Source organism: Strongylocentrotus purpuratus, unplaced genomic scaffold (assembly GCF_000002235.5).
Source record: "Strongylocentrotus purpuratus isolate Spur 01 unplaced genomic scaffold, Spur_5.0 spur5_scaffold_12, whole genome shotgun sequence".
NCBI classification, from domain to species: Eukaryota; Metazoa; Echinodermata; class Echinoidea; order Camarodonta; family Strongylocentrotidae; genus Strongylocentrotus; species Strongylocentrotus purpuratus.
This window is the reverse complement of record NW_022145597.1, coordinates 29,193,136-29,302,375: the sequence shown is the minus strand read 5'-3', so window position 1 is coordinate 29,302,375 and position 109,240 is coordinate 29,193,136. Positions and strand designations below refer to the sequence as shown.

Sequence of the window (109,240 nt, the reverse complement as noted above, 5' to 3'; positions counted from 1 at the left end):
ATATGTTCCATGACTTTGCAGCAAACGCAGGTAAGTGAGATCGGTCTGTAGTTGGAGGGGTCACACTTTTCTCCCGACTTGTGAATAGGGGTAACCAGTGCCTGTTTCCATTGGGCTGGAACGATGCCACTGTTGTAGCTTTGTTGAAACAGGAAGGACAGTGGAGAAGCAATCTCGCGAGCTACCAACTTTAGGAGCTTGGGTGGGAGTTCATCAGGTCCGCTGGCCTTTGAAGGGTCCAGTTGTTGGAGGCGTTTCTCGACACCAGTCCTGTGAACATGCAGGTGACCAATAGTTGGAAAAGGAGAAGGTCCTTTCTGTACAAGAGGTTGGAGCTGGTGAGGAGTAAAGACAGACTGGAAGTAGTCGTTCAGTGTCTCTGCCTTGTCTAATGCTGAGGCGCATAGTTTAGATGGAGTACGCAAGGTAGGAATACCAATGTTTTCAGAACGACATGTCTTGATGTAAGACCAGAAAGACTTTGGGTTGTCCTTAAGACTTGCCCCGATGATGTTGTTGACGTACTCACAACGTGCTCTGTGCACATTCTTGGCAACTTGGTTCCTGAATTGTCGGTAGGCTGTCCAAGCTGTGGAGCAAGACTGGCTGTGTGCCTTCTTGAATAGGCTATCTCTCTTCCTCATCTGGCGTTTCAAAGGAGGAGTAATCCAAGGAAGATGTTTCCTTCCTTTGCTCATTTTGGAAGGAATAAGCTCAGACAAACACCTGTTCAAGAAGTTGACAATGATGGACCAGTTTGTCTCCACTGATCTTCTTTCTGGATCTGATTGGAGGAATTCCGTCGCAAATTCGGCTGCTGCATCTCTCAGTTGCTGTTCGTCAGCTTTGTGGAACTGGTAGATCTTCCTCAGGGGCTTGACAGAGATCTTTGGATTTGCAGCAAGAGTAAAAGTGACGATGTTGTGGTCTGATATCCCAGACTTTACGCACACATTCTCAACCAGGGCGGGATTCGACGTCACAACTAGATCCAGGATGTTGTTGGATGAAGGTCGGGTGACTTCCCTGACTGTTTGAGACAAGGAGTTGTGCAAAAGGATATCCAACAGCTTCTGGTGACAAGTAGAAGTGGCTGGATTTGTAGTCGACTGGTCATCCCAGTTGATGTCTGGGTGATTAAAGTCGCCGGCTATCAAGATGTTAGGGTGGCTGCGCCGGTGCCTTGTCATAATCTTGGACAATGACTGGTGCAAGCCTTCAAGACCTTGTTGTCTGTTGTTGGGGGGGCAGTAGTAGCTACCAATATACAGTGGCTTGGCATTTGCAAGTTGCACGTTGCACCACTGTATCTCACAGTCTGAGTCAAACTCTGGACATTCAGTGACAATTAGCGTGTCGATGATTGCTATGAAAACACCACCTCCATGGATGTTTCTGTCCTTACGGTAGATTGAGTAATTGCTTGGGAAGATTGAGTATGATGATAAGCTGTCATCCAGTTTTGATTCACAACCAAAAACAAAATCAGGAGTGTGGTGAGCAATGGCTGCATGGAAGCTTGATTTTTTAGCATTCCCCTTAAGACCATTGCAGTTTACAACCATCACTTTAAATGCCTTTTTGCGATTTCTTGATGGAGGGTGAAATCGTGGTTGACGACGTCCCCCAGGGCTCGATGTAGGCGTAGAGGTTAGAGGGTTGATGGAGGGAAGGATTTCTTCATTACTGGAGTCGTGGTGAAGGGGTGAGAAACGATTGGTCTGTGAGAGGTTAAGACCTTGCAGCGAGCTGCTTGACCCTATGTTGGTAGAGGAACACTGGCAGCACACCCAAGCGAAGCTCCTGGACTTCTTCGTCAAGATATCATAGGAGTCTGGGGAGATACCGACACATGAGATGTGGCACCAGCAGTCGCAGTGATCGCATAAGAGAGCAGGGTCGTTGTCTCTCACTTCATCCCCACAGATGGCACATGGAAATGTCTCAGGAGCACTAGTTGATGGACCAGGGTTGGTTTCAACTTGTCCGCTGAGGAGAAGTAGGATGGTTAGGTGGCTCAAAGAAGTCGACCTGAAGTCAAGTGGACAAAGCTTTGTATTTCGATTCCACTTATTACAGGATGATATAAAAAGTAACAGTTTGCAGTTATCAATATCTGCAGTGTAAGTACGCCTTCTAGTAGGCTGGTGTAGTGATCTTGGTTCACAAAGCGTTGCATGTAGATCGAAGAAGGGTAAAGAAGCTGATCTATGGTCTGCAATCTGCGTGTACAGGTTTCCACTCTTCAATAGTTTAAGTGCACACACTATTGAGAGTATTGCTAGAAGGAGTGGATGTGATCTAGAAGAAGAGGGTGGTAAGAAGTAATTCTTCATGATGGCGTTTGCAAGTCGAACGGTGATGAATACCGGTGATTAAATTTGGCAGGACAGTATTCAATATTCAATACGTATTCAGAACAAACAAAGGGAAGTCAGAAAAGCTCACAGCAGTCTCACTCACTCAGCTACACCCATTTTATGTAGGTTAGCTATTAGTAGTAGTAGACGGTTAGCTAAATCATCTGGTAAATGATTTAAATCCCAGTGAGTAATTGCTTCTATATCATAAGAATAATATAAGCATAATTCAGTCAGAAAATATACATTACAGTTATTGTTGCCTGTAGTGTAGGTATGAAGAAGGCTGGGCAAAATAAGCAAACTCAGGATCCTCCATATGGGACTACAGGTGTGTGTTCAAATTCCTTGGCAGAAAATGGCTGTAAAACTATCACAATATTCTACCTCCAGAAGGTATCAAAGAACAAAATAATCATATCAAAGGCTTGAAGATATGTTCAAGAAGCAAAATCAGGTAAATAAAATACACGATCTGCAGTTAAAAGTGCAAGATTAAGTGGATTTTATATCACAAAACCAGACCATGTCTGCTCCCTGTAGCCATCACCTAACCTCTTTAATGTGCAAGGGGGGAAAATGGCCTCAAACTTTACACTAAAACCGTTAATCTCGGAAAATTATTCACTTTTATTTTGTGTTTTAGGTGTGAGTTTTGTTATTCGTTTTCATCCCCTGCAATTAACTTTAAAATCAAATATGATGTAAATAGAGAATGAGTTTATTGTCGCTGTCATAATTTGGGCTGGTTCTAATTTGAAAATAAACATTTGTAAAAATGAAAATGCAGCCTCAGACGTGGCCTCAGAGAATATAAAGCGCGTATGTAGGTAGAGTAACTTGAAGCAGGGCCATTTTAACCTTCGAGATTTCACCCAAACTTTAAACCAATCACAAGCCTAGTACTAAGTTACGTGGGCGCGCGTTCGTAACGTGGGCAAAACAACAATCACGTGATCGCGAGCTAGCGACTCATCAGGTGATTGTGCTACTTTGGTTCGTTCTTGACTGACCCTGCCTTACTTTTGTGGACTAGTTTCGATCTCAAACTAGTGTGAGTGGGACCTGTCGTCAAGACTCTAAATGTCAAGTCAAGATGTTTCTATTCGCGTCTGTGTGAGTAATGAGTAACTAGAAGTTGTAATTAGAAGTTGAACTTAATAAAAGCTAAATCAATTATTGCCATTTCAATGCCCATGCCAAAAGGCGTCCTACAGTGTTACTATTAGTGTTAACTGCCATCGAGCCGAGGCTTAGACCAAAAGCTTCAGTCTCTATAATCGTCGGTTGTTCCACTGAGACTACGTCTGGCTCCACAAGACCTCCGGTTATAGAGACTGAACGACTGCCTATGCCAGCCTGTGTTGAACTTATTCCGCTAGATTTTAGCCGCTAGGCCCCTCCCACAAACTTGCCACGGCCGTATTGTTATGCCCCCAAAATCCCCCGAAATGTCATTTTACCTCGTTCATTTCCAATTTTAAATTAGGCCTAGGCTATAATACATCGGTTCCACTTACTAACTTGATTGGTATAATCCGTTTAATGGTCCCTTTTAAGGAAATTATCGGTCAAAATCGACATCCATGCATCCATGTTGAAAATCTTGCAAGCCGTGTTAAACTCTCGCTGCCGTCAATCTCATCCCTTGTAGTCTACGCCGAAGGCAAAATGATTATGAAGGAAAAACTGTGCGCCATCTACACGTTCGTAATGGCGTTATCACAGTTTTTCCTTCATAATCATTTTGCGTTCGGCGTAGACTACAAGGGATGAGATTGACGGCAGCGAGAGTTTAACACGGCTTGCAAGATTTTCAACATGGATGTCGATTTTGACCGATAATTTCCTTAAAAGGGACCATTAAACGGATTATACCAATCAAGTTAGTAAGTGGAACCGATGTATTATAGCCTAGGCCTAATTTAAAATTGGAAATGAACGAGGTAAAATGACATTTTGGGGGATTTTGGGGGCATAACAATACGGCCGTGGCAAGTTTGTGGGAGGGGCCTAGCGGCTAAAATCTAGCGGAATAAGTTCAACACAGGCTGGCATAGGCAGTCGTTCAGTCTCTATAACCGGAGGTCTAGTGGAGCCAGACGTAGTCTCAGTGGAACAACCGACGATTATAGTATAGGGACTGAAGCTTTCGGTCTAGCCGAGGCTGAGCCTGAGCCCATAAAAGCCGGCCGGTCCGTGGGCGTGGCTTTAGCTTCTGTCTCTCGCCTCTGTCTCGTGTGTGTTATTGGGTTTTTACAGACATTTTTAAAAATCAGATATGATTATTTACGTCTTAGAAATGACCTTTAACGTCACGGTCATTATTCAAAAGACTTGACTCAGTTTTGAACCGGGGTCGCCTGACCCAGTTTGTAGGCAAAGACAGAGAGCTGACCAAGTGAACTTGACATTAGACCAACTCCCATCTCCCTAGTCACTCTACTCTACTAGGCCTAGCCTAGGGACCAGTCTTATTTAGTCTATACTCTTAGTCTTACTCTTACTAAGTCTTATAATCTAGATAGTGAAAAGTCTTGGTCTTGAATCTAATTTTTAAATGGTATGACTATGATATAGATCTAGATCTAGGCCCAATGTGAAATGATATTAAGAAATGGGCTGATTTAAAAGACAAGACAAAATGGTACAAAATTCATCCAAAGTAAAGTTAGAAGAAATGAATGATGTAGTGTCTAGAGGTCTACTGTAGCCTGACTGTAGGTCTAGATCTAGATCTTACAAACATGTATATGTTTTGTCATATTGGCAAATATGCACCATTAAGTAAACTTACTTCAAAATTCAGTATGATCATTTCAATTACCATTAATTCTGACTATTAAAGCTCCCATTCTTCACTCAATTCAATTTCATTTCAGATTTCTTCTTGCAACTGTGTTCATTAGAGCTGAAATATTGCCCCTGTGGTCTACATCTCTACTAGATGGCATAAATAATGAAACGGTTCCACTCAGGTACTTGAGACCTGCACCTAGACTCTTGTCAAACTGTGAAGGGACTGCTCAGATGTATCTCCAGTAAGTACACAGAACATTGACCCTACATTATTTTGCTCCTGCGACAATTGCTCTGTACTTTCTTTTGTCAAAGGTACAGGGTTATGCAATTTAGTTTTAGGGTGAAAGTAAAGGGTTAAGTTTAGTGTTGGGTCCAACATTGAAAATAAGAATTTGGTAGGTAGAGTAAATTACCGCAGAGCAATTTTCACAGAGGCAAGTGTTATAACCCTACAGAAAATAAAGCAGTGTAGCAGGATTTAGCCAGATGGGACAAAAAGCACAAAATTACCCATATACACTCCTTAAATTATTGCAAAGTTGAGACATTTCAGCTTTAAGAGTGCCTTAAGAGCATAGTAGAGTGATCCCAAACCTTGCATTCAAAGCCTTGAAGAATAGAAAGATTAAAAAAATCTCCATTAGATAGTGCTATCTGAACTTTTAATTATATTGCTCTTTTGTTGTTGGTGTTCCTGAAGATTGTGATTATTATCTTGTTCTGCTAAATAGTTTACAATGTGGTACGGCTCTATGTCATACCCAGTTTTTATACAAACATGAATTAGAGAAGAAAAATAGAATAATAACTTCATATCTTCATTGGATAGCGTATCAAAGGAATGTCTCACTGATTCACTGATAACTACCAGCTTTTTTCATAATTATAATATTCTTTCACATTAAACATGAAGCCTGCACATAACAGATCCTCTCCTAGCTTAGAGAGTTGCATAGTTGGAATTTACCAAAGAGCTGATCTATCTGGACAATTGGTCATTGTTCTTAAACAATTATTATAGCCTATACAGTAGGCTTGCGGTTGCACCATGTAAGAGAGAGGGAGGATTGGGAAGTCCTGAAAAGGACTCTCAATAATCTTTCTTTGTTTAGTGTGTGTGTGTGTGTGTAGTCCTGAAAAGGACTGTTGTTATTATAGTCTTGAAAAAGAATCGCTTAGAATAGAAACTTCATATCTCCATTAGATAGTATAGGGTTCTGAATAACACACACACTCAAGAAAGAAGATTATTGAGAGTCCTTTTCAGGACTTCCGACCTCCCTCTCTCTCACATGGTGCAACTGCAAGCCTAATGTATACATCACCATGCAAGCAGCATCTATATACATGTAGCTAATTTTTAATCACCAGTTGCACTGCTTCGTACCATATCGAATACATTTAATCACACCATACCACCATGAATATTTTGACATCCTCAGAGTGTCCTTTGTTACTTTTGATTATATTTCTTTTCTTTTTATGTTTCTTTTCTTTTTATGTTTCTTTTCTGTTTTTCTTCTTGCAGTGAGTATGCCTACCTATCCCAAAATGGATTTGTGACACCTATGGCTCCCATGAGAATCCCTTCTAATCTGCTTCATGTAATTAATTTTTTTTCTTGTCTCCTTTCAGCAGTTCTAGTATAAGTTATTCAGATCCCTGCACCTTACACAATCTTGTTTAAAGTGAATTTTTACTTCGCTGCACTGTAGCGTCAAATTTTAATAATTTCAGTGCTGTATGCAGTTTCAAATTGCCTTATTCTTTGTAATAGTTTTTGTATTATGATAAAGAATGAAAACCTATTAAGGTACTTTAAACTTGTCTGGCAAAATCAAAGAAAAAACTGCTTATATCTTTGTCTGCCTGTAGAAAGTGGCATGAATAGAAATGCGTTAAACTAAGAAGCGATTTAACTTCATAAGAGATTTTATGTTTTATGTCAATTGGCAATACAGAAACCAAGAACAAGTAATAGGTAAAATCAAGATGATTTTTTTTTTTAGTTACGCAGGTGACACAAGATCCTTAATAGAAATAACAATAAAACATACTTGCTTCCATTACAGGTGGATGATCCGGTGGTCGAAGCTGCCGTAGTAAGATCTGAAAGTATCGCCCTCCTGGTCAACGGCTCAGTCTTTATATACACCCTTCAGACCGGCGAGTACCAAGAAGTGATTGCTTCAGACGGTTACAGAGTGACAGCATTGGAGTTTTCCCAGTACTGTTGCAAACATTCTTGGTGTGAGGTAAATTTATACTAGATGGTTTAATTTCTGAAATGTGTTTTAGAAAGCTCTGGTATCACATTATTTGGTCTATTTACTTTTTTTGCATTATTAGAATGAACATCTGTATTCATGAAATGCCTGTGTAGTGTGATGTTTATAGGCTGTATATCAAAGATAGGGCGTTATGACTGAAATGCACATTGTTCAATTTGTATATTTGAATACTTCTATTTCTTCATATTCTTGTGACTGGCAAGTGAAATTTTATATTATTACTCTTCAGATGTTTATCAAGTTATGAAATAATATATATTCCACATTAGACATTGTTAAATTAAGAAGAGCAATTATTGGATTACCATTGCTAGTACTATGAGCTGATAGATTCAGTAAAGAGACCTTTAGTGCACAAAGTGATATCATGTTGTCTTTTTAGAGTCTAAAGGGTGTTAAAGATAAAGGTGAGTTCTGGTCATGTGATTGCATTGTGAAAGAAAAGGTGTGGAATGGATCAGAAAAAGTTGATCATAAAATTTGGCCCAGTTTTGGTAAAATAACAAGCACTGTACACAGAAAGATGTATGGGACTACATAAATGGTGCCGGGGCTACTAACCTTGATTTCCTAATCATTCTATGCTCATTACTCAGCCAGTATACATTTTCCGCCAAAATCTTTTGGCAAATGACATTTATTTGTAATCTTCAACATTCAGTGTAAGTTTTGTTTGATTCTGTGAGAATTCATTTTCTTTTTTTTTTTTACCAGAACTCACCTTTATCTTTAACTTTGTTTGATTGGTATGTAATAACGCCTATCTGGCTCTAAAGAGACAATGTTTATAATACTTGGTGCTGACATCTTAAATATGTTTACATGTATGTTGACTCCTTTTGAAACATTTCTTTTATAGGCCTGGAGTGATGCAGTTGTTGCAGTTGGGAAGTTGGATGTTTCAGGAGGCGGTATAATCAACAAGATATTTGTTTTAGAGAAAGGAGAAATTGAATTCCGTGGAACACCATTACCAGATGATGTAACAGTAGGTCATTCCTCACTGGCATGTCCAGAAAGTGTTGAAAGGGGGTCATTTTGAAGAGAGAAGAAAAAAAATAGCATGATTGTTGAGAGTATATTATTGTTCCTGTTTTCTGATTCTTTTGTAAAATAGAAAGTTGTTGAAATCATTTTAAGTGACCATTTGAAATGGATTTAGTTTATCTTTTTTTTCTTTGCCTGAATTTCTTACTTTGATCTACAAAAGTATAATGCAGATATTCAATATTACAATTGCATAGTAAGGATTTAAGAAGCATTTACGCTACTCAGATGTCTTTTAGACAAGAAAACATACCAAAAAGTAAATGATGCTTTAAAGTTTCATAAATAATCATTGAAACAATTCTTGTTTGCCCTTACATTAAAGTCAAACTTTTGTACACAATATAAAAAAAAACTTTAATTGATAATAATAATAATAATATTCAGCTTTTATATATTGCTTAATACATCTTGGTGCTTTACAGATATACTATTAACCCGGTCATTGGATTCAGAGCTTGCCCCCACCCTCTGTGTGCACAATCTCCACTCCCTGGGGAGCATTCCAGCCAGGCGTTACCTGACGCTCAAAAACTGTTTGACCAACAATATATAGTTCTGTGACTATAATGTCTCTGTCCCCCTTCGTCATATATATTCCTTTAGGATCTGGAACTGTTGGCTGCTGTTCCTCTCTTAGCCTGGCACTCTGTGGGCCTTCTGTTGCTGAAAGACCACCAGGATGGCCACACCCAAGAAGCTGTCTTCCGCTACCTACATATACCCTTTAAAGGTAAAGGTCACTGCAATTTAAGGAGAAGGTTGAGTTCTGGGGAGAGGTGAAAAACAATTTGTGAGAATTATCATTGTTATTTTGCAAGCGTGGAAGAATATCAGAGATAAAATGTTACCTGAAAAGCGTGGCTCTTCAAATGTAACAGCTCAAAAATGAGGCCCGATTTGTATGCCACATGTTTGTTGAGTCCCGTATGGGTAAGGAACCCACACATATTTGTGGCTCTGAGTAAAGACTTAAATAGTGGAGTTAGAGTATAAATTGAATTCCAAGCATAACATTGCATATTAAACCTAGAATCACTTAACAATCATACTCCACTATTTAATTTTTAATCAGAGCCACAATTATGTGTGGGTTCCTTTTGTAACACGGACACCAAAAATGTCACAAAGCGGGTCCCTAATTTATGGAATTACGCATATGGGACTACAGATTCAGGTATAATTATTGTAAATGATGCATTTTTGTTCTTTAATGTGGATAACAGGAAGACATCCTGAGCAGACAGACAGCCACACCGTCTCCACCATGAGGGCTAACGTTTACTCTCACCATGGCAACGACCTCAATGTCATCCATCTCACCAACAAATTTGGAGAGTTCCTGATGTGGGGCCCTCTGGAACTTTTCATCTCAAAGAATGCAGGTACATCTTTGCCTTTATTATATGATCAACTTTTCTAGACTTATTTTTCTTCAATGTTTATGTCTCTCTCCACAAGTGCTTATTTATGCCTCCGCTACAAAGTAGCCGGAGGCATTATGTTTTCGGGTTGTCCGTACATCCCGTTCTCTTGATCGCATTATCTCAAGAACCCACTGATGGATTCCCGCCAAACTTGGATCATGTATGTATCTTGCAGAGCCAATAAACTGATTAGATTTTAGTGTCAGGAGATCAAAGGTCACAGGGCTCATTATGTATGCAAAAAAAGCTTGTGATCACGTTATCTCAAGGATGGATTGATGGATTCCCTCCAAACTGGGGTCATGTATGAAACTTGCAGAGCCAATGAACTGATTAGATTTTGGGGTCACGAGGTCAAATGTCAAAGGATATGGGGCTCATTATGTATGCGAAAATAGCTTGTGAACGTTTTATCAATAGAACCGACGGATGGATTACTGTCAAACTCAAAACATGTATCTTGCAGAGCCAATGAAGTGATTAGATTTTAGGTTCATGAGGTCAAAGATCGAAGGGTCAAACATGTATATGCAAAATAGCTTGTAATCACATTATTCTGAGAATCTTTTAGTGGCTTACAATCAAACTTGAATTTTAAAAATTGCTTCTGTTTTGGTTTGTAAAATTATTCCATGGCGGAGGCATCATTTTCGACTGCGCGCAGTCGAAGGTCCATCTAGTTTTTACATACTGATACAATTTTTAATAATGGTATTGAGGAAAGCCTAAAGCTGTGAGTTCTTACTTCCTATAGGTCAGTCCGTGTTTAGAGCTAGTGAGGAGATTACAGAGCATCTTGACCATGATGAATATATTAAAGAACTTATTCCAGGTAAGGATTTTTGTCTTCAGAAATGTGTGGGGAATGGCAATGTGTGTGTGTATGGGGGGGGGGGGGGGGAGGAGAGTGTGAAAGACAATGGACAAATAGCAAGTAAATTATGACTTCAGAAATCACTAAATCTGCAAGGCTTGTATGTAAATCAAATTTTTGAATCGGTCATTTCAATGTGATGTAATTTCCAATTTCCCAAATCAAATTTCCATGTATATAGTGAATTCAGAGTTAGTTTAAAAATATCTTCTTGTTTATGCCAATTGGTTCAAACTTTCTATATGATCTTCTTGCTAACTTATAAGTAATCATTTTTTGAAATACCAAGGTGCCAATGGAGAATTTGCATTCCTAACGTCGGAAGGGAGACTGTTCTACGGACGAAGCAATCTGGAGACACACATAGCCGAGGTGACTAATATCTTTAATACTTGTATCACTTTCAGTGCAATAAGAACCTCAAACCACCAGAAGAAAATAAGGCTCGTGCTTCTTCACTGCGGTTTCGAAGTCATTATTGAAATATGAGGTTCATGCATGGTTAAAAAAAGTACATGCAGTGGGAATACAGTGCAAAAAAGGAAATAATATAAAAATAATCATACATTTTTGTAATTTATGCTTTAAACTTCCTTAAAATAGCCGGGGAATGAAAATGAGAATGAAAATGTTGTTAAAAAAAAAGAGATAATTTATGATTATAAAGCACGTATCATAAATACTTGTATGAGCTTTCCAATGGTTTTACTACTACCACTAGTTACTGGGTTTCAACAGCACACTTAAGTGTGCACCATCTCCTTTTAATAAACATGGAAATAGCATCCTAATCCTGCTATTTCAAAATTGAATGAAGATGATAGTTTGTCACTGAGGTGTTAGCATCTCGTATAAATCTTGGAATTATAAAATATGGGACCATTATCCAGTTGAAGATAAACAAAGCCATTATGCATCTTTTTTTTGCCCTCCCTAACAAACAGCTCCATGTCGATGACTTGATTGATTCCAATTCTGCAATCATCTTTGACAAGCAGAGTAACATCTTCATCATGAACGCCAGGCACTATGATTTGGATTCTAGGAATGCTTCAACAAGCAGTTTGGTCTACTTGGCTTCAGAACTCATCTATCCGTCTGAGGTCCTTGAAGAACAGGGCCATGATCTACCAACTTGTCCAGTAGGTTCTGTGTCACATGCTCCAGTAAAAACTGCTTTGCTAAATTTTAAATTCCTTATTTCAAAACACCTAAGCCCTGTTTCATAAAACTTGTTATCATTAACAAGTTTCCATAACTTGTATAATCTACTGAAATTGTGGCATTTTATTGGCAGAGAGCAGATTTGTAATAGAAATTAAGCATATGTTATTGATATGTTATATGAAACGAGGCCCAGGAATCGATACTCTACCGTACATCCTACACACTGACCCTAACCCTTAACCTAACTTTGAATGCAATCTTGACACTAACCTACCAACATATTTATGCTTTTATGATAATTACCCCATTGTTGATTTTGTACACTAAACCAAATTCCTATCTTCAACCTTGGAACCAATACAACGCTTAACTCTAACCCAAACATATACTCAACCTAACACCCAAACACAACACTGACCCCCACCCTAAATTTAAAAAAAAATATAAAGCCCAGAGTAGTTGTTGCCAGAGTAGATGTCAGATCACAATTTAATCCTAATAATTAACACTACTATTTCAATCCTGACAGCATAAATTGTGTACAACTTAAAGACTGGCATTTCATACAATAAAACTGAATGGAGCTATCAAATGGAAATACAACAATTGCTCCAGTACTAGGCCTACTTTGGCTTTATTTCATCACAGAAAGAAAAATAAGGTTGGATTTGGAATCTTATTCTGTGTAGGCTACAGAAGGTCTAGTGCTGAGTTCAGAGTTTTGTTGTCAGATGTGTGATGTACAAGTATTCAGGAAAAAAAAAGATCCAGAAATTGTTCACAGGAGATAAAGACTGTAATGAACAGTGTCTGTTTCATTGATGAATGCAGAATAATTCTAAAAACTGAAACATTGACTTGTCTTCCTCTGTTCTCATAGTTCCTTTTATTCACTGCCGACTTTGGATCTAAATTGTTCTACATTGATATTGGACACAGCCTAATACTAAGGGCGTCCTTTATTCCAAGTCTATGGCAGAACAGTAACATCATGGTGAGACAATTATAAATCTTTATTCTAGATCATATTGTATAATGATTTAAATTTGAATTAATTGATTTTGGTTGTAAGAGATAGTTAACAACTTGAATGTGTTATCCAAACTCACAATGAGTCAGGTGATTAAATATATCAGCAATTTTTTAATTGGCCGTCAACTAAATTTTTGAGAAAAATTAAAATGTATATGTTAAAATTTCAAAATGACTCTTAGCTAAATGATATGCTATAAAACACATAAAATATGCAGGCTTTCCTGATATAAGGGCGAATCAAAGGTGAACAGGGAGAGGAGGGAGAGAGAGAGAGAGAGAGAGAGATGCGGGGGTAAAGGGGCAGGTAGGGGAGCTGTTTGTTTCCATAACGTGCTATTTCACTTTTCCTTGCAGATTTATCCATCTAATCCCAGCATCATCACAGTGAGCACAAGCCTGACAACAGGTGATCCCATTGGACATGGACTTCAAAAGATTGAACTGGTAAGAGATTCATTACATTGCTGTAAGACGGTTTCAACTGCACAAATGTTATTGGTCCTGATACCCATTGAATCAAAACTGTTGTTGCTTAACTCCTTGACTTTAAAAATGAGTTCATTGATTGTGAACCCTTTGACCCCATCAGTTAAAATTAATTTAAAATAACTTTACAAATTTTGAAGATGAAAATGACTTTACATCTACTGAAGATTACAGTTATTTTACATCTACTGAAGATTAAGGTTATTTAACATGAACTAAAGATTAAATCTACTTAACATATACTGAAGATTTAAGTTATTTTACTTGAACAAAAGATTAAGTTTATTTTGAATCTCCTGACGATAAAAGTTCTTTCACATCTACTGAAGATTAAAGTTCTTTTACATCGTCCTATCTCAATACTACCTACGGTATCAAAATTGCTGGAAAGATTTGTTCAGCGGCAATTAGTTTCCTTTTTAGAAGAAAACAAACTTTTATCAGCAGAACAATTTGGCTTTAGGAGTAAACACTCAACAATAACGTCTTTGGTTAAAATTACAGATAGATGGATGAACGCTGTTGATCAGGGAAAATATACAGGAGCAGTATTTATTGATCTAAAAAAAGCTTTCGATTGCGTTGATCCTGACTTGCTCCTCGAAAAGCTACGTAATATTGGTATAGCTGAAGAATGTTTGCCATGGTTTAATGATTATTTACATAACAGGTTTATTTCCACTTATTTTGGTTCAACTCTTTCATCTTATTTACCCATTTCTTTTGGTGTACCGCAGGGTTCCATTTTGGGGCCTTTGCTTTTCATTATTTTCGTTAACGATTTAACTCAATATACACATTATTGTTCCATTCAACTTTACGCTGACGATACTGTTCTTTATTTTTCAGATTTTAATGTGGAAAGTGTTCAAAATAAACTAAATCATGACTTGTCATATATTTATAAATGGATGTGCAATAATAAGTTAACACTGAATTTTGATAAGACTGTATCCTTACTCATAGGCTCTAGACATATGTTAAGTAAATGTAATAAATTAAATGTATATATAAATAATATTGCAATACAACAGACTGACAGTGTAAAATATCTCAGGTTTATTATCGACAGCAAACTTAAGTGGGATGTCCATATAGATAAATTATGTAAGAGGGTTGGAAACCTAGTAAAATATTTGGCTAGACCAGGCGCGGATCCACGAACCCATTTCTATCGGCCCGGCTATGGCAACCCCTTTGTGTAAAAACTAGATAAACTCAGTTTATCAGAAAAACTGTGTTTATCAATGATAAACTCAGTTTATCAACTGATAAACTGAGTTTTTCTGATAAACTGAGTTTAACTGATAAACTCTGTTTATCTGATAAACTCTATTTATCTGTTGATAAACTGAGTTTATCATTGATAAACTGAGTTTTTCTTGATAAACTGAGTTTATCAACTGATAAACTGAGTTTTTCTGATAAACTGTGTTTATCTGTTGATAAACTGAGTTTATCTGAGAAAAACAGAGTTTATCTGAGAAAAACAGAGTTTATCTAGTTTTTACACAAAGGGGTTGCCATAGCCGGGCCGATATAAATGGGTTCCTGGATCCGCGCCTGGGCTAGACTACGTTATTTTATTAATGAGACGAATTTGAACTTGATATATAAAGCAATTATTTTACCCCTTTTTGACTATGCAGACATTTTAATCGATTCATGTGATAACAAATATATTAAGAAACTGCAAACTCTCCAAAATCGCGCGGGCAGAATAATAATGAAAGTTAATCCATATGAACACATTTCTAATGCACAAATTCATTCACTTTTAAAATGGTCATCTCTCGAATCCAGGCGTAAGAAAAATCTTAATGTATTTGTCTATAAATCAGTCCATAATATGTTATCTCCCAGTATGAATGAAATGTTTCAACCCCCTTCTCATATTTATTCCCTCCGCAATTCCGGTAACTTTGTTCTCCCTAAACCTAGAACTGAATATTGTCGCAGAACTACCCAATACAGAAGCTCAATTCAATATAATACTCTTCCTCCTACCACTAAATTACTTCAAACTGTTCAAACATTCAAAAAGTATTTAAACAATACTATTCCAGACTTCTTGTAGCTGTTTTTTTTTTTTTTTTTTTTTTTTTTTTTTAAATAAATAATTTACTTGTCTAGCTTTCTCTCTTGTATAAATATCGTAAATATTTCTGTCATGTTTCTTGTTTTACTCGAATTTGTAATTATTATTGTAAGTTCTTATTTTGCTGTAAGTTTTCCTTACTTTTGTAATAACTATTTTCATGTTTTCTACTTCTATAGGGACCCCTCTGTAAACCAGCATTGTTATACTAACAACGCTGAGTAGGGCCATCCCTCCGTCTTTCTTTTTTTATAAGTGTGTCTTTATGATTGTAAATATATATATATATATAATTATGTTGATGTATTTTTTAAATGACGGAAAATAAATACAATACAAATACAATACAATACAAGATCAAAGTTATTTTACATCTTTTGGAGATTAAAGTTATTTTACTTGAAAAAAAGATTTAAGTTTATTTTACATCTCCTGACGATAAAAGTTCTTTCACATCTACGGAAGATTATACATGTAAATGTACACCATTCATTTTGATAAACTTAATTAAGATGGTCAGTCAGGAACCTATTCTTCTTTTTTTAATTTCTTCTTTTTTATTCTTTCTTAATTTCAATCACAGAGTGCTACTATAAGTCTGACGGGAGATCAACCAGACATAGAAGAGTAAGTTTGCAACTTTAGAAAAAAACTGTATTACATGTATATTCTCAAATTCAGAATTTAATGAATCAGTGTTTTTTTCTCAGAATGTGTAAAAGACTCTTGGTTTTAGATCTTTAAACAAAGTTAAATTAATTTTGTATCTTTTAACTCACACCTTTCAAGGGAAATTTAAATTTAAATTCTGTTGGATTGAATTATGCGAGGAGATTGTTTGCTGTTTGAGTCCAGCTGCTGCAGTAATATCCTTTTGCAAGACACTATTCTACTTGTTCAACTATCCACCCAGGTGTAGTAAATGGTTGTCTGATAGGAATATATTCCTTGAACACTATTAGTGCCTGAGGGCGGCTGGGCTAAAACCAGGGTAATAACAGTAGTTTTTAGGTGCCTCAAGCATCCCTTTGGATGGATATGTGCACAGTATAAATGTAGCTATAAATATCATTATTATGTCTGGTCTGTTACATAGACGCAGGTTATATTACTGTGGATAAACACTCCATCCCTTGGATAAAGCGACATAGCACTGAACGGAGGCTCCTTGTAGAGCAAGAGCAGTCACCACGATCGCACATCAAGAAACCCACTGTATTATTTGTATAAGATTGGGGGAAACCCTGGTGATGCGGTCCCAGGCACAGGTCACACCAAATACTTAATGATAATAATTTCTTGAATCAAGGATCCGACATCTCACAGTCCTTTGTACTAACTTTGAGTTATTACTTAAAGGAGAAAAGACATGATGACTTTATTGCTTGTCTTACAGTGGAGAGTATATTGATGGATTGACCACAGTGACATTTACTACAGCAGAGCCTAGCCTGACCTGTTTACCTAACCCAAGTGTTGTAAGTCATCTTGTGGAGTTTTTCTCCCTGTTTCTTGATATGTTTGATTACAGTAAGGCAAAACTTCTATAACTATCATCTGAAAGAATTTGAAGAATTGGCCTCTGCCTTTTCTAGACAGGTTGTACAACTCGTAATTTCAGTAGAGGGAGAAAAAAAGGTGGCCTTAATAGAAAAGTCAGTACTTAGACAGGTTTGACTGCATCTGATGAGAACATCCATATTACTTGTAAATTAAATGATCATGTAGAGAAAGATGATTTTGTGTTTTTTCAGAATTCAAACAATTTATATTTACTGATTATTGTCATAAGATATTTGTATTGTTTAACTGCATTATTTGTGTATGACTAACATGTAAGTGCACTTTATCAATATAAAGTAATTGGGTTTATTTTGAGATAAAAGGTGTGTAAAAGAAAAAAAGAAAAGAATTTTTAAAGGGATGACAACATTAGCAAACTCCCAAACAAGAATATGATTGACACTGTATGTGAACATGGCATTTAAAAGAGATTGTGTACTATCGTTTATGAAAATTTTTCATGAGCAACAGAAGTGCTGTTATAAAGCTTGTTATGGTGGCACATTTGATTGATATTATGAATGTACTTTAAGAAATCCTATCTCTGTCTGTTATCTTTAGCATGCCTATGTGTCCGCTGGCTGCCCACCAGAGAAAACCATCCGAGCAAGAAAGTATGTGGTGTTCTCTCTCTCTCTCTCTCTTCCTTACCCCTCCGTATGAACTGATATCTATCTTCAAAAGCAGTCTGAGTGCATCTGAAAATGTGATACACTTTGTGAACATGAAGCTGTAGCTGCATTGTTAAGAGATAAGAGATACATGAAGATGGCGTTTGAGAGAACAGCTGATTACGTTATGCCACCTCTTTGAGATGTACTTGAACTTTTCGTCTGTTTACAAAAATACTGTGATTGCAGTGGAAAATAGATATTCTGTGCATGTAGAAAAGTCCCTGCCAAAAGAAATATATTATGAACACTTTTAACTTTAATATAGCATGAAATAAAATGATGCACACATTTATGTTCATCTACTTAATATAAATTCCCCTTCCCCTTTTTTACCAGACAGCTCAAGAGAGAATCATGTGAATACCTCAAGAACTATGTCTACACTTTTGAAAGGTAAGGAAGGCCTTCAATTTCATCCTATCATTCATTGAGTGCTTTCACATGCCCTCATTTTCGAATTATAATGAAAAACAGCTCAACAAAACGTTACTGCAACTTGTGTGTGTACTGTAGTTCCATACATGATTTTTTTTTTCCTTCTATTTAATCTTTCCACAAAACTCACAGTATACAACAAATCTCATGTACCACCACCAACCGAGCTTTCCCACTTGGTTCTAGACAATACCTTCTAAATGTATTGCTTGACCAGAGGGCTGTTTCACAAAGAGCCTAACCTGAACTGAACTCTAAGTTGGACTTAAAAATTATGGAGAGCCATTTGTAGCATTAAAATAAGATATATTCAAAAGCAAAAAATTAAAGTATTTTAGACATTTCATAAATTCCACATCAAGAATATGAAATCTCCCATTATAGTAGAAAATATGAATGATTTGAATCAACATTTCATTTCTTTTAAAATAACTTTTACAAAATACTTTCATAGATGCTAACGGCCTTCCATAATTGTTAAGTCCAACTTTAATAGAGATAAGTTCAGCTTAGGATCTTTGTGAAACACCCCCCTGAACTCAACTTCATCTTTAATCTCTGCAGAGACGAGTACGATCCCAGTTTCTTGGAGGGTACCAACGGAATCAGCGAAGACCAGGGAATCCTGAGTATCCAGTATGACTATGGAAGACATGGCTGTCCTGATCAATCCTACTACAGCGATGGATACAAACCACATTTTGATTTGTGAGTCTTTGATCAGTAGCATTTTGATCTGATCTAGTGATATCATTATGCAGAGAAACCAGTTTCCAGCTTCTGCTTGAATTCAGACTTTGTTTCAGGCCAATTCAGGCTTTTGCAATCTTTTCTGTGAACAGAATATATGGTTGTCCAACATTTTGTGGTCTCATTTTTAGACAAATTAAGAAACGGCAACTGGTAACCCTTCGGTAAAACATTGTACATTATTTCTCACTCATGAATTTTGTTAACTAGAAAAAGGCACACCATACTTACATGTACATAAAAATAAACCATTGAGTTAGGAAAAAGTGAGAGAAAGAGAGAGAGAGAGAGAGAGAGAGAGAGAGAGAGAGAAAGAGAGTAAAAGAGAGAGGGGTAGTGGGAGGGTGAGAGAAAGAGAGAGAGTGGGAGAGAAAGAGAGAGAGAGAAAGAGAGAGAGAAAAAAAAGCTGGAAGGGGAGGGGGTAAACAGCAAAGAGAGACAAAGGGAGGGGCAATCACAGAGATAGAGAGGGAAGGAGAATCAAAACATTTTTTAATATAAGAGCTACAAAGGAAGACAGAAAACAATATAACAAAAGAATTAAGATCTATAAAAGGTTATGGAAATGGATTATAAAGAAGTAAGAGAGAGAGAGAGAGAGCGGGAAAGAGGAAATGATTTATGAAACAATGTTCTCACTCATTTTCTCTTTCTGTAACATTTAGGTATATGGGTGATGAGTTCATTGAAAAGATGGACACGGACTATGCTATGATTGAGATACATGGCGCACACAACTATGACTACCTCATGACTGCAAAACAGGTAACAATTGAAGAAAGGTGCATTCTACATTTAAAGGAATTGGGTAACTTTGCCTCAGATTCTGAAACAAAATCCTGGATTTAGCTCATGCTGCAATAATAATTATGAACCTTTACAGGCCGATCGCCTGTCTGAAAATCAAGATATTTATGATTGAAATCTCATGGGCTGTTAGTATCGTTATCTGTTGCTCTGCTGGAATATCTTTGCATTGCATGCATATATTGGATTTGATCTGAATTATGAATTGAATTGGTCCGAATTATAAATTGAATTTAACCTGAATTGTGAATTTAATTTAATCTGAATTATGAATTTAATTTAATTACTTAGTCAGAATTATGAATTGAATTTTAGTCTGCATTTTGAACTGTCACATCTATGTTCAAATAAAATGTACTACATAATTCTGTATCCATTTGTATCTTATATTGATGCTTATAATTTGTAATCTTGTATTGACATGCAAAGGAATTTCAATAATTGGACAATAAAATTTGAATTGAATTGAATATGTGATTTTAAAATATGTCATCACCCCTGAATTTGAATCCATTAATGGTTATAGGCTGGATGTACACAGCCCCCTCAGAGTTGGGTGGAAATGTTAACGTTACAGAATACTACCAAGGATCCCAGTACAGCTTGGACGAGATATGTGAGTAGAAAAGACGACTTTGTACAGAGAACACATAATAATATATAATTATACTGTTAGTCTCATGTTGGAATTTGATTTGATAAACTCTTTATATGCCACATAATTACTCTCCCGGTGCCACATTGCATTTATCATTGGATAGATATACCAAATTGTGTCCAGTGTAAGATGAATTTACACCACTGTTTAAAAGGGGTGTTATGGAGTAAATCAAGACCAGAAAGTTGATAATATTGCAAAGCCTTTATGTTACACAATCTTTCTGTCTATTGGTGCCTATTGTTTTGTGCAAAATTGCTTGTGTGGCAAACATGAGACCATGCAGAGAGGTGGAGAAAGCAATGAAAGTGTTACCCCATTGCTTACTGGAACCAAGTGGTTTATGTGTTAAGCCTATGGGAATGAGAAAGCTTCAGTAGTCAAAGTGTTAATCACAAATCATGATGGAATGCTGATCCCCCTCTCCTCTCGTTGTAGTTTTGTGATCAGATTTATCAAAAATTTCTCTACCTTTTGAGAAGATAAACCTTTGTAGAGAACCCAGAATAGATGAATATAAGGATATCATACCAGTCTTGAGTGAAAAAAATATGTAGGCTTTGACACACTGATTCTACTCCCTTCCTTTTCCGTCATTAGTGTTGGGCTCAGAATCATCAAGACTGTATTAAAGAGAAAAGAAAAAAAGACTGTATTGAAGAGTATTGAAGAGGCCCAATGGCTCAGTGGCAGAGCAGTGGTCTCATAACGGGAAGGTCCTGGGTTCAAAACAAAGTCAATGCGCTCATACTCTTAGGTAAGGCATTAATCCTCATTACAAAGTCACCCGGAGAGGACTTAAAGCTGTTGGTCACCTGGTTGGTTACTTAAAAGCATACATATGCTTTCTTAGCAGTCAGGTAATATAAAACAATTTTTAAAAAACATACAAACTTTAGAACAATGATTTTAGAAAGGGCTCCCTTCCAAATGAAAAGACCCCCTTCCCTTATAGAACACCCAATAAGTAAATATATTGATATTAAATTAATTAAAAATCTCTGGAATGCTGATTTTAACCATCATCCTCTTCTTGATTTCCATGGTTTGGTTGGGATCAGAATTATCAAGACTGCATTGAAGCAAACAAAACAAGGATATCAGAGAGGCTTCCGTACCAGGTACTGAGTGAAAAGACTATGAACAAGGTCCTATGGAGGGAGAAGAATGCTATCTATGTCTTCAATGTGACGGTGCTAGATCCAAAGTATAGGTATGTTTGAAAACTTCCATATTAGGCGTCGTTTACATATGATTCAGAAAAACACCTAAAGAGATACCTCTGCAGCAAATTGTAATGTCATAAGTAGAGAACACTTAATATTTCTCTATTTTCAGGCAGCACACAGATACATCACTTTGGAAGACACAAATGAGAGGAAAAAATAGGAAAATGAGTAGCATGGTAAAGAGTATTTAAAGGAGACAATAGAAGATAGACGAAAAAGAATTTGATGGAATTATGGGTAGAGTAGATGAGAATAATAGGAATGATTAGAAGAGGAACTAGAATCTCAGTTATTTAGCCGGAGTGACTGTTTATCACTCCCAATTTCTCTCTATCTCTTTCTCCCCCTGTCTATCTCTCTCACCTTTTCTGCTCCTATCTTGATAATATGTCTTTCCACCTTTTTTTCCAACCTTATTTTCTCTCCCTATCTCTCTGTGACTCTGTCTCACCCCATCTATCTGCCCCCTTCCCCTTTCTCTTCTCCCTCACACTTTCTTACTCTTTACATGTATGTCTGCCTCCCTTGCTCTCTCTCTCTCATCCTTCCTCTCTCTATACTTTCTCCACCTTTTCTTTCTCTCCTAAATCTCTCTTATCTTCCTCTAATTCATCTCCTTCTCCCCCCTCTCTCTCCTTTTCTTTCTGTTCCTTTCCCTTTTTTCCATTCTTCTTACCATTTATCTCCCTAGTCTTTCTGTCTCATCGTTTAAAGGAGAGTGAAACCCTGGAGGTGGGGGGGGGGGGGGGTTGAATTGGTTTTTGAGTTACTTCACCCTGGGGCTACATTCTCCTGTAATCCCCTTGTTCTATATTCTTCCCTATTTCTTCCTTTTTGTCCCTTTATCCTTAAGTTATATGTATTTATTACTTATTAATTCATACTTTTTATGCATTTGATATTTTGGTATGATTGTATTTATATTATAAATTTTGTATAAGTTTTGTAATTTTACGTTTGATCACCTGGAAGGAAAGTTTCTTCTTTTGCTTTGGAAGAAGACAATAAATTCTATTCTATTCTATTCTATATATCTCAGTTACTGTAAGCTTCAGACTCAGTTTGCGGTGGAGGTATACGGCGCCCTCCCGCAGTCCTCTGTCTCTGCCATCAGGGTCATGCTCTTCACATGCGCTCTGGGATTCGCTGGTGTCGCTTTCATATTTATCTACTACATAGTGCAGAGAGAAGAAGCAGAGGAGGAGGACCAGCCAACCCAGAAGATTCCTCAATTTCCTCATTGATGGCAAACAATTCTATTTTGCTCTATGAAAAGGTTTCCTGAGATTTCACATTTTGCTTTTAAAATAGTCTTGCCTAATTACATGTACAAAGTAATCTTGTCCATCTTTTCAATGAACTCATCACCCATATACCTATATGTTGCAGAAAGAGAAAATGAGTGAGAACATTGTTTCATAAGATAAGTTTTATACATGTACATGTACTGAATTCCCAAAACCATTATGTATGAGGTTATTATTTACATATATAAAAGAGCCTCCAACGTCCTCATTTTTTATTGCATAAAATCACTGATAATTTTCAAAGCAGCTGAGTGAGTAGCAAAATGATTATTATTATCATTTTTTTTTCATTTTCTAATTTGTTGAAAAGCATATCATGTAACTTACTCAGTTTCAGATGAGGATAATTTTTGTGTGTTTCATGCGTATTTAGATGTATATGTTTACACTGTTTCAACATCTTAGCTTACTTTGTTCACAATTTCTATTTTAACATGGTAGGATGGTATGTTCATATTTTCTAACATTGCTATTAAAAGGGTATGTTTACACTCTGAACATTGTTGGACAATGTGTTCACATTATAGGTTAACGTGTTCATGTATCTTTAACATTGTAAGATGGTGTGTTTACCTTATAGGTTAACATGTTCATGTATCATTAACATTGTAAGATGGTATGTTCACAATTTTTACTTGTAGGTCACTCTGTTTACACTTTCAAAACAAATATGGTCACACATTTTTAACCTTGAAGGACATTGCCGTCATAGCTGTATGTTTGCACAAGACAGGACTCTCTGGCACTGGAAACAGTTGAATAATTTTGAAGCCTTTTGCTATATCTATCCGGTTGATAAATACAATGTGGTACAGGAAGATAGCTTGTGTGGCATTTAAAGAGTTAAGCATAATCACTGTGTTTTCAGCTGTTTCATTTCTTGACAGTATTGATGAGAAGATATATAATTTGTTCAAAGTACGATAGTATATCTCTAGTATGTATTTATTCAGTCCCTTGTCTGTATATTGCGTTATACTAATTGAAATGCATTGTCATCCTTTGCTCATATTTATGACGGCATCAAGAATTTTGGTGATCTGATCTTTTATGAAGGAAATTTATTAACATGCCTTGCTTTACAGTATTTACCACAATAGGAGGTTTAATTGTTAGTTTCATCAAAATAATGACAAATAAAAGACATTTTCATGTATCATTTTAAACGATTCGTGTATGTATGTGTCAAATATATGACTTGATTTTGGTTTTGTTTGTTTGTTAGCTTGAATAATGCCATAGTGATTAAAACAATTTTTTTTTAAAATCGTCATTTAAAAATAAGATCTTATAGGTAGTCAGTCCTGATGCAGAGTGTTAGAAAAGTCAGAGAGGTAAAGAAATTAGATCTCATTCATTTTCTGATTTCAAGTTTAGTTACGCCCTTTACTACATACATGCACAGGAGTAGAACACAATCTCATTCAAAGCTTGAAATTCAATTTTACGAATTCCAAACTCGAATTTCATTCTCCCCAAGCACTTCCTAGCACTAAAGCTTGTTTTAAATCCAACTGCAACTCTAACCCTTTACCTATATCTTTGAATACATAAAGACTGAAGCAATTGTTGCTGGAATCTATAGCTAATTAAAATAATCCAAATCCCAATTAAAACTTGTAAACTACTCTATCACCAGAAAGCCCCGAGGAGCAAACATTGGAACACCAGTTTTGTATTCTTATTTTTTTTGACAACGTTGATAATATTTTCCCCATTATTTTCCACGTGACCTAAGATGACCTCGTCAAAGTCTTTTTGTTTGTTTGTTCTGACTTGTGGGAACTTTCAAGACACCAAAGCATATGTCAAATATATATTATTATCAGACGCACGCGCCATGGCGGCAGGTATCTGGTAAATATCTCCGAGTTTTCATATCTAAATGTAAACACGGAAAAGCTGTTGTCTGGCTTGGATAATATATCAATATTCTATATTTTGCATCTCACTAGATAAGTGCCGATTGCAATTAAACTAGTGTGAAGTCTTTGTTTCTGTATCTACAGTGTGAGTCAATAAAATATATCTAAATGTAAACACGGAAAAGCTGTTATCTGGCTTTGATAACATATCCCTTTTTTCTGACTCACACAGTACACGTACCTCCATGCACGCCTACGTTTTTACCTCCATGCACGCCTACGTTTTTACATGTTTGTATGTACTATGCATTGTTCTTGTATTGCGAAACGCAAAATTGATGTTACCTCAATGTTACATTATTTTCAGTTGGGTAAAATTCAATTAATACAGGATCAACACCATCAACCTCCTCCTTCTCTCTTCAACCGCCTCCACCCTTCTCCTCCTCCTACTCACACCCTGTCCCCCCATCCCTCCTCCTTTGCTCTTCGCCCTCTCCCCTCCTCCTCCCCCTCCTCCTCTCTCTCCTCCGCCTCCTCCTCTCCCTTCTCCGACTCCTCCTCTCCCTCCCTCTCATCCTTCCCCCTGCCATATCCTTACGTCATATTTTCCACAATATCATCAAATGTCATGATTATTGCATCATTATTACCACCCTCGTTCCTTACACTGGTATTAATTTGTGATTACATTTTAGGTCTCGATCTCCATTATTTTTCATATTTTTTTTCTTAATAATCAATATCTTCCAAAAATGAAAATTAAGAAAGATAACTCTTCGTAGGCGCATGCCGAGCAAAACCAGTCGGTAATCTGTCTGTGTATATTAATTTATACTTTTATTTTTTTTCTTTGCATTTGTTTCTCTCTCTTCTCTTCCTCGCGGCCTCTATCTTCTTCTTCTTCTTTACCTTCTTTCTCTTTATTTTCTACTTGTTCTGTTATCTCCTTTTCCTGGGCCGACAAAAAGGAGGGAGGGGGGTAGACGATTCCCCCCCCCCCGATCAGCTTCTGATTATTCATTTTATGCATGAATTACGCTGAGATTGTGGGGAGGCGTTTCCATCCTATCGAATAGGTTGCCGACACGTTACCCATGGTAGCGATTGGTTCATTTTTTTCTCCCTTTTTTTCTTTTATCTTTTCACCTTCATCCTCTTTTCTCCCTTTTTATTCCGTCGCTCTACCCCCTTGTTTTTAGACCACCAAAGAACGGGGAATTCGGCCCTCTGTATTCGCCACTACTTCGGGGCGTGGCGTTCACTCACCTAACTCTTCAACATATGTAACCAATGGAAATTAGACTATGACACACGTATTATATTTACATTCAAATCTGATGACGATGACATAAAATTCATCGCATCATATATAAACCTATCCTTATAGTACCTCTGTACTTTCTGTTCCAGTAAACTTTACTTCGAGTTATCCTCAAGTATCTGCAACACGCATCACGCAGGTAGGAATCAAGATATCCATTACGTTCAAGGTCAGACCCCCTTCTTCTGCAAATCCCCCGCATCAATTCGAAGAAGGGTCAACAAAATATAATTTTTTCTGGTCCCACTATTTGGAATAGTCTCCCTTTAAGCATTCGTTCTTGCACCTCAGTCGCATTATTTAAGAAACATTTAAAAACTCATTTGTTTTCTTTGTAATTGTCATTTTTTAGAGTGTAATGCACTTGGAGAGTATATAACTATTATGTTTGTATTTTAAAATGTAAAGCGCCTTGAGCATGTTCATGTAAAGGCGCTAAATAAATACCAATATGTATGTATGTATGTATGTAGGAATGACTGCTTTTTCCAAAACTGTCGAAAATCAGGTTTCAATGAGGGCGAATTACATTACACATCTATAATACACCGGTTCTCATAAAGTTGGAATAAATTGTCTCACCCCTTTTTATAAAATGATTGTGACCATACGGTTTATTCTTGATAGATAAATTGTATCTCTTGTCGGGACTTTATTGATCAAGCTCTGTCACTCTTTAGATTGATCAATAAAGTTATGAGAAGATGTGAAAAATTATCTATAAAGGATTAATCATGTTCTCACTATCACCTCATAAATAGACCGAGGTAAACAAAAATATATTCCAAATTTATGAGCAACAGTGTTGTTTGCTTGAAGGATCACTAGTGGAGGCTGTTGTCTTTTCTAACGCACTGTTTTATTTCAAATTTGTATGCTGTTCTTCGAGAGGAAATACATATATTTATTAATTTTCCTTTTACTTTTGATAACTGATAACTCCGTCACACCGCCAAACCAACTTTAAATCGACCGACTCTTAGCCATTCAGGGTAATGTAATTTTTTTCGGTCTGGGTTTGGTATGCTATCGGTCTCGTTGGTGTGTTCTAATCTTACTCAATTTAACATTTTGGCGACATTCTTATCTTATGATGATACAATAATTGCTAGAATTTAAGACCACTTTCATGATTGTGTTAGAGTTCCATCGTCATTCTAAAATCATACGCATATTTTCTGTTTTATGCTTTTAGATTTTTTGTTTTAACTTTATTTTGTTACATAGAATGAACATGCTTTTAGAAAAACATGCATTTAGAAATACCGAAGAGCATGCATGGTCAACATTTCAAATTGTGTTATCTAAGCCTACCCTCAAGATCACTAGTTTTAATATTTTACAGACCAGATCAATCATGATTTCACGCAGAAATAAAGAAAATTTCTGATAATGGGAATAGAATTGATGATGATGATGGTTATGGTGGTGGTGATGGTGTGGTTATGATGATGATGATGGTGATGGTGCTGGTTATGATGACAGTGATGATGATAACGATGATGATGATGGTGTGGTTATGATGACGGTGATGATGATGATGATGATGATGATGATGATGGTGTGGTTATGACGACGGTGATCATGACGATGATGATGATGATGATGATGACAGTTATGGTGGTGGTGATGGTGTGGTTATGATGATGGTGATCTTGACGATGATGATGATGATGACGGTTATGATGACGGTGATCATGACGATGATGATGATGATGATGACGGTTATGGTGGTGGTGATGGTGTGGTTATGATGATGGTGATCTTGACGATGATGATGATGATGATGACGGTTATGGTGGTGGTGATGGTGTGGTTATGATGACGGTGATCTTGATGATGATGATGGTTATGGTGGTGGTGATGTTGTGGTTATGATAATGGTGATGATGATGATGGTGATGGTGATGATGGTGATGATGATTGTGATGTTGATGGCGATGGTTATCATGATGATGGTGATGTTGATGGTGATGGTTATCATGATGATGGTGATGATGGTGGTGGTTATGATGACAGTGATGATGATGATGGTGATGATGATGGTGATGATGGTGATGATGATGATGATGATGATGATGGTGATGATGATTGTGATGTTGATGGTGATGGTTATCATGATGATGGTGATGTTGATGGTGATGGTTATCATGATGATGGTGATGATGGTGGTGGTTATGATGACAGTGATGATGATGATGGTGATAATGATGATGATGATGGTGATGTTGACTGCAGATGAGGATCATAAAGATTTGAAAATGACGAACTTTTTCACGATCTTGTTGTTGGTGGTTTAAAGATTTAAAAAAATATTATGTTAATGTTATTAGAGGTCGGGTGACATCCAAATATAAGTTGATTCTTATTTTGTTATTCAAATATCTAAATATATTCCACATTTTAAAAATAGTTTTTAAAATAGTTTTCTCAGACCTGCTAGTCGTGGTGCTGGTGGTGGTAGTGGTAGTGATAGTGATAGTGTTCATGGTAATGGCGATGATGATGATTAATCTGATAATGATGTTGATGATAACCACAGTTACGATGGGGTTTAAGACTAACAGTGACTGTACTCATGTAAAAATGGCGATGCCTTTTTATTTACCCTAGTGGTTATTTATTTTTTTGGAGAAATCACATCTTTTGAATTTTCTTGGCTGCTTATTTTGTTCTTCTTACAGCCATGCGAATTTTGACCTGTTTTCTGCTTCTCTTCGGCACCTCTGCCTGGGCGGCGTCCTCTGGGTATGGAAAATCTAACTTTAAGAATGGACGATCGGTAATCGTTCACCTGTTTGAATGGACATGGAATGATATCGCAAAAGAGTGTGAACGGTAGGCGACAGTTTCTTTTCATTATTTTCTATGTTAATATTTCATTCGCGCTATCTATACTAAATGCAGTAGAAACTACAAAAGAATTTTCAAAGTTTCTTAAGTTACATCACTTGCTGGTTGCCGCCATTGGGCGAACGTTTGACGATTAATCGGCGACTGATTGTATATAATTCCTCGATCAGCTGTCGATCTTTCCTCAAATCCAAGACATGTACTTATTTTGATGTAACATGCTCAATAAAAACCTGTGAAATGAGTTTACCAGTAATTCAATGTGCAGCAAGCTAACGCCCTTTTATCAGTCACACATTGCTGAAGAGGTGTGGATGCCCAGTGAATAGAGAAGTGGTCTCGCATCCGGAAGGTCCCAGGTTCCAAACCAAGTCCCATTGATAAGGTATAATTCTCATTACCAAGTCCCTCGGTCCCCTGGTCGCTTACTTACAAGCATACACATGCTTTCTTAGCAATCAGGTTAAAAAAAAAACGGCCAACCAACCACATGCCTCTTTCTCATTGAATTGTTATTACTTTTAATCAGATTTCTCGGACCATATGGCTTCGCCGGGGTACAGATCTCACCACCTTCAAAACAGAACAAGGTAACGAATCCATGGCGTCCTTGGTACGAGCGGTATCAGCCAATGAGCTACGAACTGACAAGCCGAAGCGGAGACGAGGCAGACTTTAGGGACATGGTTGAACGATGTCGAAAAGTCGACGTCCTCATCTACGTCGATGCCGTTATCAACCACATGGCAGCAAGTAAGTATATATAGTCATTTTTGTAAGCATTTCACTCGTAAATAGATCCTAATCAAATGATTGGCCAAACTCGATCACGTGTGATTCATTTAATGAGACTATCACTTTTTTTTTGTTATTTAAAAAAGAGTCTACTGCGCTTTAGTAATATGCCAAAAGAAAATATTGAAATTAATTTTGTTACATCATTTCCCAACGGTTTATGGGTTTCGTTGGTTAATCATAAGGTCAACCCGCTTTTGTTAAGGCTGTATGCACCTATCGTACCTAGTCTGACGGATCCGTACGATAGCTACACACAACCTCAACTCTAGTGCGGACAAATCGCCTAATGAACTCATTCCCATGCATAATGTTAACAATTGTGCGAAATTGGGTTATACATGTATGCGAGCCTACTCAAAAAGACGTTTTACTGTTCACTAAAAATGTATTTAAATGGCAATATCTCTTTGTAAAAAATAATATTTAAAGCACGTACTGAATAGAGTACATCTACACGGATCCCATTACATCAAAAGCAAAACTTTTTTGATGATTGGTACACTTTAAAGCCACACTGCCCTACTTGTAGCTACTTGCTCCCGCTATATAGAAAACAATGCCTAACCGGTGCCCGTTGGTCCCCCATGATCCTTTTTTTCTTATGTTAATTGAGAGCTGAGTTGATGAGACAACCACCTGTCAGTGACCACGCTGGATGGTCTAATCCCTCCTGGCCACACTAGTACAGACGGGCTCTAAACCATGTCTTAATTTATGCTCTTTCATCTCTATTTTTAAGAGAGCTACGAATTCAGCGAGGTGCCATACTCCCGAAACGATTTCAATGTTCCGAGAGGATATTGCTCTACTAGTAACGGACAAGTTGGTAACAACTACCACGACGCAGACATTGTGCGAAACTGTGACCTGGTCGGACTGAACGATATTCTGTTCGGATCGAAGACAAGCTATTATGCCGACAAGAAGGTGGCCAGCTACATGAACAAGATGATCGACATGGGTGTGGCCGGGTTCCGGATCGATGCCGCTAAGCACATGTGGCCGGGTGATCTGAAAAACATTTTCGGAAGGTAATCATAATTATGCTCGGCTTGTTGAACAATGAAAACAAGGAATGAGAACAATGAAGAGGACCAAGATTATGGTGTGAGCACTGCATGCTTTTGGCAAGCAAGATGCCTCTTCTTTTGTGTTTCTTGACTTTCTTGTGATCTGTTTTCATTGTTTTAATTTGAATCTACAAGATGGAAACGATCGTTTACATTTGAAAGGCCAAATGCCCCCATTCTTTTATTTTGTCTTATTGCTAAAATGAATGGCTATGCCCTTTCGTGAATAGTAGAATTTCACTTGCATATCATCTTAAAGAGGATTAACATGATTATAATAATAATAATAATAATAATAATGGTGGATTCTTAAATAGTGCACATGTCCGTCACGTTGTGACACTCCTGGCGCTGCCCCGATTATTACCCTGGCTTTAGCAAGGCGGCCACTGCGGTGCTCTTGCATCTCATTTCAAGGAATTAGTTCCTGCCAGGTACCCATTTACATCACCTGGGTTGAGTGTGGCAAATATAGATCTATGTCTCGCCAAAGGAAATTTATGATTATCGTGATATATGAAAGATAAGTTTACATTATATTATTTATTTGAAAATCTTAATTATTAATAGTGTCCAGTTGTTATCGTTTTGCAAATTGTATTCTGAGTCCCATGAGATGACTGACCAATCAAAAGCAGTTTCTGGTGACGCAGCTATCTCTCTAAACTGGCTATGGATTTTGCCAACGGTTTTCAGATTGCAGACGTGAATATGCATTCATGTCGGGGATTTTAAAAACCCATCTGTTTATTTTGGAAATGATACCATTTGGTCACTTTTGGGAAGCCAATTCAAGGGCAATTTAATACTCTATGTCCTATAGAAATCACGTTCAGATTTAGTAATATGTCATTGTCATGATCGCACATTCAATCGCACATTCAAAAGGTAACGTGAAAGGCAATTGATATTGCATCGGGTTGTTTTTTCAGGAGTATTTGCGATTGTGTTACATGCTAAATAATAAAACACTTTGAGTTCAGATTAAAGCATTATTCTGTACTTAAAAATCGTATATTGACACAACCTTGGTTTTTACAATTTTACAGACTTCACACAGTGGATGGCAGCAAGCCTTATATCTACCAAGAGGTGATTGATCGTAATCCCGGAGCGGAGGCTGTTAGAGCGTCAGAGTACGTCGGTTTCGCTGATGTCACCGAGTTCATATACTGCGATAAGATCGTAGGGATAGGCACGGGCGACAATAAGGCCAAGTATTTCAAGAACTTCGGCGAGGATTGGGGTATGATGGACTCCAGAGATGCTTTCGTGTTCGTCGATAACCATGATAATCAGCGCAGCCACGGGGGCGGCGGTGATATCTTGACTTACAAAGACTCGACGCCATATAAGAAGGCTTTGGCCTTTGGTATGGCATGGAACTATGGCATTTTCCGCGTCATGAGCAGTTTTTACTTCGACGACCCTGACTCCAGCCCACCCGCTCATAGTGATGGAAGCATCAAATCGCCTATCATCAACTCTGACGGTACCTGCGATAACGGTTGGGTCTGCGAACATCGCTGGCGTCAGATCAAGAACATGGCGTGCTTCCGCAACGCCGCTGGCTCGAACCCCGTCGAGAACTGGTACGACAACGGAGACAACTTCATCGCTTTCTCGCGCGGCAACCGTGCCTTCTTTGCCATCAACAACCAATCGTATCGCGTGACTTCCACTCTCCAAACTGGTCTCCCTGCTGGCGAGTACTGTGACGTCATCAGCGGCGACCCGACCAATAGCGGCTGTGCAGGAACCAAGATCTCTGTTAACAGCCAAGGCAAGGCTTCTATCTCGATCCATAGCGGCAAAGATTCGATGATTGCTATCCACGTCGGAGCTAAGTCTGGGAGTGGAAACACTCAGTGCCATTGGTAACCGAATTCAACACAACGGCTTATACCACGAAACCATAGGTATCCTCCTGAAATGGTTTACGTGGTAACCTAATAAAGTAGACCTAAAATATATGCGAATTGTTTAATAATGGTTCCACTCATGTTGCATAATGGCACAATCTATGTTAATAGAATAAAACGACCCAACTCTAAGGTGAGACTCAGTGTAAAGCGACCATTGAATGGAGGTGGTCTTTCTACACAGGTTCTATAATCTATATTTCACATGTTTAACATTATTTTGAAGGAGACATTCAAATATAACAAAACATCTACTAGTCTAGGCGTTGAAATGTATAACTAACGTGCCAATGAGACCTAATCAAATAATCAATCTAAATAAAAGCTCGTCCTTTCAGACAAAAGCAATAAAAAATGACATTTAGTTTCCTTCTTTCTGTCGCCATTACTAATTTACTTTCCAACGGGCGTCCGTGTTCGACTCTATCATCAAATTAATGTTTCTATAATTCATCCATTATTGATTCTCTTCGTGCTTAGCTGCATGAGTTTATCGTGTGGGAACGGGGTGTGGGCGAATTGTGAAGTGGGTTACGTTTCTCATGTTATGTGAATACGTGCTGAAAAGTCTCGTGAAAGATGTAGAGACAGACAGAAGTGGAAGGGAGAGGGGGAGAAAGCGAAAGGGAGGGAGAGTTAGAGAGAGAGAGAGAGAGAGAGAGAGAGGGGAGGGGAGAGAGAGAGAGAGGGGGAGAGAGAGATAGAGAGAGAGAGAGAGAGAGCGAGAGAGAGAGAGGGGGGAAGATGAATAAATAGCGAATAATAATAATAATGATAATCCGTTTTTTTATATATCGCTCAATACACCGATCCAACGATGTGCCTAAGCGCTTTTTACAGATATATTATTACCCCGGTCATCGGATTCAGGCTTACCCGCACAATGTGTGCACATTTTCTACTCCCTGGGGAGCATTCCAGCCAGTCGCCATTTTACAGGCGCACACTTGCTCGTCCAACCACATGAACGTTCGCATCCTACCGGATACCCATTTAACACTTGGGTGGAGAGTAGCAAGTGCAGGTAAATATCTTGCTCATGAATGGGAGTGAAGAGAAAGATTAACCGATAGATACACCAAGACAGAGAAGGAGAGACAGGGAGAGACAGAAGGGAGAGTAGCTGCCATCGGCTTCAAGCAATTTGCTCATGACAGCGGATCCTGATTTCACAAATTCTGTGAATAAATTTTTAAAATTGTTTATTTCCTATATGTGTATTTCCTTTTTGTGAGCTTAAAAGTAATGTATCATTATCTGAAAATATATTTATATATTTTCCTGTAATATTTAATTGTTTTGTATTACGTTATTTAACGCAGAAATAAAATTAAATCAAACTAACAACAACAAAAACTGAACGACCCTGCCGATAGATGAATAAAGAGAGAGATAGACATACAGTGGTTTAAAGAGAAAGAGTAATGAATAAGATGGAGAGAAAGACAAAAAAACAAGGAGATAATAAGAAAGAACGAGAATGATTAAGAGAGAGAGAGAGAGAGAGAGAGAGACTGAGTGAGAGAGAAAGAGAGAGGAAGGAAGAAAGAGATAAATCAATAGATATGAAAGAGATGAATTAAAAGAGGTTAAATAAGGAGATTAAGAGAGAGAGAGAGAGAGAGAGAGAGAGAGAGATAGAGAGAGATAGGGGGATATATACACTGTATTATCACTTTTTGTCTTTCCTCCCTTGTCACTCAGCCTGTCATTTTTGCTATTCTCTCCCCTTCTATGCCTAGTCCAGATTCAGTCCGTTCGTTCTTTTTATCCCCCACACACAGCGCGGTCTCTCCACTGATCGCGCAATCCCGAGGTCCAGATTTAGAGGAATGGCTAGGTCTACTTTCAACGTTGAGGGTGTGTTATTTTATCAGCTGATTGGGTGCGCTAAACGAAAACGGTACAGAGGCTGGACTACCCTATGCCATGTTCTAGACTTTCATCACGAGATTCCCTCTATCTCTCTTTCCATCATCTTGTACAAGCTTTCTTGTTTTTGTGTTTTTACACCCCTAAGGAGTAGTGAGTATTGTATGAAGTACGTAAGTATTTGTTTGGGTCTTATGAAAAGCCCTTGGGAAGACCAGTACCGAAATTCATGCATTTAAAAAAAAATATATATTGATTCCATTGTGCATAAAATTATGTTTCTACCATAAAATGTGTTACTTAGTAACCATGGTAGCAAAGTACTCTGTTAAAAGATTCGGAATAAATCAATAATATAAATCAAACGAGAAAAAAAAGAAAATGATGGTTAACTCATTTCCCCTCACAGAGGCGTGATGGCATATTTGACATAATATGTTTTTACATGGGGAAAAAACAGAAAATGGTATTTATCCAGCTAATCCACCTATCACTACTTCTTTCTGCTCATGAGATATTATCGGTTAGTAAGGGCGGCTTTAATAGTTGAGTAGGTGTCCATTCCCCTCCTCTTCCGCCCAAGCCCCTCCCTACTCCGCCCCTAGTCCATCCCCCGTCATACCTAGTCCCAGCCCTGCCATCTATAGAATGAAGGTGCATCTCTCAACGAGTGAACGTCTTGAATTAAAGTTCAATTGCCTTCGTGAGAATTTAAATCCGCCAGACACGTGGTGAATACCGTTATCTCAATTTTTTTTATAGATACCAGTTGATATCTTTCAAGTTTCATAACGAAATGTAAATAGACAATCCAAGCCACAAGAGTTGTTTGAACAGTAATGAAATATCAATTATATTAGTTTTATGACGTCAAGAGTTTAAGTAACAGCAAAATGAATTCTGAATATAATTATATGGCAAAAGAAAGAATTATCATTATTATTACATAATTGATATAATCACTTTGCTGCTGTATGCATTTGTATTTTACTATGTGGAGAAAATAAGGGACCTTTTTTTCAGACAAAACAATTGTACATCCTAATTACAAATTAAATTGGCAGGAAGGTTCACCAACTTGAATGTAAATCATAGGATTGACATGTGTAGGTACATGTATCCGACTAAATATGATTCAATTTTAAAACTATCTGTAAATGTATCCATTAATACACATGAAACGCTTGCAGGCTCGAAAGACTTTAATTTTATCTATTCTTTTCTTCCTCTAATTAATTCATAAGGAAATTCTTTTGCTGTTGGCGAAGAGTCATTGGTGAGGGGGTTTATTCCACAGATATGCCATTTATCTTCTCATCGATTTATGAAAAAGATCTCTATTCGAGAGGGACACAATTTGGGGCAAAAATAAACAAGAAGGAGGGGAAAGAAGGGCAATTTTCTCCTCCTTACCAATTTTTTTTTTTTATCACGAAAAGGGAATTCAGCAGTACTATGCGTATAGGAGGTAAGTGATTTCTTTGTAAGATAATGATGGTAACATTGTTATTTTAAAAGCATGAATTTATTTTTCACGTACCGCTCAAACGAAAAGTGGTATTTTTAAGCAAAGGGAGGGGGAGGGGGGGGGGGGGGAGGCACCCTTTTTTCTCCTGAACTGTGTGCCTTACCATTAGCGCTAGCATTCTGGACCTTGTCTTATTAACAGCTGCGATTAATCGCAATCTATATTTGCTATTGATATCAATCACAACTACATGTATAAACATATGAGATAGGAGACTGCAAACTTACGATTGATGCGGATTAAAGATAAACTTGAGTTCTGGTAATGCGATTGCATTGTGAAAGAAAAGGTGTGGAATGGATCAGAAAAGTTGATCATATAGCATGTAAGTAATGGTGTGTAATGCAAGGTTCTGGAGTCATCAAAATCATCATAAATTTGGCAGAGTCTTGGTAAAGTAACAATCACTTACACAGAAAGATGTATATGGGACAACACACATGGTGTCGGGGCTAGTAATACCCTGATTTCCTTATCTTTCTATGCTCATTACTCAGCCAGTATACATTTTCTTCCAAAATTGTTTGGCACATGACATTTATTTGTAATCTTGAACATTCAGTGTAAGTTTCGTTAGATTCTGTGAGAATTCATTTTATTTTTTTAACCAGAACTCAAGTTTATCTTTAATCGCAACTCTTTATACGACGGGACCCTGGTTATGCCTATGTTCACCGATATACAAATGTAACACTTGCTCACACGTGGAAGTCGGCCGATGTCATGGTGGCGAACAAACTTTACTGTATAGCTTGTTCAGACAAGTGAACATTTATACGAAACTTGTATAAAGAGATATCGTAGAGTGAAGGAGGCGTACACGTTAGATAACAAACTAGTTTTGAGGTGGGCAGTTGGCCAATCATCAGCGTGCGCTCACGATAAGCCTCGTTTAGTTTATACGACAATTCGTTATACGACATTCAGACCAGAAGAATTGTATTTTTTGTTTTACTTAATTAATATACAGCTGTTAGTGTTTTCGTATTGCCGTACAATAAATGTTGGTAGTCTGAATGGGGGGGGGGGGGGGTGGCCCATACGAAATATTATCAAGATAGAGTAGCACCAGTCACGAAATATTTATTATAATAATATCTTTATCCTAAGATAAATACAGGCAAAGATAATGAAATCAGGGGCATAGCGCGGGGCCAGACAATATGGGGGCACTGATGTCGGGAGGGGGGGGGGGGGGCTTGGTATTTTGCTGTAGAAAGGGTGAGATATTAAAAGCGGACATCGTGTGGCCAAGTGTGCGTGAAGGGGTCATTATCTTCCTTTCACGTTGCCTTACTCTTTCTCTCTCTTTTCTTTGGCTGTCTCTCTTCTGTCATCTCTTTCTCTCTCTCTCTCTCTCTCTCTCTCTCTCTCTCTCCCTCTCCTCCTCCCCCTTTTCTCCTCTTTCCCCCCTCCCCTACCCCTATCCCCTCTCTCTCTCGCTCTCTTTCTGTCCTTTTTTCTTCCCCATTTTTGTGGGGAGGGGGTGCCCCTGTAGCTACGCCACAAGTCTAAATACCCTCTCACCGTCACGGCAATAACATAACTTAAAAGAGTGTTGCAATTATATTCACGAGGAGTTTTTGCCCAAGGATCTGCAAAATCACTGAAGGTAAGAAAGAGGTGTTGCTACTTAGTTCAACATCGACAAATATTTTAATAAAAAGACCGTAATACCGTGCATTATTGAAACATGTTTTACTATTTTTTCTTTTCAAACCAAAGAGTCAATTGCCACTGTATTTTCAATATGGAATCATGGAATTATTATATTTACATTTTCTTTTAAAATGAAGTTATCATACGCCAGTAACTTTAACGGTTGCTATCTTTTTAAGAAAAAAGGAAAATGCATGCCTGATGATGAATTACTGGATTGAAATTAAAATTATTTGTTTAGGTGATATTTTTTTTTCAATATGCACGAATTTAACTATTAATCGCATCGAACCACAAAACATGTTCTATTGCAACATTGTTATATACATTAACAAATCAATTTGACTGTTGATGATTTTTTTAAAGATTAATTTCATAGCCGATTTTCATATAGCTAACGTTTACTTCATGTTTTTGTTTCTACTGTTGGGATGAAAAATAAACTTACTTGTTCTGTAATTATTATAGCTACAATTACTAGTGTTTCAATTATTAATGCTTCACTTGTTCTAATGCGTATTTTGCCTACCATAGCCTATATATCTTTTTCCTTGTTGTCTATATTGTAACATTTTATTGAACATATTTCAACAAGTAATGTTTCCAGACATCCTTATACTGCATGCTTTTCCTCTGTAAACAAATTATCAAATAATGAACTTTTGATACTATCAATGGAAAAAAACAAAATGCTTACTAAAAGTCTTGTGGTTATGTTATTGATATGAAAATCATCAGTGCTGTTAAAGTTATGAATTCTTCACTGGCTTTATATCATATTTTCGTCATTATTTTGTTCCCATGACATGTCTGTCAGTTGTATCTAACTTATATTGTAATGTACTATTGAACGTTATTCTTATTGATCCATATTGTATTATACAACGTTTTACAATTTATATATCACAATATGAAATATATATATATAAATATAAATATGTATATGTACATTTAAAACGTTTACAAATATATGGAAAAATGATAACTCAGTTCAAAACAACGCAGTTCGATTCATTTTTAACTAAAGTCAATTCAATTCAATAACATTAATTTCAATGCGGTTAATAATAAATAATAATATTAATAATAATTTATTCTTATTGAGCGCTACTACAGACAAACTGATCAGAGCGCTATACAACAGAAAAGAAACCTACAAATCATAACAATTATGCAGTCGTGCAGTATCGTGGTTCATTCACTTGATTCTCAGTCCAAGGGTTGAGGGTTCGAATCCCAGCCCAGCACTAACATCCTTTGGCAGGACATTAATCCATATCTGCCACTCTCCATCCAGGTGTAGGCCTAAATGGGTCTCTGGCAATTGCTGGGGTAATAATAATAATGATAACAACATTGATGCTCATGAAGCTTTTCTGGATAGACACAGATATTATTATAATTATCATCATTATTAATATTATTATTATCATTATTAATATTATTATTATAATTATCATCAGTATTAATATTATTATTATCATTATTAATATTATTATTATCATTATCATCATTATAAATATTATCATTATCATTACACAAATTATATACAGAACCATGCGAATCTTTTACTGTCTTCTGGCGATTGTCGTGACGTGTGTCTCGGCACAAACAGAGCCGAACTTCAAGGACGGGCGAAAGGTCATAGTTCACCTGTTCGAATGGAAGTGGACGGACATCGCCGATGAATGCGAACGGTAGGTTTATAGTTATACTAGAGCTAGTTCAGAGGGATAGTTATACTAGAGTTAGTTCAGAGGGATAGTTATGTCACCGGAATCGAGCTAGTTCATACTTCAAATTAACGGAGCTCTGAAATAACCCCCCCCCCCCCGTGATTGCAGGTGGGATGGCACTATTCGAACTTCCATGAATTGAGCGTGCACGCGTTCAGGTGTCACAACTATCTCTCTCTCTGTACGCTTTGGGCTCTACGCCACACGATCAGGCAATAATAAGATAGTTCGTAGATATCACCTTCGCACGGGCACATACATTCACTATGAACATGACGGACAAAGAAAGAGGACAAAATATACAGTGAATATGCGTGTGACACCTGTTCTTCGCATTTTGTTTACATAATAGCAGTGAAGGGATGTTCTTTTGTCTACCACAGCAATTGTTGAGGGTAGAATGACGAACTGTATATTTTGTCCTCTTTCATTGTCCGTCATGTTCATATAGTGTCATGAAAGTTGAAATAATTATTCATTTATTCACCGACGGTACATGCTCTGATACACAGGTAAGAGAAAACAAATGATTTTCATGAAGCACCTCAACTACTTTGGTAGTGATAGGCTATTCTGAAATGCACAAAGTGGGACGTGTCCAGGCATAACAGATATGTGGATAGTTAGGGGGGGGGGGGTGGAGGTAATTTATATCAAAGTTAACTACGAACTGGTCTATTGCTCCATGGCCTATACATTTTCTTCACCCATGGACCCAGCACTTTATCTATGCCTAAACCTAAGGCCCCCCAACAAAAATCATTTGGTTGTCCTCGACCGCCCGCTCATCATTTTCGGGCCGCTCGTATTTTTTTTTTAAATTCCATTTTTTTTTTTTTTTTTTTTTTTTGGGGGGGGGGGGGAGCAATCTTAAAGGCACACTGTCCTACTTGTAGCTACTTGCTCCCTCTATACAGAAAACTTTCCCAATCGGTGCCTGTTGGTCCCCCATGATCCTCTTTTTCTTATGTTAAATGAGAGCTGAGTTAATGAGATAGCCACCTGTCACAGTGATCTCGCTGGCTCGCTGTGTGGTCTAATCCCTTCTGGCTGAAGTAGTAAAGCCTGCCTTTAAATGCCAAACATACCATTTTATGCATTTGCAAGGATCAAAATACGTCTCGTTGCCATTTTGGTCTTTTCAGTACGCAATTCTGTATTTATAAAACTTGCCATTTTTATTTTTCTATGTCAAAATGCCGTTCATTCAAATCAGGTTCTGAGCATTCTTAAACTCATTTTAAAGCCCATCTGTACTAGTTTATAGGAGGGATTAGACCACCCTGCAAGGTCACTGGACAGGTCGTTAATTAATCAAATCAGCTCTCAGTTAAAATAAGATAAAGAGGATCATGGGGGACTAATGGTCACCGATTAGGCATTGTTTGCTATATAGAGGGGCAAGTATCTATAAGTAGTACAATGGAGATTTCAAAGCCAAAAATACTTTCTGTGTTGGTCTTGATATTTATTGTACATTAAACTAGTCTTTTACCATATTAAAGTGTTTTATAGACTTTGTTTCTTTAAATGCTTGACATCCCAATGATTTTTTTTTGAAAAAAAATAAATAAATAAATAAGACTCACACAAAATGAAGTTTAAAAAAAAAAAAATCCGCCCGACCGCGCCTACTCCATAAAAGCAATCGAGGACAACCAAATGATTTTTTTTTGTGTTGGCCTTATTGTTGTTATTATTAATATCGTTATTATCATAGATATCTTGGACCTTATGGGTTCGCTGGGGTACAGATCTCGCCCCCTGCGGAGCACAACGAGGTAACGAATCCATGGCGTCCTTGGTACGAGCGGTATCAGCCAATGAGCTACGAACTGACAAGCCGAAGCGGAGACGAAGCCGCCTTTAGGGACATGGTTGAACGATGTCGAAACGTCGACGTCCTCATCTACGTCGATGCCGTTATCAACCACATGGCAGCAAGTAAGTATTTTGTAAAACTTGGTTCTATGTGATCATACCAAAGAAAAAGATGAATCTCCGGTAAAAACTTACTGAACTACGTTATCATTTTAAACTTTAGATTTTCAAAACCTCGATGTTACAAACAACGATCAGCCATGCACAAAGAAGACGAAAGACTTGGTGCATGGCTCATGGCTGATCGTCAACGAAACGGATTTAAGTCTTTTGTCAACTCTGTTTGTTGCTACGGCAGGCAGCCAGTGAAATCAAATTATGGAAATGCAACCATTACTTAAACAAACAGAACTTTGTCATTCCTTGCTCATTTTTCCTGATTGAGGTGTCATATGAAAGGGCAAAAATTGAACTTTCTAGAAATGTTATTTTCTCTTTGAAATTCAGTTACCGCTCGCCAACTGTTTGGTATTCTCTCTTCAATTTGTTTTTAATCACTCATGCGTGAAATATGCCTCATATGAGTTGCATCAAATGAAAAAAATGGAGGGTCTAAGCTTTACAAATATGTGTCATTTAATAATTATAATAATTAAGTTATGATAAAACATCGATAATTCTCGGTTTCGTTTTTTCTGGGACGCACTGTATATAAACCATATACATCTAAGCTGCCAATGATATTTATACTTTGCATGTGTAATAGAGGAAAATCCTAACAAATCTTATAAGCGTTTAGAATTCAAATATGTCAAAGCATCAAGTTATTGCCTTTAAACTTCGTGAAGTTAGTATTAAATGCTTTAATGCTTTTAATAGTTGTAATCAAGACCATTTTAGCTATCAGTTTTCCCATTGGAGATTGGCAATATGAGAACATGGTAATTTAGAATATGCGTATCACTGGTAGTACCACGTTTCAGTGAACAAACTACATGTATTTCGATTTCGAAGGACTTTGACGGTAGCAAGAAAGGAATGAATGTGTTAATTGCAATATTGGAAAGCTGACACAATGTCATTCAAAATAGGCCTACCACATACATTAAAATGAACACAAAATTAACAGGGAAAGATTTTGAAGGTAGAACTCGAAACAAAGTGTATACGTTATTAATTTAATAATGACATTAATATTTTCAACTGTATTATACATATTTGGTTTTTCTCCCAGTGAGCTATGAGTACCCCGGTGTTCCCTACTATTCCGAGCACTTCAACGTCCCCCGTGGTAACTGCCCATCCAGTAGTGGCGAAATGGACTACGGCAACGCCATCAGCGTAAGAAACTGCAACCTGGTTGGGCTTAACGACATTCTCTTCGGATCCGAGGTAAACTGCTATACCAACCAGAAAGTCGTGGATTATTTGAACAAGATGATTGACATAGGGGTTGCCGGTTTCCGTGTCGATGCCGCCAAACATATGTGGCCGGGTGACCTGGAAGACATCGTGAGGGAGTAAGATATAATTCCAATTATGTATCACGAAGTATTACTCATTAAAATAGCGCCATTATTTGCAATAATCAATGCTATGGAGGCAATTTGCAATTAGCCATGGTCCCTAGTTTTTTTTAAAAACCTTTGCAAACATTCAAAACAACGCTGAGTAGGGCCATCCCTCCGTCTTCCCCCCTTGTTTTTTATAAGTGTGTCTTTATGATTGTAAATATATATTTGTTGATGTTTTTTAAATGACGGAAAATAAATACAATACAATACAACACAAACAGCGATGGGGAATTTTTATAGAGCTACGCACCATTGTTCACTCAGTTTCATTTTTCACAAATGTGTATATATTTCCCAAAAGAGTTGCCACGGTTCTTTACATTTGTCAAATTTCTTTCATTGTGTAAACGCACACATCACGCACGCACGCATACATACACCTACAAATAAACACACAAACCAAGCCTGCGGGAAGGGGTCATTATCTTCCTTTAACGTTACCTTCCTCTTTCTCTTTGATATGTTAGTCTGTATAATTATATAAATAACTGAAATCAGTAATACAAATAATGAAAAATAATAACTATTGTTAGTACTACTAAAACTTAGTTGAAACCTCATCCGCTTCAACAGTGTTCTGTTTGCGGCCCCTGTAATTATTATTACCCAATCAGTTGTTAGATACTCATATACACCTGGGTGGAGAGTGGCAAATCTGAATTAATGTCTTTGCCAATGATGTTATAGTGCCGGGCCGGGATTTGAACCCATTACCCATAAACTTCACGTTAAGTGAACAAACTCTACGGTAGGGAAGGGGATACATGATCTAATCTAGTTTCATTTATTAAAGTTATTTCAAAAAATCATGACGAAAGGAATGAAATGTAATTAATTTCCATTATCATATTAAACACAATAGTTTGTATTCTACTTTACTTTAAAGCCAACACATGCGACGCTGGGTGTAGCGTTTTTTTTTTTCTTCTCCATATTCAGGTTTAACAAAAGAAATTAATAATCAAAAGTGAACGTTTTCATTTTATTAAACGTTATTTTTATCCCCTGAGAGTGGTTTACGGCAACAGTCTAACCGAAAGCATGCATGTACATTTATTTCCTTTTGGGGTTTGCTATGACACATTCTCGTTTTATAACTTCCACAGACTTTGGAACACGAAAGACGGCAGCAGACCTTACGTGTACCAGGAGGTCATCGACCGCTCAGGAACCGAGGCCATAAAATCGTGGGATTACGTCCACATTGGTGACGTCACCGAATTCAAGTACTGTGATCAGATAGTAGGTCTTGGTCACGGCACCAACCAGGCCAAGTGGTTCGAGAACTTCGGTGAAGCGTGGGATATGATGAGCAGTGACCACGCCTTTGTGTTTGTCGATAACCATGACAACCAGCGCAGCCACGGAGGCGGCGGTGACATCTTGACATACAAGGATTCCTGGCCCTACAAGAAGGCTCTGGCCTTTGGTATGGCATGGGACTATGGCACCTTCCGCATCATGAGCAGCTTCTTCTTTGACGACACTGACTCCAGCCCACCCGCTTATTCCGATGGAACCATCATCTCACCGACCATCAACTCTGACGGTACCTGTGATGGGGGTTGGGTCTGCGAACATCGCTGGCGTCAGATAAGGAACATGGCGTGCTTCCGTAACGCTGCAGGCTGGGAACCCGTCGAGAACTGGCACGACAACGGAGACAACTTCATTGCCTTCTCGCGAGGTAACCGAGCCTTCTTTGCCCTTAACAACCAGGCGTACACCGTCAATGATAACCTCCATACCGGCCTACCTTCTGGTGACTATTGTGACGTCATTAGTGGTGACCCAACAGGTTCCGGCTGTACAGGAAAGACGATCACTGTGGACGACTATGGCTGGGCTACGATTAGTATCCCAAACGGCGAAGACCCGATGATTGCTATCCATATTGGAGCTAAAGCCGGCAGTGGTAGCTTCTGCAGGTGGTACTAATTGTAGGTTTTCTCCCCAAGTTATAGTTTTAACCCCTACTACTAGTATGGGTACTAGGTTTTACCCCTATATAGGTCTGACCCCTACCCTACTAGTAGTGGGTTTAGACCCCTCTCATGTACCAAATCAATTAAATTACGATATTGTGCCATGATGCATCATTATACTTAATTCTTGCAAGGGTACAAATTATAAATAGTTGAAGATCTTAATTTGATTTAGATATAGCCAACTAAACGAGATTACGATGCTCTTTAAGCTTACGAGATTATTTATGAGAAATACATTAATAAATTCTTATTCAAGATTCCTTATTGAATTACAGAATTAGATAGTAATACCATGCCTGGTTTGTTGGTAGGGATATTTCTCCTTTGCGAGAAGTGTGCTGTTTCCTCAGTTTCTTTTTCTTTTAATAATTATCAGGGGACGTTCTTTGAAATGTATATTTACCAATATAGAAATTTTCTCGACGTTAATGGTAGATGATTGTATCGGTATAGTGAAGCCGACATGATTGTTCCCTTTGAAGGCCATCGAGAATTTCAATGAGTTATCCTTGATATCATTTACTTTTATTTGGTCTTATTTTTAAAGTAAAATACTTCTCAAAATTGATACTCAATGAACTTTAGAATTTCGTTTTATTTCAGGGGCGTTATTGTTGTCAGAATCAGTAGCATGTTGGTGTTATTGTTATCAGAATCAGTAGCATGTTGGATGAAATAAAGCTAGCATAAATTACGACACCTTATCATCTTGTTAAACCCCCTTTTTGTGGTGTATTGTACATGTTAGATTATTCAAAGCTCAATATTGATTTGAGTAGAAAAATCGCTTTTACTTATCATTTCATTAACACACACAAGCGCAAACATGTATTTATATTTCTACGTTAAAATCAATTGTTCATTCTTTTCAATTTGCGAACTTATCACATGAGAATAAAAAAGGCAAACCTTAACTTAATTAATATATTACTTACATTAGCCCATGGACATGAATTCCTACAACATTTCGGCTGTGTAAAGCAATGAATTCTGCAAGAAGCTGCACACAGTCATGACCAGCAATTGCTTGAAGTATCTGAGGTTGGGTCGTTAATATCGCCACCTCACACAAGGGCAAGTGCGCCCTATCTCTGTTATAGTAGGATAGCTTGGATAGGTTTTTGTCTAAAAAATATTATCCTCGAACCACTATTGCTCCGCGGTGATTTATCTACAATAACCCAATGAATACTTTAAACCTAGACGAAACATTCTACCTAATCGTGACATTAAACAGGACCTAACACCAGGCACGTAGCCAGAGTTTGATGTTTTTTTTTTTGGGGGGGGGGGCACAAACATGTAATCGATCGAGGTAAAAAAAAAAAAGGGTCTAAAAAAGTTCAATCGATCTTGGAAATTTTTTGGGGGGCACGTGCCCCCCCCCCCCGTGGCTACGTACCTGCCTAACACTAACCATTTATCTCAGACGAATAGAGCAATTTACGCCGGAGTTAATGTCTCATCTCCCTAAAAGAAAGCCCCCCCCCCCCACAAAAAAAAAGGATCTGATAAACTTTGTAATAAATTATTAATACAGGAATTTCAAACTGACCTAATTGGTAATATCAGCAGGGATTGTAATCGCGGACAAATATTCGTTTCATTTTTATATAGCACGCAAAATGACTACAATTTCATTTTCTCTCAAAATGCATTATTTGGGATAATATATACCCTCTATTCGAAAATTAAATATGCTATCCAAAATTTACTTTGAGAACTGTCTCAGGAAAGGGCGCTTAGGAGCAAACTGTAAAGTTGAATTGTACTGTAGTATAAATTTGTAGGGTTGTCCGTGAATACGTCACGATCGATTTCTTACATTGCCAATTTGGAAGACCAACTGTTGTTTAAAGGACTACCCTGCTAATAAATTAATGAATGAATAAATGAATAATTTGATCAATATTATTGTAGATAGATAATAAATAAATAATCAAATGAATATATAAATAAAACATAATACAAACGACTTAGTAAAAAGGTCTGATCACCCTTTATTGCAAGACACGAAGCGTTAATGAGACTGAGTATCCGCGCGTCCGTGATGTGATACATATATCGGTAGATATGTCAATGAATATTGATAGACGGCTGATTAATGTACGGCTACTAAATATAGCCATTTGAATAACTTTAAAGGTATAGACCAGTTCTGATCATGCGATTGCATTGTGAAAGAAACGTTGTGGAATCGATCAGAAAAGATTGATCATCTAGCATATAAGTATTGGTGTGTACTGCAAGGTTCTGGAATCATCAAAATGATAAGAAATTTTGCCCAGGTAAAGTTATAAGCACGTACACAAAAAGATGTATATGGGACTACGCGATATCTATCCAGTCCGGATAGATATGATAATATACCAAATATATCAATTAGTAGGCGGTTTCTTAGCAAAATGTTTATCATCACGTACGTATTAGTCAAAACATATTCTTTCACATGATACCATTTCATATTTTGAGAGGGGGTGTTTCCAAAACTGGTCTATACCTTTAAAAGCAAACAAGAATAATAATATTCAACGAAAAGCCATAACTCTATCAGATGAGCTGAACTGATATGGAACCGATCCCGAGTGCAGTTTCTCAGTTGCGAAATACTCGCATCGATAATAATTTGTATTTTTGCTTCAGTGCTCATTGGATTTTCCCCATGCACGGTCTAACCTCCAACATTAGATTAATTAACTTCTCGCCCTGTTGGTCTCACTTGGTAAGCCAGTGGCTTCCCGCTTCGCACGTTCGCCCGCCCCACCTCATTAATCACTTAAACAATTCTAACGCGATTACGAAGAAGAAAATCCAATGTTTGCTCAATGGAAATGCTAATGAATGAAAGACTACAAAGCCGTTTTAATTGTATCAATTTTTATTAAAAATATTGGCGGAATATGCGTGAATTGATAGGTCATATAGCTGGCAGTGGTTATGGTGTTATGTTGAATTTCAGAATTTAGCAATTACACAGTGGTCTTGATGAAAGGAAGAATACACGGTGTTTATGCTCGACGGATGTTGAAATGAAGAAAAGACTTCGTCGTACGATCTTTCCGCACTCAACAAGGGTTTTTGTCATTTCATTCTGAGATAAAACAATTCAAATTCTTTAATTTTCAGGCCCAGATCTGTTGATAGATAGTACCTCCGATTAACGTCAGCCTAGTCATTAAAGATGAAGTTTAGTTCTGGGGGGGGGGGGGGGGGGGGTCACAAAGATCCTAAGTTGAAATTATCTTTAAGTTGGACTTAAAAATCATGGAAAGCCGTAATCATCTTTGAAAATATTTTGTAAAAGATATTTTAAAAGGCATAAAATGTTGATTAAATTCATTCAGATTTTCTATTATCAAGGAGATTTCATGCTCTTGATGTGGCATTTATAAAAAGTCTAAAATACTTGAATTTTCGCTTTTTAATATATTTTATTTTAAGACTACAAAATGGCTCTCCATAATGTTTAAGTCTAGCTTAGAGTTAAGTTTGACTTGTAAAACACCCCTGGTCTTGCGATTGCATTCTGAAAGGAACTGTCTGGAAGTGATTGGAAAAGCTTGACTAACAGATAAGAACTGCTGTATATATTTCGAAGTGTTTAAATCATAAAATGATAAAGATATATGTACATGACTTATAATGGGACTAAAAAAACATGTGGCATGAAAGTTGGTTCGAACACTTCAGATATTCATGGTCATATTTGAAAATGAGGGCACCCGACGAGCAACCTTCAGTGGTCATTTCAGTTATGACTTTCTTGCAAACTGACCTGAAAAATTAGAAAAACTGAAAAATCACGTTTTCCCTTTACCAGAACTCCACCTTTAAAAATGGCGTTGGTGACGAGAACAATGTTCCATGTACAAACAATGTACTGCGGGGTAAATATTTGATGACCCATAAGCAAGCTGAACATCTTGTAATTTGTGAAAGGGCATCCATCATCAACGTACCCAGTAGGTATGGCAATGTTCTATGATGAGCTTGCTTACCACATAAATCACTATTATAGCAAATAGCAATTACATTGTTGCAATTAAATATACTTTTAAAATATGTAAAAATATACGAAATCTAATAATAATAATATTTAGCTGTTATATAGCGCTTAATACAAATGTTTCTAAGCGCTTTACAAATATACTATTACCCCGGTCATTGGATTCAGTGATTGCCCACGCACACTGTGTGCACAATCTCCACTCCCTGGGGAGCATTCTAGCCGGGCGTTATTTGACGCTCAAAAACTCTATGATCTGTATGATCAGTATATTGCACTCTTTTACATAGGCGTACGCAACACAAGCTTATTTATTCTTCATGAGACTTACGCCTTCTTCCTTGTTTTACAACGTTCTTAGTTATTTATTTATCTTTTTATTATCTTTGTTTCATTATCTTTACATTACTTGATTATTTTGTTTATATGTAGGAATGTAAGAAAATAAATTTTATTTTGAAACGAAGTGAAGATTTATAAGGCTGCATATGACCAAATGGATTTTTTTAAATTTCATAAATGACAATAAAGCAATAACGGCGATGTTTTAAAGCTCTCCTTTGACATGCATCTCTCTACACACAAGGCTTGATCTCTACAATTTCAAGGAAAGAGAAATAACTTTCATCATCTCACATAGGCTATAAAATGGAAAGGTAGAGTTTGTCAAATCATTATGACAAGCCATATTTTACCGCAAACAAAATTCCCATACATCATGACATCGCAATCGATCGCAATTTCACCGTTGTCATGCAGTAACGCGTCTGACCATGAACATGACCCACAATACACCATCCGACCATTGTATCCACACAATATTTCATTTCCTCGCGCAGACAACAAAAGACACTCGTTTCCAGCGCTTTGAAAAGAGCAGAGAGGGAGAGAGGGGAAGACAGATATATAGATAGATAGATAGATCGAAGATACATAGATATATAGCAGATAGATAGATAGATAGGAATAGCTAGATAGGTAAATAGATGGATATATAATGTAGATAGGAAGATAAGTAGGTAGATAGATGGTAAGATTGATTGATAGATAGATTAAAAAACTCCGACTTCGTACTTTTTAGCTTTCATTAAAAGAATGTGCAGGTACAACGTATATTTAATCTAACATCATTGATAAACTAATTACATTTCTTTCGAATTCATCGCTCTCTCTCTCTCTTTGAAAAAAATAGTCATCTAATTTTAGTATAAAATCATTGATATGCATGAATCTAATAAAGATTAACAAATGTAGAATTTGAAAAAGATGATGATTAAAAAAAGTTCTTTCCTTCCCTGGATTCGTATAACAATACACCTATTCCAATCGCGATTGCATTATACATGTACGTTTATTACAGGCATTCAGATCAGATAACGACCGGGTTCTGCTGTGTGGCGTTCGGTTGCTAAGGACCCTGTATCATTTCAATGTGAAATACGAGGATGGGGAAAATAATTGATATATATATTGCGCGTGCAATTGATATATATACCGGTGCGGTGCTCGTACTTGGCTTCTTATAAAGGGCACGGCACGTATCGTTTCGATATGGTTTACCACCTCCCTAAGTCTAAAAGGAATACGTTTTCGCTTCTGGTGTGAGACATGACATACCATCTCATGCACGTGTTTTAACTGATAGCTCACTGATACGGTACCGGTGTTCGTGAAGTGTATCATCTCTTATGATTATCATTTTTTGTTATTGGAATGGAATCATCGTGCTTGTTTTGAAGACTGAGTTCATGATATTTAAAGATTGATGGAGTTGGAAAAGACGGACGTTCAGATTACCCTTCCATCATGATTTCCATCGTCCAAACGTAAGTACATAGTCATATATATATATATATATATTTCAATATTATACCCTTCACCTATATCTTGCCGTTTATGCATGCCATACACTCCATTGCTACTATGTTGCAGTCCTCTTCTTTTCTCTTTCTCCAAGCTCTCTATCCTTCTCTCCTCTTTGCCTATCCCTTTCTTCCTTTCTTTCTTTCTTCTATTTATAATGTATATTATGTATTTGTGTATTCGGGCATACCCATTATAAGCTCTGCTTAGCGGGTTTCGCGCCTTCTTCCTTGTAATACAAGTTCTTTAATTATATTTATGTTCCTACGTATCAATTTTATATTGTTTGAACAGATGTCAAATATGTTGTCAAATTGAATGGAAGAAAATAAATGTTCATTTGAATATACCAACCAAGTCATACGAAATCAATTTATTGAAATGTGATCGAACCAATCATCATAAATATAAAGTATATGTGAAAGCAACCTTAATGTTAGGGTGTGAGGTAAAAATTAAACAATGAAATGAAAAGACAAGTAAATAATGCCTGAGTTTCACTGACAAGACCTACACCAGATCAACCCCCAACATAACATGACGCTCTGGAGAAAAAAAATGAGTTTGGAGTCAGTCTGGTGTCAGTTTGGCGTTGTGACTAAGGTATACGAATAAAAACAGGTTACAGATGAATTGTCGATACGAAATATCAAATCAAAATGAGGCATGATGGCTCAATGATAGAGCAGTGGTCTCGTAACCTTCCGAAACCAGATCAATGCGCTAGTAAGGCACTCCTCATTACCACGTCCCTCGGAGAGGACTTAAAGCCGCTGGTCTTCTGGTTGCTTACTTACAAACAAATACATGCTTTCTTGGCAGTCAGGTAAAACAAACAAACAAATAAACAAAATAAAATAAAACAACAAAAGAACAGGAAACTTGAGCAGTATTATCAATAACAAGAATTTACATGTTAAAGCCTCCTGTTAAACTCTTCGTACGTTTACCAATAATGTATGAAGGTCTTCCACTTCCAACGACTATACGAATTGATGATTTTGAATGACACAGAGTTAATTGAAAGAGCTTGATGTAGATTGTCCTGTTTGAATTCCAATCGTGTATGATAAAGGCTGAATTTTGTGGTTATCATAATTTCGTTTCCACGATATAGTATACGGAAATAACAAATACATCAATGTCATATTTCAAAAGCAAATGCAATTGAAGAGATTTTAAACAAATTGCAGTGACTGATTTTTCAACATGTTTGTCAAATGAATTAAATAAGAGCCTGTTGGAGAAGACACATAATCGTGTTCGCCAATTACAAGTACGAAAAAAAAAAATCAAAATATTTATAATACGAGCTCCCCTTTTTGCTCCGTTCGCTCTTATTAATAATTCATAGAAAGTAGAGCCTGTCTTTAATGATCATTCTTGTTGGAACAAAATATCAGTAATCCTCCCCATAGCCTTATAGCGTGAAATTAAAGATGTTTTGTGTACGATACTGAACAAAACATAACTACACTGTCCAGGGGCGTACGCAGGGGGGTGTTTTTTGGGGGTTCAAACCCCCCCTTTGGTATTTTAATGTATGTAAACCCCCCTAAAAAAAACCTAAAACCCCCCCCCCCTTTGGCTTTGTTTTTTTGTTTTTTTGTTTTTTTTATTAAAAAAAAAAAAAAAAAAAAATTATACCCACGGCTAACCTAAATAAGGTGACCTTACCCCCCCCCCCCATACGTAAAAAAATGTCAAATTTTGAAATTTTGAGACCAAAAAAAAAAAAAAAGTGTCCGCTTACCCCCCCCCCCCCCCCCCCCCCCCCCCCCCCCCCCCCCCCCCCCCCCCCACTGAGCGACTTTTCGGCCGGCGCGATTTTCAAATTTTCGGGAGCAAAATATTTTAAAACCCCCCCCTTGAAAAAATCCTGCGTACGCCCCTGACACTGTCACACTCAAACCCATGTATTAGTGCATATACATGAATCTTCTCAAATTGAAGTCAGCAGGGCGGTATTCCACGTGTCGCTAAATTGTACGACAGGACATGCTAAAGCGTGCTCCTAAAGTTCTCAACAAGCTAATTAGTGTTCAGATTATGAGTGAATGTAGGCAAACAATATATATTTGTTTCAATATATCTTTGTCCAAATTATTTAAGCCAAACAAAAAGAGGAAAAGATATATAATTTACAAGTACACTTCATATCTAAGCCTGGTAGCTCTAACAAGAACAGAAATTCTTTTTCGTGCACTATAGGAATTTTTTGCATTTTTTTGCATTTTTTGCTAAAACAGTCGCCGTTATTTACATTGAAAACAGCGTAAATTCACATAAAACATAGTATAGCATCCCTGTTTCAATAGTCTACTCTCTATATTTGGCTAAATAAAGGTCGGACCAATTGCCGCCGATCAAATATCGGAAAACCTCTCTTTGACATCAATATTGATGTTTTAATTATGTCCATGTTTTAAACAGTGCGGCCTTTTCCATCCCGTAGGGAACAATACTATTGTGGCCGTTTTGTTGAAATTATTTTCTCGCTGGGAAATGTCATAAACACCAAGTCATGTTGTAGTCGTGTAATATTAATGCATTTACACATGACATAATGATTATGTAAAACGATATATACTGTCGCTTATATGGTTGGAATATTTTTGTTTTACCCCAATTTATGGAATTATTTTAAAAATAATTTAGATCTAGATAAAAGTATACATTCTCAGATTTTATTGAATAATAATTTGCAAATGTGTGTTTTGCGTGACTACTAAAGCATGTGTATGCTTTAGGGCGTAGGTCCCCTATTTGATAAGCATAGAAGCATACACATGCTTTAGCAGTCACGCAAAACACACATTTGCAAATTATTATTCAATAAAATCTGAGAATGTATACTTTTATCCCAGCAATTGTCAGGTACCTATTTACACCTGGGTAGAGAGTGTCAAATGTGGATTCATGTCTTGTCAGAAGACGTGAGTGCCGGGCTGGGATTCGAACCCTTAACCCTTGTGTGGAGAGTCAAGTGAATGAACTACTGTACCACGACACCTCCACGACATTGAGGGACAGACAGAGAGTGGAGGAGTGAGGGAGAAAGCAATGTCGAAATTCAAAGGGAGAGAAATAGAGAAGGGAGAGAGAGAGAAAGAGAGAGAGAGAGAGAGAGAGAGATGGAGAGAAGTAGTAGTAGTAGTAGTAGCTTTTATTTATTAAAAAAGGGGGAAAATAACGAGTTTAGTGCAAGGTCAGAGAGGGAAAAGGGAAGAAATAGGATAGACAAGGAAGAAGGAGAAGGAGAAAAAGTGAAAGAACAGGAAGGAGGAGGGGGAGAGAAGATAAAGGGGAGAGAGAGAGAGAGAGAGAGGGAGAGAGAGAGGGTGGGTGCAGCATCATATTAGTTCAAGCAAGTACATTTTCAACAAAAGGGTATAGTACCCAGTTGTAACAATAAAGGACTCTCAGGCTTATCACGAGAAGCCTGTTCCCTTTGTATACAAGGGAATAACGAAGGGATGGGAAAATGTTCAATCTGGCCTTGAGTTTGTCTTTTTCATGCCATTTTGCTTCTTCTTCTTTTTTCCTTGGGTTTTAAAACATAAAATTATAAATTAGTTCCGATTCTGGGCAAAAACTCATTTGCCATATATAGATATACATATTCAAATTTGCTTTTGAATCTTTTAAAATATTTAAAATCATATCAACATGTTACTATACTATGTTTTTTCCTATACAGTTTGACCACCAGATGAATTCTTTAAATGTTAAGAAGCTTTGTATTGGTTAAGGAACTACCTCGCTAATCCTTTTTCAATATTGCCCATACGCAATCTAGTATATCCTGTATGTAAATCGACAATTATTATAATTTAGTTCTCATATAATTTGTTTGTATAATGATGGTTTGTGAGATATATTGTACATGGACAGAAAATAATTTTATAAATATAGCGACAAATAAAATAGTTTTGTATAATTTTATTTTCACTTGTCTCTGTCTTTAAAAACAAACAAATGTATTTATTGAAAGTTGGGATGTGTAATCATTGAAAAAGATTAATAAAACAAAATAACCACCATATCAGAGTAAAAACATAAAGATAATTATAGCGTTTGATAGGAAGGACAGGGTATTTTTTATTTTACCCTAAAATTATACGGCATAAAGTGATAAGAAAAGGAAAGTAATTGCCTAAGACTCGTTCAGAATCGTTCAGATACGACGCAGAAAGACCACGGCCGATTTAAAAAAAAGATATCGACATATAAGCCGCATTTCGAAATATCATTAATTCTAGTACCCATATTCATATTATACAGCATAACATATAACTGTTTTCGAACCTATGATTTTTTCCATTTGTATTACCTGCCATAAATGATGTCCCTGTCATGTTTTATCATGTATGTTTCCAAGGGTGTCGATTTGTATCCGTGGTTGGGGGGATGATAGATGCCAAAATATTTTCGCCAATGGATCAAAGCAACCAAGAGGTAGAAGCGTGTGACGTTTCATAAGATTATTAAAGAAAGAAAACGATTCGTTGTACCATTCTCGACTCAGTTCCCCTTCCTCCGCGCGTAGCGCGGAAGCTCTTACGTTTCATTAGATTATTAAAGAAAGAAGACGATTCGATGTACCATTCTCGACTCTTAATCCTTTTATGGATTTAGTTCCCCCCAACGCGAAGCGCGGAAGCTTTGACGTTTCATTAAATTATTAGAGAAAAAAGACGATTCGTTGGACTGTTCTCGACTCTTAATTCTTGTCTGAATTTAGTTTTCCCCCCCCTAACGCGAAGCGCAGAAGCTATGACTTTTCATTAAATTATTAGAGAAAGAAGACGATTCGATGTACCATTCTCGACTCTTAATCCTTGTCTGAATTTAGTTCCCCTTCCTCCGCGCGTAGCGCGGAAGCTTTGACGTTCATTAGATTATTTAAGAAAGAAGACGATTCGATGTACCATTCTCGACTCTTAATCCTTGTCTGAATTCAGTCCCCCCCCCCTTCCGCGCGAAGAGGAAGCTTTGACGTTTCTTTAAATTATTAGAGAAAGAAAACGATTCTTTGAACCGTTCTCGACTCTAAATCCTTGTCTGAATTCAGTTTCCCCGCTCCCCCGCTTTCTCCTTGTCTCCGATCTCATCAAGAATTCGTCGCAAAGTTCATCTATGTTTACACTGTCCAGGATTGTCTGATGTGCATTGCAGATTGCTACTTTTGCGCTTCGCGTTTAACATTTAGCTCGTTGCTTTTTAATGCTGCGTCTTTGCATTTGGCGCACTGCATTTCTATGATCTTGTTGATTGAACAAATTTAATAAATTCATAAATTCCTGATGAAGCCGTATGAGCGAGAATTAAATTTATTCTTGTCTCATATACGACTGTCTCATTTACTTCGTATATAATGTATGTATTGTGAAAATGAGATAGGAAAATGTGTATATTGATGGTCATCTTGCGAGTAATCTCATCGGGCTCTCATCATTACCTTTTCTCTTGATTATTATTTTTTTTTAATGGTGAATTATTGGCGGGAGGGGGATGATTGTACAGGCCATCCCCCCACCTAAAATATTGGGGGGGGGGGATATATCCCCCATCCCCCCGGGATCGACACCCATGTATGTTTCTTTTTTTAGTTTTGTTTGTATATGTAATCCTCTTAACTACTGTTCGGGGAACTATGCCTCCACAAGGCCATTGGCCTTATTTTTTAGTTCCCTATTTTCATTTTCTTATATATTGCAAATGCCTATAATTGTATATACCTTTGTATTGTTTTTTTTATTGAAAATGGAAAAATAAAATGAATTGAATTGAATTGAATTTACACTGCGACTACACATTGTCGGTTTTCCTCTCATTCAGGTGTATGCTCACTGTGTATGCGCACTTCTCACTAAAAAAACCCTCGCTATGAGCAAACTTTGACGGATTTATCAAGGGTTTATCCAGTAGAGAAAATGGTTGTCCCCAAAACTTACGATTTTTCAAAACGGTCTTTTGGATGTGTAAACGGGCCTTTAGTGTAATACTCTTCCCATTTTGCATCTTATTACACATAGCTTATTAAACATGCAAGTTCATCGTTCGGAGCAGTTGTCATTAAAATATATACACCCTGCTGCGTTTGCCGGCATTTTACCGCCCAATAACTAAGCCATATCTGAACAAGTTATTCAGGATGAATAATGTTTTTTTTTGTCTTTGCATACTTCTTATATCTCCAGTACAGTTTACGAGTTGCCACTTGTCATGGAATCTGCAGCAAGACTTCAACACTAGGACGGAATGGCCATAGATGACGAACTGCGACCTACCTCATCACATATCATGGCTGATAAACCTCTTAACGCGAAGGAACGCGACCTCGTGCGCGCCGTCGGGAACGAAGACGTCGATGCCGTTCGTAAACTCATCGAAGAAGATGGCGTCAATGTCAACATCCAGGACTCCTTGCAACGGACGCCGATCATCCGGACGTGTTTCGGAAGCGACAAGTCGAGCCGAGAGGCGATCGGCAAGCTCCTCCTCGAAAACGGTGCCGATGTTAATTTGGCGGACCGTCACGGTAGGACGGCGTTGATGACGGCCTGCATGGAAGATGAGAAAGAAGACATGGTTGAGCTTGTTCTCTCGGCTAAGAAGGTTGATGCTAACCGTATGGATGAAAACGGCAACACCGCCCTTATGCATGCCGTCATGATCGAAAACGTCGAAGCTGTTCGGGTGTTCTTCACTCCGGAAAACAAGCAGAAGGTGAACACTGATATGAAGAACTTTGAGGAGAAGACTCCACTCTTGGTGGCTGCGAAGCAGCAGAGTACCGAAATTTGTGAGATACTTGTTCGAGAGGGTAATGCCCGTCACGACACTATACCAAGCTTCTTCAAGAAACATCTACCAGAAGAGTGCCAGGACGAAGACGCGAAGAAGCCTGAAGATAAGTGGGGTGAAATGTTCAAGGGTTACCGCGACAATTCATTGGAACCAAACATCATGCAGAGATCTTCAATGAAATGGAAGGGAAAACCAAAAAAGAAGCCAAAGGGTCCGAAAAAGAAAGATGAAAAGCCAGTTAAAGAAGAGGCAGAGGAACAACCTGCTGAAGAGAAAACTGATCAGTCACCCCGTGAGGATGACAAAGCTGAGAGTAAAGATCAAACAGAAAGCAAAAAAGAATCCCCTCAGAAACCTGATCCCCCAGACGAGCAGCCGAAAAAGGAAAGTCCCGCGGACAATCAGCTCTTCTTGAAGATGGATCCTGAGCGAAAGGAACGTAGTAATTCAAGGCGAGGGTCTGGCGGGGAGGAGATTGCAGAGGAAGCAAAGAAAGAACAAAAAGCCATTGCATCAACCGTGGCAGTCAGAACAGCGACATCGGCTAAAACTGCACGTCGAACAGCCAAGGAGTCACCTTCTCCAGAGCGGAGAAAGAATGAAGTTGAGTCATCGACAAAGACAGAGTCCTCTTCTAAAGTTGAGGAAAAGTCAGTCAAGAAGGTAAGGAAGAAGTCAGATGAGAAAAATACTGATGTAGAGGTAGTAGCAACAACTGAAATTATTAACTCCCAAGCCGAGACTAAGGAACAAAAGAAAGACATTACTACCGTGATCAAAGCGCAGAAAAAATTCAAAAAGAAGAAAGAAGAGAAGAAAAATGATGCAGAGGAAACAATAACAACAAAATCAGAAGAAAAGAAAGCTGATGTACAGGTAATGTCAACAACTGAAAATATTGTCTCCCAAACTGAACAAAAGAAAGATATAGCCACTGTAATCAAAGCAGAGAAAAAGTTTAAGAAAGGCAAAAAGGTGAAAGACGCCTCTGAGTCTCAGCGGTCCACTGAAGTGCACAAAACTGACTCTAAAACTGTCACCTCGACTGTTAAAGAAGAAGAGAAAGAAAAACTATCTTCAACGAAAGTTGTTGAGAAGACTGAAAGATACGAACGCCGAGAAATAATAGAGCCAACATTACTTGCATCTACAGTCACTGAGGTTCATCAAGGTCAGCATGTAGTGACAAACCAGAACGACCTTAAAACCGAAGAACGCAAGATTATCACAGAACAAAGAAAGGAAATTGTACCGGAATCTAGAAGTGTAACTGAGGAGGTCATTATCGAGAGTTCACCAAGACATAAAGACTCACCGCGCAAGATCGTATCCCCGGAACGAATAGCGGAATCGCGCCAGTCTCAGAAAAAACAGGCCACGACCAAATCTTCGGTTTCCCTACAGAGTAATAAGTCTTCGACGAAAAGGAAGACGAGTCCTACGTCGTCCGTGGCGAACGTATCACGGCCGGCTACGGTGAAGAGCACGGGATCGACGCAGTCCTTCTCGAGCAGCGCAACCAGCGAAGGTGACAACGTATCCATAGCAACCACGGAATCGTCCGTCAGGAGAGGGGTGTGGATCCGCCCCCCTCCAGACATGATCAAACTCCAAGAGGAGGCCGATGAAGCCTCTAAGAGATCTGGCAAGAAAAAGAAAAAGAAAGTCAAGGTGAAGAAGGAAGACCGACCAGTTTATGAGACCAAATCGGGTCGGATCATCCGTCCAAACATCTGCACGGATCCACAGTATACGAATATCCAAGCGGCAAGGTTAAAGATCGTCGAGGAGGAGCCTAAATTGGAAAAAGAAGCCGATGGGGGCAAGCTCGCGGGTCCATCTTTCGAACAGGTACCCAGGCAATCCAAACGTAAGGCTAAATCGAATTCAGGAACGCCAAACAAGAGTTAATTATCAAAGAGGCGCACTGATATGCATGTTAAAAGTTGTAAGATATCTCTTAACAATCAACTAAGGGAAAAGACTACAGTGCCTCCAGTCGTTTAATTTTCTTAAAGCTCCTGAATGATTGATTTCCAATCTTTCAATCACATTTATTTAATTCATGAATTTTATTAAATACATTATAAAGTTTACTTTTTACACAGAGAGTTTTAAATTAATGATATTGGAGTATACTAATACCTTGTACATCACATTTATATCTATATTATTTGCATATTTTGATAGAAGGGAGCACAATTCACAAGAACTTAATATATTCGATCACCTCCCCCCTCCCACACACACACACACACACACACACACACACGTGAATACCTTACTTATCGTGCTTTAGCATGACAGATATTAGTGAAAACATTAATCAAATCAATACAAAATCAGTCGTGTGACGGATGACAAAGAAGCATACAAAGTTATACAGCTCTTGGAGTTTTGATGAAATGCCTATTCGTGCATAGCGAGATATCGTTTCTTCCTCAAGCATTGTTCAGCTTGAAATTTAGACATGCTGATCCAATATATTGTAATTGACAAGGAAACAATGCCTGATAGGCCTTTATCTGCAGTGCAGTTAATATCATCATGTTACGTACTTGGCATCTACAGGTACGCAATCCAATTTCAGATTAATTTCATCAGCATTAATGTCATCGTGTTAATTTCATGCATGACATAGGCATGTGTAGATCAATTTCATCACATTCATATAATGCAAAGCATCCTTCGTGTACTAATCAAGTTACGCATGTGGTGTAGCCCAGTAGTATGGGGGTAATTAATCATGAACAAAATGCAGAAAATTCTGCATCGTAAACAGGGAAACGCGTTGGTAATTTTGTCATATTGATATCATGAAAAGCATAATGCAAATAACTCTTCAGGTACATACGTAACGCATGGGCTGGTACGGGGGCACGTTAGAATTGAATTGATTTGACAACGTCTATTGATTAAAATTCAAAGTAATAGCTAAAACCTTAACAAATCTTGAATTTACAGATAAAATTGTAATATATAAAATACATGCAAAATGTACAATGTAAAATAGGCAAATATGAACTAAAGATACATCAGTCATAAAATTGATATGATAAAAGGAATAAAAAGAAGAAGAAGAGAAATAGAAAAATAAGAAGGATAAATCAAAGGGAAAAAATGAGAAAAATGAAAGAAAGAAAGAAAGAAGAAAAAATTATGGTTAATGATAAAATAAAAGTTTACAATTGATATGTTTATAAAACCAGTCGTAAAATCCAGTATTTAAATATACAAGTAAATAATGAAACTGTTTCACTTCCCCCTCAATTGAACGACACCATATAACGACTGGTAATACGTAATGGCATGACCGCGGACAAAATACCTATCACTGACATGAGCGCTATACAAGAACCCACTATTATTATTATTATTATTATTACTATCAGAGAACCCGTTAAAAAAATTACCATATTAATGTAATGAAAAATACCATGCACTCTGTGACCAATTAAGGGACAGTACTGGGTTAGGGCGACCCCCCTCAATTTAATGACAATATACTATAACACTGAATATGCTTACAGAGGACTGTGACCACAATAAAATGACGCCCCCCTTCCCCCCAACAAAAACAAAAAATGCTGTATCGCTTTCGGGAGAACCTTCATAGACGGCAAAAAAACAACAACAAAACACTAATTACAATACAATGCTAATATCACTCGATAAAGAAGGGTTTCGGGTGATGAATCCCCCTATATTTATTACGATGATAACACCATGGACATACTCCATGATAACAACCTCCTACCAATGAAAGTGTCTAGACAACGCCCCCGGATTAGATATAATTAAATCGTACCGTGACCGTGTTGTATGCGCATATGATTGGATTAAATAATTCCACATCATAAATCAACAATACGCGGGAATTACATATAAACCCATGTGCTCTTGAACAATCGACCAGGTGTTGCCATGGCAACCGTATGCATTCCACCATGCTGTTCAGGCTTCCTATTGTCATGCCTCTGCAGGTTGCTCGTGTATTAATTAAATGGACGATTGGTGACATGTGAACTCACAATGGCTACATTCAAAATTATTCAATGGAAAACAGTGTAGCGATGTTGAATTTTAATCATATTGCTCATTTCTAACCATCATTAGATGCAAGACAAATTAGAATATAAATAATTTATTACATACTGTAGTGAAATGTATGAAATGTAACCTATTATGTATTACATATGTATTTCATTTTGGTTTGTGACTCGGATGTGTGTGGCTTTTAGTCAAATTGTATTAGATCAAAAGAATGACGTCTTCGAGAATACAAAGATCAGGACAAAAAAGGGTTGAGGGTTGATAATCTGTGCCTGTATAGTCATGATGATTCCGGAATTATTTTGAACAAAAGGTTAATAACGAAATATTGAAATTGAATCAAATGTTTGTTTCTGTGCATAGCTGGCTATGCTGCCTTGCCTACTATTGTTCAGCATGACTAGATTACTAAAATTAAGTGGACATCTACACATCGTTTTGTTTACCATTGTTTGTTCTTTTATCACTTCGGCAATATGTGATAGGGTCTTTGCAATGTTTCGCCAGATCGCACGTAATGCAATATGCGTCACTATTTACTTTCCAATTAGAAATCGTTGTGCGATAAAGGACCGCATAACCAGTGCCATTTCGTTACTAAGGCAACAATATTCATGTAATAGATAGTTGTTGTAAACATTGTACTCGAGATGTCATAATGATGGTTGCAATATTAATAACGGGGATCATCACTATCCTACCTTCTCCTCAGTCTGATCAAGATATCTATATAAACACTATTTTTGTATTGCGTTAAATTTCCTTTTTTCTATAACAGGGATAATAGGGACTTTTAGATTTGCGTGGCCTGATACGTGTGACGTCCATTCAAGGCAGTGCATTAAAGGGACGTCGACAGTAGCAATCCACAGTGTCTTCGTGCAAATCTAAAAGTCCCTAATACCGTCTGCAGAGAGCTAGAAGGGCGTTAACTCACAATATGCCTTTTTTAGAGCTTAAAGGTCATACAAGCATTATGTGTCTTTCTGCAATGTAAAACGTCTTCTCCAAGATTCATTCGTGTTCCGTCCAGTAAGAGATCTAGATTACCATACTAAATGTGAAGTTATCAATATGCGCAATATGCAACCAAATGTAAACATAAGTTGATGAATAGAAATCATCTTTATTGTATCACTACATTTTGAAGTTATAAAGAAATCATGAAATAAGTCTTAGGCCTCAACAAAAAAGATGTTGTATTGCCCTTTAGGTGCCGAAACATGGGTCGGTCGGTCGGAAATCTTTTCTCTTTTTTTCCCCTTTTTTTTTAATGCTTCAATACATTTTTTTCAAAAAAACGGTAGAATTTTTTAGTTTATTTTTTTAAATAATTTTTTTAAAGCCGACCGTAGATTTCAAGATTTTGGGCCTTATATGGATAGAAAAGAAGAATTGATAGTTGACGATCTTTCCCCTTCATGTTCTTGTTTATCTGTTGATTTTCCTTCTTCTTCTTCTTCCTTTTTTTTTCTTCTTCTTCTTCTTCTTCTTCTTCTTCTTCTTCTCTTCTTGTTCTTCCTCTTCTCCTTCTTCCTCCTCCTTTTATTTTCTTTTTCTTTGTGTTCCTCTTCTTCCTCCTCCTTCTCCTCCCCTTCTTCTTCTTCTTTTTTTCTTTCTTCTTCTTCTTCTTCTTCTCCCTCTTCCTTTCTTTTTCTTTTTTCTTTTTCTTTTTCTTTTTCTTCTTCTACTTCTTTCTCCTCCTCTTCCTTCTCCACATCCTCTTGTTCTTATTCTTCTTTTTCTTCTTCTTCTTCTTGTTCATGTTGTTCTTCTTCTCTTCTTCTTTCTTTCTTTCTTCTTCTTGTATCCTTGTATGAATATGGTCTAAATTCGATATTTTCATTAAGTATCCGATCAATATGTTGTATAATTTATCTGAAATATTGTATGTATCTATCTATACAGTTGAAATAAAAATCATTGAGATGCAAGTACGGCTTTAATAATGATAATAATAATAATAATAATAATAATAATAATAATAATAATAATAATAATAATAATACCACTACTATAATATACTACTGCTACTACTACTACCACTACTACTACTACTACTACTACTACTACTGCTACTACTACTACTGCTACTATTACCACCACTACTACTACTACTACTACTACTACTACTACTACTACTACTACTACTACTACCACTACTACTACTACTACTACTACTGCTACTATTACCACCACTACTACTACTACTACTACTACTACTACGACTAATAATAATAATATGAGATTTGTAAGGCGCTAAATCCGCTTGACATCAATTGTTAAAAAAACACTAACAAAAACACAAAAACAATCAACTAAAAGCATCTGCATTATTAAGATTGTATTACCTTTTACATTGACAGTCTATGACATATTTTATTTGGAGGCATCAAATAATTTTACAATCACTACAATTATTAAGCAATTATGAGGCAATATAGATGCATTATATCATTAACAAAAAGTAATCACACTGAGCTATTTTCATTTTTAAGATGGTATTTCTATGCGAATATATGTGTAGTCCATAATAATATTATGACATTTGTTTGCGTCATCATGTATAAGTGCACTTAGTATTTTGAATATCAAATCGTAAATTCATGTTCTAGGAATACTTATTAATATCCATGCAAGATTAACTATTACTGATTGGAGCTTTCGGGTTTTAGTCTCTTAGAAGGTGTGCCATTAATTCGAGACGCACTGTGAAAAGGTTGGGCAATATTTTCCAACACTTTGCCAATAGTCAACCCAACCATCTATTGGGCAATTTTTTCGTAGTTTGCCCAACAGTTGGTCAAGATTGGTCAAGTTGGTCAAGTGGGCTACCGTAGTCGGGCAGTTGAAGGGTCATATCTTTGCCCAAATGTTGGTCAAATTACGAAACAATTATGCACGTGTGAAGTAGGGTTCTTACGTTTACCAATACCACTGGGCAAAATATTGCCCAACCTTTTCACAGTGCGGATAAGAAATGACTATTCACGTAATAGTAGTTGTTCTGTCATATAGTTGTCATGACTTGGATCCGTCTCAATTTTGTTTCTTTATTTATGTAGGATACCCAATTGTATAACAGGGTATATTTTTTATCGCATCAGTTAAGAGCATTTGTCGACTTTAAATTAGAACTCTTTTCTGTTCCTGGATTATATAGAATGATATAGAATTAAAGCAAAATAAGATATAAATATATTTATGTTGGCTTATTTATTGATTTGCGTCTGTTAGCCAAATTATTTGTAAAAAGAATCTCAGCAAAGTGTTTACTGTAAAAGTGTAACGTGTCATTAAACGGCAATTCAACGCCGGGAGATCTAAAGGAAATCATAATTGGTTGATTTTTTTGTATCTTGATGGCAAGAGTTATACACGGTTTATATTTAACATCGAATCTCCACCATCACAGTCAGTATACTTTTGTAAACGCTACATTGAAAAATACTTTTTTTTCTTCATTTAAACGCTCTGACGAAATCTATACGGAATATAATATATTGAAAATTGAATATATGATGTTTAAATTACCTGGAAATATCTTTCTCGAAAACACTGTCATTAAAAGGATTTCTAATACCGAATTCTTAGGAATAGTATTGGATGAGTAGTTATATTATTGACAACAGAAATGCTGGTATATTTAATAGATTTAGGTAGTTTTTCTGTCACAAATATAATTGAATATATAGTTTACTCTAGTTTTGTCTTATTTTAATTATGAAAAATGCAAGTTATTATTGCACACCATAAACGAAATTCGTGATGCTAAAAATAACTGCCTCATTTGACCATACATTATTTTGCAAGTCTATCTGCATCACAATAATGTGAAATATAATACGTTTTAGAATCTCCTGCCATGATGCCTCTCCAAATAAAACGAACTATCCTATCATTTTCTGATTTAATTGGAATGCCAGACAACTATTGATTCAATGCAGCGCAAGATAATTGATGGGCAAATAAACCATTGGTATGGATCACGATCTAATGTTTGCATGACATAGCTTTGCAAGGCAAAACAATAAAACGTTTTGCGCAAGAGCATAATATCTCACCCACACCACTAAAGGGATTCAGGCAGTGGCGGATCTAGGGGGTACTGGAGGCACCCTCTAATCAAAAAGGAGGAGGAGGGAGGGGATGAAGAAAAAAAGAATTGATAGTTGACGATCTTTCCCCCTTTATGTTCTTGTTTATCTGTTGATTTTCCTTCTTCTTCTTCTTCTTCTTCTTCTTCTTCTTCTTTTTTTTCTTTCTTCTTCTTCTTCTTCTCCCTCCCTCCTTTCTTTTTCTTTTTCTTCTTCTACTTCTTTCTCCTCCTCTTCCTCCTCCACATCCTCTTGTTCTTCTTTTTCTTCTTTTCCTTCTTGTTCCTGTTGTTCTTCTTCTCTTCTTCTTTCTTTCTTTCTTCTTCTTCTTCTTCTTCTTCTTCTTCTTCTTCTTTTTTTCTTCTTCTTTTTCTTCTTCTTTTCTTCTTCTTTTTCTTCTTCTTTTTCTTCTTCTTTTTCTTGTTCTTGTTCTTATTGTTGTCCTTTTTTTGCAGTGTTGTTAGTTTGTTATTGGACTATTCGAGCATCGTAACATTGAAGTGCCTTTCAATGTCTCTCTCACTTCTAATTTAACGACGTAGCCATGTCATAGCCTCCTTCATCAATGACAAATTAAATGATTGAATGATGCTTGCTTTGTTTTGACAGCTAATTAAACCTAAAATAAAATATAGGGGCCTACAATTTAATGATCTTCGTTCATTGTCGAATTTTGTATTGTGTGCGTTTGACTTTTCTGTTGTTATCTAATAATTGATATCTTTCGTATCGGTTAGTACTTTTGCTTAATACTTGTACAAAGAGCTGATGATCATTCCTCGGGAATGGTTGAATTATGTGTGTGCCATTAATTTGGGTAAAAATTAATCAAGTTCCTTTTGAAACTGACAGTCGTTGTCACGTCTGAATAATAAACTTGTTAGATCTCCACTGGTGTATCAGTTATTGACTCCCGGGAATGAATGGGAACAATGGGAGAAAATGGCCTGGGTAAGAGAGAGAGAGAGAGAGAGAGAGAGAGAAAGAGAGAAGGGGTTGGGAGAGGGGGGGGGGAGAGAAAAAAATAAGGGAGGGAAGCGTGAAGAGGAGGGATAATATTTGTTGTTGCCCCAGCAACACGGACGAACACAAGCGAAACGACCTTCGAATCGAATTTTCACGAACAATGTGACTTAATTAACTGTTATAGATAATCTAATAATGGAAAATATCATACACTGAATAGAAATATTCAGCAACAGCGTTGCCTTAAACGTAACTGATATAATGCATATTGCAGAAAGAGAAAGAGAGAGAGAGAGAAAGACAGAGAGAGACATGTCGTTTTCAAGTCATGCTTTCTCCCCCCCCCCCCCCCCCCCCCCCTGTGTACGCGCCTGAACGTGTGGCATATCCAGTCCTTGCAAAACAAAAACACCTCATCTTACCGTATAGTTTAGTAAGGAAATCGCTTTAGATGGCCCTGGTGTGTCCATGGGGAGGGGGAGGAGGGGGGGGGGGGGTGTCGATCAAAATTAACTAGGCCTACCTGGGTTAACAAAAGAGGAAATCTTTCGAAAATGTGCCTTTATTTCTTGCGTTTCCGTGTGCAATCGTGCGATTATTATTGACTAACTAATAGTGAATAGAAGGTGGCTTCATTAAATTGTTCTTGATCGAAACTGCCTATTTCCCCTATTTTAAAAAGGCGGTAAGTGTGTGTATGTGTGTGTGTGTGTGTTCGGTTTAGGGTTAGGGTTATGGTTAGGGTTTTAAAAAAAGTGCATGTGTGTTCTATATTATATAGCTTAGTATTTCCATCCCTTGTATATACGTTATATTCTTTTTGTTCACCTTGCCATATTGTTAATGTATGTATTTTGTTGACTATGTATAGGGCCCCGTTCACAAAGGGTCCTAAAACCATTCATTTCATGATGTAATCAAGTTAATATATGTTCATTAATGTACTATTACCAGTTTCTTTTTTAGGTAAAACATCATATCATGTTTTGTTTGTTTTTGAATAAAATGAACTTGAACTTTACCTGATCGTAAATACTTTAGCCCCCCCCCCCCCACACTTTTTAAAATGTTTCACGGGGCCTGTTTGTATTTCGAGGATAGCCTACAATCTACAACAGATAGAGGTCATGAAAATTATTAATAGTGAATTCCATGACATGCATGGTACCTACACAAGTGAAAGTATTCTTTTCAAAAGGGGGAATCATAAAGCACGGCTATCACATTGGCAGCGGTAATTATCAAATGCAAAAAGCGCCATCTCCCAAATGTCTGTGGATACTTGGGGTTATTTGAACTGCGTACCATGTGATAATTACGAAATGGTCTATTGGTAGAATTAGTGATGTGATGTTTGGGTGATTATAGAAGGGTGAATCCGTATTCGTATCATGGCAAACTAATACAACATTCCAATTCAACAGATGGTACACATTGACGAAATAGGGGAAATACATCTAGGTCTATTGTGTGGTCTGATTGTCTGACGATTATAAGGATATAAATAAAAGAAACATTTACAACACGTTGTTCGCTTTTTCCTCTTCTTCTAACTGTCTCCTCTAACACCGATTTTGTTTTTGCAGGTCTATTGTTGCGTGTCTATCAAAATGAAAGAAAGACGTTCACGTCATACGGGGCACACTTTACTGATCACCCATGCAGGAGCACAATAGTATGTCCAGTACATGAATAACCTTATAATGCCCTATCAATCAACAGCTGAAGGCGATAGCTTCAAGCAATTCCTGTACAAATCAGACGATAGAAAGTACGATGTTCGCTGGAATTCCAACATTATATTAGCATGACAATAGATTTTAGCACGGTGGGCTCAATAGCATGACAGTTATCACCAGTATAGTTTTGGAACCCGTTGCCATTAAAATGCCTTTGTCTTGGGTGAATGTGATTCGTTCGTCTGCTCAAACCACGTGATGCATTCAAAGAAACCGCCCGCGCAAATCGAATTTTAGGTTACGTGTAAGATGAGGGGCTAAAAATCTGCCTGTCTCTGCTAGATTCTGTCCTAGAAAAGTCGCTTGGAGATTTTTACTTAGTTTTTGCTTCGTAATTGAATTCGTCGTCGTCGTACTGCTTAGTGTCATAATGCTTGCTAACCAGTACACCTCGAACTGTGTGGAGTATACCCAGGTGGGTAAGCGTTGTTTGAGGAAGGTATCCCTGGCCTTAGGAATTGAAGGAGAGTGCTGGCAACACCGTCAGTAAGTACACAATAATCTCCTAAATTAAAACCCAATTTACCAACCATAGTTGATTATACATTCAAGTAGTATAATGGCCCCTAAGTGAGTGCCGCCAATCGGGCAAACCAGAACCTGCGGAGGTCGGCCCGGATTGCCGCGAGGCGAAGCAACGTGTGATTATAGCCAGGAGTAAGTAAAATGACTTTATTTCTACGCTCACCTATTTTTCTTATTCTAACAATACCCCCTTACGTCCAAAAAGTAATAACTAAATAAATAAATAGACGAGCATACAATGTATTCAAAATATAACTATGTACCTAACAAAAGCTTTCAAATTTGAAGACTTGTGAATGTGCCCAAACTTTAACAACATAGCAGCAACTGTTTGTCTTTAGTTGAAACAAAGTGAACTGTGATGGTTTCAATGTTTCTCTTATCATCGATCTCTAAAGAGCCGTAATAGTAAGACAGTTATCTGCCACTTATATATATATATATAGGGGGTTCTGAAAATGAATTAATCGGAATGCTTATTCTGTTGTCAAGTACGTTAAAAAAGGAGTATGAAACCAACCATCTGGCTCATAATGAAATTAAAGGGGATGTCCACCCTGATATTAAGTTGGTTTTAATAGCAGCAGATAAATGAGAGAGAGAAACAGGCCAGTGAAAGTTTGAGCATAAACCGATTGAAAATAAGAAAGTTATTAATTTTTAAAGGAGCAAGCAATCAAACATAATTGGCGATCCTGACGTATCACGTGAATACCTTGAATACCTTGAATACCAAAGCTTCTGGAAGAAAGCCGTCTCCAGCTGCCAAGCTTCCAGGTCTAACTTCAAGGGGGGGGGGGGATGTCCCAGCTTCCGGGTCTTGCACCATAGTCATTTTACATCTGTATCTTGCTTGCTGGGTCATATCAGGATTGTTCGCCTCCCGATGTCCTTTACCCTCAAAATCCTAAAAACGTATATTTTCCGTTAAGAAATTTTCAATCATATAACCCTAAGTATAATCATTGCAAGTTTGGTTTTATACAACCCCTGTATTAAAAGTTTCTATTCCGTCATCAATAACGAAGAAATTATTTTAAAATAATAATTTTCTGTACAGACCAAGTAGGAGAGGAGCTTACATGATGACAGCTTAACACATTCATAACTTTCATATTTTTAATTTGATATTGCACTACTTTGTTTCTCTCATTTTTATGGTTTAATTACAACCAACTTGATATCAGGGTGGACTTCCACTTTTAGAATGAATGATTTCTTAAAACCTCACTTTGTTCTTCTTTCCTACAGACTGATTCGCAAAAGCAGCAGGGGGGGGGGGGGGGACCGAGGGGGGATACTGGGTCGAACACTGATGAGGTTCTCTGGACGTAAAAGCCTTCCTATAGGAGTAGTAGGGAGGAAGCCGAGACGGGTAGTGCATGATCACTCAAAACCAGGCCCGCTGCACTATCGTGGTCAAGAAAGACTGGATGTGGTCAGTCGAGCCAGACGCCGGAGGCCATTCTCTTTCTTTGACCGCCTGTAAATTATTTCCAAGAAGGTATGTGTACTGTTCATTATTAGGCTTCATACAGTGTATGTTTTAAATAGTAATTAGTTCTGTATAGCATTATAGCAGTACATGGTGAGTTTTCATGTTTGCTTCTGTTTGCACATGTCCTCATCATTTTGGAGAGTATGAAACTGCTATGTGTCCTCTATGTTATAATTAGTAAATATAGGGCCGAAAGGTGAAAAACGTTTTAATATTTGTTCAAGATACTTGGAAATAATCTATTTTGTAATGAATGTTTAAACTTGCTATGTACTATACCTAACAAAATGTCAGAATTTGTCTTTGAGTTTTAAGATTGTGTCTGCCCCATCATATTTCTTTTGAGATGCCTAATACAGCATTCTGTTTACCTCTTTATTCCACAGATCAGGCCTCGCCGTGGGACGCGCACACACTGGTATGCAGGTATTTCAATGTCTACCAGGGAATACTCTTGTTTATGGCAGTGTTTCCAAGTCACAATACTCACCAGATCTGTTTACCCCCATACCTCCCAATAGGGGTCATGTATATCTATGAGTTTGACACGTTGGTTACTAAGTTGAGAACTTGTGAATATTTGGTCGAAAATATTTTTAAAATATACATGATATTGTTATAACAAAGGATTCAGAAGTTGTCTTCCTTTGTAAGTCTTAGTTATTGGGTTTTTCAATCATCCCTCTCATAAAAGCAGTTGTACTGATATTTCAAAATGTATCGTGTTTTAAGAGCTAGGCTTGGCAGGAGTTGTGCAATTTCCCAGTTCGTAATTAGTATGCAAATAACTACCGTTGGTGAAGGTGATGGGGAAAAAATATCACTTCCGAGGCGATCTGGATGTAGCTATCTTTCTTTCCGAAACGAAGCCCTGTTGCTCTGTGTAGATAGTACCTCTATCTTCAGTGAAGGTGCGTTGCACTGTGTAGATAGTAGTACTATCTACACAGTGTAACGAACTTTTTGTTTCTCCCATCAACAATGGGCGAACTATCTTTCATCACGTGATTTACTTTTGACCAATCGTAGAGCAAGTTTCTTAGTATGTGGACTATAACACCAAATATCCACTAAATATATATTTGAACATGGAGAGACCAAAATGATCCTAGAACTGGAGGGGTCCCGTGAATTCCTATCTCCATTTAGAGATGTACAACTTTACCTGTGTATCATGAAATATCAATGGTGCATGAAATTAAATGAATATTTGAACATGAGCATGTATCCAGTATTTTTTTTGCACATTTTTTAAAACCAAAAACAAATTTAGACTGCAATTACAAACTGGCTTGTTATAGGATGTGTACTGGTACTTGTGGATAGATTGTACTTTCATATGGAATATCAGAAAATGCACAAAAGAATTAGAAAAGAAGATTCCAACAACTAATGAACTTATACGAAAATTGTTTCAAACTAATAAAATACTATTAAACAATATCAAATTAAAAAAGATAAGTAAAATTAAGAATAAAAATATCAAATGAAAAAAATGATTCAATAAGGGAGTTTACAGATAGCGCATGGTACAAATGACCCCAAATATCCACAGATCTTCTACACATGGAGAAGTTCCACATTGAGCATCTTAGAATAATAACTACCAAAGTCCTAGATGTGCTTCATGAATACCTTTTGTTTGACCTCATGAAAAGAATACTTCCACCTGCGTATCATAGAATGTACCGTTGGTGCATAAATGAATAATGTTGCATAACTTTCATGAGCGCATATCAAGTATTCATCTCTGTGGGTTTTACCATTTTGGTACATATGACCTTCATCTGCCCATGCGCAGATTGTATCTGTGAACTGGCTTATTGAATGGAATACATTCTTTTTATAAAAAGGGTTAGAAATGCGAAGTTTCAAACAGTAAAACCACTTTAATCATTAAGCATTATTGATCATAAAATTCTTGGTAAAGTTTTCCACTCCATTGAAACAAATAAGTTAAATCTCAGCTTCTCCTAATTGCAATTACTTTTATTTGATTCAAATTTCTTATAAATTATATCCAATTTATGCATATGTAGGTTCTACTCACTTATAACAAATCCCATTCTGTATCTCTTTTTTGTCGCGGATTGTTCTCAATCCTATCTTTTAAAGGGGTGCATGGAGTATTCCCGACATCTTACAATTTGAAGAAAAAAAGGAATCACTTAATCTAAGTCACCTTCCACCTTCATGCGTGGCTGGGGTAAAATGGGTTGTCCATTTATAGTTGAGTATGAGACAGTATTTTAATTTGTTGATTTCAGTACATTATTCAAAGTTACCATAAGACGTATTAGCATGACATCGGACACAAAATATATCGTGTTCACTATTTTCAGGTATACGGCCCCAGTAAATCCCCTGTGCGTTCTCTAATAGGATTGGTTATACTCTCTGTGAAATGTAATATTTTTATCCTTTTTCCTTTTCCGCTAATCTTTACAGTTTGTCTCTTCAATCATATACAATTGCTTTTATTATTGGTTGTTTTGATTGTTCGTCTAGTAGGATAGGACTCCTTTTACACGTCTTTAAATATAATATAATTTTTTTTCTGGTTTTCTTCTCAATTCTCCACTAAATAAATTAAATGATTTAATACAGTAAGTAATTCAGATTTGTGACAAAAATACCTTCATGCTAACCCTATCCTTTTCAAAATGACCTATCAATTTTTCACCTGCATGTGTGAATATACTAACTCCCTCCCATCTCCAATTGATACATCCCACTCCCTCTATAACTCTTTTTAAAAATAAAAATAGACAAATTAGTATTGCACTGTATATAACATCTACGAAAGTTGTGATTCCCTCTTTCAGTCTTTTGTTAATATCCAACAATTCTCAGTATTTTTTAACAGCTGTTTATCTTGTCCAATGCTCTCTTTGATTTACCCTTCTCTCCATTGCAGCAGGGATGGTTCTCGATATTGTAGAATTTTCTAATAGCTCCTTACATCCTCTAACAATATTGAATCTTTAAGGGTCATTCCGTAAAATTGAGACAAAAACAAAATTCGAGATTGAGAAGGTTGTGAGGAGATCACGAAGGTTAAATAGTGATGAGTGAAGAGTGTAGTTCTGAAAAGACGTGTTCGAATACAGACAGTTCATGTTTTATTTATATAATTCTTTCCTCTTTCTGTATCATTTTATTTTTCTATTTATTTTTATTTGTTTATGTCTCGGTCTTTATTTTTCTTCTTTTTCTATATCAGCTCTAAATCAAGACCCATCCTCTGTTCCCCTCTCTCTCCCTCTCTCTCCCTCCCTCTCCCTCCCTTCCTATCTCTCACAATTTCTCCCACTTTCTCGCTCACTATTTATGATTATGACTTACCAAATCTACATTTGCTTGTTTGAATAGGATACATAAACTTCAAAGCAAGAATTTTATTTGCCTTCTCCCCCTACCCCCTCCTCTGTCTGTAGCTCTCTCTCTCTCTCTCTCTCTCTATATGATTTAACATTCTTAGTTCATGAAGTACTGTACATGTACATCCGATTTAAATATTGAATAGCTAGTGGAATACTATTGGATATCGCATTAAAAGCAGGAATTGTGATTTATTTTTAAATCTAGATTTGGTTATTCGAATACTGTACCATATAAAACAGAAAGGATGGGAACACTATGTAGGTGAACAGAATCCCTAGTCAGGTCCTATAGTTTTCTTTCATTTTAAGACATTAAGTTGTAGATTTGGGTGTATTAATAGTGTAAGGTCAGGTCATTACTGGCTGGGAGAAGATGGTGACCTGTAAATGATGAGCCTACTGGGCACTGCCCCTATAATTGTGGGCGAACGGCAAGCCCAGTCAATTGTGCTACTTTTCTTTCGTTTTAAGATATTATATTTTTTTATTTTTTTTATCTTGGGGGTGGGGGGGGGGGGGTATTTATGGTGTTAGGTTAGGTCTTCACTGGCTGGGAGATGGTGACCGTGAATCATGAGCCTACTAGACACTGCCCATTAAATTTTGGGCAAACAGCATGCCAAGTCATTATGCTAGTTTTCGTTCATTTAAAGATATTACTTTTTTTGGGGGGGGGGAGGGGGTGGTATTTATAGTGCTTGGTTAGGTCTTCACTGGTTGGAAGATAGTGACCTGGGCCCCGTTCCTAGAAACCGTCATAAGTCTAACTTCTTGACTATCCCATTGAAACGTGTGTTATAGAACTAACACGCGTTTCAATGGGATAGTCAAGAAGTTAGACTTATGACGGTTTGTAGGAACGGGCCCCTGTGAATGATAAGCCTACTGGGAACTGTCCCTTTAATTGTGGGCGAACGGCACGCCTAGTCATGTGCTAGTTTTCTTTAATTTTAAGATATTACATTTCCCTTTTTTTTTGGGGGGGGGGGAGGGGTATTCATGGTACTAGGTTACGTCTTCACCGGCTGGGAGATGGTGACCTGTGAATTATGAGCCTACTGGGCACAGCCCTTTAAATTGTGGGAGAACGGCACGCCCAGCCATGTGCTAGTCTTCTTTCATTTTAACATATGACTTTTTTTTTTTTTTGGGGGGGGGGGAGGTATTCATGGTGCTAGGTTAGGTCTTCACTGGCTGGGAGATGGTGACCTGTGAATTATTGTGAAGAACGGCACGCCCAGCCATGTGCTACTCTTCTTTAATTTTAACATATTACTTTTTTCGGGGGGGGGGGTATTCATGGTGCTAGGTTAGGTCTTCACTGGCTGAGAGATGGTGACCTGTGAATTATGAGCCTACTGGGCACAGCCCCTTAAATTGTGGGAGAACGGCACGCCCAGTCATGTGGTAGTTTTCTTTCATTTTAAGATATTACCCTTTTTTCGGGGGGGGGTATTCATGGTGCTAGGTTAGGTCTTCACTGGCTCGGAGATGGTGACCTGTGAATTATGAGCCTACTTGGCACAGCCCCTTAAATTGTGGGAGAACGGCACGCCCAGTCATGTGGTAGTTTTCTTTCATTTTAAGATATTACTTTTTTTTTTTTGGGGGGGGGGATATTCATGTTGCTAGGTTAGGTCTTCACTTGCTGGGAGATGGTGACCTGTGAATTATTATGAAGAACGTCACGCCCAGCCATGTGCTACTCTTCTTTAATTTTAACATATTACTTTTTTTTCGGGGGCGGGGGGTATTCATGGTGCTAGGTTAGGTCTTCACTGGCTGGGAGATGGTGACCTGTGAATTATGAGCCTACTGGGCACAGCCCCTTAAATTGTGGGAGAACGGCACGCCCAGTCATGTGGTAGTTTTCTTTAATTTTAAGATATTACATTTTTTTTAGGGGGTGTGGGGTATTCATGTTGCTAGGTTAGGTCTTCACTGGCTGGGAGATGGTGACCTGTGAATTATAAGCCTACTGGGCACAGTCCCTTAAATTGTGGGCGAACGGCACGCCCAGTCACGTGCTAGTTTTCTTTCATTTTAAGATATTACCCTTTTTTCGGGGTGGGGGGTATTCATGTTGCAAGGTTAGGTCTTCACTGGCTGGGAGATGGTGACCTGTGAATTATGAGCCTACTGGGCGCAGCCCCTTAAATTGTAGGAGAACGGCACGCCCAGTCATGTGGTAGTTTTCTTTAATTTTAAGATATTACATTTTTTTTTTTTTTAGGGGGTGGGGGGTATTCATTTTGCTAGGTTATGTCTTCGCTGGCTGGGAGATGGTGACCTGTGAATTATGAGCCTACTGAGCACAGTCCCTTAAAATGTGGGCGAACGGCACGCCCAGTCATGTGCTAGTTTTCTTTTATTTTAAGATATAACCCTTTTTTCGGGGGGGGGGTATTCATGGTGCTAGGTTAGGTCTTCACTGGCTGGGAGATGGTGACCTGTGAATTATGAGCCTACTTGGCACAGCCCCTTAAATTGTGGGAGAACAGCACGCCCAGTCATGTGGTAGTTTTCTTTCATTTTAAGATATTACATTTTTTTCTTTTTTTGGGGGGGGGGGGATATTCATGATGCTAGGTTAAGTCTTCACTAGCTGGGAGATGGTGACCTGTGACTTATTGTGAAGAACGGCACGCCCAGCCATGTGCTACTCTTCTTTAATTTTAACATATTACTTTTTTCGGGGGGGGGGGGTATTCATGGTGCTCGGTTAGGTCTTCACTGGCTGGGAGATGGTGACCTGTGAATTATGAGCCTACTGGGCACAGCCCCTTAAATTGTGGGAGAACGGCACGCCCAGTCATGTCGAAGTTTTCTTTAATTTTAAGATATTACATTTTTTTAATTTTTTTAAGGGGGTGGGGGGTATTCATGTTGCTAGGTTAGGTCTTCACTGGCTGGGAGATGGTGACCTGTGAATTATGAGCCTACTGGGCACAGTCCCTTAAATTGTGGGCGAACGGCACGCCCAGTCACGTGCTAGTTTTCTTTCATTTTAAGATATTACCCTTTTTTCGGGGTGGGGGGTATTCATGGTGCTAGGTTAGGTCTTCACTGGCTGGGAGATGGTGACCTGTGAATTATGAGCCTACTGGGCACAGCCCCTTAAATTGTGGGAGAACGGCACGCCCAGTCATGTGGTAGTTTTCATTCATTTTAAGATATTACATTTTTTTTTTTCCTTTTTTTTCTTTTTTTTTGGGGGGGGGGGGAATATTCATGTTGCTAGGTTAAGTCTTCACTGGCTGGGAGATGGTGACTTGTGAATTATTGTGGGATAACGGCACGCCCAGTCATGTGGTAGTTTTCTTTAATTTTAAGATATTACATTTATTTATTTTTTTTAGGGGGTGGGCTGTATTCATGTTGCAAGGTTAGGTCTTCACTGGCTGGGAGATGGTGACCTGTGAATTATGAGCCTACTGGGCACTGTCCCTTTAATTGTGGGCGAACGGCACGCCTAGTCATGTGGTAGTTTTCTTTCATTTTAAGATATTACATTTTTTTTCTTTTGGGGGGGGGGCGGGGGATATTCATGTTGCTAGGGTCAGTCTTCACTGGCTGGGAGATGGTGACCTGTGAATTATTGTGAAGAACGGCACGCCTAGCCATGTGCTACTCTTCTTTAATTTTAACATATTACTTTTTTCGGGGGGGGGGGGGGGTATTCATGGTGCTAGGTTAGGTCTTCATTGGCTGGGAGATGGTTACCTGTGAATTATGAGCCTACTGGGCACAGCCCCTTAAATTGTGGGAGAACGGCACGCCCAGTCATGTGGTAGTTTTCTTTAATTTTAAGATATTACATTTTTTTTTTTTTTAGGGGGTGGGGTATTCATGTTGCTAGGTTAGGTCTTCACTGGCTGGGAGATGGTGACCTGTGAATTATGAGCCTACTGGGCACAGCCCCTTAAATTGTGGGAGGACGGCACGCCCAGTCATGTGGTAGTTTTCTTTAATTTTAAGATATTACATTTTTTTTTTTTTTTTTTGGGGGGGGGGGGGGGGGCGGGGATATTCATGTTATTAGGGTCAGTCTTCACTGGCTGGGAGATGGTGACCTGTGAATTATGAGCCTACTGGGCACAGTCCCTTAAATTGTGGGAGAACGGCACGCCCAGTCATGTGGTAGTTTTCATTCATTTTAAGATATTACATTTTTTCTTTTTTTTTCTTTTTCTTTTTTTTATTTGGGGGGGGGGGGATATCATGTTGCTAGGTTAAGTCTTCACTGGCTGGGAGATGGTGACCTGTGAATTATTGTGGGAGAACGGCACGCCCAGTCATGTGGTAGTTTTCTTTAATTTTAAGATATTACATTTTTTTGTTTTGTTAGGGGTAGGACTGTATTCATGTTGCTAGGTTAGGTCTTCACTGGCTGGGAGATGGTGACCTGTGAATTATGAGCCTACTGGGCACTGTCCCTTTAATTGTGGGCGAACGACACGCCTAGTCATGTGGTAGTTTTCTTTCATTTTAAGATATTACCCTTTTTTCGGGGTGGGGGGTATTCATGTTGCTAGGTTAGGTCTTCACTGGCTGGGAGATGGTGACCTGTGAATTATGAGCCTACTGGGCACAGTCCCTTAAATTGTGGGAGAACGGCACGCCCAGTCATGTGGTAGTTTTCATTCATTTTAAGATATTAAATTTTTTCTTTTTTTTTTTTTTTTTTTTTTTATTTGGGGGGGGGGGATATTCATGTTGCTAGGTTAAGTCTTCACTGGCTGGGAGATGGTGACCTGTGAATTATGAGCCTACTGGGCACAGCCCCTTAAATTGTGGGAGAACGGCACGCCCAGTCATGTGGTAGTTTTCTTTAATTTTAAGATATTACATTTTTTTTAGGGGGTGTGGGGTATTCATGTTGCTAGGTTAGGTCTTCACTGGCTGGGAGATGGTGACCTGTGAATTATAAGCCTACTGGGCACAGTCCCTTAAATTGTGTGGGCGAACGGCACGCCCAGTCACGTGCTAGTTTTCTTTCATTTTAAGATATTACCCTTTTTTCGGGGGGGGGTATTCATGTTGCAAGGTTAGGTCTTCACTGGCTGGGAGATGGTGACCTGTGAATTATGAGCCTACTGGGCGCAGCCCCTTAAATTGTAGGAGAACGGCACGCCCAGTCATGTGGTAGTTTTCTTTAATTTTAAGATATTACATTTTTTTTTTTTTTAGGGGGTGGGGGGTATTCATTTTGCTAGGTTATGTCTTCGCTGGCTGGGAGATGGTGACCTGTGAATTATGAGCCTACTGAGCACAGTCCCTTAAAATGTGGGCGAACGGCACGCCCAGTCATGTGCTAGTTTTCTTTTATTTAAGATATAACCTTTTTTCGGGGGGGGGGGGGGTATTCATGGTGCTAGGTTAGGTCTTCACTGGCTGGGAGATGGTGACCTGTGAATTATGAGCCTACTTGGCACAGCCCCTTAAATTGTGGGAGAACAGCACGCCCAGTCATGTGGTAGTTTTCTTTCATTTTAAGATATTACATTTTTTTCTTTTTTTTGGGGGGGGGGATATTCATGATGCTAGGTTAAGTCTTCACTAGCTGGGAGATGGTGACCTGTGACTTATTGTGAAGAACGGCACGCCCAGCCATGTGCTACTCTTCTTTAATTTTAACATATTACTTTTTTCGGGGGGGGGGGTATTCATGGTGCTCGGTTAGGTCTTCACTGGCTGGGAGATGGTGACCTGTGAATTATGAGCCTACTGGGCACAGCCCCTTAAATTGTGGGAGAACGGCACGCCCAGTCATGTCGAAGTTTTCTTTAATTTTAAGATATTACATTTTTTAAATTTTTTTAAGGGGGTGGGGGGTATCATGTTGCTAGGTTAGGTCTTCACTGGCTGGGAGATGGTGACCTGTGAATTATGAGCCTACTGGGCACAGTCCCTTAAATTGTGGGCGAACGGCACGCCCAGTCACGTGCTAGTTTTCTTTCATTTTAAGATATTACCCTTTTTTCGGGGTGGGGGTATTCATGGTGCTAGGTTAGGTCTTCACTGGCTGGGAGATGGTGACCTGTGAATTATGAGCCTACTGGGCACAGCCCCTTAAATTGTGGGAGAACGGCACGCCCAGTCATGTGGTAGTTTTCATTCATTTTAAGATATTACATTTTTTTTTTTCCTTTTTTTTTTTTTTTTTTTTTGGGGGGGGGGGGAATATTCATGTTGCTAGGTTAAGTCTTCACTGGCTGGGAGATGGTGACTTGTGAATTATTGTGGGATAACGGCACGCCCAGTCATGTGGTAGTTTTCTTTAATTTTAAGATATTACATTTATTTATTTTTTTTAGGGGGTGGGCTGTATTCATGTTGCAAGGTTAGGTCTTCACTGGCTGGGAGATGGTGACCTGTGAATTATGAGCCTACTGGGCACTGTCCCTTTAATTGTGGGCGAACGGCACGCCTAGTCATGTGGTAGTTTTCTTTCATTTTAAGATATTACATTTTTTTTCTTTTGGGGGGGGGGGGGCGGGGATATTCATGTTGCTAGGGTCAGTCTTCACTGGCTGGGAGATGGTGACCTGTGAATTATTGTGAAGAACGGCACGCCCAGCCATGTGCTACTCTTCTTTAATTTTAACATATTACTTTTTTCGGGGGGGGGGGGGGTATTCATGGTGCTAGGTTAGGTCTTCATTGGCTGGGAGATGGTTACCTGTGAATTATGAGCCTACTGGGCACAGCCCCTTAAATTGTGGGAGAACGGCACGCCCAGTCATGTGGTAGTTTTCTTTAATTTTAAGATATTACATTTTTTTTTTTTTTAGGGGGTGGGGGGTATTCATGTTGCTAGGTTAGGTCTTCACTGGCTGGGAGATGGTGACCTGTGAATTATGAGCCTACTGGGCACAGCCCCTTAAATTGTGGGAGGACGGCACGCCCAGTCATGTGGTAGTTTTCTTTAATTTTAAGATATTACATTTTTTTTTTTTTTTTTTTGGGGGGGGGGGGGCGGGGGATATTCATGTTATTAGGGTCAGTCTTCACTGGCTGGGAGATGGTGACCTGTGAATTATGAGCCTACTGGGCACAGTCCCTTAAATTGTGGGAGAACGGCACGCCCAGTCATGTGGTAGTTTTCATTCATTTTAAGATATTACATTTTTTCTTTTTTTTTCTTTTTTCTTTTTTTTATTTGGGGGGGGGGGGGGGGATATTCATGTTGCTAGGTTAAGTCTTCACTGGCTGGGAGATGGTGACCTGTGAATTATTGTGGGAGAACGGCACGCCCAGTCATGTGGTAGTTTTCTTTAATTTTAAGATATTACATTTTTTTTTTTGTTAGGGGTAGGACTGTATTCATGTTGCTAGGTTAGGTCTTCACTGGCTGGGAGATGGTGACCTGTGAATTATGAGCCTACTGGGCACTGTCCCTTTAATTGTGGGCGAACGACACGCCTAGTCATGTGGTAGTTTTCTTTCATTTTAAGATATTACCCTTTTTCGGGGTGGGGGGTATTCATGTTGCTAGGTTAGGTCTTCACTGGCTGGGAGATGGTGACCTGTGAATTATGAGCCTACTGGGCACAGTCCCTTAAATTGTGGGAGAACGGCACGCCCAGTCATGTGGTAGTTTTCATTCATTTTAAGATATTAAATTTTTTTTTTTTTTTTTTTCTTTTTTTTATTTGGGGGGGGGGATATTCATGTTGCTAGGTTAAGTCTTCACTGGCTGGGAGATGGTGACCTGTGAATTATTGTGAAGAACGGCACGCCCAGCCATGTGCTACTCTTCTTTAATTTTAACATTTTACTTTTTTCGGGGGGGGGGGGGTATTCATGGTGCTAGGTTAGGTCTTCATTGGCTGGGAGATGGTGACCTGTGAATTATGAGCCTACTGGGCACAGCCCCTTAAATTGTGGGAGAACGGCACGCCCAGTCATGTGGTAGTTTTCTTTAATTTTAAGATATTACATTTTTTTTTTTAGGGGGTGGGGGTATTCATGGTGCCAGGTTAGGTCTTCATTGGCTGGGAGATGGTGACCTGTGAATTATGAGCCTACTGGGCACAGCCCCTTAAATTGGGGAGAACGGCACGCCCAGTCATGTGGTAGTTTTCTTTCATTTTAAGATATTACATTTTTTTTTTTTTTTTTTCTTTGGGGGGGGGGGGATATTCATGTTGCTAGGTTAGGTCTTCACTGGCTGGGAGATGGTGACCTGTGAATTATGAGCCTACTGGGCACTGTCCCTTTAATTGTGGGAGAACGGCACGCCCAGTCATGTGGTAGTTTTCTTTAATTTTAAGATATTACATTTTGGGGGGGGGGGGATATTCATGGTGCTAGGTTAAGTCTTCACTGGCTGGGAGATGGTGACCTGTGAATTATTGTGAAGAACGGCACGCCCAGCCATGTGGAAGTTTTCTTTAATTTAAGATATTACATTTTTTTTTGGGGGGGGGGATATTCATGTTGCTAGGTTAAGTCTTCACTGGCTGGGAGATGGTGACCTGTGAATTATTGTGAAGAACGGCACGCCCAGCCATGTGCTACTCTTCTTTAATTTTAACATATTACTTTTTTCGGGGGGGGGGGTATTCATGGTGCTAGGTTAGGTCTTCACTGGCTGGGAGATGGTGACCTGTGAATTATGAGCCTACTGGGCACAGCCCCTTAAATTGTGGGAGAACGGCACGCCCAGTCATGTGGTAGTTTTCTTTAATTTTAAGATATTACATTTTTTTTTTTTAGGGGGTGGGGGGTATTCATGTTGTAAGGTTAGGTCTTCACTGGCTGGGAGATGGTGACCTGTGAATTATGAGCCTACTGGGCACAGCCCCTTAAATTGTGGGAGAACGGCACGCCCAGTCATGTCGTAGTTTTCTTTAATTTTAAGATATTACATTTTTTTTTTTAGGGGGTGGGGGGTATTCATGTTGCTAGGTTAGGTCTTGACTGGCTGGGAGATGGTGACCTGTGAATTATGAGCCTACTGGGCACAGCCCCTTAAATTGTGGGAGAACGGCACGCCCAGTCTTGTGGTAGTTTTCTTTAATTTTAAGATATTACATTTTTTTTGGGGGGGGGGGCGTGGGGGGTATTCATGTTGCAAGGTTAGGTCTTCACTGGCTGGGAGATGGTGACCTGTGAATTATGAGCCTACTGGGCACAGCCCCTTAAATTGTGGGAGAACGGCACGCCCAGTCATGTGGTAGTTTTCTTTAATTTTAAGATATTACATTTTTTTTTGGGGGGGGGGGATATTCATGTTGCTAGGTTAAGTCTTCACTGGCTGGGAGATGGTGACCTGTGAATTATTGTGAAGAACGGCACGCCCAGCCATGTGCTACTCTTCTTAAATTTTAACATATTACTTTTTTCGGGGGGGGGGGGTATTCATGGTCCTAGGTTAGGTCTTCACTGGCTGGGAGATGGTGACCTGTGAATTATGAGCCTACTGGGCATAGGCCCTTAAATTGTGGGAGAACGGCACGCCCAGTCATGTGGTAGTTTTCTTTAATTTTAAGATATTACATTTTTTTTTTTGGGGGGGGGGATATTCATGTTGCTAGGTTAAGTCTTCACTGGCTGGGAGATGGTGACCTGTGAATTATGTGGAAGAACGGCACGCCCAGCCATGTGCTACTCTTCTTTTATTTTAACATATTACTTTTTTCGGGGGGGGGGGTATTCATGGTGCTAGGTTAGGTCTTCACTCGCTGGGAGATGGTGACCTGTGAATTATGAGCCTACTGGGCACAGCCCCTTAAATTGTGGGAGAACGGCACGCCCAGTCATGTGGTAGTTTTCTTTAATTTTAAGATATTACATTTTTTTTCTTTTTTAGGGGTAGGACTGTATTCATGTTGCTAGGTTAGGTCTTCATTGGCTGGGAGATGGTGACCTGTGAATTATGAGCCTACTGGGCATAGGCCCTTAAATTGTGGGAGAACGGCACGCCCAGTCATGTGGTAGTTTTCTTTAATTTTAAGATATTACATTTTTTTTTTTTTAGGGGGTGGGGGGTATTCATGTTGCAAGGTTAGGTCTTCACTGGCTGGGAGATGGTGACCTGTGAATTATGAGCCTACTGGGCACAGCCCCTTAAATTGTGGGAGAACGGCACGCCCAGTCATGTGGTAGTTTTCTTTAATTTTAAGATATTACATTTTTTTTTTTTTTAGGGGGTGGGGGGTATTCATGTTGCAAGGTTAGGTCTTCACTGGCTGGGAGATGGTGACCTGTGAATTATGAGCCTACTGGGCACAGCCCCTTAAATTGTGAGAGAACGGCACGCCCAGTCATGTGGTAGTTTTCTTTAATTTTAAGATATTACATTTTTTTTTTTTTTTAGGGGGTGGGGGGTATTCATGTTGCAAGGTTAGGTCTTCACTGGCTGGGAGATGGTGACCTGTGAATTATGAGCCTACTGGGCACTGTCCCTTAAATTGTGGGAGAACGGCACGCCCAGTCATGTGGTAGTTTTCTTTAATTTTAAGATATTACATTTTTTTTTTTTTTTAGGGGGTGGGGGGTATTCATGTTGCAAGGTTAGGTCTTCACTGGCTGGGAGATGGTGACCTGTGAATTATGAGCCTACTGGGCACAGCCCCTTAAATTGTGGGAGAACGGCACGCCCAGTCTTGTGGTAGTTTTCTTTAATTTAAGATATTACATTTTTTTTGGGGGGGGGCGTGGGGGGTATTCATGTTGCTAGGTTAGGTCTTCACTGGCTGAGAGATGTTGCCCTGTGAATTATGCGCCTACATAGCACAGCCCCTTAAATTGTGGGAGAACGGCACGCCCAGTCATGTGGTAGTTTTCTTTCATTTTAAGATATTACATTTTTTTTTTAGGGGGGGGGGGTATTCATGTTGCAAGGTTAGGTCTTCACTGGCTGGGAGATGGTGACCTGTGAATTATGAGCCTACTGGGCACAGCCCCTTAAATTGTGGGAGAACGGCACGCCCAGTCATGTGGTAGTTTTCTTTAATTTTAAGATATTACATTTTTTTTTGGGGGGGGGGATATTCATGTTGCTAGGTTAAGTCTTCACTGGCTGGGAGATGGTGACCTGTGAATTATTGTGAAGAACGGCACGCCCAGCCATGTGCTACTCTTCTTAAATTTTAACATATTACTTTTTTCGGGGGGGGGGGTATTCATGGTCCTAGGTTAGGTCTTCACTGGCTGGGAGATGGTGACCTGTGAATTATGAGCCTACTGGGCACAGCCCCTTAAATTGTGGGAGAACGGCACGCCAGTCATGTCGTAGTTTTCTTTAATATTAAGATATTACATTTTTTTTTTTTTTTTTTTTTTTTAGGGGGTGGGGGTATTCATGTTGCTAGGTTAGGTCTTCATTGGCTGGGAGATGGTGACCTGTGAATTATGAGCCTACTGGGCATAGGCCTTAAATTGTGGGAGAACGGCACGCCCAGTCATGTGGTAGTTTTCTTTAATTTTAAGATATTACATTTTTTTTGGGGGGGGGGATATTCATGTTGCTAGGTTAAGTCTTCACTGGCTGGGAGATGGTGACCTGTGAATTATGTGGAAGAACGGCACGCCCAGCCATGTGCTACTCTTCTTTTATTTTAACATATTACTTTTTTCGGGGGGGGGGGGGTATTCATTGTGCTAGGTTAGGTCTTCACTCGCTGGGAGATGGTGACCTGTGAATTATGAGCCTACTGGGCACAGCCCCTTAAATTGTGGGAGAACGGCACGCCCAGTCATGTGGTAGTTTTCTTTAATTTTAAGATATTACATTTTTTTCTTTTTTAGGGGTAGGACTGTATTCATGTTGCTAGGTTAGGTCTTCATTGGCTGGGAGATGGTGACCTGTGAATTATGAGCCTACTGGGCATAGGCCCTTAAATTGTGGGAGAACGGCACGCCCAGTCATGTGGTAGTTTTCTTTAATTTTAAGACATTTTTTTTTTTTTTTTTTTTAGGGGGTGGGGGGTATTCATGTTGCAAGGTTAGGTCTTCACTGGCTGGGAGATGGTGACCTGTGAATTATGAGCCTACTGGGCACAGCCCCTTAAATTGTGGGAGAACGGCACGCCCAGTCATGTGGTAGTTTTCTTTAATTTTAAGATATTACATTTTTTTTTTTTTTTAGGGGGTGGGGGGTATTCATGTTGCAAGGTTAGGTCTTCACTCGCTGGGAGATGGTGACCTGTGAATTATGAGCCTACTGGGCACAGCCCCTTAAATTGTGAGAGAACGGCACGCCCAGTCATGTGGTAGTTTTCTTTAATTTTAAGATATTACATTTTTTTTTTTTTTTAGGGGTTGGGGGGTATTCATGTTGCAAGGTTAGGTCTTCACTGGCTGGGAGATGGTGACCTGTGAATTATGAGCCTACTGGACACAGCCCCTTAAATTGTGGGAGAACGGCACGCCCAGTCATGTGGTAGTTTTCTTTAATTTTAAGATATTACATTTTTTTTTTTTTTTAGGGGGTGGGGGGTATTCATGTTGCAAGGTTAGGTCTTTACTGGCTGGGAGATGGTGACCTGTGAATTATGAGCCTACTGGGCACAGCCCCTTAAATTGTGGGAGAACGGCACGCCCAGTCATGTGGTAGTTTTCTTTAATTTTAAGATATTACATTTTTTTTTTTTTTTTAGGGGGTGGGGGGTATTCTTGTTGCAGAGTAAGGTCTTCACTGGCTGGGAGATGGTGACCTGTGAATTATGAGCCTACTGGGCACAGCCCCTTAAATTGTGGGAGAACGGCACGCCCAGTCATGTGGTAGTTTTCTTTAATTTTAAGATATTACATTTTTTTTGGGGGGGATATTCATGTTGCTAGGTTAAGTCTTCACTGGCTGGGAGATGGTGACCTGTGAATTATTGTGAAGAACGGCACGCCCAGCCATGTGGAAGTTTTCTTTAATTTTAAGATATTACATTTTTTTCTTTTTAGGGGGTGGGGGGTATTCATGATGCTAGGTTAAGTCTTCACTGGCTGGGAGATGGTGACCTGTGAATTATGTGGAAGAACGGCACGCCCAGCCATGTGCTACTCTTCTTTAATTTTAACATATTACTTTTTTCGGGGGGGGGGGGGGTATTCTTGGTGCTAGGTTAGGTCTTCATTGGCTGGGAGATGGTGACCTGTGAATTATGAGCCTACTGGGCACAGCCCCTTTAATTGTGGGAGAACGGCACGCCCAGTCATGTGGTAGTTTTCTTTAATTTAAGATATTACTTTTTTTTTGGGGGGGGGGGGCGGGGGATATTCATGCTATTAGGGTCAGTCTTCACTGGCTGGGAGATGGTGACCTGTGAATTATTGTGAAGAACGGCACGCCCAGCCATGTGCTACTCTTCTTTAATTTTAACATATTACTTTTTTTCGGGGGGGGGGGTATTCATGGTGCTAGGTTAGGTCTTCACTAGCTGGGAGATGGTGACCTGTGAATTATGAGCCTACTGGGCTCAGCCCCTCAAATTGTGGGAGAACGGCACGCCCAGTCATGTGGTAGTTTTCTTTAATTTTAAGATATGACTTTTTTTTTTTTTAGGGGGTGGGGGTATTCATGTTGCAAGGTTAGGTCTTCACTGGCTGGGAGATGGTGACCTGTGAATTAGGTGGAAGAACGGCACGCCCAGCCATGTGCTACTCTTCTTTAATTTTAACATATTACTTTTTTTCGGGGGGGGGGGGGGGTATTAATGATGCTAGGTTATGTCTTCACTGGCTGGGAGATTGTGACCTGTGAATTATTGTGAAGAACGGCACGCCCAGCCATGTGCCACTCTTCTTTATTTTAACATATTACTTTTTTTCGGGGGGGGGGGGTATTAATGATGCTAGGTTATGTCTTCACTGGCTGGGAGATGGTGCCCTGTTTATTATGCGCCTACATGGCACAGCCCCTTAAATTGTGGGAGATCGGCACTCCCAGTCATGTGGTAGTTTTCTTTCATTTTAAGATATTACATTTTTTTTTTTTTTTTTGGGGGGGGGGGATATTCATGTTGCTAGGTTAAGTCTTCACTGGCTGGGAGATGGTGACCTGTGAATTATTGTGAAGAACGGCACGCCCAGCCATGTGCTACTCTTCTTTATTTTAACATATTACTTTTTTCGGGGGGGGGGGGGGTATTCATGGTCCTAGGTTAGGTCTTCACTGGCTGGGAGATGGTGACCTGTGAATTATGAGCCTACTGGGCACAGTCCCTTAAATTGTGGGCGAACGGCACGCCCAGTCACGTGATAATTTTCTTTCATTTTAAGATATTACCCTTTTTTTTGGGGGGGGGGGGGTATTCATGGTGCTAGGTTAGGTCTTCACTGACTGGGAGATGGTGACCTGTGAATTATGAGCCTACTGGGCACAGCCCCTTAAATTGTGGTTGAGAACGGCACGCCCAGTCATGTGGTAGTTTTCTTTAATTTTAAGATATTACATTTTTATTTTTTTTAGGGGGTGGGGGGTATTCATGTTGCAAGGTTAGGTCTTCACTGGCTGGGAGATGGTGACCTGTGAATTATGAGCCTACTGGGCACAGCCCCTTAAATTGTGGGAGAACGGCACGCCCAGTCATGTGGTAGTTTTCTTTAATTTTAAGATATTACATTTTTTTTTTTTGGGGGGGGGGGGGATATTCATGTTGCTAGGTTAAGTCTTCACTGGCTGGGAGATGGTGACCTGTGAATTATGTGGAAGAACGGCACGCCCAGCCATGTGCTACTCTTCTTTAATTTTAACATATTACTTTTTCGGGGGGGGGGGTATTCATGGTGCTAGGTTAGGTCTTCACTCGCTGGGAGATAGTGACCTGTGAATTATGAGCCTACTGGGCACAGCCCCTTAAATTGTGGGAGAACGGCACGCCCAGTCATGTGGTAGTTTCTTTAATTTTAAGATATTACATTTTTTTTTTTTAGGGGGTGGGGGGTATTCATGTTGCTAGGTTAGGTCTTTACTGGCTGGGAGATGGTGACCTGTGAATTATGAGCCTACTGGGCACAGCCCTTAAATTGTGGGAGAACGGCACGCCAGTCATGTGGTAGTTTTCTTTAATTTTAAGATATTACTTTTTTTTTTTTTTTTTTTTTCGGGGGGGGGGGGGGGGGGTATTCATGGTGCTAGGTTATGTCTTCACTGGCTGGGAGATGGTGACCTGTGAATTATGAGCCTACTGGGCATAGGCCCTTAAATTGTGGGAGAACGGCACGCCCAGTCATGCGGTAGTTTTCTTTAATTTAAGATATTACTTTTTTTTTTTTTTTTTTTCGGGGGGGGGGGGTATTCATGGTGCTAGGTTATGTCTTCACTGGCTGGGAGATGGTGACCTGTGAATTATGAGCCTACTGGGCATAGGCCCTTAAATTGTGGGAGAACGGCACGCCCAGTCATGCGGTAGTTTTCTTTAATTTTAAGATATTACTTTTTTTTTTTTTTAGGGGGTGGGGGTATTTATGTTGCTAGGTTAGGTCTTCACTGGCTGGGAGATGCTGACCTGTGAATTATTGTGAAGAACGGCACGCCCAGCCATGTGCTACTCTTCTTTAATTTTAACATATTACTTTTTTCGGGGGGGGGGGGGGTATTCATGGTCCTAGGTTAGGTCATAAACTGTGACATCACTATTCATAATTAATCCGGAAATGATAATACTCTTTTCATTTCTTGTATTCAATATGATTTATTTGAATGGATAGGGTCTTTATTATTCCTGTGATTTTTTTTTTAGAATATCCCGTATTTGTTCCTATTTATCTAGCTTCATGTTAAGTCTATATCAGATTCTTAAGAATTTTATTCCCTTTCTATTGTTATTTTTAAATGCTGTTAATTGTATACTGGTTGCTTATTTTAAAAGCGAACATCAGATTCCCTTCCAAACGATTGTTTCCAATAGCTCAGGACATAGATTGAAAGCCTATGACAGGAACTGCAGTGCTTTCTCAAAAGGCGGGGAACCGAAAAGTACATGCAAACGGGCTATTTTTGTTCTTGTTGCATTAGTAGGGGTGAGAGTAGGGTTGCAGTCTCCCCTCCCCTTTGGTTCCATAGGTCTGTCTGTCTCTTGCTCCATCAGTCGTATGTTGTCGCATTGGCCGTAGTCTTGTTATGTTATGATATACATTTGCTTATTGAAGGCTGCATAATTATAGAAGCGATGCAATATTTCCACTTCCAACACAATCGGAACTATTAAAGAAAAATAAACCTGAGGCAAATTCAAATGTACGTCACCTTTGGAATGCATGAACATTGCAATAACATAGTTGTATCACATAATCTGAATAAGAATTCTATTAGTCGGGTGGCTTAGCGTCAAATTTATCGATTATCATTAATTGCCGGATAAAAGCGTCATTTTTGGTACAGGGCTTCCTTAGGACCTACTGCACGATAATAGTCAAGGAGCGCTCAGTAAAAAATAATTTGAAAGCGTGGAGGGGGCGGGGGCGTCATTCCCGAGCCCCTAAATAATATATAAATAAAATAACATTGATTTGTTGTTGTACGAATGCAATTTTTGGTACAGGGCTATTTAGGACCTACTGAAAGATAATAGGGTAGGACCCCCAACAAAACATTTATATAGGTGTGATTTGGGGACAGGGGCGTCGTACCAGAGCCCCGTGTTTGATATCTGTTGTAAAGATTAATTACTGGCAAATCACAACATTCTACCCCCAGAGTATGCAAAGTATTAAGGTTTTTAAAAAAAATCAACGCGGAGCTCCGGAACAACGCCCCGACCCCCTTCACACTCATGCGATTGTTTTGCCGGGGGCTCCTTGCTTAATATCATTCAGTAGGTCCTAAGAGAGCCCTGTACAAAAACAGGCCGTCATATAACCACAAACCATTGTAATCTCACACGATATCTACCACAGGTGCTCTAATACGACGCCCCGCGCCAAAATCACACATAATATATAAATGTTTTGAAGGGGGCTCCAACCCTAACATCGTTCGGTAGGTCCTAAAAAGGCATGTACCAGAAATTGTATTCGTACAAGAAGAAAAACAAATCCATGTTATTTTACCTTCAATATTATTTAGGGGCTCCCGGATGACGCCCCCGCCCCACACCTTTATATTATATTTTACCGAGGGCTCCTAGGCTAATATTGTTCAGTAGGTCCTAAGGAAGCCCTGTACCAAAATTTGGGCTTCTTGTTCTTGTTTTGTATATCAGGTTCAAATAACAATTCACATGGCTTTCCCTCTTCTCTCATATTTCATAATATTATTATATTGATTTGCTTGTTTAAATACTCCAATACAGTGGTTAGTTGCCCCCTCTCCCCCTCTCCCCCTCTTCCCCCCTCTCTCTCTCCTCTCTCTCTCTCTTTCTCTCTCTCTCTCTCTCCCCCCTCTCTCTCTCTCTTTCTTTCTTCATGATTATTTCTCAAATTTCTTGATTTTGCTTCTTTGAATACTGTTTATTAGACTCAAGACAAATTATTCTTGTTTCCTGTTTAGCACTCTATTATTTGTTAGCTGTATAGATTTACGTGTTTAAAATATTGTTTATTAGATTCATTTCAGGAAGTAGTGTATTCCCATTGCCTCATACTATTAACTTGTGTAGTTCTTACTCGTAAAATTGATTTACTTTTGTGGATGTTCCATGTCCGGTTTATTTAAAATTACTCCTATTATCCATTTAAGACAGTGATAAGTAGACATTAGACAAAATCCAATTTCTTAATTGTATTACATTAGTCTTAATGACTTTGAATTTTGAATTACTAATTTGAATATCTTTCTTTAATAGTACATTCCAGCAGATTCACAGCAAGGTCTTTTCTCATTTTCTATGAATTGTACAAATTTGGGCACATTCACCTACTGTTTTCGAACACTGTACAACATATTGAAAAGAAACGACCATCTCTCTATTATTGTTTATATTTGAGACTTTTAAATGTAAAATTTTCTTGTTTATTGCACATCATATTCAAATCAAAAGATGTCCACCTCTCTCTCTCTCTCTCTCTCTCTCTCTCTCTCTCTATCTCTCTCTCTATCTCTCTCTCTCTCTCTATATATATATATATATGTCCATTACACTATAATTACACATATAGAAATATATATATACTTTAAACTGCTACTTAGGTTTCAGATTAAGTAATAGCCCCCTCCCCTGTTTTCCTCTCTTATTCTGTGTAATCTAGGACTTTTAAATCTAGATATTATATTTCAAAACTTTCCTATGCATGTAGATTCCATCACAATTATGGCAAGATTGCTAGTATCCCAATGCATAGACTATTTTTGACTCATTAACATCGATTTCCTGTTGAATATTTTGTATTATATTCACAGTACCATCCCCTCCATTTTCCTTTTATTTCTGTGTAATTATAACTCAAATGTTTCAATTTTTTATTTAGTTACTACATATTTTCTTTATATTTGGAACGTGTATATTGCTCGTCGATACTCAATCCAATTATCTGGAATTTGTTTAAAGCATAGCCTTTTCAGTGCCATGCTTATGTTACGGTCACAAAGGTGCGTACGGACGATAATTTCATACGAATCTCCCTGTTTTTCCATTGTCTTGCTGAATTTCCATCCATCGTGTAAAAATCGTTCGTACGGCCTTCGTAGCAGTTCGTAATGGCATTTGTGATCGAGGCTCAACCAGTACATTAATTATTGCCTAAAGCGATTCAAGTAATTAATGATAAACATACAAAACAAACAAAGAAAAAGTAATTTAAAATCAGTATTCAAATACAGATTTATGCTAGAGCAACCTGCATATTCCTATTGACAAGAGTACCATTTTGTTCACAGTACACGTTGCATCATTAATGACAATAGGGAGCAGTTCCTGCCACAATCACCATGTCGTAAGGTACATGTAGTCTCTAGCTCTGACTTGTGCAGTTCACGGTTGCAGTCTGAACATGAGCAGATAAAGATCATTGCAGAACAAATTGTGAAATACACGGAGACGAAATACTGGATACGTGCTCATGAAAGTTATGTAATCATTATTCATTCATGCACAAGCAATGCACTCCATAATACACAGATGGAAATATTCTTTGAAAAGGCGAAACAAAGGCTATTTATGTAGCACCTCCATCGCCGTAGGATTGACTATTTCAAAATGTACAAAGTGGGACCTCTTCAGGTTTTGAAGATCTGTGGATATTCGGGGTCATTTCAGACATATTGTACTAACCACGAACTGGTCTATTCGGTCACATGGCTGTGACATTTATTGTTTAATAAACCGTTTTGAAATAATTACGGGTAAACGAGTCATAAAGTGATTAAACCAGATTGATGTGATTGTTTTGAATATGCGATAGTTATTTCATGATCACCTCGATAATTATGGCTTATATTTTCCATGTATTCTTTCATTCTATAGTGTAATATTTGTGATGAATGGTAACTAGTAACAGTGCTATTATATAATTGAACAGTATTTCTTACTATTGTAGCAGTAATGCAAAATTCTAGAAATTGATTTTTATATGTATGCACTTTTAAAGTTTTTTTGCTAAGACAATGCAAAGTACATTGAAATGTATAATGTTCGTTATGAATGTACGAATTTTCTTATTGTACGAAATGTCTTTGTCTTTCATCTAAAGCTTGATTTGTTTAAATTGTTTTTGTATTAAGCATCCTACTTGCAATGTTTAAGCAGAGAATTCCAGATGGAGGAATTTAAAGAAAATAACAAATCAATAATCTAAAATTAATTCCATCTCGGGAACGAAGATGGAATTTATTCTCAGTCACTTGTTGCTTATGAGTCTCAGCGCAATAACATGGAATTATACATGGAAGAACTGTTTGTTTAATTTCACACAAAAAACAATTTCAAAATCTTTCTTTGTTTCAGCAGGTAATATAATCCTGAATATGCAATAGGGAGTATGAACCCAGACGTGGGTGAGTAAACTCTTTTGCATCAGCAACTTTGTTTTCATTTCCAGACGTGGAAGTGCTAATTAAGTTGGGTAATAAAACCTTTACAAAAAAATATAAAATTGTGCATCATTGAGCCATGCTTTAATTCCTAGTATTGTGAGAGAACTGGAAATAAAACCTGCAACACAATATATTCCTGGCATGAAAAGTTATATTGTACCTTGCAAGTGGGAAATTTAGTATGTCTGTTACAACTCATAAATATAGAAATAAATACATTGTTTTTTCATCATCTATTTGTATATCATATATTCCAGTATTTGCTCTTGTACAAGAACTGCTCAGATGTATGATACGGTTAATAATTAATATTAATAATAATAATAATTACAGTGCTTATATAGCGCCTAACACTTACTTTGTCAGAAGTCTCTAAGCGCTCTACAATAATGCAGCATAATTACCCTGGCTTATATTATGAACTAAGTTAGAGCACTTCATAATTTGTTCAATATCATATTTAAGTTGTTATCATCTTTAAGTTGTTATCATACTTTCTGTTCTCCACTGGTTGTCATACTAGTTATCATGCTATACTTGTTACCATAATGTAGATTGATATTTAAACAAAAAAGCTGAATCCTTTGCTGTGAAAGAGCTTTGTCATTGTTAATTTTGAATATGAAATGATTAAAAGGCAAGTCAAGTTTCCTGTTTATATATACATGTATTTATATCTGTAAAGGGATGATTGCCGTACCTGATATTGTATTAACGACACTTCTAATGTGCCATAGTATGTTGGGAACTCTTCTATCCCATATCATTCTATAATTGTTAGTAAAAACTCATACTGTAATATAATTTGATTGTAGGTCCTCACATTCTCCTGTTAACAGATCCAGGAGCCCTCATTTTGATGAGGATGGAGGCTGTAGTCCTCTTGAAGCCTGGTCTAAGCTTGCTAATTGTTAGCTTGGTTTGGTGTATGTACCATATTCATGGATGCATACGTGTGTACCACTGGTGAGTTAGGAACTGTCACAAGCGTAGCTATACCGCAAATTGAATTCATTCTTTTAACCATGCCATACAATTTCACGTTCCTACTAAGCAGTCTCTTCTGCTTCATCTTGCGGTTTATACCGGGAGATATAACAGGCAAGTGCCTGTTCATGTAAATGGCAATTTTGTAGTGCTCCTTGTTTTGTTCATATAAAAACATCTTTTTTTGCACTATAATGGTGATCATCATATGGCATAACACTATAGTGCCTATACAATGTACATCTGCGATGTTGTATTACTTTACAGAAAATATAATATATGAGAAACGTGGTTACATAATAGCTGAATGCTTTCATGAATAATATTTGTTGGTCTCCATGGTTAAAAGAATGTATGACTGGTATAGTGCCATCCACTGTATATTTATAGGAGAGTATAGTTTTTTGGTAGACAGTTTCCTACCATACAACATTGCATGTCGTATTGGTAATCAATGTTCCACTATTACAATATATTTTATGTTCAAGATGTGATTCGAAGATGTTAGCAGAATATATGGGAGAGGGGAATAGGATGAATTTAAAGTGTTTCCTCAAATTGGCTTATATGTTTTTACCAAGTCAATGCCCCCCTCTCTCTCTACGACAATTAAACTGATGCTTTTTACATAACAATAAAGATACATTAATCTTGTAGGACATACCAGCTCGGTGCAGCCAGGCAGTATGTGACCTGAATTTCTGCACCTTTTCCTCAACTGGTTATTGGTGGCTGTAGGATAGAGATATCCTTATTGTTTGCATACAGTGGATGGTTTAGCATTAAATTCCTGCACCTTTTTTCAATCATTTTTTTTTAAATTGTTACTACAGGTGGCAAGCAAGGTATACTAGGATCTTTATGGAACTCTAGTGCCAATGGCTTAGAGGGCTGGAGCGTTTGGTCATAAAAAAAATTATTTTGTTTTTTTTTTAATTGAAGGGGGTGAGGATGGGAGGACGGAGCCCCTCCTAGTTGAGTTAAACTAGAGGACAGTGGTAGGGAATACCCCCATCCTGGGTCAATGGATGATAAAAAATGGCAAAATGTGTCAGAATTTACCCCTCCCCTGTATAACCATCCTTAAACACAACAGATAGGGAGGAGCTTCAATCAATTGCTCCTCTCATTATCTGTTGTAAACTAGAAGGGGAGGGGAAACGCGGAACATCATCTTCAAATGGGTCCCTCCCCTGCATACCCATGCATATATGCAGTGGCAGGGAGGAGCTTCAATCAATTGCTCCTCTCATTATCTGTCGTAACTTGGCTAGAAGGGGAGGGGGAAACGCGGAACATCATCTTCAAATGGGTCCCCTACCCTGCATACCCACCCATGTATGCAGTGGCAGGGAGGAGCCTAGCTAGTGGCATATATAAGCAGTGCTCCTACATTGATGGGCTCCTCCCATTATTATACTATGGGGGAGGGGCAATAAAGTACGTATTCCCAAATATACCACATTCGACTCATATGGGAGGGGCAAAGACTCATGAGGAGTATCATCACCGGCCTTCCCCATCATTTACCCCCTTCTAAGTCCATCAATAGTTAAATCCTCATCCTATCAAAGTCGGATGATGATACAAGAATTAGATTTTGAGTTCCACAATCTTAAGGATTATATCTGATTGGTACTAGGGAAATGTTTATTTTATTGGGCATAATGATTTACATTCTGTCAAAGGGTCATCCAATATCTGTACTATTGCATGATAGTGTAGTTATCTATCAAGGTATACTCTACTTGCCACCTGTAACCATAGTAAAAGTCATCCAATATCTGTACTATTGCATGATAGTGTAGTTATCTATCAAGGTATACTCTACTTGCCACCTGTAACCATGGTAAATGTACATTCTGTACCATGTAAGACCCACATGGCAGGTAAGACAGCGAGAGGAAACTATTGTCAAATGTCTTCATGACATCTCCAATGACATCGATGTGGGTAGGGGCGTCAATCCATCGTTCGGGCAGACATTGCATTATTATGTTCTGTATACAGACACTTCTGAATTTAGTAGCTAGCCTTAGGATTGACGCCCCTGGGTAATATCATTGTTTGTGTCTCAATACAATACTCATAACTGTGATTTATTGAAGCATATATACTATTTAATGAGACTATTTGTTTGTAAACAATGTCAATGTCATTGAAACTCTCGAAAATGCAAATGTAATATATGCGTAATTAGTATAATATTGATATTTTCCCATGAAATATTGCAATAATGTAACTCTATGATTCAATTACCATTTTGTGAGAAAGATTATAAATGTAATTCACAAATATAAAAAAAATATATGTCATTATTACCCTATGTGATGTTATACAAAATGTAATGCTCAAAGATAAATTGAAATTTAAAAATGCTTACTACTGTCTCTGTTTTTATTTCCAATGAAATAAGCTCCCAAACTTGTTAGATATTTATAATGGGAGCTGTGTAAGTCTTTCATCTGCTACCTTCCTTCATCTCGAACCCTTCCCTAACACAGTCATACTTCTACTTCAATCATCGTTCTTCCTGCAACCGTCCTGATTCTACTACCATCCTACATATACCAACACCCTACCGCCACCAACCAAACTCTCCTCACTAGACCCTACCTCTTCTCAATCCACCCTACTTCTACCACCCCTCAATCCACCCTACCTCTACCAGCCCTCCACCCTACCTCTACCACCCCTTCACCCTAGGTCTCCTCCCTCCATCCTACCTCTCCACCCTCCACCCTTGCTATCCTCCCTCCACCCTGCCACTCCAGCATCCACCCTACCTCTACCACCCATCCTACCTCTACAACCCATCCACCCTACCTCTACCACCATCCACCCTACCTCTACCACCCATCCACCTACCTCTACCACCCATCCACCCTACCTCTACCACCATCCACCTACCTCTACCACCCATCCACCCTACCTCTACCACCCATCCACCTACCTCTACCACCCATCCACCCTACCTCTACCACCATCCACCTACCTCTACCACCCATCCACCCTACCTCTACCACCCATCCACCTACCTCTACCACCCATCCACCCTACCTCTCCTCCCTCAACCTCCACCCTATACCCTACCTCTACCACCCTCCTACATCTACCACCCATCCACCTACCTCTACCACCCATCCACCCTACCTCTCCCCTCTACCTCAACCCTATTCCCTACCCTACACTTCCTCTACCTCCACCCTAAACCCTACCCCACCCTACCTCTACCACCCCTCCACCCCTCCACCCAACCTCTACATCCCTTCAACCCTATTTCTACGTTCCCCCACCCTATTTCGGTCCACCCTACCTCTCCTTCATCCACCCTATCTCTCCACCCTCCACACTACCTCACCCTTCCTCTACCTCCACCCTACCCTACCTCACCCTTCCTCACCCTACCTCTACCACCTCTCCACCCTACCTCTACCACCCCTCCACCTACCTCTACATCCCTTCAACCCTATTTCTACATTCCCTCCACCCTACCTCTCCACCCTCCACCCTTGCTATCATCACTCGACCCTACCTCTCCAGCCTCCACCCTACCACTCCAGCCTCCACCCTACCTCTACCACCCCTCCATCCTACCTCACCCTTCCTCTACCTCCACCCTACCCTACCCCACCCTACCTCTACCACCCCTCCACCCTACATCTACATCCCTTCAACCCCTTTTCTACACTGCCTCCACCCTATTTCCGTCCACCCTACCTCTACCACCCCTTCACCCTTCCTCTTCTCCCTCTACCCTACCTCTACCACCCCTCCACAGGCTCTCTGTCCTAACTCTCCTTCGTCCACCCTACATACCCCTCCTCTATCTACCCTACTTCTCCTTCATCTACCCTACCTCGATTTCCTCCATCTACCCTTCCTCTCCTCAATCCACCCTACCTCTCCTCTATCCACCCTACCTCTCCTTCATCCACCCTACCACTCCTCCATCCAACTTAACCCTCCTCCATCCACCCTACCTCTCCTCCATCTAACCTGCCTCTCCTGCATCCACCCTACCTCTCCTCCATCCTCCCTACCTCCCTCCATCCACCCTACCTACCTCTCCTCCATCCACCCTACCTCTCCTCCATCCACCATACCCTCTCCTCCATCCACCTTACCTCTCCTCCACCCACCCTCCCCCTCCATCCATCCTACATCTCCTCCATCTATCCTTCCTCTCCTCCATCCACCCTACCTCTCCTCCATCCACCATACCCTCTCCTCCATCCACCTTACCTCTCCTCCACCCACCCTACCTCCCCTCCATCCATCCTACCTCTCCTCCATCTATCCTTCCTCTCCTCCATTCACCCTACTTCTCCACCATCCACTCTACCTCTCCTCCATCCAGCCTACCTCTCCTCCATCCACCCTACCTCCCTCCATCCACCCTACCTCCCCTCCATCCACTCTACCTCTCCTCCATCCACCCTACCTCTCCTCCATCCACCCTACCTCTCCTCCATCCATCCTACCTCTCCTCATCTATCCTTCCTCTCCTCCATCCACCCTACCTCTCCTCCATCCACCTTACCTCTCCTCCATCCACCCTACCTCTCCATCCTACCTCTCCTCCATCCAACCACTCATCCATTCACCCACCCTACCTCTCCTCCATCCACCCTACCTCTCCTCCGTTCACCCTACCTCTCCTCCATCAACCCTACCTCTCCTCCATCCACTCTACCTCTCCTCCATCCACCCTACCTCTCCTCCATCCACCCTACCTCTCCTACCCTCTACCCCACCTCTCCTCCCTCTACCCTACCTCTCCTCCATCCACCCTACCTCTCCTCCCTCTACCCTACCTCTCCTCCATCCACCTTACCTCTCCTCCATCAAACCTACCTCTCCATCCTACCTCTCCTCCATCCAACCACTCATCCATTCACCCACCCTACCTCTCCTCCATCCACCCTACCTCTCCTCCGTTCACCCTACCTCTCCTCCATCCACCCTACCTCTCCTCCATCCACCCTACCTCTCCTCCATCCACCCTACCTCTCCTCCATCCACCCTACCTCTCCTCCATCCACCCTACCTCTCCTCCATCCACCCTACCTCTCCTCCATCCACCCTACCTCTCCTCCATCAAACCTACCTCTCTTCCATCCACCCTACCTCTCCTCCATCCTCCCTACCTCTCCTCCATCCACCCTACCACTCCTTCACCCTTCCTCTCCTCCATCCACCCTAACTCTCCTCTATCCACCCTTCCTCTCCTCCATCGACCCTACCACTCCTTCACCCTTCCTCTCCTCCATCCACCCTACCTCTCCTCCATCAACCCTACCTCTCCTCCATCCACCCTACCTCTCCTCCATCCACCCTACCTCTCCTCCATCAAACCTACCTCTCCTCCATCCACCCTACCTCTCCTCCATCCACCCTACCTCTCCTCCATCCACCCTACCTCTCCTCCATCCACCCTACCTCTCCTCCATCCACCCTACCTCTCCTCCATCCACCCTACCTCTCCTCCATCCACCCTACCTCTCCTCCATCCACCCTACCTCTCCTCCATCCACCCTACCTCTCCTCCATCAAACCTACCTCTCTTCCATCCACCCTACCTCTCCTCCATCCTCCCTACCTCTCCTCCATCCACCCTACCACTCCTTCACCCTACCTCTCCTCCATCCACCCTACCTCTCCTCTATCCACCCTTCCTCTCCTCCATCGACCCTACCACTCCTTCACCCTTCCTCTCTTCCATCCACCCTACCTCTCCTCCGTTCACCCTACCTCTCCTCCATCAACCCTACCTCTCCTCCATCCACTCTACCTCTCCTCCATCCACCCTACCTCTCCTCCATCCACCCTACCTCTCCTCCCTCTACCCCACCTCTCCTCCCTCTACCCTACCTCTCCTCCATCCACCCTACCTCTCCTCCCTCTACCCCACCTCTCCTCCCTCTACCCTACCTCTCCTCCATCCACCCTACCTCTCCTCCCTCTACCCTACCTCTCCTCCATTCACCTTACCTCTCCTCCATCAAACCTACCTCTCCATCCTACCTCTCCTCCATCCAACCACTCATCCATTCACCCACCCTACCTCTCCTCCATCCACCCTACCTCTCCTCCATCCACCCTACCTCTCCTCCGTTCACCCTACCTCTCCTCCATCAACCCTACCTCTCCTCCATCCACCCTACCTCTCCTCCATCCACCCTACCTCTCCTCCATCAAACCTACCTCTCCTCCATCCACCCTACCTCTCCTCCATCCACCCTACCTCTCCTCCATCCACCCTACCTCTCCTCCATCCACCCTACCTCTCCTCCATCCACCCTACCTCTCCTCCATCCACCCTACCTCTCCTTCATCCACCCTACCTCTCCTCCATCCACCCTACCTCTCCTCCATCCACCCTACCTCTCCTCCATCAAACCTACCTCTCTTCCATCCACCCTACCTCTCCTCCATCCTCCCTACCTCTCCTCCATCCACCCTACCACTCCTTCACCCTTCCTCTCCTCCATCCACCCTACCTCTCCTCTATCCACCCTTCCTTTCCTCCATCGACCCTACCACTCCTTCACCCTTCCTCTCTTCCATCCACCCTACCTCTCCTCCATCCACCCTACCTCTCCTCCATACACCCTACCTCTCCTCCATCCACCCTACCTCTCCTCCATCCACCCTACCTCTCCTCCATCCACCCTACCTCTCCTCCATCCACCCTACCTCTCCTCCATCCACCCTACCTCTCCTCCATCCACCCTACCATTCCTCCATCCACCCTACCTCTCCTCCATCCACCCTACCTCTCCTCCATCCACCCAACCACTCCTCCACCCTTCCTCTCCTCCATCCACCCTACCTCTCCTCCATCCACCCTACCTCTCCTCCATCCACCCTACCTCTCCTCCATCCACCCTACCACTCCTCCACCCTACCTCTCTTCCATCCACCATACCTCTCCTCCATCCACCCTACCTCTCCTCCATCCACCCTACATCTCCTCCTTCCACCCTACCTCTCCTCCATCAAACCTACCTCTCTTCCATCCACCCTACCTTTCCTCCATCCACCCTACCACTCCTCCACCCTTCCTCTCCTCCATCCACCCTACCTCTCCTCCATCCACCCTACCTCTCCTCCATCCACCCTACCACTCCTCCATCCACCCTACCTGTCCTCCATCCACCCTATACCTCTCCTCCATCCACCCTACCACTCCTCCACCCTACCTCTCCTACATCCACCCTACCTCTCCTCTATCCACCCTTCCTCTCCTCCATCGACCCTACCACTCCTTCACCCTTCCTCTCTTCCATCCACCCTACCTCTCCTCCATCCACCCTACCTCTCCTCCATACACCCTACCTCTCCTCCATCCACCCTACCTCTCCTCCATCCACCCTACCTCTCCTCCATCCACCCTACCTCTCCTCCATCCACCCTACCTCTCCTCCATCCACCCTACCTCTCCTCCATCCACCCTACCTCTCCTCCATCCACCCTACCTCTCCTCCACCCTTCCACTCCTCCATCCACCCTACCTCTCCTCCATCCACCCTACCTCTCCTCCATCCACCCTACCATTCCTCCATCCACCCTACCTCTCCTCCATACCTCCTCCATCCACCCTACCTCTCCTCCATCCACCCTACCTCTCCTCCATCCACCCTACCACTCCTCCACCCTACCTCTCTTCCATCCACCATACCTCTCCTCCATCCACCCTACCTCTCCTCCATCCACCCTACATCTCCTCCATCCACCCTACCTCTCCTCCATCAAACCTACCTCTCCTCCATCCACCCTACATCTCCTCCATCCACCCTACCTCTCCTCCATCCACCCTACCACTCCTCCATCCACCCTACCTGTCCTCCATCCACCCTACCTCTCCTCCATCCACCCTACCACTCCTCCACCCTTCCTCTCCTCCATCCACCCTACCTCTCCTTCATCCACCCTACCTCTCCTCCACCCTTCCACTCCTCCATCCACCCTACCTCTCCTCCATCCACCCTACCATTCCTCCTCCATCCACCCTACCTCTCCTCCATCCACCCTACCTCTCCTCCATCCACCCTACCTCTCCTCCATCCACCCTACCTCTCCTCCATCCACCCTACCTCTCCTCCATCCACCCTACCTCTCCTCCATCAAACCTACCTCTCTTCCATCCACCCTACCTCTCCTCCATCCTCCCTACCTCTCCTCCATCCACCCTACCACTCCTTCACCCTTCCTCTCCTCCATCCACCCTACCTCTCCTCTATCCACCCTTCCTCTCCTCCATCGACCCTACCACTCCTTCACCCTTCCTCTCTTCCATCCACCCTACCTCTCCTCCATCCACCCTACCACTCCTCCACCCTACCTCTCCTCCATCCACCCTACATCTCCTCCATCCACCCTACCTCTCCTCCATCCACCCTACCTCTCCTCCATCCACCCTAACTCTCCTCCACCCTACCTCTCCTCCATCCACCCTACCTCTCCTCCATCCACCCTACCTCTCCTCCATCCACCCTACCTCTCCTCCATCCACCCTACCACTCCTCCACCCTACCTCTCTTCCATCCACCATACCTCTCCTCCATCCACCCTACCTCTCCTCCATCCACCCTACATCTCCTCCATCCACCCTACCTCTCCTCCATCCACCCTACCTCTCCTCCATCCACCCTACATCTCCTCCATCCACCCTACCTCTCCTCCATCAAACCTACCTCTCTTCCATCCACCCTACCTCTCCTCCATCCACCCTAACTCTCCTCCATCCACCCTACCTCTCCTCCATCCACCCTACCTCTCCTCCATCCACCCTACCTCTCCTCCATCCACGCTCCCTACCACTCCTCCACCCTTCCTCTCCTCCATCCACCCTACCTCTCCTTCATCCACCCTACCTCTCCTCCACCCTTCCACTCCTCCATCCACCCTACCTCTCCTCCATCCACCCTACCTCTCCTCCATCCACCCTACCATTCCTCCATCCACCCTACCTCTCCTCCATCCACCCTACCTCTCCTCCATCCACCCTACATCTCCTCCATCCACCCTACCTCTCCTCCATCCACCCTACCTCTCCTCCATCCACCCTACCTCTCCTCCATCCACCCTACCACTCCTCCACCCTACCTCTCTTCCATCCACCATACCTCTCCTCCATCCACCCTACCTCTCCTCCATCCACCCTACATCTCCTCCATCCACCCTACCTCTCCTCCATCAAACCTACCTCTCTTCCATCCACCCTACCTTTCCTCCATCCACCCTACCACTCCTCCACCCTTCCTCTCCTCCATCCACCCTACCTCTCCTCCATCCACCCTACCTCTCCTCCATCCACCCTACCACTCCTCCATCCACCCTACCTGTCCTCCATCCACCCTACCACTCCTCCACCCTACCTCTCCTACATCCACCCTACCTCTCCCACATCCACCCTACCTCTCCTCCATTCACCCTACTTCTCCTCCATCCACTCTACCTCTCCACCCTCAACCTACCTCTACCACCCCTCCATCATACATCTACCACCCCACTACCCTACCTCTACACTCCTCTAGCCTACCTCGACCACCTTTCCACCCTACCTCTACCACCCCCCCCCCCCACTTCCATACATCTACCACTCCACCATACTCCTTACGCAGACCATTATATACTTTTGATACATGCATATGGTGGGTGTGTGTGTGTGTGAGAGAGAGAGAGAGAGAGAGAGAGAGAGGGGAAGAATGTTCTGCATCTTTTTCTTCTTCTTAGTTTTTTATTTTTAGTGCAAAATTACCGAACGTAAACAGAATGATTTTTAAAACTATCATTTTTGCACCATTTTCCATTAGTGGCGTACGTAGCGTAGGCTCGGTCATGGGGGGGGGGGGGGGGTAAAGTCTTAAGTATACTAGGTCAGCTTTTCTTCTCGCTTTTAAATCACGGCTTCCTTCAAAGAGAGGAAATAAGAGTCCACTAGCAAACTCCGAAGCTAGTGTGCAATGTTCGTCGGGTGCGGGGGGGGGGGGGGCGATTTCGAGCACATATTAGGGTTTGTTTACCTGCCTCTTCAACTTCATACAGGGGTATGGGTGCAACAAACTGTCAATTAAGCCTATATGATATCAATATCATTTGTTATTATCAAGCTATGTTCACAACACCCAAAAGTAGCCTGCTCGGCGGCCGGGCGGCGAGTTTTTAGCCGATTTCGCCCGGGCACCGAGCGGCAGCCTCCCGGGCACCGCTTGATTTTAGGGCATCGTTCAGTCACCGGTGAAGTTTTAGCACGGAGTTAAAATTTGGGCGGCGCCTGCTCACTTTTCACTCGCCGCCCAAAATACGCTCGGTGCCCAGGCACCGACCTAATCGAGCGTTCGCCGTTGTGCGATTTAGGTCAAATATCAAAGCAGCTAGGTCAGAGGCTGCCGACCGCTCGCCGCCCGGTCGCCGCTGGGAGATCAATCGGTCACTGGACTACGAGTTCAAAATCGGTCGGCGTCCGGCAGCGCCAGTGCCAGCAATGCATGACAATGGCAATGGCAATGGCATTGACAAGTGACAAGAGACACCAGCTATATTTCTATCCGAAGATTTTGATTCGCTGAAGAAATGCCCAAAACACGTCAGAAAACCAAGAGGCAAGTGGGGGAAAAGGATCCTAGGCTGAGCGGAGGAGGCAGGGGAAGGACAGAGGCAAGGAAGCCCCCACCAGGGTCTCCCCAAAAGGAGAAAGAGGCAACTGCAACTCAGGCAGCCCATGCAGAAGAGGACTCGGATAGCGACATGGATGACAGGGAGGACAGGGAGGACAGGGAGCATGAACTCCCGGAGGCGGAACGCATTATCCCCAGGAGGAAAAACCCAGAGGCCCGTATTCTGAAGTCAGGTTTAACTTTAAACCTAGGTTTAAGTCTAGTCTAAGCCTCGCCTAACTCTCAGATTTAAACCTAGGTTTAATTTTGCGTTTCTTAAGTCAGGTTTAACTTAAACCTAGGTTTAAGCCTGGTCTAACTCTGTGGAAATTGTACACATATTTAAACCTGGGGTACACCTAGTTTAAGTCTGGCTTAAGTCAGGTCTAACTATTTGTTGGATATTCAGAGAAGAAGAAGACACCATTAAAAGGCATTAATACGAATTATTGCAAATAATTAGACCGAAGAGACCTCTTGTGGAAGAAAAAAAACCTTTCACAATAATGGCGACGATGATTTTTTTGCATCGCTGTCGTTTTTAAATAGGCAAACAAACAGCGATTTGCACTTGCTAAAAGCGCTAGCTCGCTGACTCCAACACACACATCGCGTGCGGATGATGAAAGTTGGCCTTGCGATTTTATGCATTCGGCAAGTTTGAACATTAATTTGGATACTTCATTTGCTTATTGAATCTTTATGCCTAATATTTTCTAAGTCTTAAGATTTTTTATTTTATATAAGATTGTGTGATTTATATAGTACGGCAATCCTTGAAACTAAAAAAATGCCAAAGTAAATCAACACGTATCACTTTGTTGCAGATGAAAACAAATATAGTAGCCCCATACCTTTAGTTTGACGTAATGCTCACGTAGTTTTGAAACTGCGAGTGCAATAGATCTAACTTTTTACACATTTTCGAATTGCGTCCCAACGTCAACGATGTAAACAAAGGCGAGTTAAAATAAAATTGTAAGGTTGGATTAGAGTTCAGAGTAAATCCTAGAGCTAAATCTAGATCTATATTTATAAGACAATCATGGATTAGTCTAATTAAGAGCCAACGAGCGTATTATTTAAGCCGGAACTCTAGACCTACTAGAGTTTTGGGTAGCATCTAGATCTAACTCTACAATTTTTGCCCTAGGCTAGGGCCTAGTCTAGTCTAGACCCTAGGCCTATGATGAGTATGATTAGGTGCGCCTACTGCCTAGTCTAGATCTAGACATCTATATAAATTAGTCTATATTATGATGTCAAAACATCCAGAACATCCTAAAGGCTAAAGATGCACTAGAGTAGAGGGTCTAGATCTAGAGGTCTAGATCTAGACCTAAATAAGATTAAAATGACTAAAAGAGAAATGATCACAAATACCTTATTGATGCAGAATAACTAATCCAAAGTCAACTTTGAAGCTCATAATTATGGTCGAATTTTAAGCGTTTTTTTTTAGGACAATGCAATACGTTTTCTAAACCGTGTGTACGTACGAATGAATGCGCGCACGATCGAATGCATGATATGCGCGCACGGTGACCGAGAAGGGGGCCGGGGTCGCGTTACCCGACACGTTGGTTCGAAAAAGGATTGCATTTGTCCTTTAAAAAAAACGCCTAAAAATCAAACAAATGAGCTTCAGCAATGTTGACTTTGGACTAGTTATTCTGCATCAAGAAGGTATTTTTGATCATTTTAAGTTTATCTTTTAGTCATCTAAATCCATATGGAAAACTTTTAGCCCTAAACGCGCATAAAAGAATACAGCACTAAACAACCGCTTTATACGAAGAGAGCGCGCTCAAGTGCACTCTTGCGTGAAAGTACACTGATCGGACTAGTTCAATGCGACAAAGCAGGGGTGCGAGCGCTTGCTCTCGTTGACTACTTACTAACACTAACAAACTAGAATTAGAAATGAAACTCACCTATAGTTAAATAAATGCAAAATTACGGTAGACTACACCAGCAGAGGCTTGCCATTACACCGTAGACGAAATCGAACTCATTCCCTTTGCCAATGATTATACTGACTTCCCTCTAGTTGGAGTGCAATGACCCATTCGGGTGCGCATGTATAGACATGATGCGCGTAATGCGGTCTCCGAGATTTTGAGCGCAACGCACACACTCTGTACGCACTGCGTTAAATACACACACTGACCTCTACAGCGATTGCACGGATCAAGCTATAACTGTGCATTGTTTGTACGGTACGGGCGCACTCGTTGTGAGTAGCTATAGCGCTACACTATCCCAGTCACCTTGGTTTACTATGAAAAGCTACCTTTTATTTGTTGGAAAATTGCCACCGTTTCCCCTCCACAAATGAAAACAATCGTTATACCAACGTAAAGGTGGGATGTCAAGGTTTCTGAATCCGTCCGAAGATTTTTTATACGTCACTCGTGTAAGATTTGCCGACTGGTTGACTGAGCGAAACCCGACAAAAAAGGGGAAAAACAGTGCAATCTCCATAGGCAGGCTGAAAAAGTCAAAACTTTTAGGGGAAAAGTGCAACCGTTTCCCCTGAAAGAATAATCCCAAATTTAGTATCATTTTTAAGACGACATTTCAAATTATAAGAAACCGTCCGAAGATTTTTTTTTTAAAATTCCATTTTCCCGTAATACCAGCAATTATATCAAAACATGGCTTTTTTGGTGTACGTTCCCCGTGCTTAACAGGATAAGCGACGAGGCGCAGAGCAGATGCGCGTAAGTTTTCCATATGTATTTAGAGCATTTTTATGACGGTTCTGGAAGTTTTGACTAATCTGGGCATGCAGAAATTGTAGAATTAGTTCTACCGATTTTTGTATTGATTATTTATTTATTCGTAAAGATCAATTCCACCACGATTCAGACTTTTTCAGCAGTTTTACAATAAATCTAAGGGTAAAACAAAACAAAAGATCACGTCATAACGTTCAATGGTTGCTTCGAAAGATATTTGTTTGTGTCGAATATTTTGAATTGAAATAATTAAATTTGCAGCACAAAATCCAGCTATAAAAAAGCCTATATCAGCTACCCTTGAAGATGGATGAGTTGTACTGAGCATGTGCAGTAGAAGCAGACTACATCTCCATGGTAGTTAAACCTTGGCTTAACTTTAAACCTGGGTTTTAGACTTAAACCTGGGTTTAACTAAACCTGGCTTTCAGAAACTGAAATGATACTTAGACCTGAAGTCTGGCTTAGTTAAACCTGGGTTTAAAGTTAAACCTGGGTTTAAAGTTAAACCTGGGTTTAACTAAACCTGACTTCAGAATACGGGCCAGAGTCTTGGTCGTCGTTGGGCAGGGGCTCAGGTGGCGGAAAGCCGATGGTGCCAGTGATTGATGAGAGAACGGAGGAGCCCGGACTTGTTGAAAATGCCGCAGTTGGACTCGGAGCCCGGTGAACCAACGTCAGCCCAGAGAGCTTTGTATTCACCGTCGGCGAGCACCAGTATGACGATACTGTGGTATGTACTGCCACTGTGAGCCGGCTTCCGAATGGCCACGTGCTTGCCGTCAACCGCTCCGCAGACATGGGGAAAGTGCGAGCTATCCTGAAAGACCTGGGCCACGCGCCGCCACTCATCAGGGGTGGATGGGGTGTTGAAAACTTTCTGCCTGTATTCGTCAACGATGGCCTGGCACACCTCGGAGACGAGGATAGAGATGGTGTTGTGGGCCACCCTAAGGCTGAACTTCGTGGA

The 109,240-nt window shown here is 39.7% G+C and overlaps 4 protein-coding genes and 1 long non-coding RNA gene across 5 annotated transcripts; all 5 read left to right on the top strand.

Annotated features, from left to right (window-relative positions):
- The first annotated feature begins 5,899 nt into the window (after positions 1-5,899).
- Positions 5,900-15,799, top strand: LOC105446107. The gene is made up of 12 exons (XM_030981466.1): positions 5,900-5,904; positions 6,691-6,766; positions 7,235-7,417; positions 8,313-8,441; positions 9,107-9,233; positions 9,727-9,885; positions 10,682-10,759; positions 11,091-11,173; positions 11,746-11,943; positions 12,849-12,962; positions 13,358-13,447; positions 15,767-15,799. The coding sequence occupies exons 1-12, from the start codon at positions 5,900-5,902 to the stop codon at positions 15,797-15,799; spliced, it is 1,275 nt and encodes a 424-aa protein (XP_030837326.1).
- A 370-nt stretch (positions 15,800-16,169) lies between these two features.
- On the top strand, positions 16,170-17,761 carry LOC115922762. Its single transcript, XR_004063601.1, has 3 exons — positions 16,170-16,214; positions 16,984-17,065; positions 17,712-17,761. It is a non-coding gene; the product is annotated as an uncharacterized LOC115922762 (long non-coding RNA).
- Positions 17,762-26,220: 8,459 nt separating this feature from the next.
- On the top strand, positions 26,221-33,200 carry LOC577578 (alpha-amylase 4N). The gene is made up of 5 exons (XM_777796.5): positions 26,221-26,338; positions 28,884-29,037; positions 29,582-29,805; positions 30,590-30,881; positions 31,970-33,200. Exons 2-5 carry the CDS (start codon positions 28,886-28,888, stop codon positions 32,799-32,801), a joined length of 1,500 nt encoding a protein of 499 aa, XP_782889.4. The 5' UTR covers positions 26,221-26,338; positions 28,884-28,885; the 3' UTR covers positions 32,802-33,200.
- Positions 33,201-37,773: 4,573 nt separating this feature from the next.
- On the top strand, positions 37,774-45,724 carry LOC577636 (alpha-amylase 2). Its single transcript, XM_011685430.2, has 5 exons — positions 37,774-37,854; positions 39,455-39,598; positions 41,358-41,581; positions 42,693-42,978; positions 44,139-45,724. The coding sequence occupies exons 2-5, from the start codon at positions 39,459-39,461 to the stop codon at positions 44,968-44,970; spliced, it is 1,482 nt and encodes a 493-aa protein (XP_011683732.2). The 5' UTR covers positions 37,774-37,854; positions 39,455-39,458; the 3' UTR covers positions 44,971-45,724.
- Positions 45,725-50,428: 4,704 nt separating this feature from the next.
- Positions 50,429-59,927, top strand: LOC105440553 (enolase-phosphatase E1-like). The gene is made up of 2 exons (XM_030982339.1): positions 50,429-50,852; positions 57,098-59,927. Exon 2 carries the CDS (start codon positions 57,154-57,156, stop codon positions 59,611-59,613), a length of 2,460 nt encoding a protein of 819 aa, XP_030838199.1. The 5' UTR covers positions 50,429-50,852; positions 57,098-57,153; the 3' UTR covers positions 59,614-59,927.
- Positions 59,928-109,240: the final 49,313 nt, after the last annotated feature.

What these genes read in the sequence shown, in the direction of transcription:
- LOC105446107 (XM_030981466.1), top strand. An exon ending in TCCCTTCTAATCTGCTTCAT is followed by an intron (nt 6,767 to 7,234) that starts GTAATTAATTTT and finishes CTTCCATTACAG; the next exon opens with GTGGATGATCCGGTGGTCGA. An exon ending in TTTCATCTCAAAGAATGCAG is followed by an intron (nt 9,886 to 10,681) that starts GTACATCTTTGC and finishes TACTTCCTATAG; the next exon opens with GTCAGTCCGTGTTTAGAGCT.
- LOC577578 (XM_777796.5), top strand. Translation starts at nt 28,886, where the DNA reads ATGCGAATTTTGACCTGTTTTCTGCTTCTCTTCGGCACCTCTGCCTGG. An exon ending in ATCGCAAAAGAGTGTGAACG is followed by an intron (nt 29,038 to 29,581) that starts GTAGGCGACAGT and finishes ACTTTTAATCAG; the next exon opens with ATTTCTCGGACCATATGGCT. An exon ending in TATCAACCACATGGCAGCAA is followed by an intron (nt 29,806 to 30,589) that starts GTAAGTATATAT and finishes TCTATTTTTAAG; the next exon opens with AGAGCTACGAATTCAGCGAG.
- LOC577636 (XM_011685430.2), top strand. Translation starts at nt 39,459, where the DNA reads ATGCGAATCTTTTACTGTCTTCTGGCGATTGTCGTGACGTGTGTCTCG. An exon ending in ATCGCCGATGAATGCGAACG is followed by an intron (nt 39,599 to 41,357) that starts GTAGGTTTATAG and finishes TTATTATCATAG; the next exon opens with ATATCTTGGACCTTATGGGT. An exon ending in CTGGAAGACATCGTGAGGGA is followed by an intron (nt 42,979 to 44,138) that starts GTAAGATATAAT and finishes TAACTTCCACAG; the next exon opens with ACTTTGGAACACGAAAGACG.
- LOC105440553 (XM_030982339.1), top strand. Translation starts at nt 57,154, where the DNA reads ATGGCCATAGATGACGAACTGCGACCTACCTCATCACATATCATGGCT.